General features: G+C 42.0%; 1 protein-coding gene across 1 annotated transcript; it reads left to right on the forward strand.

Moving 5' to 3' along the window:
• The first annotated feature begins 41,156 nt into the window (after positions 1-41,156).
• TOP1 (DNA topoisomerase I) lies at positions 41,157-114,379 on the forward strand. Its single transcript, XM_033153394.1, has 21 exons — positions 41,157-41,336; positions 42,315-42,339; positions 74,871-74,973; positions 85,175-85,310; positions 86,051-86,106; positions 88,126-88,212; positions 89,253-89,328; positions 89,890-89,990; positions 94,015-94,130; positions 98,485-98,606; positions 100,847-100,969; positions 101,345-101,532; positions 102,811-102,955; positions 103,405-103,548; positions 104,155-104,340; positions 105,066-105,134; positions 106,754-106,868; positions 108,484-108,611; positions 111,933-112,027; positions 112,616-112,765; positions 112,936-114,379. Exons 1-21 carry the CDS (start codon positions 41,304-41,306, stop codon positions 113,036-113,038), a joined length of 2,301 nt encoding a protein of 766 aa, XP_033009285.1. The 5' UTR covers positions 41,157-41,303; the 3' UTR covers positions 113,039-114,379.
• Positions 114,380-121,896: the final 7,517 nt, after the last annotated feature.

Here is a 121,896-nt window from a genome sequence, read left to right on the forward strand (position 1 = left end):
AACATCCTAGGGACATCCTAAGGAAAAGTGGGACATCCTAGGATCAAATCAGAAAATGAGACAGTTTCTCTAAACTGGGGACATCCCTGGAAAATAGGGGCACTTGGAGGGTCTGATATTATAGAGGGGAAACTGGACATGACACACAGCTGCCATTGGGATGTGGCAGGGAAGGGGGGGGCTGTGGTTGGTTCAAAGTGTTGGGAGAGTCCTGTTTCCTTCCCAGAGCTAGTTTCCAGAGTTCCCTATGAAGAGGGTTTGATTGTTCAACTGTTCTGAAACTCTAGCTCTGTGAGGGGAATGGAGTCTCCTAACAATTGTCACCATCCTTAACAAACTACAACTCCCAGAATACTTTAACGGAAAGCCATGACTGTATCATGGTGCTTTATAAGTATGGTGTGAATGTGGCCTTGGGGATTGAACATAGCCCACTGTGTGGGAATAATTATTTTCCCTGACTGCGAACAACGCTGAAGGCATGGTCAGATCCAGATCAGATCAAGAAAGAGCCAGGGGTTCCTGAGAAGTGACAGGTTAAAGATGAACCAAATGGTTCTCAAATCCCAAACAAAGATTGTTAAGAGGGGAAAGGAAAATGCAGCTCTTCATCTTTCTCTCTTTTCATAGGTTTTTGAGAAAACTCTACATTCTCACTATTTGGAGGAGCCTAAAATCACAGAACCTGACAGAACTTGGGAGCTATTTATCAGCATACCAAGAAGCCATCTTTGAAGAGGCAAAATTGAAGCTGTCGTTATTTTGTTGTTATTGGTGTTATAAAGAACAACAGCGCCACCTGCTGAAAAGTTCTTCTCCTTCTAAGTCTCCCCCCTCCACTTTTCCTTCTGAAGGCAGCCAACTATATATGCCCACCCCATCAGGCTGGTAATTATGCATAAAGAATGCCAGTTTATAGCTAGCACTACACAAGGGAGTGATGTGACCATCGCTATATCCATCAACCTTTTGATTCCTCACATGAATGGATTGCCTCATCAGCTGCTGACTGGAAGTAGCCATCCATGAGAATTGAGATGCTATGCATCTCACTGTCACCCTCCCAAAAGAAGCTGTGCGCGCGTCTGTATCTATGTAATCTATCCAGTATTTATCCCTCACCCTTTTGCCCAAAAGGCTCTTGGAGTGGCTTACACAAATCAGTTCTAAGACGGGCCCTGCCCTCGGGATCACGATCTAAAAGGACACAGCACGTGAGGAAAAATGGAATGGGAGGGAGGAGGGGAAAGCAAGCTCAAACACCAGTTCTGAAACTTGCTCAAGCACCATAGCCCAGGCTAGCAGTGGTTCTGGCTGTCCTGCCCTTGATAAAAAGCAGTCCTTCCCCTGGAGCACTCTTCTCCACAGATCAAACCCAGGACCAGAGCTGGTGACAACATCCAGGCTAGAAGAACTTGGGACGCATTCATTAAAAGCACTATAACACCACTTTAAACAGTCATAACTTCCCCCGAAGAACTATGGGAGCTGTAGTTTGTTAAGGATGCTTCATTGTGCATTTAAAGCAGTATGGCTATTGCTTTAAACAGGCATGGCTTCTTCCCCCAAAGAAATCTGAGAGCTGTACTTTGTTAAGGGTGTTGAGAGTTAAGGAGATCCCTATTCCCCTCGCAGAGATCCAATTCCCAGATGTCACCAGGAAGAGGGACTGACTGTTAAACTAGGCTGAGAATTGCAGCTCTGGGAGGGGAATTGAGGCCTCCTGGCAACTCTTGGCACCCTTAACAAACTACAGTTCCCAAAGGATTTTTGGGGTGCCATGATTGTTTTAAAGTGGTATGATGCCGCTTTAAATGTACAGTGCAGATGGGGCCGTAGAATAGAAACCTGCTTGGGGGGGCTCTTTTTAGAGCAAAAAAGAAATGCCTTTATAAACATAGTTTAATGTATATGAAGGACAGGCTTTGTGCAGATGTTAATGGCAATAGAATTATAGTGCGGAGATGCTGAAACGTTGATCTCTTGGCTTACCATGTGGTTGCAACCCATTGTACTTGGTTTTCTGCATGCAGCGTGCTGCCATTCCAATAACTGACGCACAGTGGCATCATTCAGTACCCGAAGCAGGCAATGTGTGTGTTTTAAAGGCAAGACAACGCCATCGCTTGAATTGGAGCAAATTCTCTGAAGCAGGTGTGCAAAGTTTTGAAGTTCAAATACTTCATCTTCAAGAGGAATGCAGAAACACTCTGTGAAACTCAGTAAAAGATGTATCCTTATTTCATGTATCCCATTTTCTGGGACAAGCAGATTAATTATTAATAATAATAATAATAATAATAATAATAATAATAATAATAATAGGATTGTATGCAAAACATACAATCTGATGGGCTTGGTTCATTATTTTGCCACAAGATGGCACTCAAACCTCTATTCCAACCCACCCCCAATTTATTTGTTTATTCAAAGCATTTCTATGTCACTTTATATTTCTGAACATGGGTTGTATATAATGCCAGCTGAAGTTAAAGGACATGACTAATTTAGGTTCATTAATTTCAGTTCGGCTGTTCTGGGTAGAAGTAGCATTGGCTGCAACCTCAAATCACTATGCTGTTTACAACTTATCTTCAAACTTCAAGCAGAACTTCCTAAATATTCTAACATTTTCAGAATTAAATGAAAATTCATTCCAATAAAAAAAAAATACAAAATGGTCCACATTTTAAAGCAGCACAATTAACAGGAAAACAAAATATGCTCATGTAAAAATCAGATACAAATTACAATTTAAAAATCTACATGTAAAAGCATCATTAGTGACTCAGCTCTGCTTTTTTATCCTGCTACATCCCAATTGGCTAAATAATAAAAACCTGCCTGCTTTGTGCAAAATAATTTCATGATAGGTTTCCAGGAAAATTCCAGATTATTGTCCTTTTTCTATCTGTGCTAAGTTTATTTCTATACACTCGTACCATTCCTATTTATCTATCCTTGGAACAATATTGTCTTCATATAGTTGCTATTTTCACTTTTGGTGAGATACTGGAAAAGCAATTTAAATCATTATTAGTGTATACCTGCCTTCCCCAACCTGGTGCCCTCCAGATGTTTTGGACTACAACTCCCTTTAGCCCCAGTCAACAAGGCCAATAGTATGAGGTGATGGGAATTGTAGTCTAGAAATCTCTAGAGGGCACCAGATAGGGGAAGGTTGGACTAAAGCAGAGGTAGGGAACTTGTGACTCTTCAGACATTGCTGGACTACGTCTCCCATGATCCTTGGCCATTGGCCGTGCTGGTTGGTGTGGCTGAGACATGGAGCCCAACAATAGCTGGAAGTCCACAGGTTCCCCCTGACTGCGCTTGGGGTTTCAGCTGCTTCTTCCAGATTTCAAGACTGCGATCTACATGCAGATTGCATTCAGTATATATGGCATGCATGCAACTAATGTGTCCCATCAGTGCAAGGATTTAAGCTTGCGCAGGAGAACTGCCTGCATCTTTGTGCACCCTGCACTCTCCCCCAATCTGCTCTGGAGAGTTGGGGGAACCCATAGAACAGATTAAGTGGGGGTTCAGGGGGAGGACAGAGAGTAAGTTCCATTTTGCAAGTGCAAATCCTTGCACTGATGGGACATGTTAGTTGGATACTGCCCAATGTGTAAGGTGTGGTTTGGATCTCCATGTTTGTGTGTAGCTGCACATCTAGTGTAGGGTGTTATAATTTTGGTTTGCTATTACAATATGTATTTTGTGGTTTTACACTGGTACCTTGGTTCTGAAACGCCTTGGTACTCGAACAACTTGGAACCCAAACACTGCAAACCTGGAAGTTAAGTGTTCTGGTTTGCAGACATTTTTTGGAGGCCAAACGTGCTCCATTTTGAGTGTTACACTTCCAATTTGAGTATCACACTTCTGTTTTGAATGACTGAGGTCTGCCTGTTTTTGCTATTTATTTTGTGTTTTTGTTTTTGTGGCTTTTTGTGATTGTGTAGAACTCAGTTCAGCTACTGATTGATTGATTGATTGATTGATTGTGTGACTGCAGTACATTGTATATTGCTTTCATTTTATGGATAAATGGCTTTGTTAGATAGTAAAATTCAAGTTCAATTGCTCTTTTAGGGGTTGTTTTTAAAAGTCTGGAACAGATTAATCCACTTTGCATTACTTTCTATGGGAAAGCACGCCTTTGTTTTGGAACGCTTTGGTTTTGGAACAGACTTCTGGAATGGATTAAGTTTGAGAACCAAGGTACCACTGTATATTGTAAACCACCCTCTGATCCTCGGATTAAGGGCACTATTAAATTTATTAAATAAAGAATAGTAACATTAAACAACAACAACAATAATCCAGATAAGGCTGAGGCATTGTTAGTGGGTGGTTCCCTAGACCAGATGACTAGGAGTTTGCCTGCTCTTGATGGAGTTACACTTCCCCTGAAGGAGCAGATTCGTAGCCTAGGGGTACTCCTGGATCCTTTGCTGTTGCTCGAGACTCAGGTGGCCTCAGTGGCCCGGAGTGCCTTCCATCAGCTTCAGCTGGTTGCCCAGCTACGCCCCTGTCTGGACAGGGATAGCCTAACTACTGTTGTCTATGCTCTGGTAACATCAAGGTTAGATTAATGCAACGCGTTATACAAAGGGCTGCCTCTGAAGATGGTTCAGAAACTTCAGCTAGTGCAGAATTCAACGGCCAGGTTGCTCACCGATCCTGGTCCGACTGCACTGGCTGCCAATTGGTTTCCGGGCTCAATTCAAAGTGCTGATTTTGACGTATAAAGCTTTTACATGGCTCAGGAACACAATACCTCAAGGACCGCCTCTTTCCATATGAACCTACGCAGACCCTGAAATCATCTTCTGAGGCCTCCTCCGTGTGCCTCGTCCTCAAGAGGTCTGGGCAGTGGCAACATGAGAACAGGGCCTTCTCTGCAGTGGCCCCCCCTGTCTGTGGAATGCTCTCCCCAGGGAAGTTCGCCTGGCACCTTTATTATACAGTTTTAGGCGCCAGGCAAAAACGATCCTTTTTAACCAGGCCTTTGGTTAATCTGATTGACATCATACACCCTTCTAAAATGTGGCTCTTTTGGGGGGGGTGTTATTGGGTTATTGTTTTTATTTTGATTTTATGTATTGTGAACTTTTCTGTGAACTGCCATAAGACCTCCAGGTATAGGGAGGTATATACCGGTAAATTCAATTTATTATTATTATTATTATTATTATTATTATTATTATTATTGGTGCAAAAGTACAAGGAATATGTGGGGGGTGGCTGGGCTCATCTAGTCCCACATCCTATTTCACAGGATTGTGGTTGATATTGAGGGCCCCAAACAAGTAGGGAAATTTAATCCCTATTACCTTGAAGAACTGGAACCTGCCCTGCCAAACCTTGCTCACCTGATGTGCTGGCCCCGGGGGTGCCCAGCCCTGAGGATTCTGGGTGGGAAAACCAGAAACTCACCCAGGGCCAAGTGGGGCGTGGTCAGCAGTCCAACAGGGGGTCAGTCCAGCAGGAAGCAAGACAGGAAGCAGGGCAAAGTACAGGTCGGGATCAGGTACGAGGGCACAGGCAGGCACACGGTAGCAACTGTGTTGCTCACGCAACTTGGGGCTGGTGCTGGCTGGCTTTTATCTGCCCCGAGGCATAGGGCGGCCCCGATCCTCTGGTGATTCGCCTCTCCTTCTGGCCTGGAGGCGAGCACTCCTCCTGCAAGAACTTAGTTCCCTTCACCTCTCTGCCCCGAGCCTCCGCAGCTCAGGAGAGGCTGGTGGGTTACCGAGGGGCAACCTCAGCTTCCTCTGATGGGGCTGGGAGTGGAGCACCTGCAGGCAACGGGTCCTCCATCCCATCAGGAGCCAGAGCAGACTCAGCAGATGCCTGCACCTGAGGACCCAGCACAGGTGAGGACCATTCAAGCTCAAGCCCTGCCCTGGCTCAGCTGGTTCTGGAGGCGGGGAATCCTGTGCAGGCTGTGATCCCGAGTCTGAACCCCAGGCCATCACACATGAGTTCTTAGTTGAGCAACATACTAGAATGATTAGCAAGGTGCTTATCTCAAGAACAGCCCTTAACACCCCAGTTTTTTTTATATAGAGATCACATTATTTGTATTGGTATGCTGCCCAGCTTTCCGTGGTTATTACGGTGTGTTGCTAATCATAGAATCATAGAGTTGGAAGGAACCCTGTGGGTCATCTAGTCCAGCCCCCTTAAATGCAGGATTTCTGCCCACAGCCTTCCCTGGGTAGACTCGAACCACCAACCTATTGGCTAACAGCCAGGCACACTGACGCACTGAGCCACCGAATCTACTTCCTTGTGCTTCTCTCCCATTATATAGTAACGACAGGGTCTCTGAATCAAGGAGATTGCACTTTTGGTTGCCCTGGCTCCTGAACAACAGTAGAATCATAGAATTGTAGAGTTGGAACGGACCCCAAGGGTCATCGAGTCCAATCCCCTGCAATGCAGGAACCTTTTGCCCAAGGTGGGGCTTGAACCCACGACCCTGAGATTAAGTATCCCATGCTCTACCAACTGAGCTATCCCTGACCTCCATTCAGTCACATAATCCTTTGGGGTTCAATACAGCAAAGTTACTGTGGGAGCAGAGCAACTTCCACTTGTGCAACATAATTTTTCCTTCCCTCTCATCCCTCTGTGCATGCTTGCATACCCTCCCCAATCTGTTCTAGAGGTTTTTCTCAACCTTGGAAGGGCATGCTGGGGGTGGGGAGGTGGAGAGAGAAAAAGTTGTTGCTGTTGTTTATTTCATTTGGATACTGCTTTATATTTTCGGGGGGGGGTCTCAAAGCTGTTTAAAACACATTAAAACATCAAATAAGACAATCCGTAATAAAACACTACTGAAGAAAGTCATTTTTGACTATTTGAAGAAAGTCAAATACAAAGTATACATTCAAAGCAACATAATTAGCAGGAAACCAAACTATTATCTTATACAAAAAAATGACAAAAATTGTAAAATAAAAAATTACAAAGGAGGTCAACAACAGAATGCACATTTAATGCCACAAAGTTAACATACAAAAATATTAACCATTTCAAAAGAAAACATTACTAAAGGAAATCAAATATAAAATTCAGCTTTAAAAGAGCATAATTGACAACAGAATAAAGTTCTGTTGCATGGACATAAGTCATTCTGCTCATGCAATGACTTTGCTGGATTCAACCTATTAGAAAGCAAGCCATCATAGCTCACAGAGAGGTGTGGGTGCCCTCTAGGGAGGACTGTCAAGTTGTGCACACACTAAACCCTCAAAGAACATTGTTTCGCTCAAAAAATTATGGGCACTGGTGTTTGTTAAGTGTCGCTGGGAATCTGAACTCTGTGTGGTGTAAACGGCAGTGCCCAGAATTCTTTGAGCACAAGATTGTGCTTGGAATGTGCTGTAAATTGAAGCTTGCCTTCAATAGAGACAATTTATGCTACCCGAGTTAGGAAGAGAGCAGAGAGAATTGTAGCAGATCCTTTACATCCCGGTCATCATCTGCTTGATTTACTTCCATCTGGACGTCGCTACAGGACTTCATATACAAAATCGGCCAGGCACAAGAATAGTTTTTTCCCTTGTGCCATTAAATTGTTAAATTCATAGTTGCATAGCTTAAGGGGAGGTAAAATATGGGTGGGGTTTCTTTGCTTCTTTGTATTGTGAGAGGAACAGTGTCTGTATGTTTACATTGCAATGTAGCCGAAACAAATTCCAAGTATGTTGGAAAATGTACTTGGCCAATAATAAATTATTCCTATTCCTATTCCTATTCCTAAAGGTGCACCATACCTCAAATTCTACAGAGCAAAGGTGAGGGCCAACAGCCGTGGCCACATCCTGTGTGAAATGGGCATCCTCTGCCACACCTAGGATCACCTGGCAGAGAAGGAGGAGTTGCTCAGTGGGCGAGTTGGTGCAGCAAGGAGGTCCCTGAAGCTAGAAAGTCTGAAGAACTACTGAACTGTCACACCTTAAGATCAAATGAAAAAGAGGAGCGTGAGGTTTAGAGTAAGGGAACAGAGCCGTTTGTGACTTCAGATCACCCAAAAAGGCAGCTGGAAATATAACACAGATGGCTGTGGAAATAATTAATAAAGCAATGACTACGAGCAAGCAAGTTAAGGAAAGAAAAATTCACCGCGCAGTTTTCAGGAGAATGATCGTAGCTAATAACCCCATCGGCAAGATTTCTGAACCATGGATTTTTCTCATGAGTTAGCAAAAAAAAGCAATGCTGGCTGCTCACGATTTACAGCATTGTCATCAATTACGTTTTAAGACTGGAATTTTGTATCATCAGTAAAGACACATTTTATTTTTATATAGCATCTATAATACACACTTAAGGAGAATGATAGTGTTGTCAGAGGACATTGTGATGATGGAGAGAGGGAAGGCAAGGGCTGCCCAGAAAGAGTTTAATCTGCAAGGTATTTAGTGGCTGACAGATTTAAGGGAGAGTCACAGGGGCATCTTTGCAAGGTGGATGGTAACCAAAGGAGCAGCTGGATAGGTTTTTACCCAGCTTAACAGAAATGCAAATGACTTTCATATACAGTTGTCTATTTAAAGTGTCCCATGTGTCTGTGACTCTGTCCATCAGCTTGTCCAAATCTCTACTTGAACCATTTTGAGGGCATGATAACTTTTTTTTTTAAAAAAAAGACTTCTGTAGAAATAGAGTGATGGGGTTGAGTAAAAGGTAGTAGGCTGTGTTTGGGGAGGTAGTAGCCTTTCAGGTCATTGATGGAAAAAGATCCCCCAGATGCTCCCAGGGCAGGGGTGGAATGACTGGTTTCCCCTGCTTTCAGGAGTCACCAAAAGACACTGGAAACCATTGGACCCACCCTACGCTCATCTCATATCTATTAGCATATCTAGAAACCAATAAATAAAAGGGTTTCAGCTAAGACCCAAACTGCCAGCCAAATTCAGACATGTCTAGGCCTCATTTGAGTTGCTCTGAGACAGCCCTGGGTCACTACAGGTTGGGTGATGCAGCCCAAGGCCATTCAGGTCTGTCAGGGGACAGGCATCAGGCAGGATGGAGCGAGAAGGAGAAACTGCAAAAAGCCTATTGCGCAGCTGCATCTTTGTGGGGGAAAGATGCCAGGCCTCTCCATCTTCCTGCCAAGTATCTCCTCCTTCCTGCCCCCTGTGCAGAACCAAATACTGCAGTGAAAATGTTCTGGAAGGCCTGTAAACGCCATCTTTGTAGTCAACCCTGGGACGAATTGGTGGCTGCTGCCAGAATGAGCTCACTCTGTTTATGTGCTTGCTTTGATGTCATGCTATTCTGGTTATTGGCCTAGGGAAGGGAGCTATCTGTAAGACTTGGAGGTCTGCCACCTTTTCCTTCATCAGCCAGGTGAACTGATGGGAGGTTCTGGCCCAACTGACGTATGCTGTTTTTTTGTATAGGTAATGCATCAATGTTTCCCCGGGTGTGGACAAGTCATGACAAACGCTTGCTGTTCCAGTGTCCATCCTGAGTCTGTAACAGTAGCAAGGCTCTGCAGGCTGTGTCATAAGTTTGCACTTTCTTTGGGCGTTTTTGACATCCTTCTTTAGTGTCCCTCCATCAAACCACTCGCATAGGCCTTTCTTTGGGTCTGTGGATCAGTGCCACACTGTAGCAGTGCCACACGTGATTGGATCTTCCAGCTGATAAGTGAGAGGATATGATCCTGAGCAGTGCTTCTTCTTCAGGAGTGGCGTCGCTTGCATGCACAGAATTGCATCCTTTCACTTCTGGAAGCAAAAGGATCCAATCATGCACCCACCTGCTCCAGAACAGATTCTTAAATCTTCTTTTAACTGTATGTTGAAACAGGGTGTGAGGCGAGTAGTGGATTGGGACCACATGGCATGCTCAGCCCTAATAAACACACTACGGAAAGAGACACATGTTACATTGAATGTGTCTACAAATAATACGTACACAAATACAGTGGTACCTCTAGTTACAAACTTAAATTTGTTCCGGAGGTCCGTTCTTAACCTGAAACTGTTTTTAACTAGAGGTGTGCTTTCGCTAATGGGGCCTCTTGCTGCCGCTGCACCACTACCACACGATTTCCATTCTCACCCTGGGGCAAAGTTCTCAACTTGAGGTAACTCTTCCAGGTTAGCGGAGTTTGTAACCTAAAGCGTTTGTAACCTGAGGTGTTTGTAACTCGAGGTACCACTGTAATTGAGTTGTATACTTCTACAGTTATTCACATACACTGAGTGAGTCTGTGTACAGTCTGTGTACACAATAGTTGAAGTGAACAGATGGACAACTGTACACTCTTTCACACAACCATCTAGGGCGACAGCTTGTACCTGTGTTCGGTGTTATGTGTGAACAAGCCTAAAGACTGCCATGCTCAGAAAAACATAGAAACCAAGAATCGAGCATGGACATATAGGGGCAAGCACCATTTCTAGCAATTTGACCGCCACATGTTGGATATGGCTACTTCAGACACAAGCCCAACATGTGATGGTCAGTTTGCTAGTTTTGTCAGTTTGCTGTTTTGTTACAATGATTCCCAAATGGTACATCCATCCATGATGGAAGACCACAGGTTCCCCATCCTGCATTAAGAGAAACCTCCTAATGAAAAGAGCTGCGGAACAGACTCCCTTGGGACATGGTGGGTTGTCCTTTGCCAGACAACGACAGGGTGGCTATCTCTTAGGGATGCCATAGTTGCAAGATTTTTGCATTGAGCGGGAGATTGGGCTAGATCCAACTCTACAATTTTGTTATTCAATTATGGGCGTCAGTTCTCCTGGATCTCTGGCAGGGGTCTTTTCCCATCATAGCTACCTGGCCCTTTAAAAGAAAAACTAGAAATGCCAAGAATCAAACCTGTGACTTTGGGGATGAGTTTGGTGTGTCAAGCTGTGTGCCAGACTCCTTCAATCCCCTCCCTCAACAAAAAAAAGCCAGAGTTTGGAATAGAGTTTTACAGTGATGTGACCTATAAGAAAAGCAGCAGGCTGACGGGAGAGTCAGAGCGAAGTTTGAGAACAATGTTTTATTTCTATTTAAATCTGATGCTGCAGATATGGGAAAAACAAGACCCTTTGGGGGTGTTAATATTGTGAACTCTTCCACTGTAGGCTCAGGTTGCATATATGTGCATAGCTGTCAACTTTTCCCTTTTTTATGAGAAATTCCGTTATTCCGAATAGGATTCCTCGCAACAAAAGGGGAAAGTTGACAGCTATGTATATGTGTAAATCAGGCATAGGCAAACCCTGCCCTCCAGGTGTTTTGGGACTACAACTCCCATCATCCCTAGCTAACAGGAACCAGTGGTCAGGGATGATGGGAGATGTAGTCCCAAAACATCTGGAGGGCTGAGTTTGCCTATGCCTGGTGTAAATAAACCGTATATCATAAAGACACCACAGTCTTTATTACCCTGTTTTGTAGGATCACAGTGATCACTCTGACGAATAAGAACACCAGGTTCTATAACAGGCGGAAAAATCCTTGTTGCTTCCAAAGAGAGATCAATAGAAACTCCCACGATTAGGGAACGGTTGGGTCAGTTCTGGAAATTTACGATGACATCCCTAATAGAGGCAATATGATTAGAAAGAATTTTGAGAGATACTGGTTAATTATTGCAAGCATGGTGACAATCTTGATATAAAGGGGTGGGGGGAATTAAAAACTGCCTGCATGTAAAAGCAACCTTATACATTTGCAGTCTTCATCCATGTATACTTTGAGAAGTCTCAGTTTTGCTTGGAAAATTAATTTTAAAAGTTTAAAGCATGCAAAATGTAAGATATCCTCAGACATTCTGGACAGTGAGCAGGTCCTATAAAAGTCACCACCAGTCGCAGCATTTTGGGTGTTGCGAGCCCTAGTGAATAATCACAGGGCAAAATTTAATCTGCAGTGTTAAAGCTTGGTGAGTTTAATATGCTTCAACTGCTCCTGTTTTGCCAGAGACTGTTCCTAACTGCCTCTCCTCTCACCTCCCCTGTTGGTCATGAGCCCTGGCCCCCTCACATGTTGAAAGGAGAGGTTTGAAGCAGAGTGGCTTGCTGCTCTCAATATTTCAGCTCTCTTTCAGTGTTAACTCTCTTTCCATAACTACGGAACTTTTTTGGCTGTTTTGTTGCAATTGACATGTTTGCCCACTAGATGTCTCTTGCTTCCCAAGCAATCAATTGACGCCAACCCGTTTAGCAGTCTGTTAAACTGGACACTCTGTCGCCTTGGCAGCTTTTGTTGTGAATTTTAAGGGCCTTCTTGCAGTGTGTGAGGAGTGCTGGCTGTCTGGGCACATGGGCAAAGCAAATATTCTGTTTATGCTTCCAAAAGGATCCAAGGGCAAAAGGGGCTTCTAAGTACAGTACGTCCAGTGTGTTTTCTCTTTCCACTCTTTAAAAATCAGTGTTAAGAACAGGCTTTCCATCCTGCGTGTGCTATTGTCTGAGGGATACAAGGTCTCCTTTTCTTTCTCCTTTTAAAACTGCATCGTGTAGAAAGCAGGTAGATGCGGAAAGTGTGCGGCACACACATCTTTAGGCTTTGCATGCTCCTTTTCTGGCTGACTCACTAAATTCTGGCCAGTTGTCAACTGCAGTTGGATGTCGTGTTCTGTGGCAGAGAGAAGGTGGTTACAAGTGATCACTTGTCACTTAGAAAATGTTTCATGCCGCAGCTATAAATGCACGGAGAACAGGATGTTCTCACTCAGCATTCCACAAGGGATCTCTTTCCTAGGTAGCCGCAGTCAGAAGAACATAGGAGGAGACAAAGGTTGGAACAGGCTGTGGAGAACTAGCCTCATGCCAGGTAGGGGTTAAGTGTTCTGACAGTTAGAACCCTTAGGGGCGGGCTTAGCCTCGGTATAAAACACCCCTCCCAGTGGGCAGTAAGGCAGTTGAAGTGTGGGCAGGAGGAGTTAGAGTTAAGTGCGGGGAGTTAGAGTTGGAGTTGAGCAGTGTGAGTCAAGAGATAGAGCTGGGAGTTTAGAGTCTTAGGTGGATGTTAGCAGAGAGGATAAAGAGATTGTGAAACGCATTGTTATTGATATTTAGTTTACTATTAGAGGTATTAGGCCGGTAATATTTAGAGGTATTAGGCCGGTATAGGACAACTGTTATAAGCTTATTGAACAACCTTTTATTTATCAGCAACCACAAGCTTTGTACGCAATAAACATCTTTTTAGTTCACAATATCCTCGTCTGTGGTGAATGAAGTAAGCAGGATCCAGCTAGTAGTCTGAAGGGCTGCAGCTGGGGGACTGTTTGTCGTTGGTGCAGCACTCATAGACCGTAAAACGTCCGGGGGTGGGCTGTACAGGGCGAAGGGCCCGCGACATTAAAGTGGTGGCAGCGGTGGGACGAAAGATTGTCATAAAGTGGTGGTCACATTGAGATCAAAGATCTAAAGTGTTGGCAAGAAGTGCCAAGGTACAAGAAGGACTTAAGGGTGACGCATTGTGTGAAGTGTGAGGCTTAAAGAGGATTTAAGCAAACTTCTGTGAGACTCTACAATCTAGTCAGGAAGGGGATCGCATACACCTGGAAAGGGAGAAGGGGAATTCAGAGAGGAATTACCTGGCCCTAGGGTGTGGTGTGATAGCGCCTAAGACTGTGAGATTGTGAGAGAGTTACAAAGATACTTTGCGTTTGAAACTATTTCAGGCAGGAAAGTTTATAGTGAGAGGTCGGAAAAGTACGCTGGACAAAGTGCACTGAGGTAACTTTAGGCGTGACTTTGGACCTAAGCTGTGGAAACTAAGCCTGGAGAAATAGTTTAACTGAAACATCCTTGGTTTAAGTACAGAAATAATACCACCAAATAAATAGAAAATGCCACCTAGAAAGACTAAAACAGCTCTTAGGGACTCACAAGTAGAAAGCTCTGAAGAAGAAAATGGGGTTTCCCAGATTGAGGAAACCAGTACTGAAACAGTTAACAAAAATCCTACTGAGGGGACGAGTTTTAAAGCCTCAGAGGAATTTGAAAAATGGAAACTTGAGAAGGAATTTAATTTGAAAATCGAACTAGCAAAGCTAGATATTGAGAGGGAAAAAGAGGCAATGGCACTGAAAGAGAAAGAAATGAAACTAAAAGAGAAAGAAATGACCTTAAATATTGAGAGAGAAAGAGAACGGGAAGAAAGAGAATATTTACTAGAAATGAAAAGACTTGAATTATCAGCTGTAGAAAATAGAAACAACAACAATAGTTCCACACAAAATCCTAGCAGGGTGGATTTAAAAAGATTCCCTGACTTCAAAGATAAAGACGATCCTGAAGCGTTTATCATTTCTTTTGAGAGGGCTTGCGAGGATTTTGAAGTAAAAGATGAGGAGAAAATGCAAATACTGAGAGCTCGTATTAGTGGAACATTAACAGAGATTTATTCTCAAATGCCATCAGATCAATCCAAAGATTTTGAAGCATTTAAACAGTTGGTTTATGTGAGATTCGGAATTACTGCAGAGCAACTGAGACAAAAGTTTAGAACGATAAAAAAGGTGCGTGAGGAAACATTTGCTCAACTAGGAGCTAAAACAACAAATTATTTAAACAAGTGGCTAGAACAGGAGGGTGCTGATTCTGTGGCAAAAATAAAAGAGGTGATCGCATTAGAACAATTTTATGACACGATTAATAGTCATTTGAAGTATTTAATTAAAGAAAGACGCCCTAAAACCATCCTGGAAGCTGCTAATCTGGCAGATGAAATAAATGAAATCCGAGAACACGCTTATGATGCCCCAAAATATAAGGACAAACAGTGGGAAACAAATAAGTTTAAGAGAATGCAACAGCCCACAAAGTTTACCACAGAAACTGCCAAGAAAATTTTTCCCGCCAATGCAAATGTTCCCCATAACACGCCTATGACAACGGGGGGGACTGAGGGAAAAGTAAATAAATATAGTGAGGGTAAAAGGCCTGAATTAATCTGTTGGCAATGTGGGAAAAAAGGCCATAGACAACTGGACTGTAGAACTGAACTCAGAACTAGGAGTGCAAATACTATCCCTCAGAAGCAGACATATTGTGTCCAAACTGTGGAGACAGAGCCAACTGCCAACATGGTTGCCACGGCAACCGAGGCCCAGTCAGAGGCTGATGAGTTACCAGTGGCCCAAGTTGTGAGGTGCTATATAATTCAACAAGATGACATGCTATTACACAAAACAGGAGAAGAAATTTGGGTGAATGGTAAACCATATAAAGGCTTAAAAGACACAGGGTCTCAGATTAGTATTGTACATCCTGATTTGTTAAAGCCAGAAGACTTTATTAAAGGCAAAACACTCAGTTTAAAAGGAATATCAAAACAGCCAGAAATCTTGCCAGTCGCATTAGTTAATCTGACATATAAACAATGGTCTGGAAAATGGCAAGTAGCAGTTTCACCAGAAATCCCAGCTCCAATGTTAATCGGGTGGGATCTCCTTGACCATGTACAGAGTGCATTTGTAATAACTAGGGCACAAAAACTGCGACAGTTACCTCAGGAGGAAAGGCCTGATACAATTGCTGAACTGACACAAGATACAAGTATAATGCCAGTTACAAATAGTCAAGCAGCTAGTTTTGCAGCCAAGCAGAAACTAGATACAGATTTACAGAAATATTTTCAAGCCACAGCCGTGAATACAGTATTAACCCCTGAAAGCCCGGAGCGGTTTATAGTCAACAATGGGTTGCTATACAGGGAGATTCTTTTAAAGCCTAATAGAGGGGGTAATGAGATCCACAGGCAACTGATAGTACCTACTGAATTCAGAACCAAGATAATACAACATGCACATGGCAGTATCTTTGGAGGTCACTTGGGAATCACCAGAACCAAACAAAGGGTGTCCCAAAATTTCTTTTGGCCTGGGATGGGCAAGCAAATAAAGTTATTTTGTCGAACGTGCCATACTTGCCAATTACAAGGACATGGGCAAGATAAAACGAAAGCACGTGAGAGATCTTTTGAGCCAGGACAAGATATTTTATTAATCAGATCAGTAAACAGTGACAAGTTACAACTGACATGGGAAGGTCCTTGTAAGATCATTTCAAAAATGAATGATATAAACAATATAATTCAGCATGGTGAAGGGAGGCGGGTCATGCATAAGAATATGATAAACCCAACCCAGTCACTAAACCATGAACCCAATCTAGACTACAGTAGTCACGTTGTTGAAAAAGCCTGTGATATTGGTAAAGGAGTGTCTACCTGCAATATGACCAGTGACCTATCTGTGAGATCAGTTAGAACAACTAGTCATAGTTACGATAAACCATTCATCAGTTGGAAAGATAGAAAGAAAGACGTACTGGAAGTTATAGCTGGCATGGGGGCCTATCGACTTTCTATGAAAGTGAAAGTGTTTCCTACACCAGAGATTGTGTGGTGGGAAGATGGGTACCCTGCTGCTCATGCAACACAAATAAATGACCAAAATGAATGTAGTTACACAGCATTAACAGGGCTACCACGTCAAAGGCATACAAAAGTAATCTTAAAATTGCTCGAAGTGGGAACTGATAAATCAATACAGACCAAAGATGAACTGACAACAAGGGAGATTGCTATGCGCAATAAGCAATCAAAGCTTTTTAGCTTACTTTTATTAAGTGATCACGCTTGTCTAGAAAGCTTCAGCAAGCTGATTAAAAAAGAAGACATCCACAAACTTCTGAAAATAGTTCCCAGTGCATTTAAAAGCCAGACAACCAGTTTATATGCAGCTTATGATGACCTGGAGATGTGTGTACAAGTCTGCGAGCTTAAACATTTAACAGAGAACCTGAAGGAGGGAGAGGTTGAACTAAGAGAGCTTTTGACCCTGAGAGACAAGGACTCTACCCAGCTTGGGATCCACAATCGTTACAGACGCCTCGAGTGCAGGGATCGGAATGGGACTGTGTCATCTGGCCGAGGAAGACAGCTTACATCCCATCACGTATGGCAGAGAAAAGACTGGTGCCCCGAGAAAGATACTTCTTGCGACGGTTAAGGACGATAAGAAGCGTGAAAGGATCCTAAACATCATCGCAGACGCCTTATAATGAAGACCCAAAGACAAAGGTTAATGGACAGTTACAGTTTTTCTTGCAATAAAGACCTAATGCTGCATGAATTATTGTATATAATGTTCACAACCATATGTACTTTTACTGAAGATGTAACTGTTTATGCTATAGTTAGGTAATATAGGTAAGAGTTATAAAATGTTTGTTTATGTAATGTCTATAGTAATGTTTAAAAATGTTGTTTGTATCAGAGGGATACTTTGGCTAGTAACTCCTCTGATACAAACCTAAAAAGGAGGGAGGTATGTGGAGAACTAGCCTCATGCCAGGTAGGGGTTAAGTGTTCTGACAGTTAGAACCCTTAGGGGCGGGCTTAGCCTTGGTATAAAACACCCCTCCCAGTGGGCAGTAAGGCAGTTGAAGTGTGGGCAGGAGGAGTTAGAGTTAAGTGCGGGGAGTTAGAGTTGGAGTTGAGCAGTGTGAGTCAAGAGATAGAGCTGGGAGTTTAGAGTCTTAGGTGGATGTTAGCAGAGAGGATAAAGAGATTGTGAAACGCATTGTTATTGATATTTAGTTTACTATTAGAGGTATTAGGCCGGTAATATTTAGAGGTATTAGGCCGGTATAGGACAACTGTTATAAGCTTATTGAACAACCTTTTATTTATCAGCAACCACAAGCTTTGTACGCAATAAACATCTTTTTAGTTCACAATATCCTCGTCTGTGGTGAATGAAGTAAGCAGGATCCAGCTAGTAGTCTGAAGGGCTGCAGCTGGGGGACTGTTTGTCGTTGGTGCAGCACTCATAGACCGTAAAACGTCCGGGGGTGGGCTGTACAGGGCGAAGGGCCCGCGACACAGGCCAAAGGCCCATCTAGTCTCATGGCGGCCAATGACACACATGCCCACAAGCAGAACCCGAGTTCAGCAGCACAACCTGAGCACAACACGCATCTTGAGGATAAAGTCACTCAGCTCCACATGTTTTCAAAATGTAAGCCTTTGATTTTTTTTTTAAAAAAAGCTCTGTAGATATTGAAATAAGATCCACATTGTTGTCTCCATACTGAAATCTGTGCACAAAAGCAAAATTATTAAGATGTAAAAATATTTCACAAAGTTTTACAGATGGCTTTTTTTATATACACTGTATAAAAATTGTCCGCTTTCAAAGATGATAAATGCAACTTAGTACAGTGGTTTTTCTAAGGGCTTCCATTTCAGGTGGTTTTCTATTTTGTTGGAGAAAACCTAGCAGCTAAACAGTGTTAGGCCAATAGGCATACTGGTGAAATATTTGCATATTTCCACTAAACCACCACCGCCACTGCACTTTGAACATGCTTGAAGTATATTTAGTCTAAAAATCTGGTTTATATTTCACATTAGAAGCAAGTATTTTGATATTGGTTTATGCAATGGTTATGTTGAACAGTCAGTCTATAAACCTATGAACACTATTTTAACAACAGAATCTTCCACCCTTGACCAAGTGTGAGCATCAGTGAGCAACTTCTAAATTTCAGCACTCAGGTCCAATGCCACTTCATGCATGAAGTCCTTGCAGTGAGTGTAAATTTCACACAATGCAGAATATTTCCATTATGCTCATGGAAAAGGAATAAGTTATTTCCTACAAGTCATTTCCTATAAGTTATTTCCAGCCTTCAGTTGTAGACAAATCATCTGGCAACTGTTGATTAACTTAGCGTTATCTAAGTGCTAACAAATTGTCACTTGAAAAAGTGAGTCTGATTTTCACCAGCCAGTTTCTTAAGGTGCAATTCCATTTTCTGCCCGTTTCATATTAAGTGAGTAGTTGATCGACTTAAAAGTATGACTCACCTTTTCAAACACTGGCGGCATGATAACCAAGGAAAAAGAGCGGTCGCCTTTAGCCAGTCCTCTGGGCATCACCTGCTTCATGTCTGGCGGTGGTGATGACTGGGCAAGAACTGGCCATGGAGCAGCCATTTAGGGTTTCGGAGCTGGAAGCAATTCTTTCTTCTAGACCAGAGATTGTGACCTAGCACTTAGAGAGCTACCATCAGTGGAGAAGGCTTGCTGAACACTAGCAAGGTGTTTAATTGGTTCGCTAAAGCTGTACGCAGACCCTCCAAGTGTCTCTATTTTCCAGGGACAGTCCCAGATTTACAGAAGCCATCCTGGTTTCTGATTTCATCCTGGAATATCCTGCTTTTCCTTAGGACGTCCCTATTTTCATCGGAGAAATGTTGGCGGGTATGCCTGCTGTGTGCCATCAAAGCTCTTTGAAATGCTCTCCGTGGTGTGGGAATGTGTGTAAAATTAGCAGTTGTTGCGCCACCCATGTTTGCCTGTGGCTCCCACCTACTATTGGCATGTGCTCCCCTCAAAGTGTGCCCAGAAAGGAATGGGGCCCTTGCCTAGACTGAAAAGGGGTTCCCCAACCCTGCCATACATGTTTATTTGTAAAGATGTCCCACTAAGTGAAATGGGGCTTACTCTCTGGTAAGTATGCATGAGACTCCTACAGATTTTGGCTCCATGCACACCCTACATTTAAAGCACATTTCAAGCTTCCCCACCCCCAAGAATCCAGGGAATTGCAATCCCAGTCTAAAGCACTGGGATTTTCAGCTCTGTGAGGGGTAAACGACAGTTCCCAGGATTCCCTGGGGTGTGCTTTAACTGTGTTTTGAACGTGTGGTGTGCGAAGGTAAAGGGACAGACGACTCTGGGGTTGTGGCGCTCCTCTCGCTTTACTGGCCAAGGTAGCTGGCGTACAGCTTCCAGGTCATGTGGCCAGCATGACTAAGCCGCTTCTGGCGAACCAGAGCAGCGCACGGAAACGCCGTTTACCTTCCCGCCGGAGTGGTACCTATTTATCTACTTGCACTTTGACATGCTTTCGAATTGCTAGGTTGGCAGGAGCAGGGATCAAGCAACGGGAGCTCACCCCGTCGCAGGGATTTGAACCGCCGACCTTCTGATCGGCAAGCCCTAGGCTCTGTGGTTTAGACCACAGCGCCTCCTGCATCCCGAAGGTGTGGTGTGTACATAGCCTTAATATACATGAAGAGCTTTGAGGGTGCTGAAGGAGATGCATCAGTTCTAAACATGTTTTTATTATTAACTTGGAGCCATTTGAGGGAGGAATTGAGATTTTACTGTCTTTTTCTTCATCTTCTTTTTTTTTGCTGAAAACCTCTAGAGCTGCATTATGAACAATCAAGCTGAGTACAAACAAGAGGGATGGCAGGGTGAGATTCTTCTCATTTGTCTCTGAAGCCATCTGTCAGCTGGTGACAATCTGTGGAGATGTGTCAATACAGAGCTGGCTTCAGAATCGCTAAGCCTCCCACTGAGAAACACAGAATTTTACTGATTCTTCAGAAAATGAGGCCTATCTTTCTCTCTCTCTCATCTAAAAAAAAGAAGAAGTCACAGTTATGCAGCAATAATGTAAATAGCTGAAGAGAAGCCGTTTTCCATTTATCGGTAGGCTTACCTTTATTTGCTTGTGCTCTTAACAGCTGCCTAGCAGACAGAAATTCACCAGGTGCAGCCTTTCCCATACTCCATCTCCATTTCAGGAAAATCTGCTCCTGTTGAATTTTGGCTTGCACCTCCATTCATTCTCCCACTACGGTGGGATGAGTAACTCTTTACCCTGAGTTGCTTTTTTGATTAAAAGTCCCCTCCTCATCTGTTTGCCCTTCAAGGTAGGTATTGGGGAACACAGTTTAAAAACAGCAGCTGGGGAGACATGATTTTGATTGGGAACATGCAGGCCTGGCCCTACCATTAGGCAAAGTGAGGCAGCTGCCTTGGGTGGCAAATTCTGGCGGGCGGCAACAGTCCTTCATCCATCCTCCCCAAGTTCCCTAAGCTAGCTTGTTCTGTACCTTCTCAGCTACCCTGCTGATGGAATGCACTGGAGGGTGCTGTCTCATTGCTGGTGTCAAATAAAATTCAGTTGCCAGCCCAGTCAGATTCCGTTTGTGGGATGAAAGGGTGCCATCTTGTCCTTCACCCCAGGCAGCAAAATGTCTGGGACACCCCTAGAGAAACGCATGGTGGGGAATTCCAGTCATCAGCTCCAGGCATCTTTATTATATTTTAAAAAGATTTTAATTGCTCTGAAATACTGCAGAATTTAGGTTGCAATCTCAACACACTTGCTAGGAAGTGTGTCCCTCTGAATGCAGTAAGACTTCAGTCAGTGTTGCTCTTTACAGTGGTACCTTGGTTCTCAAACGCTTTGGTTCTCAAACTCCGAAAACCCGGAAGTAAGTGTTCCAGTTCTCGAACGGTTTTTGGAAGCCAAACATCCGATACAGTTGTCGGCTATTGTTTCTGGGGCACCTGCACCAATCAGAAGCTGCGCCTTGGTTTTCAAACATTTCGGAAGTCAAACAGACTTCTGGAATGGATTAAGTTTGGTGCTTTTGTTTTTGCTATTTATTTTGCGTTTTTATTTTTGAGACTTTTTCAGTTAGTTTGTTTTTGTGACTGTGTGGAACCCAGTTCAGCTACTGACTGATTGATTGTGTGACTGCGGAAATGGACAAAAGTCCCCCATCCAAACAATGGCTATCATCAGTGCAGGGAAGAAGAAAAATCTATTTTAATTTTTATCATCTACAATACGGGCTTATTTATTTTATAGTACAGTACTTGCTTTCATTTTAATGGTCTCATTAGATAGTAGAATTCATGTTAAATTGCTGTTTTCGGGGTTGTTTTTAAAAGCCTGGAACGGATTAATTCGTTTTGCATTACTTTCTATGGGAAAGCACACCTTGGTATTGGAACGCTTTGGTTTTGGAACCGACTTCCGTAATGGATTAAGTTTGAGAACCAAGGTCCCACTGTTGTCTGCACACTTGCTTTGGAAAAAGTCCCGCCGAATAGAATGAGATGTACTTCTCCAAGTCAGCATGCATAGAGCTGACTCTAGGAGGAAATCTGGAACATATCTCATTTATGTAGGAGGAAGGGGAAATGTACAGACAGCAGTCAACCAGATCCAGGGACTTTCACTTCAGTAAACTTGGCCATGAGGATTTGTTTTTTGCAGAGTGCAAGTGCTTGCGCATTCTCCTGCTGCATTTGAGAAATGCATGCCAAGTGAGAGAGTGCTTTGGTCAGAGTTCAAATTAGCAACCCACCTTTTGCATTTTGAATAGTTTCAAAGTTAACCCCCGAGTTTCCCCTTCTTTAGGTGCTTCCAAAGTCAGAGGCAGGAATGGGTAAATCTGTCAGCTTCAGTTTTCTCATTTTTCCAGCCTTAAGCTCAGTTCTCCACATTTCCACATCAGCTTGCAAATGCATTTCTTTCAATGACTTTATGAAATTTTAACAGCATTTCTTTCAACGTGTACACCTTTTTATATGCAAATACATACTTCTGCAAAGCAAAATATAATGCATTCTAATATATGCTATTTTCACTTACATATGCATTTATATGGACACTTTATCCCGGTATGTGCATTTTTGTACACTTTACTTGGCTGGAGACAAAATTCAGAGAAGTGTGAATTTTGAAGGAGGGCTGTGTTTCGGCTCACATATTGTTCTGAAAAGTGTGGATTCCTTAAGTTCGCTTTTAAATGCCAACTAAATTGAATTTGTCCCCTATCCATACTTAGAGGTATAGCGATGCTGTCATCCTCTGGTTTGCAAGAATTGGTTGATTGACAGAAACAGGCATAGGAAGAAGCTGTGTGGGAGGCCAGACAAATCTATTCAAACTCCTTAGCCTTCTGCACATGGAATTGGATTTACTTATTAGTGTTATACCCTGGTGCAGCTGCTTAACATCAACGACCTTCTTCCCGATTTTCATGGAGAGGCAAGTAAGGATTATGAAATTCCCTAAGTGGTCTGTGGGATGCCAGCAAAAGCCCGCAGTCTGGCCTTCACATAAATACACCTATTTATCCCGATCTTCTTCCACCAGCTAGTTTTTTATTCCTGATGAATATTAATAACCTGCTGCACATTCATACACGGAGCAGACTGCACACTGCCGCCTCTCCCCCCCCCCCACCGCTCCTTGAGCTCAAAGGTTAGGGTCATTCCCCTGCTGCCCAGTGCACAGTCTGAGATGCATAAAGGGGGCTGGTTGGTGGTTTGGGCGTTGTGCATAGAATTAGCTGGGTGTTGAAAGTGGGGGGGGGGGAGGTGTGTGCCATTGACCTCATAAAAGGAACAATGGACGAGTGGAGAAAAGTCTGGGAGCTGAATGATTACGGTAAATCCATAGTTTGAAAGAGGGGGAGAGCCAACGTCAGGCTCAGAAACACACTGAGATTTCCCCAGGACCAGAGAAATTTTGAACGTGCACCTCCCAAGGTGGTTGTGAAGCACGGGCAATAAATTCAGCCGACTGCAAGCCATTCTCCTTGCCACTCCTCGCATCTGTATTCAGGCTAGTGCTTCCATTTAACAAATCACTCGCCGGAGAGTCTCCCCGGTTTCAGCAACAAGTCCAGGCCTTCCCCCAGACGGCTGGGAATTAAATCAAGGCGGCTGCCCTGGATTAAGATATGGATGGAAGGCTTTAAAGAGAACAGCTTCGGCATATGCTTGGAGCCCCTGTTTACTTAGACGAGTGGAGACTACGAACACATAAGGCTGCCTTTTGTTCAGTCAGATGGTTGGTCCATCTACCGGGCCTGGCAGCAGCTCTCCAAATTCAGTGTAAGTGAACGTAGCAGAGGTTGATCTGGAGGCCTTCTGCATGCTAGGCATGTGGTTTATCACTGAGTTATGGCCCCCTGTGAAATATATGAATACATCCAAACACACACGCCATTGTTCTTTGTAGCTCACTATTGTCTACTCCAGGAGGAAGGAACCACCACCACCACCACCCATACTGAGGGCCACATTCCTTCTGGGCAACCTTCCAAACAAGAAAACAAAGTATTTCTTCCCACGGCCTACAATTTAAACTATGGCATATATGCCTCCCACAGGAGGCAGTGAGGGCCACAAATTTGGATGGCTTTAGAAGAGGATTAGACAAATTCACGGAGGAGAAAGCTATCGGTGACTACTAACCCTTATTCCAAAAGGCATATGGATTGGGCAGTGGCATGCAGTCAGCAGAGTAGGGGCACTAGGCTAGTCCTCTAAATGTTCCCGCTGGCGCTTCCTTCCCAAAGCCTGGGAAACTTCTGCCTGGCTTAGGGAGGGAGGCGCGATGCTCATGCGCACGACGTCAGGACATCACAACATCCATCCCCCCAATAGGCTGGTGCCTATGAAAATTTTCACTGCACACCACTGGTATGGTACTGTATGTTAGCTGCTTTTTACTCAGTGCTGGCATATGAGAAGACTCCCTAGAAAAGACTCTGATGTTGGGAAAGATGGAGGGCACAAGGAGAAGGGGACAACAGAGGATGAGAAGGTTGGACAGTGTTCTTGAAGCTACTAACATGAGTTTGGCCAAACTGCGGGAGGCAGTGGAGGATAGGCGTGCCTGGCGTGCTCTGGTCCATGGGGTCACAAAGAGTCGGACACGACCGAACAACTGAACAACAACAACAGTATGTCTATGCCACTTAATGCCAACATGGGCTTCTAAACAGTTTCCAAAGTATAATATTTATGTCATAGAATAGGCATAGGCAAACTCAGCCCTCCAGATGTTTTGAGACTACAGTTCCCATCATCCCTGACCACTGGTCCTGTTAGCTAGGGATGATGGGAGTTGTAGTCCCAAAACATTTGGAAGGCCAAGTTTGCCTATGCCTGTCACAGAATCATAGAAATGTAGAGTCGAAAGGGATCACAAAGGCATTTACTCCAACCCCCTGCAAGGCAGGAGTATTTTGCTTGAACCCACAACCCTGAGATTAAGAAGTTATGCAGATATTTAAAATACAAACATTCATAACTGAAATATATACTAAAACATCCCCAACAAAATATTAAAATATACAATTCGTAATTAAAATATACCATAAAATAATCCCATTGAAACAACGTGGCAATTAAAACAGGGGACTCCGGTGAAGAGAACCTGTGTAAACAGGTTTATTATTGGTAATACAGATGATGTATTCAATTCAATACAGATAATGATTATTCCTAATTTTCATTTTTTTAAATTTTTTAGCTAAGTTGGCCATCTTCATGGTAGAAAGGTAGGAAGGAAATACTTTAATAGTGACGTTGATAATGATGACAACAAAACCAACAGTCATTCCCCCCACCCCCTCAAAGCAAGACCATCTTCAACAAGAAAAGTTGCCAAGCACTTTTCCTTCTGGGATAATTCAGATAATGTTGACCTAGTGCATTATAGCTTGAAAGCCACTATAGTACCGGTAACTTGCTGCATCCTACTCCCAGAGCCAGCACGCCTGTGAGGTGAACTGAGGCAACTGCCCTGGGCGGTGGAATCCTGCAGGGCAAAGCTCCCTGGGGGTGCCCTGCCTCCATTACCAGAGAAGTGAGGAGAAGCGGCGGTGGCAAGACGTCACTGGAAACCCGTGCCACACAAACCCAGTAAGCAAACTGTATATTTACATGCATTGTTGACGATGGAGACAATGGGCAAACCTGACCCCGCATACCTGGAATAAGCCCTATTGAAGTCCATAGGACTTGTTTCTGAGTAGGCGTTATTAGGCTGGCGCTGTAAGTCATCTCAGAGAAGAGGTCAGAAACAGTCTTGTGCTCAAGCATTGCTTCTGGGCTTTCCCACAAGTATCTGGTTGGCCACTGTAGGAACAGGATGCTGGTAGAGATGGTCCACTAGCCCAATGCTGCAGCCTCTTCGTATGTTATTAAGACCCATTAAAACAAGTCAGTCAGGAGCAACTTTAGCCCATTTAGTTCAATGGGTCTCTCCTGGGTATGGCTGAGTCGAATAGCACTCAAGAAATCTACATTCATACCCCCCCAAAACTACGCTTATTTTGATGTGCTCCAGTTATATTTCATCTTATACATATCTACTCAGAAGTGAGCCCCACAGAGTTTGATGGAACTTGCTCCCAAGATAATGCCTGTGCCCTATAGGATTTCTCTCTGTTGGTTAGAGCGTGGTGGTGAGAATGTCAAGGCTGCAGGTTCGATCCCCCTATGGGACAGTTGCATATTCCTGCATTGCAGGGGGTTGGACTAGATGATCCTCAGGGTCCCTTCCAATTCCATGATTCTATGATCCAAAGCCTATAAAGCCAAGTGGAGTGTTTGCTATGTGCCTATAGCAGACCCTCCAAGTGTCCCTATTTTCCAAGGACGTCCCTGATTTAGAGAAGCCGTTCCAGTTTCTGATTTGATCCTGGAAAGTCCCACTTTCCCTTAGGATATCCTTATTTTCATTGGAGAATTGTTGGAGGGTATGGAGTTATCCAACCCCCAGGCCGTCTGAAGGCAATCCTGTATAGGGAAGGTTTATTTTTTGTTTTAATGTTTCATATTTTATTATGTTTTTATATATGGTGGAAGCTGCCCAGAGTGGCTGGGGCAACCCAGTTAGATGTGTGCGGTATAAACAGTCAAATTATCATTATGGAATGGGACATTCCTATTTTCATCGGAGAAATATTGGAGGGTATGCTACAGCTTTATTATAAGTTTTTCCTATATTGGAAATTATTGCTACACACACACACAAGGAGATCATTCTGACAGCCGCAAACTGTTTTTGATTTACATGTCAGTGGTAATTTGGGTGCTTATTTTTGAGCACTATCCGGTTACAAGCTCAATTACTTAAGTACTTGTTTCAAGGATATATGATAGGTCCTCTTAGGATGCTTAACATGCTTCTGTCACAAATGGCTTGGCTTAATCTTTGTTGTCTGCTTTTATTAATTGGTTTTGCCCTTATTTCAATCTGTTGCTTTTTTTGTTTTGGCTGATGGCTGAAATACAATCAAACTGATGTCTATTCCGTTTACTTTTGTTTTGAAGGACTATACAGCCATTCTGCCTCCTCCTTGCCTCGTTTTTACATCCTGGCTGGAGCCTCTCCTAGCCGAGAATTTGAATTTCAGCAAGCATCAGCGATCGCTCTATATATTTCATGGCAAGAGGTCTAGAGCATGCCACGATTTTGATCCACTGCCCTTTGAAGTCAGTGGGAGCCTTTCCATTGTGTTCGCTGGAGGTTGTGACATGTTGCTGTGTTGATAACTTGTCAGGAGAGCCGTTTGCATCTATATTGGCATAAATTTGCTCATCAAAAATCAAAGCACATGGCCGTGGTGTCGGTGCTCCCTGACAAACGACTAGAAATTGCTCGGGTTGGCGAGCTCGATGGCAGTAAAACACCACAGATGAACAGTTTTGTCCTCAAACATATGACACAGGGCTTGGAGGACCTAGCTGAGGAGTCAAGTGCCCCTTTCTGCACTCTGTAGGTGAACAAGGAAAGGAGTGTAGTAGCTACCCTATTTAGATGAGGAATGTAAACTATTTTAGCCTCAGCAAAACAGATTTTTTGGATAGGGGTTAGATATGTGAGTCACGGCAATGTCTCTACTGAGGCCTCCATATCATGCAAACTTCCTTTATATTGTAAAGACACCACCACCCCATGCTGACCTCCTGGGAGGCAAACAATCCATGAATCAAAATTCCCCTCTATTAGTTCCCAAGAATGCCAGTGAAAACTACCCAAGGCAAGCTGCACCGCGTGGAGAAGAATGGAGCAGTAATCTATTGTCACATCCACACCGTACATTTAAAACACTCTTATACCACTTTAACCATCAGGGTGCCTCACGAAGTTTCCCGGGAACTGTAGTTTAAGGGTGCTGGGAATTGTAGCTCTGTAAGGGGTCTCCCTAATTACTAACAATCCATGGCTGTGGTATAGGAGGGCTTTAAATGTATGAGGTGAATGTGTCCTACCCTAATCCTAGGCCAGTCCAAATATGGAACATTGGAGAAGGTAAGGTATGGGTTTGTCGGAGCGACTGCCCACATTTTAAATTCCATATTCCCAAAATCAATATGTACGTTTTCTTGAAAGTAGCTCTGATTGAACTCCCTGTGGTGTCTGCGTAAGCGTGCATTGGGTTGTGCTTCAAAAACATTGTTGCTGTATTGTACAGTAAGTCTGCAACTTATGCAGAGGTTGTATTCCGGGGATCGTGCCTAAAGCCAAAATCGGGTATAGTCAAAACACATTGGGTTCAGTGGTGGGTGGGATGGCCAAAGTCTTTTCCCCCTGGTGCCTGCCCCTTCCTGCCCCCTTTAAAAAATATTTTTTTTTTTTTGTCAAGCATGTAAAGCTGAATGCACACAAGTTAAATGTGTGTACTTTGCATGCTTACTGTATAACTACCGTATAACTAATCAATAACCTTTTACAGGTGGGTAGCCGTGTTGGTCTGCCATAGTCAAAACAAAATAAAATAAAAAATTCTTTCCAGTAGCACCTTAGAGACCAACTAAGTTTGTTCTTGGTATGAGCTTTCGTGTGCATGCACACCTTTGAGATTGTTAGATCAGCAACAATAAAGCAATACTAGTTTTGTACTATCAGCTCTTGAGTTTCTCTCTCTCTCTCTCTCTCTCTCTCTCTCTCTCTCAGCATTCATCTGTCTCAGGAGGCAATGGAAAAGTGCATCTTTGGGTGTGAAGTCAAACCATTGGAGAGTTACAGTGCCTACTGTGGCTGTAGAGGCTAATGCGGAAGAGACATGTTTTATTGCAGCTGGGGTAGATGAAGGCGTCTTGTTGTGCTGATGCAGGTGCACCCTGAAGTTTCTTATTTCTGCACTCTCTTTCTTAATGGATTCAAATGGATTCAGGTGAATTATGTTTCTAGGCAGGGTTTCAGAGGCCTAACAGACGAGAGGAGCTGTCTTTCCTGAACTATTAATTTCGGAAACCCATTTCTAGAGTTTCCATCTGGACTGGTATGAATGCCGGGACTCTGCTTTGGAAGATGTGTAATAATAATAATAATAATAATAATAATAATAATAATAATAATATCCTTGAATGTGTGAAAAGTGTCTCTTCCTCTCCTTCCTTCCTTCCTTCCTTCCTTCCTTCCTTCCTTCCTTCCTTCCTTCCTTCTCTCCTCGCTGAATAACTCCCTCCAGCCCCCACACATCTGGTATTGGGGGTTTCAAGAAGTTGTGGTTTCTAGGCAGGCTTTAGATTCTTCACCTCTCCTTTTTTTAGAAATGTGAATCCTACCCAGTTTTTGATATCTGAAACAATGCATGTGGCAGTGTCAAAGGACATTATGCTAGCCCAGTTTTTGCCAACATGGTGCCCTCTGTTTTGGACTACACCGCACATCAACCCCAGCCAGCACATGCTAGTTGAGGCTGGTAGGATCTGTAGTTCAAAACAGCTAGGGGGCACCAAGTTGCAGAGGTCTGTGCAAGCCCGCCAGATTAAGTGAAACTGACCAAAAAAGAGAAGTGAAATTGACAGATGTCAATTCAGAGACTCTCAGAAATTCAGGTGGTAGCCCTAACAGTACAAGAGCAGTGATTCTAACAGCGTAAGTAAGCCAACCTCCCCAATGAGATGCAAATAGTTGCCGTTGGAGGGCAGATTTCTTTTAATGTAAATTAGCAAGCTCCCATTTCACCTTCACAACAACCCTGTGAGGTTGGTTCAGAGGCGTACCAAGCCGCTTGGCTGCCAGGGGCGGCAAGCCAAGCAGCACCCCCCGGGGACAGGGCCTCGCTCCGTAGCATATGTGTCATTGGTCTGAAGGCCAGGATAGAGAACAGCCGTATTCAGTCCCTGGGGCCGAGGTTCCCTGCCTCTGCTCTAAATCTTGCGAGAGGAACTAATTCTCTATTTTGGTGCTTCCTGTTCTGTGCCTTATTTCAGCGCTACTGCTACAGCCTAATGCCTCCTGATACGAAGGGGAAAGAAAATTGTAATATTTTGTCCAAGTAAGCCAAGTCCCAATGCTAGGGATGAAGGAGTAATTTGGTTCAGGTAGGATTTTGATTTTAATGCAAACTTAGCTATTGACACCTTTTGAAACAATATGTGAAATAATGCATAGGTATTCATCAAAATTTGCACTTCTCCAGATTTTGTGAGCCAGTTCTCCAACAAAATTGCATGTGCAAAAATGTGTATATTAGGGGAAAGTGTGCCTAAAAACGCAAGTATTTGTGAAAACTGTTTATAACATGCATTATATTAGGGGAAATTGCTTGCAAAAACCTGTGTTTTCAGGCAAAACCTGCATTACACAAAAGTGTATATTAGGGGGAAATAGTACTTTTAATTTCTTGTTCTCACTTTGAGAAATGTCTTCCTAAGAAACAACACACAGGAGGCCCAATTAAGCAATCCTATCTACCTATCCATCCATCCATCCATCCATCCATCCATCCATCCCATTAGATTGTGCCTTTCCTCTATGGACCTCAAGGCTGGTATATAGGGTTCTTCCCTCCACTACACATTTTATTTTCACAACAACCTTGTGAGATATATTAGACTGGCAGTCACTGGTCCAGGGTCACCCAGTGGACTCCACACCTGAGCAGGGGCTTGAACCTAGGTCTCCCAAGTCATAGTTGGATGTTCTAGCCATTATACCAAGATATTTGCACCTATTGGGCAATAATTGTGCTACCCAGTTTGTTATAAAATACCTGGGAGGGATTTATGTGGCCTAATGAAATGCTACTTAATTCAATGAGGACACATCAGTGGCTCTTGTTTTCACCCTTCCCATGTTTAAAGTCATTTCTTCTTTGTGAGTCATCCTCACAGAAGGGATGCTAGCCTGCTGTTGCAACAGGTTTGGCATAGCCTTGCCAGTTATTAGCTATTACTCTCAAACTTGTAATTGCGTAATATTAGACTGCAGCTCAGTAATTAAAAGGTGGCCTTTGAGAATTGCAGTGAAGCATGGGGCTATCAAAGGGTTGGACTGCATGGCTACCTTACTTACTAGTTGTAGCAAAGGCAGTATGCTGTAAACAGGGTTAGAATAGCTGGCGCCATGCTGAACTTGACAAAGGATTTAATCCTCAAATTATTCCAGAATGATTGCTCCTCTCTCCTGCAATAAACGCTTACTGCCTAAGTGTCATGCACTGGCTGGTTGCAGAGGAGTGGTGGGAGGCATCAGCTAGGGAGACCCCAAGGGAACCCCCAGGAGAAGAAGATTCAGAGCCAGGGGATTGGTGGTGGGACGATGATGCGTGTTCAGAGGGAGAAGCGGGAGCAGACTGGGAGGAGGAGGTGTTGGAAGCTGAAGAGGCAACAGGGTTTAGGGAGCAGAAAGAGGCTCCAGAATCAGAGGCAGAATCAGAGGGGGGACCGTCAAAAGGGAGGGGGAGGCAGGCTGCTGAAGAAACCAGGGAGCCTCTTCCCGCTGCTGCGGCCAGCTCCCTTTCCCCCTGATCCCAGAGAACACACAGAAATGAAGAGGGCAGAAGCAACAAAAGACAAGAGGATGGAGACTTAGATTCCTCAGGTAGGAGCCTAAGAAAGTGGTGGGAAAGCAGGGACCTTCTGTCCTCGCAACTGCCTCATTGAGGCAAAAGTCCTCCTTGCTGTGATCACTAGGCCTGCGCCGAGGGCCTTCTGGCAGTTCCCTCACTGCAAGAAGTGAGGTTACATGGAACCAGGCAAAGGGCCTTCTCGGTAGTGGCACCTGTCAAGGCAATAAGCAACTATCCTACTTTTAAAAGGCATCTGAAGGCAGCCCTGTTTAGGGAAGTTTTTAATGTTTAATGCTGTATTGTGTTTTTAATATGCGATTGGGAGCCGCCCAGAGAGGCTGGGGAAACCTAGCCAGATGGGCGGGGTATAAATATATTATTATTATTATTATTATTATTATTATTATTATTATGGTTTCTTAGAGTTCACTGACACTGGTGTTTTCATTGCTGATCTACTCCTGACTCTAAGAATGCATGCACATACACACTCATGCAAGCCTACAGAGTCCACGTTATTTGCTATTGAAGCCCTAACACCAGAATCTATAGGAAGAACACAGGAAAGTGTCTTAGATTGAGTAAATTGCAGGGAAATGTGCAATTATTTCAATTACATGCACTCTTGCTTAGTTACAATAATCTGTTACAAAGGGTTCCTGGAAAAGGTGAGTTTTGAGGTGGGACTATATTAATGATTTCGTTCCCTCCCCCCTTTCCCCCCCCAAAGCTATCACCTGGACTTAATTAAATGCTACACTGCTGCCTTGTTGAGTCAGCAAACGCAGAAACGCTATAGAAATATGATGTGTGGATGTCCTCTTTTATCTTAATGGGCATTAGCAGTCTTGGCATGTAAGCAGTCATAATCACACTAGACTATTATCTTCTCTGCTGATCTTTGTAATTGAAATAGCCAGTTTAGCTGGAACATCGATATCTTGGGGTGCCCTATAACAATAAAACCACACTTTCTCCCCCCCCCAGCACCGAGTCAAATATGAGCCTGGATTGTGAGGCAAACTGAGACAGGGGTTAATAGACTTCTATAACTATAATTTATATACTGGTGGAAGGGACTCAGGGAGTGCTAACGGTCCACAGATTAAGAGGCACAATACTTTCCTTGCCCCGGGCACTGGCAACCCACACTATGCCACTGCTGTACAATAAGCACCTAGAAAGCTGGCTGAGTAGACACACAGATCACTTGGTCACACCCTTCCTCAATATGGTGAAATATGTTTCTATTTAAATTATAGTATTCTCTTCCCCCCCCCCATTTGCACCTGTATACAGTGGTACCTCAGTTTATGAACTTAATCCGTTCCGGAAGTCCGTTCTTAAACCAAATCCGTTCTTAAACCGAGGCACACTTTCCCTAATGAGGCCTCCTGCTACCAGTGCCCTTCCACTGTTCGGCTTCCATTCTTAGACCGAGGTAAAGTTCGCTAACCGGAACACTACTTCCTGTTTTGTGGAGTTCATATACTGAATAGTTCGTAAACAGGGCTGTTCTTAAACCGAGGTACCACGATATTATCATATAAATCAGCATATACAGATTTCATGGAAACCTGTGTCCTTTTTTTTTCTTTTGTCTTTTGGTGATGCATAGGTTGAGTGGCCACCCTAGACCCTGGACAAATCACTCTCAGTCATAAAGGTACTGCAAGAATGAATGAAATGAGAGTTCTGCAACATCGTGTATACGAAGCATCATGATGATGATGATGATGATGGTAATGCTACCAGACATGATGCTCACTTCCCCATATTTAATGAAATGCATGTGCTTCTCCGATCATGGAGGAAGAGCAATTGCACTGTTCATATGGCATTTTCATATTGAACACAAGTAGGGGATGGGGTTAGAAACAACCTCCACACAGATCCCACAACCTCCTCACATGCATGGAGGTAGATTCTTCAAACGAAGTCAGTTGAACCAGTGGCAGACCATGGGGTCTCAAATTTCAGTGGCACCCTGCGTGACACCAAAATTCAGTGCGCCCCCACCTCTTGCCTTCCATTCTACATCATAGTTGCAGCACCCCCAAGGTTCCACACCCAGTGTGACTGAACCAGTCTCACTCCTCTCAATCTGCCTCCGATTGAATGCAGTGGGGATTGGAGGGGACAGGACTACTGCCCTCCTTCACATATTCCTGTTGTAGGCCATGTTATGCACACAGAACTAATGTGGCACTGGGCATTTGGAGGAGGAAGAAGAAGAAGAAGAAGAAGAAGAAGAAGAAGAAGAAGAAGAAGAAGAAGAAGAATTTATTTGTACAACAGTTCCTGTTTCCACAAGCAGCATAGCAAACAAATAACTGCATGCATAAAAAAATCAGGGGAATTTATTTTTATCTTTTATCTTTTTACCTATAAATTTTCAAAATTCAAAACGAACAAAAAATCATTTTTTAAAAAAATTACTCTGCCGTCATTAACATTAGAGATAACACCTCACATTAATGCTAACTATCTCGAGAGAAACCACATGTTGTTTTTTGCAGCATGTCCATGGCAATTCTTTTCTATACTTCATGATTAAAAGTCTTTATTGGCCTATGGCTCATAATTATAGCCATTCATTGCATAGAAGCCACTGATCTTTGTACATGCTGATACTGTGTACCTGCATTTAGTTGCCATTTAACATTATGTCAAGTAATCCTCATGCAAGGACACCTTGGATCTGTGACAGGAAATGATTCTCCGAGCCTTAGTCTACACATCTGTAACATAATGATGCTGAGATAAAGTATACTAAAAGCCCACTGTGTGTCTGCATCTGAAGGGTGTCCATAGGGTATAAGAGAGTGTGCTCTCCCTCTCTCTCACACACACAGTTGAACTTTGTTATGAAGAAACATGCAGGCACCAAGCAGTGTGTAAGTTGTTCTAAAAATTGTTTTTAGTATTATTTATTTTAAAAAATAATTGCTAAAAACACTCTTAATTCAGAGTGAGTGCACAGGTAAAAAGGAACTTAGTAGTAGTTTAAGTTTAGTTTAGTTTATCACAGAATTGGAAGGGACTGCAAGGGTCATCTACCGGTAATCCAACCTCCTGCAATGCAGGAATCTTTTGCTTGAACCTATGACTTTGAGATTAACAGTCTCACGTTCTACCGACTGAGCTAGTTTATTGCTTCACAGACACAGAGGCATCCCAAAGTGATCTACAATAATCAAATACAAGATACAGTACCTAAGAAATTCAATACAGAATTACAAATATAAATAAAATATCAAAAAACATTGAACCAAAGAAATGGTAATCTAAAACAGCACAAAATATTTACCCTCTCCACAAAGGATGAAAAAGAGTGTGGGTTTTACCACTACGAGCTGCCCTGGGAGATTTTAAACTCAAAGGCATCACATGAAATGAAATAAATGTTCACAGTTGTGAAGGATATTTTAAACTCTGACCGATGGCACTACATGAGGAGCAAATGACTGTGCTCACCATGTTGTCTGGGGCCATTAAGAATCCACCTGAATGCTGCTGTCTTCCAATAGTCTCCTTAGGTCTTGCAGCAGTGTTGTTAAAATAGCAACCTCGTCTCATTGCTTCTGCAGAAGCTCTCTCACTATGCCTCCATATTTCCTGCTGAAGACCTACCAGCTCTTTCAGCTCACCAATAGGTCTACCCATCTGTGTGGCACTGGAAACTGTCTGTTCTTTGCCATAACTGGTTTCAACCCAGCCCACCCATTAGGCAGTGGGGAGCTTATATGTATACTGTGGTCTCCCTTCAGATCATTCCTCAAACCATATGGATGATGGGGGCACGACCAGCAGGGATGCAATGAAGGGGCCAGGACCAGCAAACATAGCCATGCTCTCTCCCTCCCAGACAAAATAGTGTCACTTTCTCTGTGAATGTAAGGAGATAAAGGAATGTGGACCAGAGTTCTGCAAGTCTTCAGAATATGGGCTTCCATATTTAGTCATTCCACAATGTCTCTAATACCAGTTACAGGTAGGTAGCCGTGTTGGTCTGCCATATCTGAAGAAGTGTGCATGTACACAAAAGCTCATACCAAGACCAAACTTAGTTGGTTTCTAAGGTGCTACTGGAAGGAATTTTTTATTTTGTTTTGTCTCTAATACATTCAACACTACTGTGTTTCCCCCCAAATAAGACACTGTCTTATTTATTTTTTTCCTTAAGAAAACACACTATGGCTTATTTTCAGGGGATGTCTTATTTTCATTACGTGACTTGCTGCCCGTCCTCTTAACCACTCCGTGTCGGTACGCTGCATAGCCACGCCTATCACTATGTCTTATTTTCGGGGTATGGCTTATATTGCACAAATGCTTAGTAATCCTGCTACGGCTTATTTTATGGGTATGTCTTATTTTCGGGGAAACAGGGTAGTAGTGCCTTGTGCGCCATTTTGCAGCAAGCTGGGCCTTTCTGTGAACAAATGCTCTATTGCGATGAGCCGCCATCATAGAAGATAGAAAATTTTCAAAACTGGATTACCAGAAATCAGAGAGGCTTCTGTTCTGCTGTGTTAACAATACTTTTGCGCTAAACGCTGCACAGTTGACTTCAGCGGAGCTGCTCTGGCATAAAATCAGAGAAATGGAGTGGAAAAAACCAGCTCAGATTATGTGTCACATTTTAGAAGAAGCCTTCTGAAAATAACACAATGGGAAGCAAGCAGTTTACAGTATAGATATTGCTATTATTTATACAATGCTGTAAACTGCGCCTAGGGCTTTATACAAATAGCAGAGAAGCATATAACTTGAAGTGTTTACAATGTTAAACTGTCAAGGAGCAAGTGAATGAATTCAGATACTGTTGCTAACTCAGCTTTACATGAGCAGTGATCTTACACATGTTTACATGGAAGTAAAATGAGCTGAAATCAGCAGAACTTATTTCTGTGCATGGCATCCTGCTGTTCACACAGTTAAGCTGCAATTTTGCACACACTTACCTGGGAGTAAGCTCCATCAGACATCTCTCTCTCTCTCTCTCTCTCTCTCTCTCTCTCTCTCTGTGTGTGTGTGTGTGTGTGTGTGTGAATGCACTGTAAATGTGTGATTTTCCTTTTCTCAATTGTTCATGCCTATCCTATAGGAAATAATCCTATGTAAACTGTATTGTAAGGCCTGCCTGAAAAGTTGTATATAAACACCTTAAAGAAACACCCAACCCCAAAAATCTAACACATTAAAATCTAAGATACAATACATAACTATAGCCAATGCCATCAGCAAGCAGAATATGATAATTTCTCCACCCGCAGAAGTGCAGAGAGTTGTGACTTGGGAGAGGGCTTTCTCTGTGGCAGCCCCTGAATTGTGGAACTCCCTCCCCACAGAGGTGCATCTAGGATTGTCACTGCACAACCTTTGCTGGAAGACACAACTCTCTACTCTGGCCTTCAACAGCTAAGGTATTCTGATTATTTATTACTTATTCATTGCATTTATATTCCACTTTTCTGCCAAAGGTACCCAATGCAGTTTACAATGTTAAAGGACTAAAACAAATGATGTTTCATTTAAAGTTGAGCAGGGGGCAGCGGGCAGGGAGGGGACAGTCTGGCTGGAGCAGGCCTGAATTTCTCTTTGCCTGCCTACCTCACACTCTTCCTCTTCCTCACAGGTCAGGGGATGTACGTTGGCTGCAGGATGACTAGTGTCAGTGTGGTTTAGTAGCTGGACTAGGATCCAGGAGGCAAGAGTTCAAATCTCCTCCCAATCATGAAGCTCACCAGGACAGCAACCATCTCTTAGCCTAACCTACCTTGTTGTGTATGCCCACCTGAGCTTCTTGGATGAAATGTGAGGTATATATGTACTAAAACCCTGGGACCCTAAGGTGAATAACAATTATTAGATTGATAATGAATTAATATTAGAGAGCAAGCTTCCCCACACTGTCTTTTTACATCCGTTTTCAGCATGCTCCACTGTCTTTTGTTGCCCATTTAAAGCCCAAGGAGACAACTAAGGCCACATTCACACCATATATTTAAAGCACTATGATGTTGATGGCAATATAGTGTGTGCACACTCAGAGGATGACCTCCAAATCATCCTAAATATCTTCGCAGCAGCTTACGGAAAGCTTGGCCTATCACTCAATATTAAAAAAAAACAAAGTGCTGCACCAACAAGCTCAAAACAACCCCTCTGCAGCATCACAAATCCAACTTAATAGTGTAATGTTGGAAAATGTCAATCACTTCTCCTACCTGGGCAGTTATCTTTCCCCAAGGGCCAACACTGATACTGAAATCTAGTATTGCCTGAGCTCTGCAAGTGCAGCTTTCTCCCAACTGAAGCGCTGAGTGTTTAAGGACCAGGACATTTACAGGGAAACCAAAATGCTTGTTTACAAAGCTATCGTGCTAACAACTTTACTATACGCTTGTGAAACATGGACCACTTATAAATGCCATCTCCAGCTCCTCAAAAGATTCCATCAACAGTGTCTCCAGAAAAAAAATACACTTCACTTGGGAAGACAGGCAAACTAATGTCAGTGTACTGGAAGAAGCAAAGATCACTGATGTCGAAGCAATGATTCTTCAGCATCAGACTGGTCATGTTGTTTGGATGCGTGATTATTGTTTTCCAAAGCAACTACTCTATTTCCAAAGCAACTACTAAAGAATGGAAAGTGAAATACTGCTGGACAACAAAAGAGGTTGAAATACACTCTCAAGGCAAATCTAAAAAAATGTAGTATACTATAAGCATTGATAACTGGGTAACACTGGCATGCGAGAACTCCAGTTGGAGAACAGCCTTTACCAAAGGTGTCATGGACTTTGAAGAAACACAAACTCTGGGCGAAAAGGAGTAATGAGCTAAGAGGAAGGCACATTTGGCAAACCCTCACCGTGAACAACTTCTGCCTGGAAACCTATTTCCCTACTGTGGAAGGATGTGCAGATCCAGAATTGACTTCCACAGTCACTTACAGACTTAAGACCGTGTTAATGAAAGACAACCTTACGCGGCTACGAATACTAGTGATTGCCAAAGAAGAAGGGAAGAAAGTTTTAAAGGACTGTGGTATCACTCAGCACCCTGGGAAAAGTGGTTTGCTAAGGGTGCTGAGAGTTGTTAAGAGACCCTTAGTCCCCTCCCACAGCCACAATTCCACAATTCTCCATGAGGAGGGACTGATTGTTAAACCACTTTGGGAACTGTAGCTCTGGGAGGGGACTAGGGGTTTCCTAACTCTCAGCTTCTTCTTTGGCGATCACTCGTAGCCGAGTAAGATTGTCTTCCATAAACATGGTTTTAACCATGAGTCAGTAAGTGACTATGGAGGCCAAGTCTGGATCCACACATCCTTCCACATAGGGGACATTGATTACTGGGTGGGAGTTGATCATGGTGTGGATTTGCTAAGCGTGCCTTCCTCTTAATACGTTTCTCCCTTGCGTCCTGAGTTCAAGTGTCTTCAAAGCCCATGACACCTTTGGTAAAGGCTGTTCTCCAATTGGAGCACTCACAGGCAAGTGTTTCCCAATTGTTGGTATTTATACTACATTTTTAAAAATTTGCCTTGAGACAGTCTTTAGACCTCTTTTGTTGACCACCAGCACTACACTTTCCATTTTTAAGTTTGGAATAGAGTAGTTGTTTGGGAAGACGATAATCAGGCATCCGCACATGACCAGTCCAGCGAAGTTGATGTTGAATAATCATTGCTTCAACACTGGTGAACTTTGCTTATTCCAGTACACTGGTCTTAGTTCGCCTGTCTCCCCAAGTGATGTGTAAATTTTTTTGGAGACACCATTGATGGAATCTTTCGAGGAGTTGGCGTTTATAAGTGGTCCATGCTTCACAAGCATACAGTAAGGATGGCAGTACAATAGCTTTGGAAACAAGCATTTTGGTTTCCCTGCGAATGTCCCGGTCCTCAAACACTCTGCACTTCAATCGGGAGAAAGCCATACTCGCAGAGCTCAGGCGTTGCTGGATTTTGGCATCAATGTTGGTGGTATAATAATGCTTGGAATGTATGGGGTGAATGTGCCCTTAGATAATACCAGTCATCCTGCTGTGCTAGGGAAATATGGTGTTTTTTAAAAGCGCTATCCTACTTCACAGAATCTTCTGATTCTATGCTTTAAGAACCTTCTAAAATTGTGGAGAATTTGATCTCTATACTGGTACGGCACTTTCTCTCCAATACATACTTCTTGCATATTGACTTGTTAATGTGCTCAAATGGTTTAGGATTGTAAGAGTTGGAGCAGGAGCTGGTCAGCCAATGATGCAGAAAACCATAGCTAAAGTTTCCCCAATCTCTTCAGTTAGCCCCTGTGGCTAATTGAACTGTCTGTGCACCCCTGTTCTAAAGTACAGGCCATGCACAAAACTAGTGAAGCACTAGCAGACCTCTTTGGCAGTAATGGTTTCCCCCAAAGCACCCCGGGAATCATAGTTTGTTAAGCATGCATTCCCCTCACAAAGCTACAATTCTCTGGGAAAAGGTTGAAACAAAATAGAAAATTCTTTCCAGTAGCACCTTAGAGACCAACGGAGTTTGTTCTTGGTATGAGCTTTCGTGTGCACACGAAAGCTCATACCAAGAACAAACTCCGTTGGTCTCTAAGGTGCTACTGGAAAGAATTTTCTATTTTGTTTCGACTATGGCAGACCAACACGGCTACCCACCTGTAACTGGGAAGAGGTTGTTAAGCCACTCTGGGAATTGTAACACTTTGTAAGGGGAATAGGGGACTTCTGACAACTCTCAGCATCCTTAACAAATCCCAGATCCCAGAATTCTCTTGGGGAAGCCAAGTGGTTATAAGAGTGCTTTAAATTGTTCTAAGTGTGCTTTAAAAGGAACGTGGGGATATGGCCATATTATTATTACTAATAAATTTGAATACCACTTTCATATCAAGAAATCAGAGCGGTTGACAGCATAAAAATACAAGAACCCAAAATACATAATCAAAACAGGAACAATAATAAAACAAACCATAGTAATCAGCTCATAGAGGGCCTAAAAGGGGGAGGGGGAGAAAAAAAGTGGTTCACAACAGAGGACAGAAGAAATTTTGCAGAAGATATTTTGCAGGTATAATTCAGCATTGAGACGTCTGAGAAACGGTCTGGCTCCGACGTAGGGCTCCTCCACCTTACATACCGGCTAACAGGTGTCCAGAACTGGGTGAGGGTTAGATGAGGTGAGTTTTTAATAGAAAACTCCCCCATTGGAAGTGGAGGCTGAAAAGGCACGCAGGCGCACTGCGTCCATGTGTCTTGCACAACGTGCTGCGGAAAAAGTACCTTTCTCGCAGCGGCGAAAACTCGCCCCTGTATATGTTAATAAGGCGAGCCCGCCTCGTGCCGCCTCATTGGTGCCGGAGGAAGGGGCGTGACCGGATATGTAAATAGAACCCGGCGTTTTGAAGCGGGGAGGAAGGAAGAGACGCGCGAGGGGGAGGGGAAAGCAACCGGCATTTTTCGTAAACGGCGGAGAAGGAAGAGGCGTGGCCAAATCAGGCACAAAGTGTAGCCGGGGCGGGGAAGCGATTCCAACCAAGAGGTGGTGGGCGTGGCTAGCATGCAAATCTCAGCCATGGCGCCTGCTGATTGGAGGAGAGGCAGCGGGAGGGTTGGGCCATGTTAACGAAGGCGTTCTCTCCTCCGAACCTGCCCTCCCTCCTCCTGCTGTTCGCTAAGCCCCGCCCCTCTGTTTAAAAGTCGCGACGCCTGCGCAGTAAAGGGAAACGAGGACTTAGTCTGTTACACAACTGACTGTGCTGTTTGAGGGGGCTGCGTTCTGCCTTCGGCCTCAAGACTTTGCCTGCTCCCCAAGCTCTCTTACTAGGCTTAACCCCTTCCCGCCCGCCCCCCTGCATTACAGGCATGAGTGGGGATCAGCTGCACAACGACTCCCAGGTAAGGGTCGGAGGGCTCCTACTCTTACAGTACTTAAGGGGAAGTGGATGGAGACCGAGGCCTAAAGTTCCTTGGGGGGGGGGATTAGGATTCCCTCCCCCTTCAGTTGTAGGGGAAAGAGAACCCTTCGCTCTCATAACTTAGCCCCTTCCCATAAATATCGGGAGGGTGTTTCTTTGCCGCAGGTTCCTCAAAAGCAGGTATTTCACTTCTGAATAATAGCGGAGGGGCGCTAAATAAAGAGGGTTTTTTGGGGGGGGGTCGGGGCTTCTTTTCTCTAGGAGAGAGAGCCTCATTGCTTTCAGTTCCTACCGGAATTATTTGGCTGCGGCCCTTTAATAGTAGTTAGGCCTTTCACCTCATTCTCTCTCTCTCTGGTCCCCCAAACCGTCGCATCCCATCAGACCCCTTTGAGGGGTGACCCCTTTTTCTTGCGGAGAGTCACACCTTAATCTCTCGCAGGGCTTCCTGCAAGTTGCCTGTAGACACGGTGTCTATAATCAATCATCTCCAACCCCCCCCTCCCCCCATCGTCTTTTCTTTTAACCCACATCTTCCTCAACTCCTTCCAGAAAGAAGGGGGGTTTGGGGGAGGGAAAATTTGTGGTGTCCCCCCCTCCTCATTCTCGTTTTCTTCCCTACCGCTTGGAGGGCACGAAGGGCCCTTAAACGAGGGTGCGGGGAGGTTGAGGAAAAATCATGGGAATACAGAGCCACGCACGAGGAAAAAGAAGGCAATTAAAATAGGATGGGAAAACTTTGGTGGGGTGGGGAAAGTGAGGGGGGATCTCTATTTGGCCCCCTCGCTTTTGCTAATAGGTAACGCTAAATCAGTTTTTAAGAGCCACCGGGTTGATTCCTCTGCTCGGCTCGTGTTTTGCCTTGAACATGTGATAAAACCATACCTAGGTCTTGTTTTCGTAAATATATATATATATATATATATGTATTTTTTTCCTCTTTCCTTTCCCCCCATAGATCGATCCAGATTTCCGAGCGAACGGTGAGTGCCTTGTCCCTCTGTACTGGGGAGTGGGTAGGATTTGCCCTGCTTTCTCTCCTTTCTCCCTCTCTTTCCCCTTCTCTTGTATTGCTGAGGATGGTAAAGGACAGACATGGCGTCCCAGAGACTAAGTCCCGTCTCCTCGCTCATCGGCCCCATTGTTCCCATCGAGCTTCCTAATACTCGGAAATCATAGGGCCCTTAGCCCATCCGACCCCATTTCTCGGTAGTGAGGACAGTGGAGACCCCAAATCCGGTCTCGCTTGGTTTTTCGGAGGCCCCCTTGGACTCCGATTCCCCCCTGGAAAGTCGCCTTGTCGACGGTCGGGACTTAGTCTCTGCGCCATTTTCTTTTTCTGTCTCTTCCCTGTGTGTGTCTCTTTCTCCTTCTCCTCCTCCCTCGAGCTGCCCATGAGAAACCTCCTGCAGTGAAAACATGCGATATAATCACCACCCCAGCTCAAAATATTCTCTCCGAAAAGGGAAAACCGTCATTTTTGTTTGCTTGCTTTTGTTTTGTTCTTTCAAAGCTTGGTTTAGTTGCCTTTTTATTCCCACCTCGTCCTCTTTTTCTCCTCCCCCAGTTCTGTTTCTTTCAAAACCTTCGCCTGTAGAAAGGTGGTTGCAACATGTTGCTCTTGAACGGATTCTCCATCCATTTGAATACACAGCATATTTTAAGATCTGCATGCAGGAACAAGGGTTTTATTCCTGGATATTAAAAACAAGCAAAAATAAAACAGCACAGGCAGTTCTAGAAACCTATTCAGTATCACTTTGCTAAAGTTTGGTAGTTGATGGTGTATGTTTGTGTTCAGTTTATAAAAGCTATGATAGATATATTGTGAGGGTTTTTTTAATTAAAAAAATATGTTGTGTGGGGGGGGGGATTAAGATTCTGCTATGTATGCCTTTGTCACTGTTGCATAGAGAGCTTTCCTCTTCTTTTAAAAGGAGAAAATAGGTTCTGGGGGAAGGGGATGTAGAGTTGGAATGGCATATCAGTCAGAAAATGCCAAGATTGCTTCCCCCACCTTTTGAAAGGTGATTTCACCTTGGCTTTTAACTCCTGGGGGCTTTATTATACTGGCTGACTTGCTTTCATGAAACATTGCAGTGTTCTGCGTAGCATGTTTGCATACTGGATTGACAGCAGGTTCTCTATCTTCTGAATTTCTGCTCCTGTATAAGGAGTATGAAGTCATCTATGATTAAGAATATGTGTTGATGTAATGCAGGTATTTTTCCCTGCATGTTGAAATATTTCTGCTGAGATCTTTAGATTTTTCAGAAATGTACAAAATGTGCAGAACCTCCCCAACTGCTAAGAAATAAGCACAAATATTTTTAACCACTCTGTAATGGCCATCCATTGCCTAATACAAATACATAAAATAAAAATATCAGTGGTTGTATTCTATAGGGGTTGGCAGTTCAGTGTTAAGACTGTGCTGAAGATGGGGTTTGGGTTTGAATTGTTGAATCTTTTGGCTTCTTGCCCTATTCTGACTTCTTTTTGAAGTGTGTACTGAGCAGGTCTATCTCAAGTGTCTGGTTACCTTGGGCACCTAAAACTTAAATACTGCCTTAACACAGTGGTGGTATCTAATATTTTCAGTCTTATACTTGGGAATTAGAAACATTTTCCTAGCTTGGGTATTTATTATTTCACAAACAAGTAATATTTATCACTGACTAAATAAAGTATGAAGATGGCTTTGGAGGATGGCTTTCTCCCCTTTTGTTGACTCCAGCCTTTCTTTAGTTGTTATTTCACTGCAATCATTCTTCAGCCACAGGCTCTTGATTATTCTTCAAGAAATAACAGTGTCAATAGTCACATCCTTTTTGACCTTGCCACTAAGGCTGTACTTTCCTTCATGTCCTTTTTTTACTTACACTATTGTGTTCCTTACTTCTGAGTCAGAATCATTGCATGTTGAAGTTAGAGTCTTAAATATCCATTTTCATTCTAAGTAAAGCAGTGGAGAAGACATAGAATTAACCCCATACAAAGCATCTTTAGCACAATAGATCTCTTTATACTGTACTTAAGAAAGTTTGCTAGTTCCTCTTGCCTCCCAGATCATCCATTCATGTAGCTTCAAGCATACAGTTCTAAAAAGGTGAAAAAGTGTTTAAATAGAAAAGTAGTGAACTGTTATTGTCTATCCATTCACATTTATTTAAAGGCACTGATGAAAACTACATATCTCTTATTTATTGAGTATGTAATGACCATATGTATTTGATGAAGGCAGCCAGTTTGGGGTAATGTACAGCTGTGCCACCATGTGTGAACTGTTTTAGATCTCAAAAGCTAATGAAAGAATAGTAGAAATTCTCAAGTTGATGGGAGACACCCAGTGAACACTACTGGTTTAATGCATAGTATTGTTTCCTGTGAATAGAACTAAATTCATGCATTAGTATGGTTTGGGAAACAAAGTGCTGTCAAGCATAAGTTTGGCCTGCCATGGGCCGTTAAGTGTCAATACATATCCAAACCAGATTTTTACATCTGCTAGAACAAATCTGCTTTATGCTTCATTTCGGTACTTTATTTTTTTTTTTACAAACTTGTGATTTTGTTTTATTTTTCCTGTGCTTTCTTAAGCACCATCTATAAGCACTATCTTAAGCACCATGTGTAGAAGGGTCTCCTGTTCATAATTTGCAAAATAATTTTCCTGCACTACATGCAGCAATTGAATAGGGCCAATTCAAAGAGCCAATTTAACCATTCAGGTAAAGTATATCCCATGGCTTACTATTTCAGAATGCAGCAGCAGCAGTAGTAGTACATGATATGCATCAGAACAACCACCACCACTTTCCACATAGAAAATTAACATGCCACAGTTAAGGTTAGTTTACATGTACACTTCTCTTTGACATTCAGAGGGTGCATTCAGATGTCTTTCACCCAACTGCCTGGTGCATGGTACAGCTCAGATAGGGTTGTAACCATGTGCTTTTGCAGATTTTTGAATCTGCCCATGATGGAATATAATTTTCCAGGGTAAAGCATCCAGAAATTGCAGAGTAAAGTGTAACCATAACTAGCAATCCTATGCTGCTATTAAGAAAATGTTCTTTTTATTTTTTAAAAAAGTTTTCATTTACAATATTCACTTTTATTTTTTTACATCAGGTTTTCCCGCCCCTTATGTAGACCTGTTAGTCATCTTGTAGCTGTATTTTATCCCAAGACTTGATAGCTTGGAGGACTGAACTCATGTAATATTGCTCTGATACAGAAATGAACATGTTGCATGCATCTGAAAGCAAAGCAACTCAGCTTAATGAAGAAATGAACTTGTGTGATATATTTTCCAACAGTGTGGGTTTGAGGCTCTCAATACGAATTTGTATGTTTGGCAGAGGAAAATTGTGTGAACGGTGTTGTGTCTGTACTGAAGACTTAAAATCTGTTTCAATTTGCTAGTTCTCCCACCACTACCAAAAAGTGTATATGTTAGACAATGCAAAACATAGTTGATTTCCTTTTAAACAAGTAAAGATTTTTAGCTAGGGTGAGTAATTACTAAGAAGCAAAAACCCTGGTGTCTTACAATAAACTTTTTGTAGCATGTAGGATATGATTTTGCTTTCAACATTCCCTGGCAGGCTTGTATAACAAATCCTCAGTAAAATATATCATTGAGTAAGTTTTTGTTTTGGTCAATGAGAGAATGTATATTGGTAGTAAAAGAGATTAGAGGCCTACATCTGTGGAATAGCAGTGAAATATATTATGTAGGCTTGAGGACAACTTTACAAACCTCTGGCTTGTTGGATGAGAATTTATCACTGAAGTACATTTGCTTCCTCAGAAATAAGTTTAGAATCTTACTAAAATCTGTAGTAACACCACAAAAATGTTTCTATATGACAATTTTGGTTCAACTCTATTGCTCAAAATGCTAAAGGGCATAATGAGTAGAAGAATGACTTTTAAATATTCAGGTCTAATATTTACAAATGGCAGAATCTACTAGATGCATTAAATAGCTTATTTAGTTTTAAGCTGTTTGAACTAGGCATTTGTAGTAAACAATAGCTAAATAAAAAAGGAGAAACTTTTAAATTCTAAAAGATCACATACTGGTAGGTTAGTTTAGTCAATCAACCCCCAAGGACTATGGTTCTGGTAGCAAATGTCTGTTTAATGTTGCCAGGAAACAAATGACTTTGGGAAATGTCAGCTTGTTCTTATTTTCCTGTATCAGGCAATTATTGGGGAAACCTGTTCCTTTCTAATAAGATCTGTGAACTCCAGGTATGGTAAGCCAAATAAACTCAAGAATAATAGGGTTTGTAATTCTGATCTTCCCCTCTCTCTAGGTGTGGTCTCCTTAGTTTCCTTTTATCTGTCTTTGCAGATGAATTAGCATGTGACCTTTGGCAAGCTGCTTAAGTTCTTTGCCTCAGTTCTTCACATTTAAATTGTGGATAAGCTTAATCTGCAGTCTAAGTGAGTAAAAATATTGAAGATCTTGAAGATCTTTGGTAGATGTTGAGCTCATTGGCTGAATGCTTGGCAGTAGCCTGAATTAGCATTTTTTTAAGTATTAATTCTGGCTAGTGATCAGAGTTGCCTGTTGAAAAAGATTTCCAAAGAGGAGATAGAAGTTTGCATTACAGTGATACCTCTGGTTAAGTACTTAATTTGTTCCGGAGGTCTGTTCTTAACCTGAAATTGTTCTTAACCTGAAGCACCACTTTAGCTAATGGGGCCTCCCACTGCCGCTGCGCCTGAAGCAAAGTTCTTAACCTGAAGTGTTATTTCTGGGTTAGCGGAGTCGGTAACCTGAAGCGTACGTAACCTGAAGCGTATGTAACCCAAGGTACCACTGTTTCCTGTTGTTGGGTAGCCTTGATACGATTTACTTGAGCTGATTATGAATTGTATATACATTCTCATTATCTTGTTCAATTCAATGAGATACTGTCCACACATTTTCTGAAGTAAATATTTGTGTACCATGTTCAAAGAGAACCCAACCATTCTTCAGTCATTCCCATTTTTTCCATAGTGCTGTTAGTTTCAAAATGTAGCATTAACAAGACCATACAGAACTTGCATGTCAAACAGCAGCTTATGTAGCTGCAAGCATTGGTTTTGAAACTGAGTGTCAGATTTTCATGCCCTTATACTGAAGAAAATCTGTGATTTGATCTTATGTACTTGTTTACAACACAGTAGTATTACTGCAGTAGTTGTAGCTCCTACTGTGTGGTATTATCTAACAGTTTTATTAAAAGTCCTGTGCCCTGCATTGCAAATGATGGCGTTTCTTTAGTGAACTGATTACGTTCAGGTTGACTCAGAAATACTTTTGCCTCTTCATCATCAAAGGGGAAAGTACAGTCATACTTTGAGTTACGGCCGCTCCAGGTTGTGTGTTTTTGGGTTGCGCACTGCGCCGAACCCGGAAATACTGGAACGGGTTACTTCCGGGTTTGGCACTTCACGCAATGCGTAGAAGCGCTGAATCACAACCCGCACATGCGCAGACGTGGCGTTGCGGGTTGTGAGTTGTGAATGCGCCTCCTGCATGGATCGCGTTCGCGCCCTGAGCGTCCACTGTTTTTTTAAAGTTACAGGTAGGTATCCGTGTTGGTCTGCCATAGTCAAAACAAAATTAAAAAATTCCTTCCAATAGCACGTTAGAGACCAACTAAGTCATGTGAGCGGTTCTCTGCTGTATTTTCTGTTTTGCTTTATAGAGAGGAAGTAGCATTTTTCATTGAGGTGGGCTGAGATCATCTGATGGATGGAGCACATGGTTTTAGGATGATGTTTACTGTTACCGGTATGTATAGTTGAGCAGTTGGGGAAGTACTTTGATTGGGATAATTTGGTGCCATCTGCACCCTGCCCCAGCTAGTGAATTGTAAGTATTGCAAGCCATTCAGCGCTAGCAGGCAGTGAAACCACCAGTACCAGTTGGGTTGCCTTAGCAATGTTAGTGTGCTCTTTCTTCTCTCCCCCCCCCCAAAGAAAGAAAGTGCAAGTGCATGGCTTGGTTTTCCCATAATAAAGTTGCCATGAAGCCAAATCTGATTGGCTATTTGATGCTCCAGTGTCATGTTCATTGCATGATCCCTGATTGACTGGGATCACACAGCAAAGAAAGATGTAATGGGCTTAGTAAATAAATAAAAGTGGTGCTAAAGCAGCAGCTCAAGGAAATAATGGCAGTTAACAGGTAACATTTCATCACCACTATCTAGAGATGTTAAGGCCCGGAAAAAAACCCTGGAAAAATTTGGGAAAAACGGGTTTTCCTTTTTTTACTGAAGCCTTTTTTGTTTTTTTCTGAAAAATTGAAAAAATAAAAAATAGATTATGGGATGTTTTATTTTAACATGATGAATAAAATATTTTAAGATAAGGGTTTCAAATATTTTATAAATCATTTCTAAAAAATATGTATGGTATCAGATTATTCTAATTTCTGTGAGGACAAGCAAGTCCTAGGTTACAAACTGAACTCTCCAATGCAAGAACAAGATACATTTCTTCCTTTAGGAGGTGCTGTTGTCACCAAAAAAGAAAAGGGTTTCAGTTGTTTTTTTGCATGCGTGTGGTATGCATTGGTTCTGTTCCTCTTCACTAGGCCTCAAAGTACTGGAAGAAAATATAGAGCAACAAAAAGGGCCTGAAAGTATATAATTATTAATTACAGCTCAGAAAATGATTCTGATTAAATTTCATGCTCATTCATTGAAACTTAGTCCCACTTCCTTTTTCAGTTCTTTTTATGAGAATGTTTTGGTTTTTTTTAAATACTGTGGAGAGGAAATATGAATAATTGTTACTTCTGGATTTTTAAAAATTGTTTTGTGGAGTTTTTTTTGTTCCACATAAACTAGTAAACAGGTCAGGAGATTGTTGCTCCATTTGTTACAAATACAAATAAATATTATTTTAAAAGTAAATTTTGTTTGTAATAATTGTTTGGATACACTATATTTTTAATGTGCCAGTTGTGATAATTTTATGCCCATTAAAATTGTCCATAGTTATATTTTATATTTCTAAAGTAATAGAATGACTTTCAATCTGGAAAAGAAAAAAGAAGTGCTAATGTAGCAATTTTTTTTCAATTTTTCCAAAAATTTCCGTTTTTTTCCGAGCTTCAAAATTTCCGGAAATTTTACATCTCTACCCTTTCCCCTCACTTCCAAGCTTTCTTTCCGCTACTGACTAGTGTGTTTAGGTAATACAAAGGCCATTTCATAGTGACTCATGATTTGATGTAAGCTGCAATCGGCCAGCTAGTGATAAGAACCGTTTGACCCCCCCCCTTTAATCCTTATTTGTGAGATCAGAACATATGTTAATTACAACTGTTCAATGATAAACTGTTAGAAATGCACAACTGTAATGGGTTAATGAGGAACTAACTGAACATAAATATCTCAGTGGCCAAACCCCACAAGGGAGATTGCACTCTAAACAGTAAATCAGAATTTACACACGAGTTTGCAAGAGCCATCTTTAGCTCAAACAAAGCTACATACAAATTCAAGTATTTGCATAAGAGCAAAGAGTACATTTGTATCTTCAGGCATTTTTTGGGTAGCCCACAGGATTTTGTTCATTTTCCTAGTTGCACTGCCAGCATGAAATGTGGAAATTACAATATGTACATGACATGTAATTCATGTTAACTGTTCTATTAATTTCATTGCAGAATAATTGTGCAAACCAGACCGTGTGAATTACAGTGTTGTTGGCATCTGCATCACTCTCTTCTTAGTTGTTTTTTAATGAGAGCATAAGCTCCTAAGAGAAGAAATATTTTGTATTTTGAAAAGAAAGTCTTATGAAGATCAGCAGAGGTCTTTTTCATTCATTTTACAAATTTGGCTTGAACTGATTGTTGTCTTAACATACTTTAAATCTGCTGCCTTAGTAGGGTTCTCACAGCCTATGTCATGAAAAATGAATGTTTATAGTGTTATATATCTTTTCTCTCCCTCCCCATCTCTTATGGAGTGTTACATATATCTTAAAAAGAGCTTTAAATTGCACATTCAGATCATGACACTTTAATTCTACTTGATTTGACAGGAACAGCAGCATAGCTAGCATAATTTTCTTTTGGCATGATGATTAGTTGGGATATTTAGCTATGTAAGTGTTGAAATGTGTCTTGTCCTCATTAAGATACATACAACCTAGAAGTTGTTTTACACTGTTTTTAATGTAGAAGAGTGGGTAATACATTTAAATAATAATACTGTAGTACAGGGGTTCATTTCTGTGGTAGTTGTTGCTATGTGAATGGTGCCATGGACCCCTGGGTGGGTTACGCAGTCCTCCTGGGGTTCATGGACTACCAATTGTGGGAACTACTGCTGTAGTTCATCATCATCATCATCATTTCAGTTAGTTGGGTGAAATTTAATTCCCAAGGTAGCATGTGTAGGGTTGCAGCTTGGTGGAATAGTTTTGTTTTTACTTTTTGTTGTAAATTTTCCAAAGGCAACAATGGACTGATAAACTGCAATTGGGTAGTCAGAATTAATGACAGAAAATGGCCCTTCCTCATATCCTTGATTATTTGTGTTAGGAATGTGTGGTTGGTTGGATGGGGGTAATTCATGTGGATTCATCTGGACTTGGTAGGATCTGGAAGGGTCTGAGCAGTTATCAAACTTCTTCAAAACATGTGTAACTTGGGCTGCCTCTTATGTTGCATTAAAATGGTGGTGTTGCACTTCCATGACTCCCACCTAGACAATACCCTAGAAATAACTTATCATAAGAGTTCTATAATGTATCTACCTTTTTAGTGATATAAAAGTATCCTGATTCTGGTTACCTCCCAGCAACTTATTGAAGTTTGGCAAGACATTTTGGGTGTTGCTCTCAGATTTACACATAGAAATGTGATGCATGAACTGTGTGTCTTGCATTCATATCAACATGATACCTTCTGATTTTATTACTAAATGTTTCACAGATTTTGAGTCTCTTGACAAAATTAGAGGTTTGTCTAGATACACAACGGACACTAGATAATGTAAACTGCAAGTGTGACAAGTGGTGCTTGAAAATTTGTGCATCTTGTAGGCTCACTCATCACAGAACTAGGAGAGGCTGCAACCCTTGATTGAGGGCACATTTGGTTATAAACCCAGGTCTATTATTGTGTAATGTGTGAAACAGGCCTTTGCCTAACAAATGAGAGCCCCTTTCACTCCCATAATTCTATAACTCACTCAATTTTCTTTGTGTCATTTTGAGGGTCGCTTAATGCAACACAATTTAAATGGGTGCTTGTTGCAGACCTGCTTTATGTGCCTTTTGAAACGAACATGTTTTCTGCCTCTGTACAAGGTAACAAATAAGATGCACCAGTGACACATGATGCAGGGAGCTACAACTGGCCCAACTTGCATGTTTTGACAAGTGAACTTGAAGATGCGTGTGCACTTCAGATATGATATTGGCAAGTATAAAAAGCAGTTTTATAAGAAATACACATTAAAAACAAAACATAAAAAGCAACCCTTTTCAAGATCTTTGAAAATCCACATAATTCCACTAATGAGGCTCCCCTGATCACAATGGACCTACTCAAACAAAACCACTATTACCCCAGAATGCTCACATCCAATATTTGCTGCTTTGAAAACTAGACCTTACTGGTTTTATGTATCTATTGAGTAGTGGGGTAAAGAGAACAATCTTTGTGGTTCTGATACCTCAGAGAAACAACTAAGCAAAGTTTGTGCTGTTTGGTGAAATGTCAGCGTCAGGGTTTCCCATCAGATGAAAATGAAAGAGCAAAGATAAGGTATGCAAGGGAGCACAAGAGAAGAACAGCAAAGAGGCAGTAAGCAGGCTATCAGAAACTTCTAAAAGCTTTATCACAAACATGCAGTGAAAATACTCTGTCTCCTCAAAACGTGCCTTAGATAAAGGCCAAGTTGCCCTATGCTCTTGTGAAGAATGTATACTCCAGGAACCACCTACTTTTAAGCTTTTTAAATTGTAATCTCCGAGGATCTGCATTTCTTTTCCCTTCTTCCCCTCCCTCTTTGATAGGCTTGTAAGCACAGTGTATATAGTGAAATGGTGTATATATTGGAGTGCATGCATGGTGTAGTGAATCTTTTTTTATTTTGGATGTTTGGACTGTTTATGTACAGCTGCATGTACCTAAGGAGAAACTTGAACCAAACATGCATAATCTGTTTTTGATGCACTTATTTCCACAGCACTTGATAGCTTTATTTGCAAAATTAATTACCTCTTGCATAGTTTGAGAGGTGAGCTTAAAAAAGGTATCAGAAATAATTCCCTGAAAAGATTGTTTTATTATTTATGTAGAGTACTTGTGAATAGAAAAAATAGGCAGACGCAGGATGGTATTCTACTAACTCATCCTGTCAGTGCAAGGGTTACCACTAGCATAATAGGACTCCCCCCTCCTATCCCTGTGTGTGCTCCACACCCTCCCCAGATCTGCTCCCCTAGTACAGATTAAGAGGTTGCACAGAGGAAGGGAAGCAGACAAGGTTCTGTTGTGCAAACATAAATTATGTGCAAGCAGAACTACTTGGTGCAACATTGAATACAACCCTTGTTTTTAAAGTAGAATATCATCAAAAGAGTGACTCATGTATTGCTACAAAGAATTAAGCATTCCATTATCAAACTGCCAAAGGCTGGGTAAATAAAAATGTCTTCATTTGACATCCAAACCAGTAACGGTGGTGAGGTGGGGCGCTGCAGGAAGGGAGGTACCTTAAGTGGGAGATAACTCCAGAGTCAGGATCCTACAACAGATAATGCTCTTCCTTTATCCCCTCAACCTGGAACCTTGGTGGGGACTGCAAACCAAGTCACCTTCCCTCCTCCCTGGCTGGTAGTGGAGGAGGCACTCCTGCAGATATTTGTCCATTTAGGGCCTTGTAATTTGTTGAGCAGAAAACAATTGGGCAGGACGAAAATCTGGAGTTGCGTGTTCACTTGAGTTAGCACATGTTGGGGCACAAGCTTGACTACAGGCAAGAGGGGCCACCATTACAGATCTGCATAGCACCTGTCAAAGGAAAACATTTGCTCATCTAGTCAAAATTATATAAATGCCTACGTCTGGTAGAAAGCACCATTGCAAATATTAAAAAATAAAAACTGTCAGTCTCCGCAGCATAGTACGTTGTTTTCATGAGAGGACAAGGAATTCATTTCCCTAATTCGTGCCCTTGAGAATATAATCAACCTTTTCTCTTTAAATAGCAAACTCCTAAGAAAGAAGTTGTCTGAGGTTCCTTATTGAGGTGTGTGAATATTTCTGTCGTCATGACATTGAATGCTTGCTAAGGCTACAAAGCTGTTAAAATTATTTGCCAGAGATTTGCTGTGTTGCGCAGATTTGAGCTACTAGATAACTAAATATAGACCAGTTCCTGCCTCAAGGAAAAGAGAGTGTACTTGCAGCCTCACTCAAAGCTTCTCACTTAGGTGTATCACATGTCTTGCTATATCATACCTGATCTCCCTTTCAAAGAGGTGCCTGTGTACTTGAATTGCCCTAGCTAAAGACATGTTGCTGGCTCCCCCCCCCCCCACTTATCTTCTTAAGAGTTAGAGCAGGAGCCTTAAACTTCTTCAGACCCAGGATCCACTATTGCCCAAACATGCATTTTTATATTTTCTTACCATTATATTGGTTTTGTGGTAGGGTGGTTGTTATGACCAGCCGTAGATCATGCCATAATCAACACCCACCAGTTGAATTAGAGGATATTAGCTATTAAAGAACTAGCAAGATCTTGGGAAAGATCTAACCCAGGCACCCCCAAACTCGGCCCTCCAAATGTTTTGGGACTACAACTCCCATCATCCCTAGGTAACAGGATCAGTGGTCAGGCATGATGGGAATTGTAGTCCCAAAACATCTGGGGAGCAGAGTTTGGGGATGCCTGATCTAACCATTATGCTAAATATAATTACTCTTGGCTGTATTATAATACTTGTACTTTTCTCCTTTCATTAAAATAGTTAAATCCAAAAATGTTCGTATTTAAAATCAATGGACTTTCTCTATCAGCTTCAGTAGACAATAGCTTTGCATCCTCCAATTCTTCCCATTTTATGTCATTTTCTCCATCTCTCAATCACTGGTTCTTGATATAGTTTAGCATCTTAAGTAGTTTCCATAGGAATAGTTGGGAATCTCACCAACAGAAGGTTGTTGAATCACAGGTTGGAAATAACAAGTGAGAAAAAGACTTTAGACTCTGCAATGTGGATAAAATTGTTTTTAAAATTGTTTTGCCAACACTGCCTAGAATCTGTTTGGTTGTTGATCAGCTTGTTTTAAGTTCACTGCTGTTTGCAAAACCAAAAGTAAAGCTAGTTGCATTTCCCTATAACCATGTAGGAATTTAACTGTACAGTATAGTCCTCTTGTAAGCAGCCATATTAACAAAGCACCAGAAAGCTTTGGAAGAAACAATTATAAGTTTTACTAATGCAAGTGACTTGATGAAAAACCGGAATCTCCTGTATGAACAGAGCTCCTGCAGTGGCTTTCCTTTGGAACTGATCCTCATGCACAGTCATTTGTAGTGGAGTGTCATATGTGCATCGGAGCATACGGAGAATTCTCAGGGAGAGCACTGGTTTTGTAGCATTGCATGGCGAAAATGATTAGTCTTTTTTTAAAAATCATTTTATTAATTAGATTTCCAAGATAGACTACAAAAGAGAACCATAAAACAGATATAAAACAGATCAGAAACATCAGAAACAAAAGCAGTTATCGTAACAACAGTAAAAATACAAAAAGCAGTAAATTTAAAATCAGTTAAAATCCTTCAAATCATTCAAAATGATTGGTCATTTTGAAGGAGTCCTATAACTTTTAGTTTTCCTTGTACTGCTAATGTCTACTCAGGCATGCCTACTGGTCAGTTTAATTTGGCCCCTGTGGCAGTTTATTTCCTGGGGTAAAATCCTAAAACAACCTCAACAACTTCAATCCTAAAAAAGCTCAACAACTTTAGTTGGCCCTTTGCTCGGTCCCCATGGCCCTTCACTTCATCAAATCTGGCCCTCTTTGAAAAAAGTTTGTACACCTCTAGATGGGGTTCTCATAAGAAACTGAAGAAATGGAAATGTTTCCAGGCAAGGTTCTATCTCCCTTTATGATAGTAAGGTGTGGGAGCACTCTAGAGCTCATTGTGGAGCCTAAAATTTGTAATATGCAAAGGTCTGTGCATTGGAAGGCCTAATACTGCGGCATCCCGGGTTGGGGGGGGGGTAGCATCTGCAGAATGGTAAGCATAACTATTTATCTATCTTTGTTGCTTTCATGTTATGTGTCTACCTAGCTCCCAAAGTGACATACAATGAAAATTAAAGCCTAGAACACTAGAAAGTGAACCGCAACAGTATACCATGAATTCAGTTTAATGATAAACCCCTGTTTGCCCCACTCATGCAGAGCAGAAACTCAAGAACCATTGATAAACCAGCTTTAAGTTTTTGCTGATGCTGAGGAAAGCTGTCTATATGGCGTGCTTATTTTTCTGTGAAAGAGGCACAAGACCCTCTTCAGCAGATTTTGTTGAATTAAGTGAACTTGGTGATGATGTGTTGTACAGCTATCAAGTTCGATGGGATCTTGGAGGTCATCTAGCTCAACTCACTGTTCAAGCAGAATCTACAATGCAAGATGCAACTGTTCATTTGATTTATTGGCATAAATACACAGCATTCCTGACAGATGGTGGCGGTGGGGTCTGCTGGTGTCTCCCCATTCCCCTCTTTAAGGGTTAGCTCGGAAGAGGACTATTAACAGCAACTCATTCAAACAGATTGATCATAATTTGTCTTAGATGTGAGCAAGTGGACAAAATCCTACAGTCTCAGGATTTGAGGCATAAAAGTAATGTGCATGTATGAATTTGCCCTTTATTTTATATCTTTCTATACTAGTGAACAGCAGTTCTTTCTCAAATTTGATATGTCCCTTTAAGCTCACTACTTCTTTCTCACCCCTACAAGAAATTGGCATGGCTTAAATTGGACTCTTCATTGACGGATATGCATTCCTGGTCAGAGCTTACGTTTCAGTATTTGAACAACAGCCAAAGCTTGTTGAAACAGCTGTTTGGTTTCCTCTGAGGTTGCAATTCCTTGTTCTAGAGAGGCTGTTCAGATGTGATGGACAAACATACATTGGCTTTAGGATAGGTTGTGCAGTAAATGCAGCTTGTATAATTCCAGGGATATTTTTCCAGGGGTTTGTTAATTTTTAAATGGCAGCTAAAGAAATACTGAATATCGCTAAGCTTGGTGTTTCATTACCTGCATTCCTAATGTTTGTTTTACAAGTAAAAGAAAAATGTGATGATGTAAAAGTATAGAAAATCCTATTGCAAACTTGCTGTGATGGAATTTTTTTCTACTGTCCAATTCCACATACCCCTTGTTTGAGAAATGAAATGGATCCGATACCAGTCAAACCTTGCTGCTTCACACTATCATGTGCAGAACTTCACATCAATGGTCTAAATCAGATTGATGTCAATAGAATTTAAACAGGCTAACTAAATGAGCCTAGAGAAACTTGGAGTTAAATCCCCATTTTGCTGTGAAGCTCACTGGGTTTCCTTGGTCTTGTCCCTGTCTTTTAAGCAAACCTGCCTTGCAGAGTTGTCATGAGGTAAAGATGGGGATGAGTAGGAGAATGAGATATGCTGCTGTAAAATTCCTAGGAAGAAAGGCAGGAGATAAATGCAAGACATGAAAAAGTAATAAATTTGTAATGTTGGTCAGAAGTAGTCTTGTACATAATTAGGGTATGTTGGATCAGTTGCTCAGGAGGACAGGACAGGTAGTTTCTCTTTTTTCCTGCCCTGTGTAGTGGTTTACTTGCTATTTTTTCAATAACAAGTCTAATGCATGGCAAATGCTCTTAAAATATTCTGCTTTGGGGCAATTACATTTTTAATGCATCCAAGAATCTCTTCCACCCCTTCATTCTTATTGAAGGAATGGCTGCAGCTCAGTGAGAGAGCATCTTTTTTGCATGCAGAAGATCCCAGGTTCAATCTTTGGCATCTCCTGGTTTGGCTGGTAATGTTCCCTGTCTGAAACCTTGGAACCACTACCAGCCATGAGCTAAATGGACCAGTGTTCTGACTCTGCATAAAGCACTTTCTTATGTGATGGTGGTTTTTTTGCTTTAGCAATGTTGCCTGTTCAGAATAACTAAGGGTATGAATTGTGGCCAGAGTAATGCCTTGGAATTGTTTGAATGCCTTGCAGTTTAGTAGCCTGACTAGTGTCCATGTGGAACATTTTTTTTTAAACTATACATTGATTATTCAGTAATAAACTCATTAGACTGGTATAGTGGGGAAAAAACTAGAATTGGGCACGTACCAGTTCTAATGTGTCTAGAAAAGCTCATTTCAAGACAGGTGGTAATTTTATAAATTCCTGGAAGTTTTAAACATGGACAACCTGGATATCTCCATGTGGTGGTGGTATGAGACTTTATAATACAAGCAGTTTGTGCAAAATGGGGAGAATTCTGCTTCTCTTGAAAGGCAGGCTTGGGGATCTGTTCATTTGTTAAATGTAATATTGATAGGGTTATTTATGCTGTATATAATAATCATATATAGAGTTGAGTACCCACTTCTATGCAGCCTAAACAGCAGCACTTAACACACATGAGGGAGATATAGACAATGTTTTCAGAAGTACATAAAGTCTTTAGGGGGGAAATAATGCTAAAATGGGAGAGGTAGTAGCCCGGCGAGGACTCAGTAGCCATGGAATGTTGGCTAAGAGAGGGAAACCTCACATTCAAGACTGCAGTCATGTGCAGGCTTACCTGGAAGTAAACCGAATTGAACACAATGGGACTTTGTTCAAGTAACTGCAGGATTTCATAATTGGGTATTACATTAGGTCAGCCTATTAACAAATGACCACTTTGAAGCATGTAGGAAGACTTAATGAGGAGGAGGTGGTATCACTGAGGAGTTTCAAAATGCCATCAAAGGAAGTTGCTTTATACCTGGTCAAATTGTTTGCCCGTGTACTCTGGGCTGTCTGCATAACCTGATCTGTCTGGGACTTGCTTTGAGCTATGCCCCCTCCCATAGTTATGATGTTATAGAATCCATAGTTCAAAGGAACATCAAAGCAGGAGCAGCATCCATGCTCTCTGCCACTTCAAGAAATCCAATAGACCTGAATCCCTGAGAGATGGCTATCCAGCCTCTGCTTAAAAACATCTAATAAAGGAGAAACAAAATAAAAATTTATTTCCAGTAGCACCTTAGAGACCAACTAAGTTTGTTCTTGGTATGAGCTTTCGTGTGCATGCACACTTCTAAAGGAGAGTCCAACATGTTCTGAGGTATCCTGCAGGGCGGAGATAGGGAATCTGTGGCCTTCTAGCAGTCATTGCTGGTTGGGATTGCTTGGAGTGCAGCAACTTGTGGGAGGCCATGGGTTCCCTATGCATGCTGTAAGGATTTGTTTCTGCACCACCTGCTAGACATGTGTATCATGTGTGCATGTGGGGAGGAGGAGTGGAGATGGTTCAACACCTCACCTCTCTTCTGAGGCCCAGGGGTAGAATGGAAAGTACCCCATCTTCACTTCACTTTGTACTTTGGGTCTATTTTTGAGCTTTTCCTTGCGTTAGGTTTCAGTGTATCTGAAATTCAGGTTTGTAGAATAGCTATATCCAACAATATGCAAGAGTAGTTTAAGCTTGTTAAAATGAAATTCATATTGTAAATTTCACTTTCATTTATTATAGGTGAACCAAAACTATTTTCTGCTTTATTTTACTTGCCTTTACTGTCAGTAAGTGTTGATTTATCAGTGAACACTCCTGATAAGTGGGTTATGTATGGGGGAATAAATATTACTCAGTATAAAACAATAGATCTAGTTTTTATAGAGGTATTCCTGGATGAGTTATAAGCTTACTGGGCCTTTCAGTTCTTGTATAATCATACACGGGAATCCTGTGGCTGTAACTTCTTTCCTGCATGCTGAATGCAGATGCAAGGCTTAGTGAGGATTGACTAACCTCTCAATCTAGACTTCAAAATCTAGAAAGTTTATAATCCTTTTTATGTGTAAATATCTGCACACTGAAGGCGGTGTGGTAGTGGCTCAGACTGTGGAATTAACCTCCTGCAGTCAATACATGTCAATGTTGAAGAAGTGCTTGTGTCTACAAACTTTGCAAATAAACTTCAGAGACAGCATGAATGTGCAAATTCACACATACTGTATCTGTTTTCATGCACTGAATGCGCTCTCCCCCCCCCCCCGATTCTCTGTTGCGATCTGCTTTTGGGGGTTGGGGGTGTTTATTAATTAATTAACTAATTAATTAAAATTGTGAACCACCTTTCATCCGTAGATTTCAGGGCAGTTCACAGCATAAAAATACAAGATAAAAACACAAAATACATAATAAGAACAAAACAAATCAATAACTCTCCCCTACCCACAAACACGTGTAAAAGCCTATAGGATGTTAATTAACTAAGGGCCTAGTTGAGGAGGAATGTTTTTGCCTGGCACTGAAAGGTATATAATGAAGGCATCAGTTGCACCTCCCTGGGAAGAGCATTCCACAAACAGGGAGCTGCTGCAGAAAAGGCCTGTTCTTATGCTACCACCCACAAGACAATGGTCCAGCACATCCACTGCCACACCTGCAGATATAAAGGAGAATGTGCTTCTGTAGGCCTGCAACAAACTAACAGATTTTAAAACTGGTGAAGAATGATTGTCAACATTCTACTGGTGGAAGCGGCCATCCACCTGCCAAAAATTCCCGTTGCGGCTTTGCAAGTCTCCTCACCCCTCACTTCCCCTTTAAGCCCCCAATCTGAGATGTTTAAAAGGGAATTGTGGTGATACTTGCAAAGCCTTTAAGGTAAACTCCTTGCTCCCATTTCAGGCTGAAACTGGATTGTGGGGGCTACCTAAAAGTGCAGCTTGAAGCAGTTTGCACTTCTTTAAGTTGGCAGGTGGCAGTGGGGTGTGTGAGAGACTGTTCTACTCTTCGCTCACCCACTTGCTTAAAGGAAAAGCATGAGCTGCTTCAAACTACTTTTGCAAAAGGCTTTAATCCCTCATCATTGGTTGATAAGGGATTAAATCCTGCTGCCTTGACCATACGTATTCTGTTCCATACTGGGAACAGGGCACACAACCAATGCAGCATTAAACCTTTTGCTCCTGCTCAGCAGCTGATGTCACTGGTGATGCCAGCTGATGAGTGGGTGTGGTTTGAGGGAAATGGTTTTGAAGGCCAAATTGGACCCCCCCCCCCATGGGCTAAGATTAGATCATGGGCTAGAAGTTCACCACATTTTCAGTACTAAAATAGATGCCACTGGATAAAGATGGTGATGATAATTATGTAGACATACCTGTTAAAAGATAAATTGCAGACGGCAAGCACCTTAAGAGACAATTTCCCCATTTCTCTTACACAAGGGATGCCTCCTCCAAGTTTATGCATATTATGACACATGCATATTATGACACCCTGGACACCTGGGGGCTAAACTGTAGAGTGTGTGTGTTGGCCCTGTCCCCAGTGTCCTGATCATTTATCAGTGTTTTTGACTGCAAGGAGGCTTGTAAGCACATCCAGACAAACATGCAGAACTTCAGACCAAACATGTGAAGGGTGAATGGCATAAGACTATCTCCAGACATCGCAGACAAGGTTGACATGCAGGCCACTGCCCCACTACACATTTTCTGCCCTTGCATGTTGAGCTGAATGCCAGAAGAGGGCTAGTGACTAACGCTTATTCATAGTGACTCAAAAATTTCTCTTAATCATGTCACATACCTGTTTTGTCAGTTTTGTACCTTGAGAGTATAGTTGTCTCTTGCAATAATTGGAGGAAACAGAAGAGAATGGGGCTGCTTGAAATCCCACCCAGCCTCCTCAGTTGTTGCAGGGTAAAGTCAAGGTTATCCCTGCTGTTGTAAAGGAGGCAGGAAAGAGATTTGGAGAAAGGGACCAATGGAAAACCTGCACCCTTTCACCCTACCTTAGCAACCTAATTATGGGATGAATCTCTCCATTCAAGGATCTCGCAGTCCTAGGGCTGAATGCAGTCTGGGAACTTGGCAAACTTTTCTATAACATATTTCATCCTAGGGCAGTGGGAGGCAATGTATCATCTTGTTCATCCTGCTGCTGTCCTCTTAGCAACACTTAATTTCTTGAAATGCAAACAATTGGTTATCTTTTAAAAAACCCAGTGTTACAACCTTTTTAAGCAATAAATCACACCATTGTTACATGTATTTCCAAGAAAGCTTAAAATATAAGGATTTACTTAACAAATGCATACAATGGCATCTCTTTATGCCATAACGAAGTGTGTAGCTTTCAAACATTAAGTTACTTAACTCATAGTGCTGGAGAACTGAACAGTCTTCCCCTCTTGAAGGGGAGGCATAACAGTGATCTACTTAGAGAAACTGCTGCTCCATTTATTGCAGTGGTCCTTGCCAATTTGTTTGAGTTTATACGATACTTATTTGTGATCTACAGAACATGTGAGAGCCAACTCTCTCAGCAGGCTTCTTTTCTAATTTAGCCAACCCCACAAAAGTTGAGTAGAGTGGCATGGGACTAGAGTAGAGTGGATAATAACTCTGCTCCTCTGCTTCCAAATCTGTATTACCGGTAGTAAGAGCTAGCGTAAAGTAATACAGGTAATGATAGACTTTGCTGTGAAGCCCTTAATTCAAATGACACCTTATATAAACTCACCAATGCCCAAACTACGTTATGGAAACAAATGTGTGTATCAGTGGCCTATTGACTCTATTGTTGAAGTAGGGAGAAACGGCTTCATCTGGTTGATTGTTGGAAATTGAGAAGTCGCCAGGGTGCTTAACACTTTCCCTGACTCACTTTCCCAATGTAAGCCCGTCCTCACAGTTTGCTTCTTCTTCCAGGGAGTTTGAGACAGTAATGTGAATTTTCTTTTTAAAAGATTTCTTATGTAAATCAGGGTAATTTGAATTGGAAACATATCAGTTTGCACTGGAAAGTTTTCTGATGTCCTAGAGAATGAACTAATTAGCATGTTTAATTTACTTATATTTAGTAAACAAAGCTAACAACTTTGAAATGGCCAAGTTTGGCTAATATATGTTTACAAGTGCTACCTGGTTAGTGAACTTATGAAATGGGAAATTTTCTGTGGAAAATGAAAGCACTGGTTCCAAGCATTCATTTACCACTTAAACATGCTTGGAATGCTTGGGTGGGTGGCACAGGGAAGGATTGAGCCCTCCCTCCCTGCTTATTACCCCTTTCTCAACCCACTTGCTCATCTGTTTCTGAAGAAGCTGCTTTTCCTTGGAAGAGAATGTTTGAGATTTTGTTTCCTTCATTTGTGGTATTTAGGTGCTCAAATGGGCTTAGACAAATTCCTCTCTCAGCCTTGGTATCCTCCCACCCTTGCCATCTGTGGTATGGGGACAGTAATACTTGAGTAGTTGATAGGGTTGTTTTAACAATTACTGAGATAACATGTGCTTTTGAACACTCAGAAGTGCTATATAAATACTTGATAATATTATTAAGCTGTGTGTATTCTTTAACAAGCTGTCCTTCTTGGTATCCAGCAAATGCTGGTGTCCTGTGGAGGAAGCAATGAATCAAAAAGCTTTTTGAGTTGCGTATATCCAGTGTATTCCTCTGTGTGTTTTATAAAACTCAGCAACCATTTGTGAGGACAGACTGCATGAAACCAGCAGATAACAGGATCATCACCAGTGTGAGGCGTACTGCTTGTGAAGTGGTCTCAGTTGCCTTTTCCTGCTCTTGGAAGCAATGCAGTATATATTGAAATGTTTGCTTTAAAAATTCCTCTGTATAGTAAAGTTGCCTCTAAAGGCTGCAGTAGATTTATTTGTTGACTGATGAATCTATTGAATGTGTTTCTCTGCCCCCCTCCTTATGATCAGAGTAGTTACAACATGAAATTTGCAGAACAGATTAATGACAAACTGTGTAGGATCAGGAAAATATGTTCCATAATTAAAGGTTCCTTTGAATCCCAGGTATCCACAGCAGAAGCTGCCTGCTGCATCTCTGCTTGATTATTCTGGGCTTCCAGTTAGCTGCTTCTGGAGGGCAGGTTGCATCCCTGCATTGGAATTGCTGTCCTCCTCTTCCTCCTTTGCAGAGGCTGCCTTTGGAGTCACTGCTCTGGGTAAAGAAGAGCAAGGGGCTGAAACGTAGGAAAAAAGGTTGTCTGAGACATCTGTGCCTGCATCTCCTAAAAACCTTAAGACAAAATGTTGGAGGAGGCCCCTTCAGGTGTTTTGCAGGTTTCAGGTGGCACCCAGGCCTCTCAGGATGGGTAAAAGCATATATCACCTCATGAAAGGGGTTTGGGGAACTTGAAACTTATATGTGCACTATTTTGTGGAATTTTATTAGATCTTATAAAGGTGTTGTCCTACTATGGATTTGTTACTTTTTTTCTTAATGGCCAACATGGCTAACTTTCCATTTTAAGGTTTTCAAAGAGTAGGAAAGATTCAGCTTCCCTGGAAGATTTAAAAAAATAAAGCCACTTCCTACAAAGTGGAGGGGAAAGCAAGAAAGCATTGTTTTGCATTCAGTAAAGATTGTGTGTTGAACTGAGCTGAGACGAACACATTAGTGTTATTTAGAAAGCTCAATTACTATTGCTTTGTTTAATGTCAGAGCATTTTTCTTTCAGCTGCGCTAGTCTTGTACTTGATCTTGGCCCTGGAAAGAACTGCTAAGAAGCCCATTAAGGTTTCACTTTCTAATGCCTGTGAATAGGATTTAAGTAGCTTGTTGAAATTACTCTTAGTAAATGGTGTGATCAGCATCACAATCCACCTTGCTGCAAACTGTTGCTGACAGCAAAACACTTCCTACTACTAGCTTTCTTTACCATGGCATTTAAGAGCTTGTAGACAAAACATCACAAGAGAACTTGGTTAGAATGGCTGCATGCATTCTGGTGTGTGTGTATTGAACCTGAATCAAAGTCCAAGTGCATCTGACTCAGGAGTTAGCACTTGGACAGGAGTTTACTGCGAAGGATGAAGATTGGAATCTGCACAAGGGGAAAAGCAATAGCTTTTGCTTGTTGGAAAAATGCAGATGGTCCACTGCCTGCTAATATTGCTTTTACCAGGTGCATGTGACCCTTAACGCTGGGTTTACGTTTCGTAGAATCATAGAATTTCAGAGTTGGAAGGGACACCGAGAGTCATCTCCAACTGCCTGCAATATAGGAATATCAACTAGATCATACATGGGAGTCTGTTCCTCTGTTGAACAGCTCTTACTGTCAGAAAGTTCTTTCTGATGTTTCCAGGGATAGCGCTAAAGCCAAAAATCATGTATAGTCAAAACACAGTTGATTCATTGCCAGGTGAGATTGCCTAAGTTTTTCCCCTGGATGCCGCCCTTTCTGCATCCTTTTTAATTTTTTTAACAATTTTTTGCCAAGCGTGTAAACCTGAATGCGCACAAGCTAAATGTGTGTAAGTTGCAAGTTACTTGCACAGATTTGTGACCTTGTCTAGTTCAGTCATCTCAGAGATGAGTTTGATTCACAGATGAAAATCCATTGTTCGGTGGCTGCAGTTAAATAACAGCTCAACCTGTGCAGGCTGCCTATCTTGCATCATATTCTACAAATAGTATTTGCATGTCATCTGCTAACACCTGTAATCAAAGGAGTTCACTTGTTTGACTGAGAGTCATCAAGTTATGAGGTTTCAGAGAAAGAGAAACAGAGAGAGAGAAGTGAGTGATGAAAATGAATATATATTCATTTTATATAGCCTTTTATGACAGTGACTTTGCTATTCTTATATCTGAGTGGGATTCACAGCCCAATCCTCTGTATGTTTACTTGGAATGGGGCTTTCTTCCAGGCAAGAATGAATAAAGTACCGTAACAGTCCTAGTTGATTAACTGACATTGGATTATTTTTATCAGTGCACTTTGAAAAAATCTAATTTGGTCCTGATGTAGCCCTGTAATAAGAATAATAATGAAATAAAATGATGACATTCCCTTTTCTTACTAAACTTTCTTGAATAATAAAAAGGCGTACATATTGAGGTTTTGGTAATAAGCAGATACATTGTAATTTGTTTGTAGTTTGGCTCAGAGTCCTATTGGCAACAAATGAGAGGCATGTTTGGTACTCTTAAGTGTGCAACTGCAAATGCAGGAACTATTTGGGGAAGAAGCCTAGGCATGTGTATACATACACCACCACATTTTACACAGCCTCTGCGGTCCTGCAGTTGTTCTCTTCAGCCTCACAGGTGAGTAGAGGACTAGTCCAGCCCAAGCCATTATTTGAAATGAGCACCAGTCACAATTGCTCAACAGTCTATTTGGACTGGACATCTAAGTGTTATTAATTAATTTTTATATGTTAAAGAAAAAAATCAAAAAGTGACATTTTGCTTTCACCATATTTATTTACCTACTTAATTTATATAGCTGCTCCATAACAGAAGTATTCTAGTTTTTTTCTGCATTTGAAGTTTGCATGCTACCTTGGTCTCTACACCTGTTTTCAGTATGTCTTGAAGACATCTATCTGGATGAAAGCTGGTGTGCATGTTTTGAACTCCCTCGGGTTTTCTGGGGGGTTAAAAAGTGCAAAGCATAACTGTAATGCAGTATCTTCCTTGAGATTTGAGATATTGGAATGATCCTTTGTGACATAAATTTCTGTTTGATGTTTGAACATCTGCTTGCCCTTTATTTACACTTAAGATGCAAGATAGGTTCTAGTGTGAAGTGAGGTCTACTTTAGTGAAAGAAAATCAGTATTTTACTTCCTCTGATTTTTAGTGAAAATCAGTATTTTACTTCCTCAGTATTTTTCTTCCCAGGGTATAGCTGATTCAGGCAGTGATGCAACTGACATGATTAAATTGCTTTTCTTAGATTGCTAAATAATTGCACTGTAATGCTGGGCAGCACTTGCTTAAGATGTTAGTAGCCTCGGAAATTGAATCTATTTCTCCAAGTTATCTGGGTTCCTGTTTTCTAATCAAAAAGTGTTCTGGACCGCAGAATATTTGCCTCCTCCCTTTCTGTAAGCCAGAAAATAGGACTGTTGCTTTCACTAAATTTAAATGGGACAGGCTTCATACATTCACTGCTGTGGAGTCCTCCCCCCCCCCGCATAAATCTCTGTTGACAGTAACCAACTGCTCCACTAGGGTGCAGCAGTGCATATTAAAAAGAATTCATTTGTAGCTGGTCTTTAATAACACTCTCTTAAATGGCTACTTTCACTATAAGAGACAGTAAGCCTCTGTCTACAGTTGTTGGGAATCATAAGCAGAAGGAGGGTTGTTGCACTTCATCCTGCTTGTAGGCTTCTTAAAGGCATCTGGTTGGCCAGTGTGAGAACAGGATGTTGAACTAGATGGGCTTGTGATCCAGCGATGGTGGCACCAACAGGGCCTCACTTGCCCATTATAAGATCGGAGATGGTTGATATTGGGGAAGTTGTTCTTTTCGGTACTTGGTACTGTCTTCAAGGGCAGTCCCACATAATAGTGTTTTACATTAGTCTATACAGGTGCATTGACAACTCAGGTAAGCCTATCCCAATCTAGGAACAATCACAGCTGGTTACAGAGCTTTAGCTGGGCATAAACACTCCTAGCTACAGAAGCCAGTGATAAGTTGGACTCCAAGAGTACTTCCAGCCTACAAACGTCTTTCTTCAGGGGAAATGTCTGTGGCACTTCCTCATTAACATTCAGATATATGGGTGGGGTATAAATAATAAATTATTATTATTATTATTATTATTAACCTGCTGAGGCCTTCAAGAATAGAAGGTTGAAGAGTGATTATAGACAATAAGAATATAGTATTTATATAGCACTCTTTCTAAGTGCTCAAAGCACTCTTAAATCTGTGTTGTTAAATAAAGCCCGTTCCAACACGCAGTCCTCTCTGGGAGAATTACTAGCAAGTATTAATGACACCTGAGCGTTGTGTCCCATTAAAATTGGCTGTTGCTCTGTATTCAGTAGGTTTTGCAATATCATATTGGTCTCATTGGAATTCCTGATTGGGGAGAAGAAGCCCACAAGAAGGCCTCTGTAGATAAACACAAGTTGCCAGGCAGCTCCTGAGTACATTAAGAAGATGCTTGCAAGTAATCTGCAGCAGTATCAGTGCCTCACAAAGCAACTTGTGCTGCATTACCAGGGAATGAAAGCATTTGCCAAGTTAAGTACTGGCACCACTGTTTTGTATGACAATTGTCAAATAACTCTACAGGTTTTCCATTTGGCTGAAGTATTATCATTATTTTATTTATTTATTTAAACCCCACCTTTTCTCCCGACAGGACTCAAGGCAGGGGGAAAGTATGTGAAATATGTGTAGGCTTGCTCCAGGGGCTCTTCTACCATTCAGTGATGGTTGTAATATGTGTGTAAATAATCTTGCCTACTTTTATCAGTGAAACTATTGAATTTTTTTAAAAATAAAAGAGCCATGTAGAAAGTCTTGCAATTCAAACAGAAAACTGTTTTGTGAATAGTTGCATTACACAGTTGTAGTTTATGTAAGGAGGATAGATAACAGAGCTTTTGTATAGTATTGCAGTGGCAGGTTGTAGGAACTAGCTTAAAAATATTTCTAGCCTTTAGCATAGAACTTTGGTATTATATGAGAAGTACAGTTATATTAACACAATAAGCTGGATGCAGAACATCTCTTGCTGTATGTTTTAGTGCTCCTCTGTCAAAGGGTTGTCTTCTCTACATTGTGAGAAATCCATGGTAGTGCTACAAGATAATGGGAAAAATCAATATAGAGCTGATCCTCTTCCACCACATCCTCTTAAGGCACGAGGGAGGGCGGCTGGCAACCCATATGTGCCTTCCTTAGCCTCAAAAGTAAATGAGGGCACTCCCTTTGATTTCCACGCAGTTCCCTAGGTGTACTTATATGTAACTATATATTTTTTTGGAATCCAGCAAGATTTGTTTAAAAATACATCCAATTGGGTTTGGTTACTGTTCTCTCCATACAAGTCTTTTAACAAAGGTTAAGACTTCTTCAGTGTCGGCATTGACAGCTCTTCCCATTTTTCTATGTTACAGTCTTATCCCTGTTGGGATTACAAACGTCACTGCAATCTTACATTTCCTAAGTCACAATACCTCTGGGAATTTACTTTTATTTTACGTTCAAATTGCACTTTGAATACTTTCTAAAGAGAACATTGATGTGATGATTCCAAATTAATTGCAGTGCCTCATCTTGAGCTGGTTGCTGTTATTTGCACTTTATAGGCAGGCAAGTACGTTTGAGAGAGAATAAATTAGGAGCATGGTAGGTAAGTAAAAAACCAAATGCTTAGCTTGCTAAAGTTAGGCTTGTAGTCTGTGTTTCCATCCTGACTGTGGAGGAGGGCAATAAATCATGGAAACACCTGCTACTAGCCTCTTAGGCTAGTTGCTTTTATAGATTTATAAGGCTAGTCTAGCACTACTTCTAGTTTGTCATGGTGTCCAAATCAGCAAACTATGATTAGTACTTCTCCCCATCCCCTGCAAAAAAGAACATGAATTAGAAATATTTTTTTCTGATTCCGTTTAAGAAAGTGTTTAGGTTGCCAATTTGTTGCAGCAAACTATTCTGAACACTGAACAGAAAATAAAGGTTTAAGAATAGAAGAGGGAATAAATGAGTCTCTGGCACATTCTCAATTGTTTAGAAAGATCATCTGAACTGAGTAATTTAGTCTACAGCAGATTTTAATTCAGAAATAATATCTAAGCCCTCTATTATTATTTTTAAAATGCTTTGATAAAACCATTGATCTTCATATAAGGGCTTGATGGAACATATTTAGCATATATCTTCTTCCCTGAATTTTCTGATTGCGTGTTTCTGGGTGTATGTTTTTTTTTGCGGAGTGGGGGGGGGTGACATCATGGGAGCATGCAGGTTGTTAATACAATTTGACACATTCCCAAAGCCATCCTTGTCTGTTTTAAATTGTTCATCATTACCATTGTTGTTCTTTGTCATGTTATGCATGAGAACATGCAGATGATAATTGGGGAAAGTAATATACTTTTACTTTTGCCTGTTCCTTTTGCCTGTTCCCATAACCAGTACTCCTTGGAGTGAATGACCTCCTCTGCGTAATATGGCAGAGTAGTGACAGTGGTGGCTTTGGGATCTAGGAACTATTCAGTAGTAAAGGCAGAACTAATAATGGTTAGTGTTAATTTGTATGACTGTTCACCTGCTAATTAACAACTCTGCTTAATCATAGGTATCAATTTAAATATGTATGTATGAAGATGAAGTGTGTGAGAGAGGACACAGACCTGACATATACCTATTCAGGCATTCTCACTTGAACAGAGAGCAGGAATGTACTAGTTTACTTTACCATCCATTGTGTCCCTGCCCCTCTCCAAGTTCTGGGAGGGCATTGTCTGCAGGAGGGTGGCAGGGTCAACAACTGGGATCCCATGGAGAAGGTAGAACTAGCTAGCATATCCCCACTCAATTGGGCTTCCGCCATAATGTGGGGGGAAATGTTATTCTTTTGTATGTTTGAACTGCACGTGATAGGTACTTGCATAGTTTCCAACTGAAAACCTTACAGAAGAGAGAAATTAACCACAGCGTTTCTGGAAAGCCAATTTCATTGCTCAGATGATTCTTAGGTTTAAATATTTTAGCATGCTTTTCACAGACCCTTTTGGGTAACCCATTCATAGGGATTCATAGAGAGGCACTTAATGCCGTTCTGCAAACTGCAGCATTCATCTTTCCAAAACTTGCTCTTGATGAGCGAGTACTGCTATCGCATACGTCCTTGTATTGTTCAAACTTCATGCACTTCGTAGCAATTAACATTTGTAGCCCTTTAATGAGAACATACATTTCATATTGCATTGCATTTCTAGCCTCTAAAAGCACCATGCAGATCTCCTAGCAACTCAAGTTGGTGGTCCAGTTCTGACACCATACTGGGCAAATTAACAAAGCTTGGTTTGATGATTAGAACCCTACAGTCCCATGTGCTTCACTCCTTCCCTAATCCTTCCCGTACAAATTCCTTAGTCCTCTCCTTTGTGTTTAGCGTTATTTCTGAACTGGTTGTAACCATAGCTTTTCCTTTAAACCAGAGATTTGTTTAAAGTTTCTGAAAGTGCTTTCAGTCTCTGGTTTAAAGGCTATGGTAACTTACATTTATGCCAGTTCAATCTGTTGGAATTCAGGCACCAGGCCTGTTGGCATCTGAACTATGCCTGTGTGGAAATCTTCACACTTATTACAATTATTTACATTTGAATGCTTACAAGGATTAGGAAATGGCACTTTTGTGGCTTTGGATACTACAGCCCTTGGATATTGCATTGATAGGATTCCCAACCCACTAGTTTCTGTCTGGGGAGGGGTGTCAAAGATTACTAAAAGAACAGTTGTATTACAGATTGCCTTGAGAGGTGCTTCAGTAGTTTTAACATGGAGATCATGCATATGACAACTACCATAATAGCAGCAATTCCTGCCTTTATATTTCAGAATAAAACTCTTGCAAATGTGTGGCTAACATTTAGAGGAAATGAAGTGTGTCCCCAGATAGTGCTGGCGGCCAGGAGTTTGGAACCTTGAACAATGAAGCGAAATTACAGAAGGTCAAATGCTTTCAGAATACACTAGCAAAAATGACTCTTTGTTCTGGAGAAATAATTATGAAATTACAAGGTGGTGAAGTACAGTGTAGTGTGTAATTCTGTGGGAATAGATGTTCAACTTATTTTCTACACTAAACTACAGTGCTACTGCCTACAAACCCATAGCTTCAGTCCAATTTTGTTCACATAATTCCATTAATCCCTCTCCCCATTTTACAAAATACCTTGGAATCCAATCTGAGTTCAAAGTCTCTAGATCTCAAGAGTGATTTTTTTATCTTTGTAAATAAGCATAAATAAGCATCATAGACTTTCTAATGACAGGTGCCAGAATACTGGTACTTTCAAAATATTCTATGAGTGTTTCTAATACCTAATAGGGCACTGAGCCAGTAAAACAATTACTGTATAAGAAGGAGCTGGAAGAAGGAAATGCTTAGGATCCTTGCTTGGAATTGCAAAAAGGCTTTCTGAAAAGTGTTCACTGGAAGCATTTGCTTCATATGCCCCCCTCCCATCTGCCTGAGTCTTTACAATAATTTTCAGCTTGCTTTACTTCCTTTTGCTTTCCATTTCCCCATTTATTATACAATCATTTGATTGTGCTGTCTGTACAGAATGCATAAATTGCATATTTGTGCATCTCTGTGCTTCATTTTTATTTATTTTTAAAATGTTGAAATAAAGGTTTCCAGGGTGTCTTACCTGTTTCTATTGCACTTTGCAATATAGGTCAAGAGAAGGACACCTTTTACTTTTGTTCAGGGATAACAGGATTCACTGAGACCTGTGAGGGATGGTGGTCATTGTTTCCATTTCTCACCTTGTCTCCACATTTTACATTGTATTTGATAGTATAAAAGGGAGCAGAATTTAACACCCACCTGTACTCTTATTGCTTCAAGTGGTGGTATCAAATTTAATCTAGGTATGGTAAAAATGGCAATGATTTCTACAATAAATGAAGGGCTGAAATTGATTTCAAGGTGAGTCATTCCACTTTTAAGTGAGTGATTCCCCTCTGTGTGTATATAACATGTAAATGTGCATATTTGTATACAGTGTACTACAAGCACTCTAGCCTAACTCAAAATTACTAGATGTCAACACACTATTATGGAGTCTGATCAGTTGTGAGGGCCTCGGTTTGTATGGCAGAATACACTTTCAGCCCTATGTATGATGTGGATAAAAAAGTGTGTGCCTACTGACCCCATAACACAAAAAGTTGGCTATAAACTTTACTGTATATACTATATTTCCTGTCAAGTATTTCTCTTCAAGTTGTACTCCAAACATCTCAGATTTTCACAAGCCTTTCTCTTTTTCACATTCTTTTCCTATTTGCTTCCTCCTTGCTGTTTATTGGTCTTATACTTTGCCATCATGCTTATGTAGACAACTGTCTAAAGAGATTCCTCTAATCATTTGTTTACAAGACTTCCATTATACACAGTTTATTGCTGGCCCTACAGTTAGGCTCCCAGATAATTGCTTTCACTGAAGCAGGTTGCTTTAAAGATCTTTAGTAACTGTTATAATCTAGTTTTTCTTCCTGATGGAACCTGTTTGTATAACTTTCTGCTACGGTGAACCAAGATAATCTGACGTCTATTAAGCCTAAGTAGTTTGTCTGTTTTTGCATGTAGAATTATGGTGGTTTGAAAGGCTACTCTGCTACAATTGCAGTTTTGAAATCATGCATAGTCACAAGGCTCTCACAGTGCCAAACCCACTTTCACCCGCCTCTGGTATGTAGCACTTGATGTGTTAGCCAAGATTAAATGTGGCCCTAAGGCCAAGAAAGGTTATCTACTCTGTGTTATATTTCAACTGTAAAGTAAAGAAAGCATTTAGTCTTCACTAGATGCAAGATTAACAATCTTAGTCTGTCCAGTAACTATCAGACGTTAGTTTAAGCCTAGTCAAATGTCACAAACATTTTGTTTTTGTTGACTGCTTTTTGTTGTGAGATTAGAGCTGGGACAAAGTAGCTGAAAGGAACAACACTGGAAAAACAGAAGGGACAACTGTACAATATGCAAAGTCCTCTATTCCCATACTTCACCTCAGAATATCATGGCTATTGGTTTTAAGAAAGACACTGTATGCACATAATGCTCAGCCATGGTTTGTTAAACCACAAGTTAAGTACAGTCGTACCTCGGGTTACGTACGCTCCGGGTTGCGTACTTTTCGGGTTACAAACTCCACTAACCCAGAAGTGCAACCCGACGCGCACACGATTTGCACATGCGCAGATCGTTTTTCCGGGTTTGGTTTTTTTTTTTTTGGTCTGTGCATGCGCAGAACGAATTGTTCGGGTTACGTCCTTTTCGGGTTACGTACTGTAACCCGGAACAGATTAAGTATGTAACCCGGGGTACTACTGTACAGATTTCTCCACAGTCCATCAAATAATGACTTGTTTCTCTAAAATTTCTTTTGTTTTCCAACTGCTCGTACATTATAACTCTGTGACATTTAGGGTGGAGTTAACAACCAAATTGTTAAGGAAACTTGTCTAGACATACTTTGTAAGCAAACAGACTATAGGTGAACTTGGCTTGCCTATAACATGAACTAGGTCTAGATGGGAATATTTTTAGGACCTTCCCTTTAGTAGGTCCTCAGTGGCATTAGGAAATGGTCACTGCATCACTTGTTGATCCAGCAAATTGAGATGCTTTCCAAACAGCTATGGAGGAAACATGTATTAGGAGAAATAAAACTGCTTGCATTTAGAAAGTTGCTTAATGAGTAGAATTTCTAGGTAATTTGAATCATATGTTCCAATCAAAGTCTCCACTGAACTATTTGTTAACTTGATATTGAGTATCCAATGTGTAAAAGGCAGTTGATCAAATAATTGGTTAGATTCAGGGGCTAACTTCCAGTTAGGAGTGTTTCCAGTCTAGACATTTTCCCTTCCGTGCCAGTTTTACTAGTGGTCCCTTCTGCTTTTTCTATAAGAAGCTGGTAACCTGTGGCACATAGGTCACATATGAACACCCAAGAACTTTTTTTTTTATTGCAGCCCAAAGGCCCCTCTAAATTTTGTCATTCCCCCAAATTAAAAATTAATTGTTTTAGCTGCATGTATATCTGTGTGGGCTAGAAAAAGACAATACTTTTCTTGTGCAGAAAGCAGAAAATACACAATCTGTTGTGTGGTGCTGTGTGTTTATGTTTGTGTGTGGGGGGGAGCACCAATTATTTTAAATGTCATGTGGAAGAGAACAGGACACCAAAACACCTTTAATATTTGCAAGGTTTTATGCTTGGTGGCAATATGGTTTATCTATTTGAGTATCCCAGGAGAGGAGAGATGTTCATCTGTAAAATGTCAGGGAACATAATAACAATAGATTTGGGCTTATTTTCAGTTCAGAGAGAAGCAGAGAGAAACATTCATGGAGGGTGATGTCCTCAGACAATTCATTCATTTCATTTCATTTCATTTCCTGCCCTTCACCAAAAAGTCCCAGTTTACATCATTAAAAACTATTTTAAAAACCCATCTCTTGGCACTTGCCAAGGCCCATTCCTCTCCAAAAAGTTGAGGACCCCTGCAGTAGAGGATGCACATGGGTTTGCCTGATAATTGATGCCAATTTTATACATATAGTGAAGTGATGTGCATCACTGCTACCGGGATGTTTAGGTTCCATATTTGTGGCAACCAGTACAAAGCTGCTTACTAGAAATTGTCATAGCTTCTCAGCGACTTCCTAATTTGTTTCTCGGTTCTTTTGCTTTCAGATTCTCACAAACATAAAGATAAACACAAAGACCGGGAACACAGACACAAAGAGCACAAGAAGGACAAAGAGAAAGATCGAGAGAAATCCAAGCACAGTAACAGGTGAGATTGCTGGTTGTTGTCAGCAGGTTTGTTGTCTTGACATGCAAAACTAGGCCTGGAAACATGCAAGATTACAGTCAGAGTGCTTGTCAGCTGGCTAGTGGGGAGGTGGCACACATTGAACTTGCTTCATGTGATCCCATCTGATTTGGCTATCTGCATACTTCTCAGCTGTTTCCAGCCATAGTTGGGGGAGATGTGGACATGATGCAATCTTAGAAATTGGCTAGCCCAGTCAGGCTGTTGTTGGTCAGATAATATTGTGTCTTCTATGCCAATAAGTACATTGGCTAGCCTAAGTATTGTGCAAGGCAAGCAGCCTGCTTTAGTCACTTTTGGTCACATACTCTTTAATTTTGGAGGAGATGCAGGCTAGTTCACCACAAATTAAAGCCAATAGTGCTTGCTCTTGATAGGCATAGCAGTGCTTTTGGTATTGGCTTCCTTTCTCTACTTCAAAGGTCTCCACATAAATTGGTGGCCATTCTCATTGGAACTCTTGTTTTAATAATATTCTCGAGTCATAAAGTGACACTTGAAATGCTAAATTCAAGACAGCTATGTTTTACTGTTTGGAGGTTAACCAAGTTACATGTGAGTTAATGTTACTGAGGTTAAAATCCGTGAATAGCTTCCAGATACCAAATAATGGGGCTGCCATTCTATGGTATATATGACTGCCCCCCTTCATTCACATAGCCTTATTTTGTACCTAAACAGTTACACAAATGTAACCTTTTAGCAAGTTTAACACCTTGTTCCCTTTTTGTGCTTTTTTCTAAACTTGAATACATTTTAATAAACTGTTTCATTTTCCAATTTGTGATAGATGGGAGATATTTCTGAGCCAACATAACTCCAAAACTTACAACATCCATAGACCTTGGAGGCAGAGGCTGTAAATGTCTTGGCTAAGCTGTTGCATACTTTACTGGTTGCTTAAATCCCGGCAATGCTAGTTAACACACTTTGCAGGGAATGGGGGTGGTATTTCACCTTGTGCTTCCAAATGTTCCTAAATTGTTGTGAAACTCTCTTCTCTCCTCCACCCACATTGTAGTGTTTACAGCCTTTTAGAAAGGGACTCTTTGCATGGCATAATGCAAAACCTGCTTGGCTTTTGGCTCATTACTCTGATGTGTTTCTTATTTATAATCTCAATCATATCGCAGCCTTCCAAAAGATAATATATATATCTTAGAAGGGGAGCAAAAAACCCAGCCAGTGGACAGTACCACAGGCTGTAGCACCTTATTCATCATGCAGATGTTTACTTGTGTCCATTCAATGAATTGTCTTTAGTGACAGTTCTGCCCAAGTGAAGAGCTCTTGGTTAGAATTTATATGCAGACAAATTAATTATGGTATGTAGAGCTTTTCAAGTATGATTGCTTAGTAATTGTATTCATATTTTACGGTTTCCTAAACCTAAGAGGCATTTCAAATGAACATATTTATATACCAATCACCTTATATTCCTTATCTGGCTACCTATTCATGATGATTTCCTGCACAAAGTAAAACAATACTTTGGCTCTTTCTAGAAGGCACACTGTGCCCCTTTACCTTATTCAATTCAGTAGTACTTACTTCTGAGTAGACACAATAAATTGCCTTGTCCCATCCAAGCATGCACTGTGTAATGGGCATGATTCAGTTATAATAGATTCATTGAGAACTGAGTACATAACTTGGATCATGCCTTTAATTCAGAATTTTTTCTAGGATGTTGCTCTTGCAATCTTGGCCCATGTGCTTTAGGGTTGGATTTATGTACCATATTTAGAAGTTGTCTGGTGATGTCTGAGGAGGTGGGATAGGCATGCTGAAAGGGGAAGGAAGGGAGGTGCAAATTCCCTGCTGTATATAACAGGAATATGGTAAGCCAATGAAGAAATTCTGTCACTTTTTCCATTCTTACTCCTTTTGCATTTTGAAATCACATGCCTCCCATGTTTCATCTCATAAATATACCTGCACTCAGTCCTGCACTAAGGAGAGAGAGACCAGAACTCTATGTCAAGAATTGAATTACTGGAACCTGTATAAATAAAAGGCTTTATATACTAATAGTAAAACCTCAAACTTGGCCCAGCAGCAAATCTTCCAGCGCTCAAGCAGTGTCTCTGCTTACATAGAACTCTGTAGCATACATCCATGTTAGGGAGGCAGGTTGCTGAATTATGCTTAATATGATCCAGGAAGTGGAAAAACTGGCCAAAGGGAAAGGCCTAATTCCTGTAGAATGGTTTAGGCCTGCATAAGGTGTAGTGTGAGAAAAGATATGCGGCAAAGTGTTTGGGCGAGCCATATTGAAGTTTTGGTGGAGTGAGGGTTGCCTTGGTACTATAGCTGTTTTCATACTTATAAAGTTATTCCATTAAGGGAGCAAAAGTCATTTATTACAATTATACTGCAACATTCCTCCCAAAGGAGCCCAGCCTACATTCAAGTTTACTTAAATTTATTATTGTTTCTGGATTAATCTTCATGCTTTTAAATCTGACATATTGGATCCAACATCCAATATCTTTCAGCCCAGAGGCAACTTGGAAAGCAGGCTGGTGTACAAAGTAAATGTAGCAAAAATGTAGGGCTTCTTAGTAGAGAGTATGAAGTTGCAGGACATAATATGCAGGTAACTCACATCTTACTCAAGGTTTCAGTTCTGGGGGTCCACGCGTAAACACAGAAATGTATGAAGCTGGGAACAACCACCTCCTGCAAGGTAGAGGGCTGCTTACTCTGCTTTGTGAAGGCTGTGCAAGGGCCCTGGCAGTGTCCCAAAGCCCTTCCACTGTTTCCCCAAGGTCTTGCAATTGTAGCTGTGTACAGGTGGCCAGGGAAGAATAAATGAGCAGAGGGAATGGTGGGTTCCTCTGCTTTCCATTTATCTATCTATCTATCTATCTCACTCACACACACACACACACACACACACACACCCCTTTACAAAGCATAAGTATAATATGTGTAAGTTGAGAATTACCTGTAGGTAAAAAGGTAAAGGACCCCTGGATGTCAAAGGTGACTGGTGTCCAGTCAAAGGTGACTGGTGTGTGGTGCTCATCTCGCTTTCAGGCCAAGGGAGCCGGCATTTGTCCACAGACAGCTTTCTGGGTCATGTGGCCAGAATAGGTAAACTGCTTCTGGTGCAACAGAACACCGTGATGGAAACCAGAGCACATGGTAAAGCCATTTACCTTCCCGCCAGAGCGGTACCTATCTATCTACTTGCACTGGTGTGCTTTCGAATTACTAGGTTGGCAGGAGCTGGGGCAGAGCAACGGGAGTTCACCCCGTCTCAGGGATTTGAACCGCTGACCTTCTGATCGGCAAGCCCAGGAGGCTCAGTGGTTTAGACCACAGTGCCACCCACATCCTGTAATGTAATTCAGCTCATTGGAGTGCTGGTGGGGGTGTTAACTTGGAGAAAGAATTTTAGCTGGTATTTTAACTAGGTCCTGTAACTGTTGTAATCAGTTTTGGTTTATTGCAGTCTATATGATTCTTTATATAGCTTGCCGAAAGTCCTGTGCTGGTTCAATATAATAAATAAATAAATGTATTTATTTGAGTCAGTACAATAAAGTGCCACAAGGATTAGGCTTAGAGTGGCTTGCTATGTCATATTCAGTGCAGTTATTTTGTTTAGTTCATCTCCAAACAAGAAGCTACGTCTTAACTCTAGTAATGCCATTAATGTTTTGAGCAATTTCCAGAGAGTACAGTGGTGCCTACTTGAAGGAAACACTTCCTGAAGGAATAGCTGTACATCAATCCACTAATAAAGTAAAGTGCTTTTTGCAGAGTTTTTTTTAAGTACATCTCAGAATAAATCTTCAAAATACTTTGCTTCCTGTGAATCAAATCAAAAGCTTTTATGAAAACAAGGAACATGGAGCAGAAACAAATGCAAACACTGAGTAAAACACTTCACAGTAGCAAAAATGTCATTTTCCAGCTCTACCATGCTTCTTTACACATAATTGGCCAAAAGAACCTTTCAGATTCCTGTGCTGAATCCTAGTCCTCCACTTTGGTGGACCACAGAGTGGGGAAGTGCCTCCCCCCCCCAAAAAAAAAGAGCCACCTCCCATTTTCAGTCTTTATACCAGTTGCATGTTGTCTTATGCACTCTGTCGGAATAAGAATTCTGTAGGCAACGCTTAAAAACCAGGTCATTAGACATTAGGCTATTAAGGCCCTTATAGAGTTGTTTCAATGATAAAATGAAGGAGGGGAGACCAGGTATGCTGCCTTTAACAACTTGGAGGGAAGGTGGGATGTAATTATAAAATAAAGTTGTGATCCCAGCTCAGCTATGAGTGAAGACTGATTCATGCAATAGTCTCTAAACTTGATTTGTGCATAGACTCGATCCATCCTTCATGATTCAGAGGGGAAGCTACGTAATGCAGCTTTTGGTGGCAAGCTGTGAGCTGATGTTTGAAGGGAGCAGTGTTCTTTAATATGCTCTAGCTCAGTGTTTCTCAAACTTGGGTCCCCAGCTGTTGTTGGACTACAACTTCCATCATCCCTAGCTAGCAGACCATTGGTCAGGGACGATGGGAGTTGTAATCCAGCAACAGCTGGGGACCCAAGTTTGAGAAACACTGAGCTAACTGAAGGAGAGGCTGTCAGGAAACAACTAACCATTCATTATCATCCTGCCCCAGGCTGAGGAGTAAAAGTAGCTGCAACACACAGCTGTCCAACATCTGGGAAGATAACTGTGTTACACTAAGGCAGGCTTCCTCAAACTCCGCCCTCCAGATGTTTTGAGACTACAATTCCCACCATCCCTGACTACTGGTCCTGCTAGCTAGGGATCATGGGAGTTGTAGGCCAAAAATATCTGGAGGGCCGAGTTTGAGGAAGCCTGCACTAGGGCCAGTTGCTTTGCCTACTAGAGAAGGTAAGCAAGTCTTTGTTGCTTTCCGAAAGAGTAGTCTGTACCTGTTGGCCAAGTTGAGAATTATGCAATGAATGCAGCTGCAGTGTTCTTTTCTTGGAAAAGGCCAAAGTAATTTCGTATGTTAACTTGCACTGCAAGCTTCCCTACTTGTTCTAAACATTGGTGGAAGAAGGAATTCCAGAGCTTGCGCAGGAGAGCCAGGGCTGGCCCTACCATTAGGCAGAGTGGGGCTGCCGCCTTGGGTGGTGAATGCTGAGGGGCAGCATTCCCCTGTATTGGAGGACAGAGCTGTTTGTGCCACACAGCCTGTCCTGCATCCTCTCAATTAGCACGTTGCCCCCAAGAGCCATGGAAGACACTGTCCTATTACCACTGATAGATCCAGCTGCCAATCTCGTTGGCTTCTGTATGTAGAATGGGGGCTTTTGGCCTCAGGCAGCAAAACACCACCTTATTAGTTGTTAGGTGAACAGTTTTTGTGCCAGTAGGAGATTTCTTGCACATGCTGACCATGCTTTTTAAAATAAGGACTGGCCTGCAGTGTAGATTTGAGTCAACTGTATTGCCTGATCTCATGCTGACTTTGCTCCAGGATGCCATCCCCCTATCATCCATTTCCCACCTGTCAAATGAGGGAAATTATGTCCTCTCTTTCACAGGATGGCAATCTTTTGATTTTTTTATATTTATATTTTGGCACATAAGCTTGTTTACCAATCCTATTCATGACAAGCGGGCATCATTTAAAATGAGGGCTTATGTTTTGATGTGAGGTGCTCCAAATAGTTCTTGTCTGATTACAAAATGATATCAAGTTAAATGACACATTTGCTTACCTTCATTTATTAGAGGCTGTACTGGTCTTGAGTTATTTTTCTTCAGAGACACATACCATTTGTTGGTGGTTCCCCCCCCCCCCTATTTTCTGTTGTCATGCAAATTAAATCTCTTTTTTCACCTGTTGTGAAGTTTCCTTGTGGTGACATTTCGTATGTGTGTGTTCTCTAAATAGGTATTTGTTACCAGGAAAGTTCTTACTGTGTCTTGTCTTTTTTACGTTTCAATTTGTATAGCTGTGGGGTGCATGTGTTTGTGACTGAAGTAGGGAAAATGATTGTAGTGCTGCAGGTGACAAGAATTCGTGTCAGTTGTATTTAATACACCCAGGTAGAAGTAAAGAAAAAAGATCAGAGGAGGTTTTAGCAGTAGAAAAATGTGGAGAATCTTTAATGTGCCATGACTAAAAGCTGGCTAAAATTGTTGTGTTCCTGCAATTAAAAACTGTTACTTTTTGCTGGTGTCCATGTCTGTTGGAGCACAGCATAGTAGCAATTAATCTCCATCATAGTGGCCAGGTTTTGATAATTTTCCATTGTTTTATAAACCATGGTTTAAGAGGTCTCTTCCCTTTTCGCTATCAAACACTCTGTTCGGTGCAACGATCCTGACTTCATTAAACCTATTCCCTGTTGTACCCAAACTACATCAGTGAACTCTGGTTTAACATTGGTTAATAAACTAGCATACTTAGCCAGGCCAGTATTGATCCTCTCTTAATTCTTTACTGTGCCTGTACAATTCCCCCCCCCCTTTTTTTCTCTTTCCTATTTTCTCCTTCTGTTGAAGCGGTAGAGGTTGGGAACCCATGAAATGTGCAAGTTTCTCTAGACAATAAAGCATGAATGGGAAGGAAGAAGTATATTCTCTGACCTCCAAGCAAGGAGCGGATGACATTTAGGCATTCCTAATTCAACATCTGCTTGCTTTGCAACAGGCAAACAGACAGCAAAAGTCAGACCTGATTGTTAGACATGAAGTTATGTAACTTAACCTTTTCAGCATCATTTTAATGAAACGGGGGGGGGGGGGTGTCACAAAACAAAAGTGAAATAAAAATACTGTTAGCCAGTTTAAGTTTATTAGATGATGTAACAAGTGGGCTTTTCATTTTGTGAAAGTTGGATTGTTGAAATAAATTATGTGGACCAAAAAAGATTAGCCACTGTGGGGAACAGAATGTTGTATTAGATAGACGTGATGAGCAGGACTCCTTTTATGTTTTAAGCACCAAAATAAAATATTACTTATATCTATACTAGTGGTTTCAGCCTGTTAAAAAAACGGGCGCTAGAATGTGGTCAAATTTTTGGGGAGGCAGGATGAGCTCATCCTACCAGGTTCATCCAGGGTCCAGGAGCGTCTCCAGGAAGTCAGGTAAGCCCAAGGGTTGAGTTGGAGGGCCAAGATCAGGATGATCGGGCCCGCTTCATTGGCGGCGGCATGCAAGGGCTCAGGGCCCTTCTGCCACCGTCGCTTGCCATGGAGGGCCTCCGGCTGGGCCTGGGAGGGCGGCGGGAGCCCGGGATCAGGCCGCGTCGGCGGCCAAAGTGATGCTGGCAGCGCGGAGAGCCCAGGGCCCTGCCGTCGCCGCTGATTGTTGTTGGGGCCTCCCGCTGGGCCGGCTGGGCCGCGGGAGCCCGGGATCAATCCGCTCGGCGGCCCGAAGGGATGCGGGCAGCGCGGGAGGGCTCAGAGCCCTGCTGCCACCGCCGCTTGTTGTTGGGGCCTACCGCTGGACCGGCTGGGCCGTGGGAGCCCGGGAGCAGGCCACTCGGCGGCCTGAAGGGATGCGGGTGGCGCGGGAGGGCTCAGGGCCCGGCCGCTGCCGCGGGTCGTGGCCTCCCGCTGTGCCTGTTCTCCCTCCCCTCCTCCCGCAATGGCGCAGCGACGTCCACGCGCAACTCTAGGCGCAGCCCCCCTCCATCGTCCCTACGTACTCTGCGTCCTGGTCCATCCCGGCTCCCGTAGCGCGGCGGTGGCTGCAATGTCGCCCTCTGCTCCCTCCCCCCCTTACCGTCTCCGAGCGGCTGAGTCCTCCCCCGCCAGCTCCGGGCCTCAGCCGGGGCCTGGCTGCCCCCCACCCCTTCCCTCCTCCCTCCCTCAATGCAAGGCTGCAGCCACCGCAGAGTCAGGCGGCCGCAGTCGGTGCCGGTGGAGGAGGCTCGTCCCCTCAAAAAAGACTTCTTTTTCCCTCGGACTTTGCATGCAAAAAGCGAAAGGGAAGCAAGGCGCTGCAAAACTCCGAGGCGTCTCAGGAAATGCCCGCCCCGTCATAGCAGGAAGCCCGCGGAGGCCCCGCGCCGGAGCCTCGCCTCGCTTCTCAACCGCCCACCCTCTCGAGGCTGTTGGGAAGCCAGCCGGCACCGGGGCAGGCCGCGCCGCCACCTCTCCGAAATTTTGCACTCCTTTCCCGCCCCTCTGAGGGGAGTTCGTGTTTGCCAGGCTTGGGAGGGAGGCACCTGTGTGGCCCCTCTCCAAAATCACAACTCCAGCTCCGGCCGCCCAAAGTCTCTGCGGGGCGGGCTGCTCTGGGCCGCTAGGCCTCGGGGCTCTTGTTGTAGCGGCGGCAGTAGCAGCGTGGCCTTCCTCCTCGGCCTCCCCAATCTTATGGAGAGCCAGCGTTCCATTTCAACGGCCCGCTTCAACTGCCGACGCTGCTCGCGGCCCGATCTCTCTGCGTCCAATCCCTGTGTCCCTGGGGCACATGCTCAGTAGCGCAAACCCAGAGACACACGGACTGGACGCAGAGACACTTGCATTTTATATATATAGATAAGATTTGTAAAATTCCATCTTTTTGTATTTGGTTAATATGATTTCTTTATATGTAGTGGTTCTTGTCTTAAATACTTAAATGATGAAGTGACTCATAAATCCAAAGAAATTGCATCCCATTTTTAAAAGGACTAAATGTTTTATGGGCATTTGGAGAAGGTATATGACACTGAAAGCTGGTATTATATAGTGTTTAACCAGACCTAGGTTCAGATCCCCACTTGGTCATGAAGTTAATTTGAAGAGTATAGGTGATCACTATCGCTTACTCTAACCTTTTCAGAGTGGTAGTGAGCTGAAATGTGGGGAGGCAGCACATGCACTTGTTCTATATTGTTGTTATTATTTAATTTTATTAGATGCTTTTTCTTGTCGCAGGCAACTTAAATCAGCTTTACAAAAAACAAACAATACCATACATTCATTAAAACCAAGAAAAAGTACATTAAAATACATTATTGGGATATGGGCAGAATAAAAATGTAATAAATATAGTTGCTTATTTGACTTTATTGTGGTATGTGTCTCTACATTAGGGACAGAGAACTTTCCAGATTCAAAAAGTAGTAAGTCACATTGGAAGGGCTTGTGGGAGTTGAGAATCAAACCATAAGAAATAGAGTGGCACTAGCAAGTGGGAAGAATGAAAGGGGAATCCAGAGTACTTAGCTTGCAGAGTCATTGAGGGGCAAGAGGGTCAGGATAATGAAGTAAGGAAACCTAATGAGTGTAATAGTAGAAGGCTGCGGTTGACTTCTCAAAATGCAATGTTGGAGTTCTCTAAGAGCTGCTTTCTTTATCATGTGCCTGGATATAATGTAATCACACATGAGCCTTAAATCTTTCCCTAGCAGGATATACCACGTCTTAAAGGGTTTTTCAAAAATTCATCACTGTAATCTACAAGTTTAATTCTGCTTATTGTGGTCTAAGCAGCCACTGAATAGTTAATTGGGAAATGGACCACTTTCTAAAGAGACTGGGTTTTGTTTTGATTTTGGCATTAGAATAGAATTAGAGACATACCATCTTCTTTCTGATGTAATGAAAAGCCATCCTTTTTTTTAGCCCTAATATATGTTCCATTTGTTCTCTCCCTCATAAGTGACACAGGCCACTGGTGGGGAGAGGGAAGAAGTGAGGCTTGGCAAAGGTCATATGGCACAAGTATCATTGGTTTCTAAAATGCACTAACAGGAGGAGCATGTAACTAGACATGAAAGAACTCCTGAACTCAATTTCTGCTGTGTGCCTCTGTTTCTCTCGTCTAATAAATTTATCAGTACCAGTATGAGCCATAAATATGATGTTTGGTGTTATAACTACAGGATTTGTCTTCTTCTTACCCCTGTCTCAGTAGGGGGGCAAATCCACTGAAGGTTCCAGTTAATGTCTGTTGTCAAAAGCATAAATGCCCAAGATGTTAGTACTGGGCTTAAGGTGTACTGAACAGTGCACATATATTGTTGAAACTCCTTCAGGCAAAAATGCATTAGTCTGTGCTGTCCCCGAGGCATCTTGACTTTACTGTGTTCCTTATTGCTACAGTTGTGTGATTCTTCATATTAACAGAGAATTTTCTAGGGCTTGGCACTTCAATCTGCTTGGTTGTTGCTACCGATCCTGTCCCAACTGCCTCTTCTCTTAACTGACTCTTGTATCTTCCAGTGAGCACAAAGATTCCTCGGAGAAGAAACACAAAGAGAAAGAGAAGATCAAACACAAAGATGGCAGTTCAGAGAAACACGACAAACACAAAGACAAACACAAAGACAGAGACAAGGAGAAACGAAAGGAAGAAAAGGTACAGGATGGTGGTGGGGCTGAATGGCACTGCTTTGGACTGGGCTTTTGTTGTGGATAAAGACATGAGCTGGTTCACATTTTTGACATTTTATAGCTGTTTTGCAAGTCAAATCCCATGTACAGTTTCAACAGAAACTCAAGGCTATGAGTATAAGAGCTGTGGCATTAGGTGTTAGATGACATCACTGTGCTTCTGTTTAAATGGCTGTTGTAAACTTGTCATAATAAAAGTCATGTTAAACTTCATAGCATCTACAGGCTGAATTTCAGCACATGTTGTGTTCCACATGAGGAGGAATTCTGTAGGTAAGTTGATGCAGGATATTACAAACATTGCACTGATGCAGGTGCACACCTTAGCCAGCCTGGACAGACAGTACCTTGATAATTTTCCTACCCCATCTGTTCATGCCTGGGCAAAGTGCATAATTATGCAGTGTAACAGTAAGAGCAGAAGCCTTGTCTAAATAAGCTAAGGAGTTGATAGCGAATTCTGCAGCTGTGGCCAGACAAAAGGAAAAACCTCAGGAGAACATCTAAATAGATAGGAAAACAGCAGGACAGAGCACGTATTTGGGATTGGCCGGATCCAATAATGCTGAAAGCGTTTCTGGGGAATAGCTGGAGGTGCACTTGCTCCTGGTACAAGGGTCTTTTTGTGAGTTGCATTTGGATGCACAGGGAAGATATGACAGTGCTTTTTATAGCTTACTAACCAGCTCTCGCTTCTGTTTTCAGAGTAAATCATCTGGTGAAGTGAAAATAAAGAAGGAAAAAGAAAATGGCTTCTCCAGGTATGCAAGAAGACTGTTAGATTTTTAGTTTTGACTTGTACCCAGAAGATGAGTGGAATTTCTCTCGGTGGGATCCCTGAGAGTTCTGGGATCCTCTTTTCTGTTGGCATAAAGAAAACCTAAAATCAAAGATGGGGAAGCTTTTTTGTGTTTAAAAACCAGTCCGGCTATACAGACAGAAATAAGATTGTAAAGGATTCTCTTATGCACCTCTCTTTTTTAATCCAATGTAGACATAGAACCTTCTTGGCCCTGATAAAGACTCTAAAATAACATTGACTTTTAAAGTTGTTACCTATCAATATCAAACGCTCAGTAGAAGAACTGGGAACTGGGAATTTAGGGTCAAACTAAAGTTGTTGTTCCTGTGCACTGTTTCTAAAACAGTATTCAAGCATATATAAACTGCTTGATTCTTAGTAGAAGAAAGCAAGGACCCCTCTTGGTATTTCTAGGAACTGCAATCTTAAGAATGTAAAACCCGCTTGTCAAAAAGCCAGCAGCAGTTATGCTCAGCATAAATACCTTGTGGAACTGACACCGGACTTTTCCACTATCATGCAGCGTGTTTCGAGCAATCTCCTGTATTTTGAGGCACGATGCTGGATTGATTTAAAACACAGCCTTTAAAATCTGCAGTGCCTTTGTACTTTAAAATATTAGCATTCCATGCACAAGTATTTTACTCTGCTGTCTTGTATTACCAGCTGATCTTATCAATGTTAGATATTTGAAGTGGAAAGCAGATCAGGCTACATCTTTTTAGAAGAGAGATGGCACTGCAGAAGGTGATCTGGTTGCTTGCAGTGTTTTGGGTTTTGTGGAGTTTGCACTGCACTGAAACATCCAAGCAGACTGCAGCTCTAAGATCTTTTGTATTATACAGAACGCAATCTTCAGTGCAAAATAGCTGCAGAATTTAGGCTTTGGAAAAAATGTATTTTAGAGTCAACTTGATAAATTAGCTTTCAATGGCTGAAATGTGGTCTCCTGAGTAGCTTTATAAAGTGACTTCCATCAAGATGGCTCCTTTAGTGGCATGCATTTGTTCCCAGTAACTGTAGAGGTGTATTTGCCAGCGCTGCTGAGTTTTTCCAGCTGTGAGATCAGGCAGCGTGCATTAGCATGCTGCTCATTCCTGATAAACCATGATAAGGTAGGAAGTCTGGGTCAATGTGATGTTTGAACACAGTCACTTTTTGTTACATTGTTTTATATACTCTAACCCACCATGGTTTTCACTGGAAGGGCAAGCCACAAATTCTCTTTAAATAAGAATACCCCCCCCACACACACACCGTACATACCATACAAATGCCATGCATACCTGTAGGTACAACAAAATAGAACTAGTAATTTATATTATGGAATATCCCAATATCCAGTGTGTGGATATTTCAGGGAGAGTAGAGTTATTAAAACAATTTTAAAACTTGAATTGTTGTAACTAAAAAGCAATCAAGTAGTTTGAATCTGACACATCTTTAACACTTAATACTTGCTAACATCTACAAGTTTGTGTTCAGGAGTTGTAATCCATTGTCCCATTGTTGTAGGATTTTTTCCCCTCATTTTTCTATGCAGCCTTTATTTAAATCAGAGCTTCCCAAAATGGTACAGCTGGAGAAATATAGAAACCTAGTAAGGTGTCATGGGGGAGAGTTTGGAGGAAACCATACACAGATCAGCTAAGAAGTGGGTAGTTATTTGTATCCTCACCAGGTTGTTGGGATCTACTTTCCAGCATGTGTTTATTTTAATTTTCTTTTTTGCTGACACCAAAATCGGGGGGGGGGGGGTGTTGGTGGAGCAGAACCCCCACAGCCCTGCAATATGGTGTTACATTTTCAGTTTAGCTGAAACTATATGAAAGTCACACATCCTGTTCAACTCTAAATATGGCAGGGATAATGAGAGAGTTCTCCTCGCGTGGGTTGAAGTGGTAGGTGAAGTCAGGCTACAAGCTGAAGCTTAGTATTCATGTTCTTGACTGAATAACTCATTTCCTTTTCTCTCTAGCCCACCTCGTATTAAGGAAGAAATGGATGACGATGGCTACTACAAAGAAGACTATAAGCCCCTAAAGAGACCCCGAGAGGATGATGAGTGAGTAGCTTGTGAACATTACCTACAGCGAAAAGTGGGAATAATGGGACATTTGGATCTGTCTATAGGAAGCAACTATATTATCTTGCTAAGTCATAACTCAGAGTAGACCCATTGAAATCAGTGGATTTAAGGGCTTAAGTTCTTTTGCCCATTCCAGATATCAGTTGTCACTCAGACATCATCATGCCACTCAGTGAAAAGTGAATGCTTTTAATTACCCTTGAGGGAGGGCCACAGTCTGGGGGGGTATACTTTTTTTTTCTAATAGCGCAGTTTTTTGTTTGTTTTCATTTTATGTATGTAAGCGGCCTTGAACTTTTGAAAGGTAGCTGACAAATGCTTTTATAAAACAAAAGAATAACGAGTAAGATACAATGTTAAGGACTGAATGAATAATGAGTGTTAATAATACTTTGTGAACCCCAGCTGTCTTCTGTAGTGAATTGCCCTGATCCTGCAAGGGAGATGTTAATACAGAAGCAACTGTGGACCTGATGTGTGTATCACAGTGCTCATCTGGATCCCGCTACTCCATCTGGGACCACTAGGTGCCTGAGATTCACACTGGGTCAGGGCCAGTATCAATCGTCCTACTAGTGTAACCCCTTTCTGCTGCAAAGGGATTTCAAACTCCCCCCTCCCCTAGTCCTGCAACAGCAAAGAGAAGAAAAGTGATCAGTGCAAATGAGGGGCAACAGGTTGCGTCAAATACAAAAATAGCAGATTATATTTCTTGATTGTATTCTGCAGCAGCCATTATAATACGGTGTCAGTGTGTGCGCAGCACAGGTAGAGAACTGGCACTTGTCTACAGACGCTGGAAAGTAGTTGTGTCTCTTCTTATGGAAGGGGCTTCAGGAAATGTATAACTTAAAGTCAAGCAGCAGGTTTTATCTGAGCCACTAGAATTGGGGTATTGGTGCTTTTGAAATGCAGGCTACAAGCAGCACAGCAGCAACATTTGTGTGGAGGGTGAGAGTAATAAAATCCGGAACTGGAAATAAATGATTTGTTTACAATTGTTGGATCTGTTTCAGTGTCGACTACAAACCCAAGAAGATCAAAACTGAAGATATAAAAAAATCAAAGAAGCGGAAACAGGAAGAAGAGGAGGTTTGGTTGAATTTATATTTTCTGGATCTCTGGGGTAATAACAGGTTGTGGTGACAACTGTGGAGAAAGAACACTTTATTTTGCTTAGAATATGCAATTTAGCATTCATCTGAAAACATTAACAAAAAAAACACATGATGTCTCGATCTAGAGTACATGTTAAGATCAGCATGTAGAGATCCTGATTTTTGGCTAGATTCATGCAGAGAGCATACTGGTGCCTGGGCTCTGCTCACCACAAATTTGCAACTCATACTCCATCCTTGGGCTAAGTGGTACTCATCTCCTTTTTTCTCTATATAATGCTTTTTCATTTCTCTCTGCCTCCTGTATATGGCTTTGCCAATTTATTTATCTCATACCATGATAGGCTCTGCATGTTAATTGATAATTCCTTGCCATGGGTAGGAAACTGAATAAGTAGTTTGATTCAGACCAAGGGCCATTTTTGTGAGAAGCACATTTCAAATGATTTCTTTCAAAATTTATTTGTTTTTAAATGTAAGTGTATCTTGTAAAACTACTCTCTGTATAGCGTCTCTTTAAAAAATATCTTTTCAGGATATCAAACCCAAGAAAATAAAGAGCAAAGATAAGAAGCCTCCCGAAGGAGACATGAAGAAGAAGAAAATAAAAAAAGAAGAGGAGCAGAAATGGAAATGGTAACACACCTCTGATATTTCGGCCTGTGGCTGGCTGCTTCCTCTTACATCTGAAAAAAAATGCTGACTGAAAACTCTTTGTGGTTGGACTTCAAAGCTGCAAACAGGATTATCTTCCATTTTAGAAGGAAAGGGAAAACCCCAGTTCGAGCTCTCAACTAGTTAAGGATTTGTTAGGTTAATAATTGGCTTTCAACCAACTGATTTATCATTGGAACAAAAATTTAATAACCATTTTATTAGAAGTCCTGAGGTACTGAAGTCATAACCTTGGTTTCTCTTATTATTAGTTGGAATGTCTATCTGTTATTAGATGGACCGTTTAACTGTAGCTTTTTGTTTTCTGTTATATCAGTTTCACCAGCAGCAAAAGTATCACAAAAATAAGTGAAGTTTACAACTAGCGCTGTGCTGATTTTATAAAGTTATATTTGCTCAGCAAAAATTGCCAGTTAGGAGCAGTGAAAATGTTCATTCAAAAAGCCCTCTACCCTTCACTTAAACACCTGCTCAAAGCCACTGTTCATTATTCATTATGCCATTGTTCACAGAGCATCAGTCTATCAAGGACTATTAGCCCTTTCTCATTTATACCAGTTGCTGGGAATCACAAGTGTGAACAGTGTTGCTGCAGTGGGGTTCTGCTTGTGGGTTTCCCATAGGCTGGAACAGGCTGGTGCTTTTAGTCTGATCTAGCAGGGCTCTTACCTTCATTTTGTTCTTCCAGTTAGCAGTTGCTTAGACTAAGGGAGCGTTTCTCTGTTGCTGAGGCACCCAGACCAATGGTCCCTTGAATTATACTAGCAAGTGGACCCCCTCCCTCTACACCTTTTTATCAAGGGATAGAAAACACTGCCTCAGCAGGTGAAATAATAGAATTGGAAGGGATCTTGAGGGTCATTTTGTTGAACTTTAAGTGCAGGAATCTCACCTAAAGCATCCATGGCAGATGGCCATCTAACCTCTGCTTAAAAACTTCCAAGGAAGGTTTTTGAAACATTCATATTTCCCAGCCCTGCAAAAAATAGCTAAAATTCTAAAAAAAAATCTAGTGGCTCAGATAAAACTAGCTGACAGCATCATACTCAGAGTAAACCTACTGGACTCAATGGATTTTAGTCCACATTTATTTCTACTCTTAATATGACCTAAATACAACTCCTTAGTCTTTGAAAAAAATCCATTGAAGCTTTAGTTGACGAATCTAACAGTTGAAAGCTTACCTCCTTTGAACCATAATAATACTTTTTGTAGTTCTGCTTATTTTCTTACCTTCCAAACTAGTATGCCTTTTGCAAGAGAATCAGTCTTTATAAAACTTCATGGCTCTTGCTTTTGTGTTAAGAACATGCTGCTTAGCCTTCCTTCAAAACATTAACCCTTTCAGGCTGCAGTCGACAAACTAAACAAACCTTTTTTAGGCATATGCAGGGATGTAAAGCTAGTCTTTTTTTTTTACTAACATTCCTGAGCATTAGCCTACCTCATACCACAGGGAATTTAAAAAGAAGCCTGTGAATGCAACTGTCTAGGATTGAAAATTCAACGCTGATTTGATCCTGAACTTTGCTTAAAATGGACACAATGCTAACAGTGTCGTAATGTTGTATCGCATTGCAGTCCACTTTATACAGCAGTGTGTATTAAATAACTTTTTGGTGTTTGTTCTTTAGTTCTGTCACTTTTGGCTAACCAACTCCCAGTGTTTTGAGATACATTCCTTGGAGAGAGACTGTGTCAATAAACTGATTAAGTGAAAACATTCCAGCAGATATTTAAACATACTTTATGGCTTCAAAACCTGAGGATCATTTTCATTGAGAATTTGTTGGCAGCTTCAATAGAAAATAGTTCTGAGGAACAGCTTGTGGTATTCACCTTAATTTTTCTTTGCTTTATGCTTCTTGTTTCTCTGTTTTATCGTGAAACACAATACCCATTACAATGCAGGGCACTCTGTCTTTACTTTTGTGTACTTAAAAATTTAAAATACGAATGTAAGGAATAGATTATTTTTTTAAAAATGTATTGTAATATGTGCACGTGTCAGGGAGCCATGATTGGCCATTGCTGCCATGTCTCTCCCCCCCTCCCCACTGTTTTGCAGCCTAACACCAGCTGATAAATGTCAGAGTTCTGGGGGGGGGGGAGACCCATGGCCAAGCAGATACCTCAAGCTTAATGTAGAGTTGTTCATCCATGCAAGTAGTGAGTGCTTTCTTGCTGGTTCTTACCATTGCCCACTCCCACCCTTGTACCCTGTGGAGCACAGCAGCCACACTTTTGAAGTGATCCTGCTTTCAAATGAAAACTGTTAGCCCACGTTGCCCAATTAACTCCCAGAAATTTGCATGTAATTATCCAGCTGGTGATGCCCCCCCCCCCCCGCCTCAAGCAGATCTGACAGAGTGAAAGACCAGGGGGTATTGAGGGGGTGGAGAGATGCCAGTTGTTTTAAAAGAAACCTGTTTGGTTGGGACAGTGGAAGGATTGGATTTTAGAGGAGTAATGCCCAACCTTCTATCAGATAAGTAATATGAGGAATCAAGCTGTTATTCTCAGCACTAGTCGTGGTAGATAATGAAGTCTCTCTGTATTCCCACATAGCCAGGGGTGAAAATGGCTAAGATCTAAGTCATAGCAACTCTTTCCAAGCGGTAGAGCTGGTGAAACTAGCATGGAAGTAATTTATGATACTTTGGGCTGCTTCCAATGTTTCTTTTTATCTTTTAGGATCTTTCTGTATCCAACCACTATTTTTTTTGGAGCTATTTCACACAGTGTGTGATAGCTGCAGGACACCTTAAAAACTCTTTCCACACAGTAATAAAGTGGAAGCTAAAAGATCCGCTCCCCTCCTCGCTCCCTTCCTGCTCGATATACACCATAGAAAAAAGTTGAGGAGCATCTCTGCTCTCTGTATGTTTCTACACACAATGAAAACAAAACTTTTAAAAAATAGCATCTACCCGCCCTTTGCCCAGTGCCTGCTTCTGCTGTAAGATATTAAGTGACCTTCAGTTCCGCCGCTTGAAATACAGATAGAGAAAACACATAAGCCAGTTGCTGAGTGAATCTAGGAAGAAAGATATGGCTCACTGGTGATACGTTGAGAATTCCTGTACCCGGTTTAGGAAAAATGCCTATTTCAGGTTTTTCTGTAGAGACATGACAAGTACTGTACCTGAAAATTTGAGCCTTTCAGGTTTGGATTTAGTGTTATTGCAAAGAAGTGTCATCCCCTGCTGCCAGTACAACCCAATAGATTTTAAGTGGGGATGAGTTTGGCTGCCATTTCTGTACCTCAAGCAACATTAATCATCATTTTCCTCTGCTGACCACAGGAGAGGTCACTGACCCTAGTGCAGGTTACTCTGGAGATTTCTTCTCCTTGTTGCTTTTACTAACACCCCAAGTGGTGTGTACAAATAAGACATACATCTAAACTGACATAGAAACAATGCGAACTTCGTTGTGAAGAAGCCTGGCATATATTGTTTTGCTTGTGAGGCGGTCAGAAAGTGCTGGCTGATAAATGCAGACATGGGTAATGTGTGTAGCACAACGGGTTGGCTTTCTAGATTAAAATACAGTAGAAGTTTTGTGTGAATAAATAAAACAAAACCCATGTGCCCTGAGCGAAGGTGGAAACGAGGAAGCCCAGGTGAGGAAGACTATAACCACCAAGTCCTAAGAGCACTTTTGGGGCAGCCCCACCCCAGCCTTCCCTGGGGCTTCTTAAGAGAGACCTGTATCCTCTCAGGGAAGTCAAAGGCAAGGAAGCTGAGAATATTTTGTACCATTTCCTGTTCCTGTTCCAGCTAAATTACCATATATTGAGTGTCTTGGCAGAAAGGCATTATAAAAATGAAACAAGTAAATGGAGTAAATGAAAGGATGGGTTGTTGAATTTGCTGAATTGACTAACTTTAGCATTCATGATGCCCCGTTTGTAGATTCTGAATCCATATGGCATTTGAATGAGCACATGTTTCTCTCTCCCCCCCGCCCCCCCTTTTTTAAGGTGGGAAGAAGAGCGCTATCCTGAAGGTATTAAGTGGAAATTCTTGGAACACAAAGGCCCTGTGTTTGCACCGCCATATGAACCTGTGCCTGAAAATGTCAAATTCTACTATGATGGTAAGTTACTAAAGGCTGGTGTTTGGTGGAGAAATAGGTGTCTTTATAATGAGCATTCATAAGGCAGAAAAAGCCCATACTGGGAGACCTTGTAGGGAGGGTCATCCCATGCTGGTAAAATTGCGGCTGGTGGTTTATATATTCTCTGGAGGTGGTTGGAATTTCAGCTGCCCAACCATGCAACCAATACTGGATTCTGGAGGCTGCTTAGTAAAGGTCTGTCCATCTCCCTTTCCTCCTCCTCCTCCATTCAAGGCTTGTGATGTGACAATCCTTAACCCTCTTGTCCCCCTGTGTGGACAGTGAACTGTTGGTGCCGACAGGATGCAGTGTTCGCTTGTGCTCCCTGATGTCTGCACAGAAGTGCTGGATCATTCCCAGAGCTGTGAATGCATTGTCATTTAGAAATGTTAAAGCATTAGTAGCAGGAATGATGCGGGTGGCACTGTAGGTTAAACCACAGAGCCTAGGGCTTGCTGATCAGAAGGTCGGCGGTTCGAATCCCCGCGACGGGGTGAGCTCCCGTTGCTCGGTCCCAGCTCCTGCCAACCTTGCAGTTCGAAAGCACATCAAAGTGCAAGTAGATAAATCGGTACTGCTCCGGTGGGAAGGTAAACGGCGTTTCCGTGCACTGCTCTGGTTCACCAGAAGCGGCTTAGTCATGCTGGCCACATAACCTGGAAGCTGTACGCTGGCTCCCTCGGCCAGTAACGCGAGATGAGCGCCGCAACCCCAGAGTCTGACACTACTGGACCTAATGGTCAGGGGTCCCTTTACCTTTAGCAGGAATGAACGATATATAATTGCATAGGAAGACACTTGTGAAATGTCCAGTCATATTAAATGAGGTTTGTTTTGAGAAAGTGGAATGTATTTCAGTGGTGGGTTCTCACATCAGTGAAAGTTGTTCAGAGATAATGCTTTTTTCCTTTCATTTTTTTTAATGACAATGAGCACTGTCTGGTAATAATATTTTCCTTTAAAGTGGTTTTATTTCTCGAGTCTGACCCAGTGCCATTGTTTTTGGCATCGGGATTCCTCATGTGCATCTGATGTGCATTCATTGCCTACATGCATCTTTCTGTTAGAATGCAAGGCATGTTCTCATTGATGGCCACTTGTAGTTCTGTACAGTGGTGCCCCGCTAGACGAAAATAATTCGTCCCGCGAAAATTTTCGTCTAGCGGGGTTTTCGTCTTGCGGGGCGGCAATGGGAGCCGCGCTCCGCAAAACGAAAAAAAAAAAGACGAAATTTTTTCGTCTTGCGAGGCAGCCCCATAGACTTTTTCGTCTAGCGGGGCAGCCTCCCGCTAGACGAATGCTTTCGTCTAGCGAGTTTTTCGTCTAGCGAAGCATTCGTCTAGCGGGGTACCACTGTATTGCTAAAGCTGGTTGAGGGTCCTTTGCTTCCAGAGCAAGGTATTGCCACTTAACATACTGTCCCTGCCCAATGACCAAAGGTCAATTCAGAGATTATCCATATCTTCTTCCCACCCTTTCCCTGTTGAATTTCCTGGTTCTGACTCATCTGTAATGACTGTTGGAACCTTTCCAGTGTTTGAGAGATTAAATTTACTGAAAAAGGAGGTTGACATGACCATTTATGCTGGCTCCGGAGATTGCTGCCATCATTGGAAACTACCATTTCAAGTTCCTTTAAAATATGAAATGTGAGAGGGATTAATTGGCCCATATGAGTTACTTGAAAGCTTATGGCATCTATGCCCAAGTAATCTCCTCATGCAAGTTTGTGAGCATTTTAAATTAACTTGATATTTATATTTCCGGGGGAATAAACTCCTCTGGCCCTATCACAATGAAATCAGTTGAATGCAGTTTGACCAAGCTGCCACTAATGTAAAAAGTCCCCAAATGGTTTATGTTCAGTCTCCCTACCAAATCATCCTAGAAACTGTCTTAATAGTACATGAACTTCTGGCACTCGATGTAGTTACTGGTCTCATTCAGACATTAGGTTAAACCTTGTTTTAGCATCATGAGACCACAGGCATTGGACTGTACACTCCCTTCTCCACTTTCTACCTCCTTCGTGCTCAAAGATAGACAGAAGCAGGGACCCAGTCTCTTTCTGATTGTGCTTCTGAGTATATGAAAGGGCACACCTCAGATTGTACCTCTGTGCCCTTGTGAGTTTGATATCCCGATCAGAGCACAAAATGTCAAGTGAACATCATTCCTATGTTCCTAATCTTCCAAAAAAAAAAACATGTTCCAAAATAGATCAGATCGCCATATATCTTTTACAACATTCAGAAGTACTCTTCTTAGCAGTTTTCTGTAGTACTTTTCTATAGTTTACTTCCTTCAAGCTAGATGGAAAATTCCTCTTCCCCCGACACCCACCCTGGGCACACCCTATGCATCATGAAGACTCCATATTGCCTTCTCTGTCTGCCTTAACTATACCAGTACAAGTAGTGGCTGGATTGGATTTCACAGGAATCCATTATTCTGAAATGATGCCAACTCTTTAGGCTGCTGGCAAGTGAAATATTTGTTCCTGTTTGGTATTGCTGTGGAATGCTGGCAAGCACCTTCCCTTGGTGCACTGAAGACTGGTGTGACGTTAGCACGGTCTGGGCCTACATTAGTCACATTGGTTAGAAAGGGGGAGATGTTGGGTCTGCAGCGCATTGATGCAGCAATTGCTTCCCCCTTGAGCTGTGGGAAAATCTGCCTTTCTGCACAGCTAGCTATTTCATGCTGAGCCTCTATTACAGTTCTTCAGTCAAGGGGAAAGAGGACAGTCACGAATCACTGGTATATCAAGCAGGCAGCCTTTTAACAACAACTTTTTAAGCTAGTGGAGATAGAAATACCAGCGTCCTCTCACATAGCACAAAATCAGCCCAATATGGAGGACTCTCGTGCCAGTTATATGATCCTCAAGAACAGGATAAAGAGGAAGATAGTCTGATGATGGGCATGTGAGCTATTATTTTTTCTGCCATGAGAGCCACTCACCTAATGCCTTTATTATATGCTTTATGCATATAATGGGGTCGGCCCCACTAGGCCTCATGTGTTATGTTATGTGCGAGCATACAGCTGAACTACTCCGATGCTCTTCACCCTTGGTAATCCTTTGATTGCTTCCCCTCTTGTAGAATAATAGGATTGAACTCGCTGTAGTCAGAGAAGAGTCTCACTGTACATCCACAGGGGAAGAGTTAAGAGATTCCATCATCCTGTATTCTAATTCCAAATCAGTTTTCTGAATGCTGTTGCAAATTAACTAGAAATAGTGAAAGCCACACACAGGAGGATGTCGTTGGCAAACTCGGGGTACACTTGAGGTTTGCAGAAGTGCAAGAAGACTTGGGCAGAGGAACTAAGAAGGATTAACTCCACCCCTCTCCAAAAAAACCAAACAAACGCTGAATGTGCTCAATGCCTGCAGACTGACAGTTAAAGGGAGTGGGAATGGGATGGTGTGACTGGGTAAAGAGGATGGTGGAAAGGACTCAGAGATATAAAAAGAAAGCTGTGGTTTTTTTTAAGTGTCCCCAGAGAAGGAAGTGAGAGCTAATAGAACTCAATGGATAAGTTCAAAACATTAATGCCATACTTTGTTGGAGATTGCACTTCTTCCTAAGGACAGAGCTGGAGCACATTCCTGAGTGGGATAGCTCCCCCTACTGGATTAGACAGGCAGCATCTTCAAGGCCTTTCACCACCTCTCCAGGGGAAATCCCACCCCCCTTCCAGTCTGGCTCTGCCTGTGGTTTGTGACAGCTGGGTTTCTTAACTTAGCCTTTTCGTCTTCAATGTGCTCTTTCTACTGTTGGCCTCTTCCCTTGGTTGTTTTGGGAGCTAATTCCTCTTCTTGTTTGTATGTTGGTCATTTTGCATATTAACACAGTTCCGGAGTCTCCCTCTTTAAAAAAGCAAAAATTCCTGTGCTCTTCCTCTTTAAAAGCGAAACAGAAACTCAAAATTGAAGTACCTGACTTCATTCGTTTTTGAAAAAACTTAGGATCAGACCCAACACTATTTTCATGCTAACTGATGTAAAGATGCTGGGTTAGGTTAGTGAATGTAAAGTAAAATTGTACTGCCCATAGTAAAATTTGGAGCCCAGTGTGTGACTGCGTTTACAGCCCTCCTCCTGACCCCTGACTTCCCCTGAAACACAAGGATGTTCAGTAGCTTTTTTGTAGGGTCATTATTTTGGCTGTGCATTGTATATCCACAGAGGGCCAACGCTGGGGAGGGATGTTCCTGGATCCCTTCTCTCTGAGGTAAGAGGAGTAGGCTGGTTGAGGGGTTGAGTGTCTGTAGGATGCCACCTCGTTTTTTCCTGTTTCCTCATGGATTGCCTTCTTCGTTGTAGGTAAAGTCATGAAGCTCAGTCCCAAAGCAGAAGAAGTAGCAACGTTCTTTGCAAAAATGCTTGATCACGAATACACTACAAAGGAAATCTTCAGGAAAAACTTCTTCAGAGACTGGAGAAAGGTATGGACAAATGTTATGGAAGGATGGGAGTGTTTGGTTCCTTAGGTAGCTAAAGTAAGCATGCAGTTTTCCACTTGCCTGGACACCTGCTAAATTGTCGCTTTTACGGTAGTAGCAGATGGCTCATTGCTTCTTTGCTTCCTCATTGAACACTTGGGGTTCTGTGCTTGAGGAAGGGCAGGAAATTTGCTTCTATTTGCCTTAGTCGTTTCCCAACAGCCAGTCACTATTACTGCATGTGCAACTTTGAGTGAGTGAGTAAGAGAGAATATGAAATGTTCTGGGGAGGAATAGAAGAGCTTTGCTACATTTTGTTTGGCTGATAAAAGAGAGAAACTCCTACAACAGGAAGGAGAAGAGGAGAAAGAAGTGAAGAAAGTAGATTCCTACTTGTGGAATAGGGGGGCAAGAGGAGAGTCGAGAGGAAATCCAAGCCAGAGGTGTGAAGTCAACCCTCCTCCATTTGGCAAATAGAGAATTTCCTTGTGGTGTTTAAGCAGGAGGGTTGATTTGTTCATGTGTGAGGTTTACATTCGGCTTCCGTATTTTGGGAGATTTAGAATGCACAGATAAGTTGCTTATTCAAATAAATTTTGTGCCTCCCAGTTTGTAGTCAGTGTTGTCTAGTAAGCAAATCAGGTTTTTAAATAAATATATTTTGCAAGTAAAATTATATTATGCTTGTGTATGCTCATGGTTGCCAAGATTTAAGCAGTTGGAGCTTAAATAATGCCTTAGAGCAGGGGCAGGCAACCTAAGGCCCGTGGGCCGAATGCAGCCCAATTGCCTTCTTAATCCGGCCCACGGACAGTCCGGGAATCAGTGTGTTTTTACAGGAGTAGAATGTGCCCTTTTATTTAAAATGCATCTCTGGGTTATTTGTGGGGCATAGGAATTCTTTCATTCCCCCCCCTCAAAAAAATATAGTCTGGCCCACCACATGGTCTGAGGGATGGTCCACCGGCCCACAGCTGGAAAAGGTTGCTGACCCCTGCCTTAGAGGCATCTTGTCTGGTATCCATTGTTGTACCTGTATCCTAAAGTTGGGAACTACAAGAGCTGTCAGTCATGCAAAGAAGAGACAGCTCTTTTTGCCTGGTGATAGCAGTGCTGCCTAACGCTTTGGTTAAGTTGAAATGGCTTGATTTTTTTTTTTTTACTTTGTGTGAAGTACTTTCCTAGAATGGCCACAAGCTGTCTGAAACGGTCAAATGTGTCTGTGTTTATCACAGGCACACTCTACTTAAACTCTGTGGACCAGGAACCTTATATTAAAAGCTTTCCTGACCAGAATCAATCTGCCAAGTGATGAAATATATTAAATAGGCTGTCACAGGTGACCCATGATTGGCAGGCTGCCTGCGTTCTCTTCTGTTCATGGAACATGGAACAAGTATGATCAAAATAATGTATAATAGCTAGTGTAGTATCATTGGACCAGTTTTTCAACCTCTTCTATCTTTCACGGTTGTTGTGAAGATGAAATGGTTGGAGAGAAGTACCATATTCTGCTTTTAGCTGCTCTGAGGAAATCATTTCTCAGCCTAGATACCTCACAGCATTGTTCAGATAAACTGAGAGAGTTTCCTATATTTCACTCCGGCCTCCTAGGAGACATGGATACTTCTGTAATAAACAATGCCTGTCAGGAGCATTCTTTAAGTGCAATATTTGGCACTCTGAGAGTCTTAGCATTCTTTTAAAAAGCTCGAATATCAAATCCATCCTGAGCAATGCCTGGTGAAAATTTTAATAATTAGAGGAAAGCTAAGAAGGGCTTCCCGAGTCCAGGAGTGTGACTCTGCACAACAATCTGGAATTCTTCCTTGCCTTCCTCTCTCCACTCGGTTCTGCACTCCCCATTCTGTCCCCGAAAGAGGTTTAAAATCAGGATTTCAAGCACCCTTAGAAATAACATGAAATTACAGGAATATACTTGACATATAGTCCCTGACTTCAGAGACTTCTTTGGTGTAGAATGTTGATAAGGTTTCATCTCTCAGCACTTGAGTATGGCTTGCTGAAGGATGCCTTCTTTCTTAACTAGATGTTGATAACTCTCAAAGATGAAACCATGATGTTCTTCCATTCTGCATTTGGCCTTTTATAGGTTTATAGCGCTTGTTGTAACTTCACTGACCTTATATATGATAGCAGCATCCAAACTGACTTTACTGAAAACAAGGTGGAGTGCAGTTTCCTTTTTAAGCGTTTTATAGATTCAGATTTCTTTTTTGCAGGAAATGACCCATGAAGAAAAGAGTACCATCACCAGCCTCAGCAAGTGTGACTTTAACCATATGAGTGAGTATTTCAAAGCGCAGTCAGAAGCCAGAAAACAGATGACCAAGGAGGAAAAACAGGTAACTTGATTTAGAATTTGTTGTTGTTTCAAGGTGCAAACAAAAGGGTACAATCTAAAATGATGGGTGCTAAATGGTGAGTTAAGGAAGAGATTAAAGGCTTGTCCAGAGATAAGACTTCAGATGGGATCTTGAAATGCTAGGGATATTTCAGGTTCTTTCTAAACTGTGATGAGTAGGCCTGTGACTATTGACGCTCTCGAGATCACAGCTGCTTTCTTTCACTCTGCTTTGCTGTACTTGTAAAATGCCTCTTACAGCACAACCTGGATGGAGCTAATAAATTTCTTGTAACTCTGGCTCTGAATAATTTATAGTGTGGTTTGGAGTGTGTTGTAATTTATTCCTTTTTTGTGGGTGTTTGTTTCCTCCTAGAAAATTAAAGAGGAGAACGAGCGGTTATTAAAAGAATATGGCTATTGTATCATGGATAACCATAAGGAAAGAATTGCCAACTTTAAGATTGAGCCTCCGGGTCTCTTCAGAGGGCGTGGAAACCATCCCAAAATGGGCATGCTGAAGAGGCGGATAATGCCAGAAGACATCATCATCAATTGTAGCAAGTGAGCATGGAAGATTTCACATACTAGCTAGGAGTGACTTTTGGTTATAATGCGTAGCAGCTGTGTTCAGGCTTTTTGCTCCAGATAACCTCTTTGCCAAGTAGAATCTGTTATTTCTTTGTAGGGTCTCTCCTTTAACATAAGTGCAGCCCAAGAGTTGAATTCTAGTACATACCACGTTAAGTGCCACTTGTGAACTTTTCACCATAGTTCACAAACAACTGTCACATCATTAGTTTGTAAGGTTTTTTTTTTAAGTATTGTGAACTGGCAAAACTCAGACGTTTGGATCAATTTATTAATTTTTAATTATTAGTAGATGGTGGTGGTTGTATTTCCACCATCCCTTTACCTTCGGGAAGCTCAAAGCAGCTCACTTTGAGACAGACATGCATTCTACTGTTCAGCCTAAGACTTTGTTAGCTTTAACAAATCACTTGCCTTATGTCACTTCAGACCAGTTTCCTAGCTCACAGACTCCATTGTAGCTCTTTAATAGATTGTAGAAGGTATAGCCCCATCCAAACTTGGTCCCCGGTATATTGTAATAACATGGGATCTCTCTTGCCCAATGTTTACCGTGTCAGACGTGTTGAAAAAAATCTGCAGTTCGGGAAATGGTAGCTTATATTTTAAGGCAAAAGAGCAATCACAACATGCCCAGTTTCAGAAGACCTTAGAATATTGATAGCCTGGTTTGCCTAAGGAACAGAATATTCTCTTCAGTAAGCAAGGTTTGGTGAAGGCGGGACTGGATGGTGAGAGCTGATGGAGTGAGGTAAGATTTCAGCTGCTTATGCAGTTTGGTATTTCTGCAAAAGTGATTTATAGAAGCATGAGGGCAGGTTAAAGGTTGCAGGAGGAAAGACTTCTTAAGGGTCTTTGAAACAGGGCTGTTTCAAAACATTACAGTGTCTAAATTGCATAGCAGTTTTTAACATGCCATTCAGCTTAAAATTGTAGTTTTTATTTGTAAGAATAGCATAGGCCTTGTTTGCTTTTAAACTTTTAAGAATCTTAAAGCAGATATATACAAGAATTGATGCAAACATTTACACACTTGGTTTTTCTGATTGCAAGGCTTGAGGCCTATAAATATCTGGCGAATCTAGGCAGTTCGTATTGTGACTTTCATTTCAATTAATGGTGCCAGCTTCAATTACCTGAACTAAACTGAATAAATTATTTCCTGGTTGTATTTTGCTGTTATTCACAGTTTGTAGTCTTTTCAGTTTTGAAACCATTGTTGTGTTCTTGTTTGTTTGTTTCCTTGTACAGAGATTCAAAAGTTCCTCCCCCTCCCCCTGGACATAAATGGAAAGAAGTCCGGCATGATAACAAGGTGACCTGGTTGGTGTCATGGACAGAGAACATCCAAGGATCTATTAAGTACATCATGTTGAATCCCAGTTCTAGAATCAAGGTGATAGTTTGTCTGAAAACTTGCAAGCTACTTCTGACATGCCCAATGCTCGGTAGCATAGGAATTTGCCTTGTACAAAGCCAAACCACTGCTCCATCTAGTTCGGCAGCATCTACACTGACTGCAAGCAGCTCTCCAGGAATTCAGATGGGCGTCTTTCCAAGCCCTTCCTGGAGATGCTGGAATTGAACCAGGGACTACTGACCTTTCCTAAGGAATCGATGTGCCATTAAATGGGAGATCCAAAGAGTACTTCATTACTTTTTTGCGACTCTGCTGCCAGCTCAGTGTGTCTTTAAAATAGGTAGTAACGATCAAGTCGAATAATGTCTGTACGGTGGCAATGAGGGAATCTTGGAAAAGTATTCTTAAAATATGCTCCATCTCCAAACTGGAGCCTTTATGCTCTGGAGCAGGTCATCATGTTGTTCTTGTGATTGCCTCTGCAGGGTGAGAAGGACTGGCAGAAATATGAGACTGCTCGGAGACTGAAGAAATGTGTAGATAAGATTCGAAATAATTATCGAGAAGACTGGAAGTCCAAAGAGATGAAAGTGCGGCAGAGGGCGGTTGCGCTGTACTTCATTGACAAAGTGAGAATCTGTCACTTTTCCAGTTCCTTCCTTTTTTTTTTAATTGCCTAGGCAGGGCTCCTCAGCCTAGACTTGTTGAAGCATTGGTTTGAAACTGTTTTTTGTGATTGCTTAACTATGAGATGAATGAATGTGAGTGCGGGTAAAATTCTGCCCACTTTCCTCGGGGCATATGTACATACATGCACACACAATTTACCTTTTGCAATGCTGTTAAGAGATGGCAGCCTAAGTGGGCAGATCCATTCTGGAGTCAAATGATGATAAATGGAATTTTGCTGCAGCATCATTGGTAAAATTGGCACTAACTTACCTATAAGCACTGCCCCGTGTTAGCTCATTAAGGCATGTGGACGGCACACAGACAGGCCCCCAGTCACCTAAGCAAATAGATGACATTGGACCAAGCCTAGTGTATTCTTTCAGTTGCATTTACAAATGCTATAATCTCAGCTCTGGAGTTTAAACTGATAGCTTCTTAGCACAAGGAATCCTGAAGCAGCTTCTCGCTGGCTAACCAATGGGGTTAAAAATGCCTCCTTCTGTTTTGAGTGCTACTGTATTTGTGACATCTCTCTGCTTTCTTTCATTGTTTCATATTTGCAGCTTGCTCTGAGAGCTGGTAATGAGAAAGAAGAAGGGGAGACGGCTGACACAGTGGGCTGCTGCTCCCTCCGTGTAGAACATATTAATTTGCATCCGGAGCTGGATGGCCAGGAATACGTGGTAGAATTTGACTTCCTTGGAAAGGATTCCATACGATACTACAACAAAGTCCCCGTTGAGAAAAGGGTAAGGATTTTTTCTTGTGCGCTTATCATTTAATGAAAGGGAGTTTGAAAAGTCTTCTTACTGAATTGTCTTTCTTCTGGTGAGTCTTTAGATCCCACCTTGAGTAAGTACAGTGTCCATCTGAACATAAATATTTCACATCTTGGAGTCATAGAAATGTAGAGTTGGGTGGGACCACAAGGGCAATGCAGGAATTGTTTTGCCCAAAGACCCACAACCCTGAGATTAAGCGTCTCATGCTCTTACCAACTGCATCTAAACAAGGAGGTTCTGTTTAACCTTCATGGTTAATGGATCATTCCTTAATTTTCTTTTTCTTCACTGTCTCCATAGTGTTAATTGTTTTTATAAAGTTCTGTAGCTCTCCCCGCCCCAAAAATCCTCTCTACCTCAGTGCTTTCAGCCTATTCTTATTGGGAAGGCACCCCAATTCTTTGATTTACCTCTTCAGTCAGGAAAATATTTGTTGCTTCTCCCCCCCCACACACACACACCACTGATGAATAGTGGTCTATGTACTCCTATCCCTTATTTGCAGGATCCACCAACACACTTCCTGTAGGCCAGTAGAGAAAAGTGTTCCTTCCACGTTGTGTACATGTAAGCATGGACATGTGAATTAGTGAGGAGCACGTTATACCGCCATCAAATTGGAATGATGTCCATCCAGTTTCTTTTTTTCATGCTGTAATGGTCGTCTTCTCTCCCATCCGTTTGCCTTGTAGGTTTTTAAGAATCTTCAGTTATTCATGGAAAACAAACAGTCTGAAGATGACCTCTTTGATAGACTTAATGTGAGTCCCTTCCGTACCTGGTGCTTGAGAGTTAATAATAAATGATAACCTTGGCTGGATTTTTTAATTGGAATTCTTGCTGTGATTATGATTCCCTTTACATTGGCTTGGGAAAGGGTGCAATTTTTAACAGGCTGCTTATGGTGAAGGCAGTTTTGTATTTAACAGAAGAGTTCATGGAACTGAAATCTGCCCTCATAGAAACTGTCATGTGGCAGCAGTTTGAGAGAAGGATGTGTGATACAGTATTATGGGCTTGTTTCTGTTTCTCTGTTGTAATTTGGGGTTTGATTTTTGTGCTGCATCACAATTGATTACATTCCTCCTTGGTTTATCCTATAAGCTGCCCTGGGAACTTTTTGTTATAGGGTGCCCTGTAAAGATTGAAAAGACAAAAAAATGTGTAACACAAGCTCCATTGTTTGCCATAGGGATTTGGGCTCCCATTCCTATCAGCCCCAGCTAGCATGGCTCGTGGTCAGAGATGATGGGAGCTGGCTGTAGTCCAAAGAGGGCCAGAGGATTGTTATTCTCAGCTTACCAGTTCACTAAATCCACTTTCAGGCATTCATTCTGGGGACACTGAGCATAATGGGGGGGGGGCGGGGGGAAGCAGGCTCCACCTCTGATCTACATGCATCTGAAGAGAACACTCTAATGCAGGCATCCCCAAAATCGGCCCTCCAGCTGTTTTGGGACTACAGCTCCCATCATCTCTAGCTAACAGGACCAGTGGTCAGGGATGATGGGAGCCTAGTCCCAAAACAGCTGGAGGGCCGAGTTTGGAGGTGCCTGCTCTAATGAACGCATATAGATGAAGGCAGAAACACTTTCCCATGATCTCCCCACCCACCAAGCATTTATAAGTCCCTAAGTAAGAGTTGGAGAAATGCATTGCTCTTAGAGGTGGAATCCAAAAAGTTCACCACACGTTAAATGCCTGACATCATATGGCATTGGGTGGATCCATGCCTTCAGGAAAGCAGCAGGGATCTGGTTCTGTTCCAGAGCTCCTGATTGCAACAATGTCAGCAGTGCCAATTTTAAACTGTGCTGAAGGTAAGCTGCCAAAAAAACATGCACTCCCAGTTGTTCCTTGGCAGCTGCCTCTTCGGCTACACATGTTTCAGCAGGGGAGTGACAAGGAGGTGTGGCCTGCCAAAGATGGCCATGTGGACCAAATTGGCTCACCTGGGGGGCTTAATTTGACACACAGGCTGGAGGTGGTCTCCCCCCTCCCCCCCCCAAAAAAAGGAATTCTGAAAAGGGTTTAAGACTAGCTTGAATAGATGAGTTTGTCCCTCTTGGAATTTAGTTGGAGTATCTGTGTCACGTGAAAGCTCATAAGTGACCTGCCAGATGCTGATTGAAAGCCCAGAAGCAGGATCTGAGTGCAGCAGAGCCCTTCTCACTTGTGATTTGCAGCAACTGGTATTCAGAGGCATACTTTCTTGGACAGCAGAGGTAGAACATAGCCATGGTGGCTACCAGCCACTGATAGGCTCATCCTCCCACTTCCCATCTCCTCAAATTACGAGAGTAAGGAGGGTGCACAGGTTGAGGTGTTCTGCTGATGAATGCTGGAATTAATTTAAGCCTCCTTTATGTCTTCCCCTTAGACTAGCATCTTAAATAAGCATCTTCAAGACCTTATGGAAGGACTTACAGCCAAGGTATTTCGAACGTATAATGCCTCCATTACGCTACAGCAGCAGCTAAAGGAGCTCACAACTGGTAAGTACTTTTTGGATAGCACACTTCATACTTTCTGTGTTGATTGTAACATCGATCCAAATGCAGGCTTGAGAGCCACTGGCTGGAAATTACTTGGGCTTCTCCACAGTTCCATGTTCTGTTCAGAGGCAATTATTTTTGAACCACATTGAACAAAGTTCCAAAGTTGCTGTTGTGGCTAGCTGACCTTCTGAGGAGGAAGGAACTGAAATCTGTGCCTTTCCAAGTCCATTTCGGATTTGAAATGTGCCCAGCAGTACCTTGAATTAGGTCAGAGGCAGCTTGTCAGCCAGTGCTAAGTGGCAAAGGATGTCAAAGGAGGCCACAGAATTCTTAAAACAACTGTGGTTTCCAAAAGATCTTCCAAGGTGTATTGAAACATTTCAAATAGGAAGTTACTACTGCATAGAAATGGCGCCTGTGACTTGCCTTTGCTAACCTGGTGCCCTCCAAATGTTTTGGACTACAACTTCTAGGAAGCTGTACAGAACATCTGGATGGCACCAGGTTGACAAAGGCTGCCCTAAATTAACCAGGCCAGAGAGAAGACAGCTAGCCCAGGACACTTGGTAAATATTTCACAGCCTTTCAGGATTGATTTGGTTCCCATAGTTCCCAGGAGAAAACCATTATAACCCATCTCCCACCACAGTGGATGTCTATATTATGCACCTCAATCAGATAATGTTCTGTCCACAATGAAGACAGGCTTGACCCTGGGCTTCAAGGCTTTGCCAGATAAAGATGTTCTGTTTGTCTTGTCCATATAAATGGATGGTGTGCCTTTTTAAAATCCAGCAAGCCAGGGCTTGCAGAGAAGGAATGCAAGAGGCAAATGATGGTTAGATCATAGACTATTGAAATGCAAGGGGTTTAAACTAAATACTGGAGCTGATAAACTAGAATACAAGTTGTAACCATTAGCATTTTCATAGCCCTTTAAGGTGTTCAAGCCTGCATAAGGAATGTAGAAATCTTTTTTGCATCCAGTCAGTGCATTTTTTTCATCTACCCCCAGTATTACTCACTCCATGGTCTCAGACAGAGACCTTCCCAATCATTTGCTCTCTGATTCTGTTAAGCGGAGGTGCCAGGGATTGAACTTGAGATCCTTTACATGCAAAGTATATGTTCTGCCACTAAGCTGTGGACTCCCCTCAAAAGAGCAAGTCTTTCTGTATGCAGTCATTCCTCTGAACTCCATTTCTCCCCTCTGTTGCCTGAGATCCTTAACTAGAGATGCTGGGGGCTGAACCTCAGCCCTTCTGCGTGCAAAACATGTTATTTACTAAAAAATAAAAAAAAATTCCTTCCAGTAGCACCTTAGAGACCAACTAAGTTTGTTCTTGGTATGAGCTTTCGTGTGCAAGCACAGAACAAACTTAGTTGGTCTCTAAGGTGCTACTGGAAGGATTTTTTTTACTTTTTATTTTGTTTTGACTATGGCAGACCAACACAGCCACCTACCTGTAAATGCTACAGCGCCCAATCCCAGATGACGGAGAGCCAAGCTGCTAATTTCTCTTCCCCATGAAAAAGTGAAATTATCCAAGAGAGAGCTAGATTTTTCCGTACAGAAATGCAAATTTCACTTGTTCATTTTGAACTTTTCTAGCGGATGATAATGTCCCAGCAAAGATCCTGTCTTATAACCGTGCCAATAGAGCTGTTGCTATTCTCTGCAACCACCAGAGGGCGCCTCCAAAGACCTTTGAGAAATCCATGATGAATTTACAGAGCAAGGTAACTGACTACTTCCTTTCATTAAAACCCAAACCAAGACTTAGTTTTGCTACCTCTGTTTCTTAGCTGACCTGTGTCAAGCTCTCCTCTAACTTCACTAGTGAAGCTTGTTTCTCTGATTTTTAGAAAAACAACCCTGCTTGATTTTATTACAGAAAATCATTCTTCAAATCCTTCCTGTTTCTGACTGAATTGCACATCTGGCAAGTTGCCTTTTAGTCCTGGAGGAGAAATATCTATAAAGCATCTCTAGTGGGGGTCACAAAAACGTACCATAATTATTATTTTTTTGCTCCTGACAGCTCTCTGATGTTATGTTACATTTCCCCTTCCTGATTTACTCACAGGACACTGGGCAAAATCCAGAGAGTCCCTTACATGACCAGAAAGCATCTCTTTCATATAAGGACAGTCTCCTTAACCTCCTGGACCATTTCCCATGCTGCTTGAGAGGGACCACCAACTCCCAGGAGCAGTTTTTTGGGGATTGTTCAGGAAGGGTGAAGGTGTGAAAGCCTTTGTGTGAGCAAAATTCAGCTCCTGGTTTTCTGGATCAACACCCTTGAGGAAAGGAATAACTTGATTTAAAGAACAAGAGACTAAGCTAATGATACATATGCTTGGGAGCTTTCCTGAGGTTTCTCTGAGACATCATAAAGATCAATGCTGAAGAAAGGTTTTATAGTTGAATTTGAAAGCTTCTTGACCAGTTGACCCCAGGGAAGACTTCCAGCTTGTCTGCACAAACTGCCAATCACATGGCAAAGCTGTATTTGGACTGTACCACTTGAGACCCACAGGTGGAGAAATCATTTGAGTGAATGTTTTTTTTCCAAATGCCTAAAGTTCCTTGCACTTAGAAAATTAAATAGGCAGACAGAAAGTTTCTATCATAGCAGTTTCTCTGATGTGCTCATTTTCTGTATCCACATTCCTGGAGAAAAGCTTGAATGTGCAACCCTTCTCCCACTTGTAGTCTGATCCAAAGTGGTGAGATCCAAAAAATATTTTACCATGTGATGAACTATTTGTGTGGCTCAGGTCTTATCTTTTCTAAAGTATTCTGTGCAGATTTCTATAAAGGCTATGACTTTCTCATTATCTTGTGAAGTTAAAGCGAGTTCAAAACAGATAACTATTCCATGTCCATGGCTTGAGGATAATTGTGTGGTTTAACACAAAATTATCCACCTTCCTCCTCCACAAAATTGCAAGCCTATCTATATCGAGTATTTGATTATATTTTGCTTGTCTAAACCACCCTTTTACTTTTCAGGTTATTTCTGACAAAAACCCTGAGGTCATTTTGGTTAGGTTGGTTTACAGCCTGAATCTGTTTTATTAATCAGTGGGGTGTTCTTTTTGGCTTTCATAATATCTAACCTGGCTGCTTCAGTTGTTAGGACTGACAGCTTTGACAGAATGATAACGACTTGTTTGCCTTCACTCCCCCCACTCACCTGTCCCATTATTCTTAGCTGAGCCGAACAGTCTGTCAGTCACAGCTTAGGCGAATGGAGCTGCGAACCTTCAGCTTCAGATCATCTTACTTAGTTTGTCGCAGATCACACAGCTTCTGCTTTTCATTCCTTTAGAGCAGAGAAGGGGGAACCTGTGGCCCTACAAATATTGCTGGGCTGGAACTGATGGGAGTTGGCATCAAAGAGCATCTGCAAAGCCATAGATTCCCTCTCTCTGCTTTAGAACAAATCCATGATTGCTTGGGTCGAGAAAGTTTCCTGATGTGACCTAGCACAGTGCATCTGGACCTTTAAATAGGCAGTTGTATTTGGAGGGTTCCATTTATATGGCTTCATGCACTTCTTCCCCAGTCACCCATTGACTATTTGTATTGTACACTTTGTTTCCTGAATTCCATTATTCATATGAAGGGTTTCTAGGTCTGTGTTGTGTAGTTGTACATGTGAAGCTTTTCCTGCGCCCTAGGTCCCCCCCCCCCATCTAATAAAGTTGCAACTTGACAGGGTCTTTTGAAGGGCACTCTGCTCAGAGAATTCTGCTGCCAACAGAAGCAAACTTGGCACCCAAGCCAGGGCTTCTAGTCTGACAGTGCATACTGTTGGACTTGTGACACATCAAGGTATTTGTTGGATAAAACCTTGAGTCTTCTCAGGTTGGCCTGAGAAGCATCCATCTAGGCCCAAGATGGGAGATCTGTGGCCCTCCAGATGTTGCTGGACTTAGGCTCCCCCATCCCATCACGCCTGGACTTGGGCCATGCTGGCTGGGGTTGATGGGAGCTGGGAATCCATCAGCATCTAAAGGAGCACAGGTTCCCCACCCGTGAGTTGTGTCTCCTGATTTTCCCAGGCGTAACATGTGACTTGAATATTTGTATAGGCTTTCCTCACTATAGTGCCTCCTTCAGTTTAGTCCCTGCCATTGCCCAAAGATGACCTTTTTTTCCTCATTTCCTTCTTTTCTCTGGCTTTGTGCTGAGGTTTACTCTTTTTTATTTCTTTCATATACTTTTCTCCCATAGCCTTTGAAACTCAGCATTTGCCCATTTCTTTGCAGATCACGGCAAATGTCACTAGGGCATCCAGGAACCCACTAACATTGACATTATTGATGTTAATGTACCAACATTGTTGTCTGCATTTATGCTCGCCCGGCTTTACAGTTTAGAGCTGTATGCATTTGTAAAGGGCCTTCAGAAGAAGCGTTCTTCAGAACATTCAGCCTCCAGCTTAGATGACCATTTATATTTCTTTGGAACCTGCACTTAGATCTCACCTAGCCTCCCCATGTTGCTCTATCTCCCGTGGCAACCTAAAAACAAATAATAGCTCACATACCCTGAGTGGGCTTTCTAGGTTGGTACGGGGCGACAGCTACTGCCACACCATTGTCTGTCGTGATGGCTGCCTGATCGACTCTGTGCTTCAAGCTTAGTCATGGATCAAACTGCACAGAGGAACTTGGGTGAGCAGATTATTCAAGTCACTTTTCCCTGCTTTAGACAGCCCTCTAAATGGATATCTGCTTATACCACTCACAGTAAGTGAATCAATGTTCCTTTCTAAGTGCAGTGCCATAAGTTTGGTATCTAAAGTCCTGGTAATCACATTGGCAAGTTTGATCCTTGTATGCCTATCTAAAAATGTAAATCCCAGCCAGCTCTTCTGTGAAACTTTAGTCAAGGTAAAGAAAGGCTTGTTAGACACCCAGTGAAGTGTGTTGGACAGAGACGCTGCTTTGGTATCTAGAACGCCAATGGAGACAAAAGTCTGCTAGCTGTTTGCAGCTTGTCAGCTCCACACCTTCCATCTCCTGCTCTCTGTGTTTTGCCTTCCCTAGATTGATGCCAAGAAGGAACAGCTGGCTGATGCCAAAAGAGAACTGAAAAGCGCCAAAGCCGATGCCAAGGTCCGGAGGGATGAGAAATCTAAAAAGTAAGTCGCATTGCTGTGACACGTGTATCCAAACACTTCTGCATGGCACTCAGGGAAACCAACTTTGCTCAGAATGAGGTTACTGTTTAAATGGCTCACCTTGTCACTGGGATGGTACTATGTGAAAGGAAGGAAAAAAAACCCTCTTCTCTCTACCTCCTGCCTAATTATATATACCTCTACCATGTCTCCCCTTACTTGTCAGGAAAAAAAACTTTTGTGACAGTGCCTAGTGGCTACCACAGTATGTAGTGATGGCCACCAACTTTAAGACTGCTTTAAAAAGAGAATAAATTCATGCCTGTCATGAAAAAAGCTATTAATGGCTGTTTGTCATGATAGCTGTAGCCTTTCTTCAGGATCAGAGACCACATGCCTCTGAATACCAGTAACTGTAGAGCAACTGAGGGAGAGGGCTGTTGTGTTCATGGCCTGCTTATGGGCTTCCCAGAGGCATCTGGCTGAGCGCTGTGGGAAACAGAATATTGGATTAGCCTTTGGTGTTTGGGTGTTCTTCATTCCCTTAGAAAGAAAAGCCATTTATAGTTCCCACCTGAATTTTTTTTTCTATCTCCTTGCCCCTCACAGGACCGTAGAAAGTAAGAAGAAAGCAGTACAAAGGGTTGCAGAACAGCTGATGAAATTGGAGGTCCAAGCTACAGACCGGGAGGAAAACAAGCAGATTGCCTTGGGGACCTCCAAACTAAATTATCTGGATCCTAGGATTTCTGTTGCCTGGTAAGCCCTTGCCTGTTGGGGGAAAAAGTGCAGCCTCCACCTTATTGCCTTGCTTCAGTCTTTGAAAAGAAAAGAGGCATTGGTTCTGCTGAGGTGCACTTTTGTAGTTGTTTGGCTGTACACACCTCTTGCTGTTCATCCTTTTTATTCCTCTCTTTCTCTCCCTCCAGGTGCAAGAAATTTGGAATACCTATAGAGAAGATCTATAACAAAACCCAACGGGAGAAATTTGCCTGGGCGATTGACATGGCAGATGAAGACTTTGAGTTCTAACCTGATTTTAATGGGCTGAATCTTATGAATGAGAAGGGGAATAGCCTGGTTTTAGGGAGATTGATAAAACTGTGAGCCTTACTTGTCCTTTATATTTGGGGGAGGGGAGGGGGGTGTCGGGAGGGGAAAGCGAGTGTCTGATAAAATACCCAACATCTTTGAGAAAAGATAGGCCTGGAAATATTATAGAGTTGCTGAGCCAGTTGTCCTATGGACAACTTATTTAAACCTGTTTCAGAAACCCAAATTCTAGCTGTATGGTTTGTGTTTTTGTCTCTGGAGGGGGAGGACAAGTGGATGGGGGAATTTGTTAACCTTCTGCCAGGCAAATTCACCATTACACTGAGGAGCTTGGAAATCATTAGCTACTGTATACAGAATCCAATGAGATATTGGTGTGTTTTTACAGTTAGGGTTTTGCAATAACTTCTATATTTTAATAGAAAATGGATTCCCTTAATTTCCCGCCCCATCTCCCTCATTAATTTAACACAACTGAAGCCTTCTCAGCACACTGGCTCTGGCCACAACAGTCATCATGGAAACACTCAGTTGTTTTCATTTTTACTTGCCACCATCATGGTATTGAAAACCTATAATAAAAATACAACATCTCTTCAAAGCAAAGCATGATGGGAAGATCCTTCCTGACTTGAGTGTTATTTTCTTTTTCTTCTTTTGTTAATGTGAATTTTTACTACTTTTAATTATTTTAAAATATTTAAGCTTTTTTTCTTGATCTTAAAGATCATGTAGATTTGCAGGGGGTAGGAAGGAATGGGCTGGGGAGGGTTGATGCATTATGAGTACAAATAAATTGGTAACAAAATGTTTTCCCATCATACTTTGTTCTGAGTACATTATATATATATATAGATATATATATATCAGGAATATCCACATTTGTGGGTTTTGCTTTGCTTTCTTTGGCAGGATTGTTTTTCTTTTCTCCCTCCTTTTTAAAAAAAAAGAAAACTCCACCCTCCTCTCTTTTACTTGAAAGATTTTATTGTGTAAAAAGAACTTTCACAGGTCAATAAATTTTTGAGGGAAGTGAGCTTTGGTCCAAAAAAAAAAGGAAAAATAATCAAGATCTTAGGTCTTTTTATTTTTTTTTCTTTTGTAATTGTGTACAAAAACTTTAAAAAAAATTAAAGCAGAATTTTAATGTGAAACCTTTTTTTGCTATAATCCATTAGTTTTAGAGGCATTGTTAGCTTAGTGTGGTGCAAAAACAAGTTTCCCGCAGTCTTTCCTCAACAAGTATCTTCTATTTTTATCATGAATCCCCTTTTAATCAACTGTAGGTTATTTAAAATAAATTCCTACAACTTAACGCAATGCCAGCATCTGTGTGTTCTTGTACCCAGAGAGCTGAATGGCTGGCTGCAGGCCAATAGCTGTCAGGAGATGCTTTGGGGAAGGATGTGGGGTGTGGAGGTGCTCCAGGATGAAATGCCTGAGGAACTGTGGACCGGAGGCGCAGTCAAGATTCTATGTGGCCTTCTACACCATAGACATTGGCAGCCAAATAGTAGTTTGCCAGTTCTCTGGGTATTTTTGTACAGTGCCTTGCATGCTGGATCCTACATATAAAGTTATCTAGGGCCAGCCTGGTTCTGAAGATTTCCCTCTAGCTCCAATCCACAGCCAGAACAATTTTTTCATGGCTGGTTCTTGGCACTCTTCTCTAGAAGCAAACAAGGACAAGTGTTTAGGAAGGAAGCGCTGTATTCTTCAAGGTGACTGTAGCTACACTTTTTCTGGTGATCAAACCATTTGCTTTCTTGACTTGGAGAGCCTCAGAATACTGCATCTTCCATGTGTCTTGCTTTCAAGAGTTTGGAGAGCTAAGGCATTCTCCAACATGAACTCAACGCTAGTCAACCTGCTTTGACAGAGTTGACTGGTATGTCATCTTGTGCCTTTGTACAAAAGACAGGACACATGTTCACTTTTCTTATGGCCTGCATCAAGAATCGGGTATGCTTGAAATCACAAGAAATTGGTGCCTCAAACCCACTGATATTCAAAGGTATGGATAAATGGAAACACTGGCCATGCACATCTAACCACATACAGCTATCAGATCTTGGGTAGCACCACTCAATTTGCTGTATTACAGGTGCTAAATGGTTTTTCACATCTGCATTCTAGGGCCATTGACCTTGCTGCTGTTTGGCACTGCCACTCCAAATGAATCAGGCATGGCAGCCGCCCCTAGGGCCTTTTTAAATCCCCGTTTGAGGTTGGTTTATCTTAAATTTGCACATTCAAACCAGATACTGAAATGAATTTTTCAGAATCACAGGTAATGTAAACAGGTAAAGGTAAGGAGACTCGTATGTATTCTGTGTACCTGCCTCACCTTCCTACAAATTCCATTTACACAGCAAGGAAATACTAGCCCTGTGAACGGAATAAAATTTTTTATACACCAAGTGTTTTCATGCATGCTTGCTCGGTTTGATCATTTTGCTTGTTAGAATTTCATAAAAGGCCTAGAGTAGCCTTCTCTAGGACAAATGAAGGCGGTATAAGGAGAAACTATAGACAGGATCTGTCCACCTCTTGACCACTGGAACTGGTTTGCTTTGATGACTTCTAATTAATAAAGGGTTCAGTATATTCTCCTTAGCAGTAATCTTTACAACATTCAGATAAGGTAGGTCAGTACTCCCGTGTTGTAGATGAGAAGTTATTTTAATGCCTTATCGGGGTGTTCTCCCACAAAACAACAAGGGTTCCAAATCACATAGGAAATTCACATGCATATAGCTCAAACCTTCCTCCTCCCAACACATAGTAGGGGCACAGCAGAGTTGGCGAGGTCAGCAAGTGTGGGCAAGTCCTTTTCAATCATTTTGTAATCGCAAGGCATCCGGACAGGCCTATAGTGGTTTGCCTCAAGCCACTCAGCCAGTGACTTCACAGCTCACTTATCCACTGCTGTGCCAGATTCCACTTGGTACAGCATGAAGAATATATTCTATCACTGTGGTTACTAATCACATTGCCCAATGGGCTAGCAAGTGGAATTGCACCATTATGCGATGCAAGTAGCAATCTCAAGTTGCTGGCATGGACTTTTGGACTGAACGGAGCAGTTGACATGGTTTATATTTGGGTAATTCAGTAGTGATAGTGAATGGCCAGGGATGGATGGAGTTTGAGTGCATCAGCTCCCCATCACTTCTACAGCTTTAGCCAAGGTGCTGTGCTCATCCCTCTGTTTCTAATGGGGAATTCCTTCCCAGTTAGCTTGCATCTAACCACTGCGCTAGAAGCATTTACCAAAGGTTTCTGCCTAGCTGTGTCTTCCACAATAATACCTTCAAAAATCTCCTTCGGGAGATTCCCCCTTCCCACCTCTTTTTAACTTTAGTGATAAAATTTGTGAGAGCAGCAAATATTATAAGTTCTCTGAAAGCAGCCTTATGTCTCTGAAGTTGTAACAATGTTGCCTATTATAAGCACGCTTTCTATTTTTACATGTTCTCCCCCACTGACTCCAACCGCATCCCATCTTAATCAGATGTGTTAGATTATTCTGTGCCTGAAGTTATTGACAGGAAGCTCAGAACAAGCCTGTAATCCCAGGGGAGAGTGTTTCCCACCAGGGGTTCCCTCCTCCTTTTGTCTGCATTTAAGGCAAGTAGGAAATCCATCTGTTTCAAGGCCTCTCGATATAGTGATGCATTGGCCCTTGGTGGAAACAATGCTGCCAAATGAGAGATAGCAACAGTCGTGGAGAATCTATTCCATAAATAGTTAAGAACCAGCAGATTCTCTCGCTTCAGATCCAATTAAGCCATGAAGTTGTTTCCCCATCATTTTGCAGTGTAGAAATGCATCTTGTCATCCAGCCATATAAATAAGGTCAGAGTCTTTTAGATACGTTTGTTGTATTTTGTAATTGCTTGCAGTGTTTTCTGAGCCCACTCGGGTGGTGAACAAAAGTTTCTCAAGCTCTTAACATTTGACAAAAATCCTGAATCTAAACATTCCATGTTGACATTTGCTATTTCTGCATCTGGTTTGTGTGTGTGTGTGTGTGTGCTTTGTAGTGCTTCCATAATTGTGTTTTAGTTAGGAACAAATTTTGCCATTAGAATGGTGAGTATTGACATGCATACACATGACCACAAACCGAAAATCACTTTCTACAACATACCAAAAAACAAACAAACCCCCATACTATACACCTAGCATGGCCACCCTAGACCACTTCTAGTTGGCATCCAGTGGAGTCAACAGGGTTGGATTTGGCCCCAAGCACTCAAACACAGCTTAGACATGGAATTTACTGTCTCTACATTGCATATGAGCATAGGAACCAGCCTTATACCTTAAAACTCTGCATCCCTGGTGAAGGGCTGCTAGGTCATTAATAAGAGCATCTGCTTTGTATGTAGGAAGTCTACTGTTCAATCCCCGCCATCGCCAGGACTGGGAATATTCCCCAGGCAAGCCACTGCCAGTCACTAGAGGTGGCAGTGAGCTGGATGTACCAAAGGTCTAAAGGCCACTTGGTTGGCTAACTGGCAGCAGTGGTCCAAGGTTCCACTTTTTCCCATCCCTACCTGGACTTGTTGGTTACTGAATGTGGAACTTTCTGTAGGCAAATCATGTGCTCTACCATTGAACAGTTATTACCCAACTTAACCTTCAAATTGGAGCAGGGGAGAGAGAATGGAGAAAGTGTATGCAGGCCTGGCAGCCTTGAAAGATACAAGTATACGTGCTAGCAATTTAGCTGCTGTTTGGGCAGTCCTTCAGAAGTTCACCCTGCCCTTGAGCAATAAATTGGAGCCAAGATCATATCAGCAGTACCCGCAGCTATCCAGATGCCCTGATGATGGTAGGTACAGGAGAGTAAGGAACTTGGTTTTCCAGTGCCCTTGCTGCACCCTTGAGTTCCTGTGATGATAAGTACAGCAACAGTGCTGAATCACTGCTTTCACCACCATTCATTTAAATATCAGGCATAACCCTGGAGACACTAGCTCAGCCTTCACCAATCTGGTGTCCTTCAGGTTTCTTTTGGACCACAACTCCCAACCAGTGTCTGTTTGGTCAGCCTGCTGAGAATCCAGAATATTTGGAGGGCACCATGTTGGCAAAGGCTGCTGCTTCAGCTGTATGCAATAAGATGGGGGGGGTGATACAGATGGCTCCTCCATCAAGTGTTTTTATACATGCTTTGCTTTCCTGTGTTTCTTCACCTTTGAAAAGCTCTCCCTATATGCCTGAGAACATTGGCTGGATATAAAATGGCTGTTAAAGACCTAGAGAAGATAATGCCTGAACTTGTACAGTGAATATTCCAAATTAGCAAAACAAATGGGCTGTGTACCAGAGCAGTGCTGGGTTCACACTGTCAGGAAGATCATTTGCTCACGAAATTCCATCTGATGTAACCAACAACGGGAGCTCCAGACATTCATGGAGCTTCTAGTTGGCATCATGTATCTGCACCTTCATAATTTTTGTGTGCGCACACAGTTGATTATTCATAAAACAATTTGATGGAGTCTAATAGCTAGCTAAGCATTCCAAAATTCTCCTGTAGCGAGATAATATGATCCCAGGGTGTGGTCTGTAGGTGGCATGATGTTACCACCTTGCTGGAGCTCAACAGATCAGGTTGGTCAATGCCTGGCTGGGAGGCAGACTTCCTGGACTGCATGTATTGGGTTTCACAATGAAAGAAAGGTGTTCTATAAATGTAAGAAAATGCTTAAATATTTGACCTCCGATATGCTGACCAGAATACGCCAGAAGCACTTCATTGGACAATGCCAGATGTATGTGGGAGGACAAAATGTTCTATTTATAATGCTCTGTAAATAATACAAAAGAAGAAAAGGCATTGTAGGCCATTGCTATCTGACTCCCTGTGTGTCTCCAGGAAGGGGTGTGGGGATGTGAAAAGAGTGCAGGAGCGGCTTTTGAGTCTTTCCAGAGAAGGACCTAAAGACAATGCTTGTGATTAGAATCCATCTGGTCAATAGCTGTGTCCTACAATTTCTGTCACTAGAAATGGTGGGTGGAAATGGGAGTTATTTCATAAAACGTTTAGAGCAGTAGAGCAATGTGCCAAAAGCCATGTAGATGTGACAACCATTTTTAGTCTCCCCATCATCTAATACCGATGGAAGTGTCGCCCCTAGCACAATTGTCATGTTCCAAGCCGATTGATATAGCTAATACATTTTACTTTTGCCCTTCCTCCGAGGAGTGCATTGTGTATGCATAGTCCTCTTCAATCCCCATATTATCCACACAATAATCCTGTGAGGAAGGTTAAGTTGAGATACGATTGGCCCAAGGTCCTCCAGTGAGTTCCATGGCCAATCCTAGTTTGGCACTAGCCCAGAGATGAGGAACCTCTTTCCCTCCAACCACTGGACTCCAACTCCCATCTAGAGATGTAAAATTTCTGGAAATTTTGAAGCTCAGAAAAAACTCAAGTTTTTTCCAGGAAAAAACGGAATTTTTTTGGAAAAATTGAAAAAAATGCTACATTGGCACTTTTTTCTTTTCCAGATTGAAAGTCATTCTGTTACTTTAGAAACATAAAATATAACTGGACAATTTTAATGGGCATAAACTTATCACAACTAGCATATTCAAAATATAGTGTATCCAAACAATTATTACAAACAGAATTTACTTTTAAAATAATATTTATTTGTATTTGTAACAAATGGAGCAACAATCTCCTGAACTGTTTACTAGTTTATGTGGAACAAAAAAAAAAAAAACTCCACAAAACAATTTTTAAAAATCCAGAAGTAACAATTATTCATATTTCCTCTCCACAGTATTTAAAAAAACATTCTCATAAAAAAGAACTCAAGAGGGAAGTAGAACTAAATTTCAATGAATGGGCATGAAATTTAATCAGAATCATTTTCTGAGCTGTAATGATCAGTATCAGTTTCAGTCTCTGCTTCTGCATCTACTCTGTTGTGTCTGTCATTATCACAGTTATTACGGACTTCTAAAAACTGAATGTTTGCTTGGATTGAATCAATTGTTTCAATTTTTCGGAAAAAAGGGCTTCAGGGGAAAAAACGGGGGGAAATGGGTTTTCCCCGAATTTTTCCTGGGGTTTTCCAGGCCTTCACATCTCTACACCCATCAGCCCCAGCCTCCAAGGCCAATGGTCACAGACGATGGGAATGTAGTCCCAACAAAATCTGGGATGCTACAAATGTCCCAACCCTGTCTTAGCTACTGCATCAAGTTGGTTCTCTAGACTATCTTATCTTACTTCCTGGTCCGCACATGACTAGTTTTGAAAACCCTAAGGAGCAAGCTTACACAAACCCCTGACCACTTGCGTAGCAGGAGAAATACCAACTCTAGCCTTCTGAACAACTTGGGCTGACTGACGGCAGATAATTGTGGAGGCAAGGAGTTCATTCGACGACTGCAGAGTTGTGTGATGAACTGCAGGCGCTTCAGCTGTGATTGACTGCAGGATGTGCGCATGTGTGAACCAACCCAGAGAGGGTAAGCAGGGAGATTGTGAAAATAAATATCTTTTGATTCTTGTGTTTTATAAAAAGGGAACAAAAGCAAAGCTAATGCTTACAACTGGTGTAGTGTCAAGAGGTGGTATGCCTCTGAATACCACTTGCTCGGGAACAAGAGTGGGAGAGAGGGCAGCCACGCTCCCATCCTTCGAGGCTCCCTATGGGGCACCTGCTCAGCCACTGGGAGCAGAAGACTGGACTGACCCAGCAGAGCTTTTATGTTCTTCACACCGCGGCAGCACTGCAATAGGGGCAATGCACTCTAGGAGCGGGTGGCGCTGTGGGTTAAACCACAGAGCCTAGGGTTTGCTGATCAGAAGGTCGGTGGTTCGAATCCCCGTAACGGGGTGAGCTCCCTTTGCTCGGTCCCTGCTCCTGCCAACCTAGCAGTTCAAAAGCACATCAATGTGCAAGTAGATAAATAGGTACCACTCCGGCGGGAAAGTAAATGGCATTTCCGTGCGCTGCTCTGGTTCGCCAGAAGCGGCTTAGTCATGCTGGCCACATGACCCGGAAGCTGTACGCCGGCTCCCTCGGCCAGTAAAACAAGATGAGCACCGCAACCCCAGAGTTGTCCGTGACGACCTAATGGTCAGGGGTCCCTTTACCTTTACTCTAGGAGCAACACACTGTAGAGACCAGTCATATGTGATTCAGCAATGCCAGGGAGGATCCATTATGTGGACACTATTTGGGTAGGTCTGTACATGGCAATGGTTACTTGCACATGGACCCATGAAGCCTGTGTTTCAGAGTTCTTGCAGGACTTGGCTATAGTGGTGGGTGTGGGTATGGGTGAAGAATTAACTGCCTGCCTGTTCCCTAGTACTTTTCAAAGGGCCACGGTCTTTGCTAAGCAATCTTCTAGGGACTGTATGCCATTGCTGGGCAGAGGCAGAAGCAGAGTGGGTGGAATAACAAATGTGAATTTTTACCTTTGTAGAGTCAGCTAGTTTCTGCACACAGTTGCACATCAAGGCAGGCATATGCACACAAGGAAGGTCCCGAGCTGGGGTCTTGGTTTTAAAAAATCTATAGCATAGCATCTAAAATTAATCCTCAGTTTTGCTAATATAAAAACTGCCACTTCTCTACCTAACGAGGAACCTATGTATTTTGCTTAAGGCTATAGACAGATCCTAGTTGGTGCTGGTTGAGATATGTGTGTGTGTGTGTGTGTATTAGCCATTTTAGTTGTATTTGTCCCAGATAGCTTTAAGTGTAACCTGAAACCTACATAGCACCCAATCTAGTCAAATCTGCTATCTCCTACAGGCAAAGGAGGCCTGTGACTAAATTGAAATTTTGTGGCTT

This window comes from Lacerta agilis, chromosome 6 (genome assembly GCF_009819535.1).
Source record: "Lacerta agilis isolate rLacAgi1 chromosome 6, rLacAgi1.pri, whole genome shotgun sequence".
Classification (NCBI taxonomy): domain Eukaryota; kingdom Metazoa; phylum Chordata; class Lepidosauria; order Squamata; family Lacertidae; genus Lacerta; species Lacerta agilis.

What these genes read in the sequence shown, in the direction of transcription:
- TOP1 (XM_033153394.1), top strand. Translation starts at nt 41,304, where the DNA reads ATGAGTGGGGATCAGCTGCACAACGACTCCCAG. An exon ending in CGCTGTACTTCATTGACAAA is followed by an intron (nt 103,549 to 104,154) that starts GTGAGAATCTGT and finishes TCATATTTGCAG; the next exon opens with CTTGCTCTGAGAGCTGGTAA. An exon ending in AGGGATGAGAAATCTAAAAA is followed by an intron (nt 112,028 to 112,615) that starts GTAAGTCGCATT and finishes TGCCCCTCACAG; the next exon opens with GACCGTAGAAAGTAAGAAGA.